The sequence below is a fragment of the Haliotis rufescens genome, unplaced genomic scaffold, assembly GCF_023055435.1.
Source record: "Haliotis rufescens isolate VD_foot unplaced genomic scaffold, xgHalRufe1.0.p SCAF_49, whole genome shotgun sequence".
Lineage (NCBI taxonomy): Eukaryota > Metazoa > Mollusca > Gastropoda > Lepetellida > Haliotidae > Haliotis > Haliotis rufescens.
This window is the reverse complement of record NW_025964212.1, coordinates 3,064,833-3,181,963: the sequence shown is the minus strand read 5'-3', so window position 1 is coordinate 3,181,963 and position 117,131 is coordinate 3,064,833. Positions and strand designations below refer to the sequence as shown.

Below are 117,131 nucleotides of genomic sequence, written 5' to 3'. Positions count from 1 at the left end.
GGCGCATTATCGAGACTCGGTTGTATGGACAAAAAGATTCAACATTGTCTTATGTAACAAAAATCAAATTAAATGTCTAACGAAGAGCCCATAAGAACCTCGTTTCAAACAAAAAAGGCGATTCCAGATTCATTAAATACATTATCCTGTGATCCAAGTTATTAACTATATACTTTTTGTCTCAGCTACTTTCGGTTGCTATGGAAACGACATCGCAAGGTATGCACCGATTGTTTACTGTGCAGTCTGACACAAGCTTGGATGTTTGACGGGGTAATGTCAACATTATTCTTCCCCAAGACATCGAGAAAAACTTTACATACTTACATAGAGGAAACAATCCCCTTGCACTTATCATGGATCATTGTTTTTTTACACCAAGACCGCCTGTAGAATTGACAGCTGGTTGCTATTAATGTTTGTTATTGAGAATTAAAGGGAGAAAGACCCCACACACTCAACTGAAACACGTTTACACGTTTCACTCGGCCGTCCAACATTCCTACAATCGCCAAGAAAACGTTCATTTGCCAATTCGACCTTCTGTCTATTCCTATTATCAAAACTCATTAACTCAAACCCCTTTCACTCGCCAACCCATCATTTCTCACTCAGTCACAAATAACTCACTCGTCCAAACCCCTTTCACTGGTCCGCCCATCCTTTCCTCACTCAGCGACAAATAACTCACTCGTCCAAACACTTTCACTGGTCCGCCCATCCTTTCCTCACTCAGCGACAAATAACTCACTCACCCAAACACTTTCACTGGTCCGCCCATCCTTTCCTCACTCAGCGACAAATAACTCACTCACCCAAACACTTTCACTTGCCCATGCATCCTTTCCTCACTCAGTCACCAATAACTGACTCGACAAGTAAGTAAGTATATTTCTGTTTTGCAGGCCATCGGCCCATGTACGCAGTTGTTACAACAATATCATATATATACATTGCAATAAAGCGGTAGATGACACAATATACTTACTATCAAGTGCATATTTACATTTCAGAGCTTCTCTAACGACCCTAGCACATTTGTTAAGGATTGACACTTCATTGGAAGTCAGTAATTTCTGACATTTACAAATATTTGATGAAATATGCCACATCGGTATGTACTTATTTCTCAACAATACATATGCCTCGCAATCAAATATGAAATGGAGTTCATCTTCAATGCTATTACACATCCTACAAATTCGGTTAACAATTATAGCTTCTTTACATCTGATATTACAACGCAACGTCAGTTCCTGCAATCTCACCAAACACAAACATCTTCTTAATTCCCTAACATTGATGTTTGTAACATAATATTAAACAGTATGCAATGACTTAATACTCAAATAATATTAAATAAGTCGTTTTGAATCATTGATAATACTAAAATAAAACGATTTCCACAGTCTTCTAATCTCTGTCTGAATATCTACAGAGAATATGAAATATCTCCAATATCTTGACTAACCCATGCATATCCGAAACCATGCGTGTAACAATATTACACAAGATGTCCATGTCTTCCTTCCTGCTGAATCTAACTTCTTAATAGGTAGGTAACTCGCCCACCTCTATCACTCACTCTCCAAACATTCACTCACCGAGAATATTTTCCCTAACCTACTCTGGAGACCGCCTACGTGGTCTAGTGGTAGAACGTCTGCCCTGAGAGCGGAAGGTCCGGGGTTCGATCCCCGACCACGTCATACCAAAAGACGTTAAAATATGGTACTTGTTGTAACCCTGTTTGGCGCTCGGCATTAAGGGGCTAAAACAAGGACTGGTCGGCTCGGAGTATGTATACTGTGTCTTAGTGGGGTTTTCATGTTAAACTGCGGCATGGTATCTCAGTGAGCTAGCACTATAAATCGGCATCAGTCCGGACTAGTACAAGCAGCCACACAAACACATACACGTACATGCACGTCGCTATTTATATTAGTGCAATGATCTTGGACGCGACGTTAAACCCAATTTCACCTCACCTCACCTACTCTGGAAAAGCCATTTACTCACAAAGAACCAATTCATAAGCCCACTCATCATTCTCTCACTCATTCACAAAACGACTCACTCGCCAAGAACCTATTCCTTCTTTCATTTATCAAAACTCCGTTACTCATTCACCTCGATCCCTTTTACTGACACACACAACCTTCCCTCCAGATCTCTCCCCCCATGTCTGATGTCATCGAGCCCAATTGCATGGATCGATGTTCATGATGTCAATCACTGGATTGTCTGGTCCAGACTCGATTATTTACAGACCGCTGTTATATAGCTGGAATATTGCTGAGTGCGGCGTTAAACAACAAACCAACCAGCCCGATGTCTGACCAAGAACCCGCACGTATATTCGCCTAAACAACCCTCCGTATTTCAGTCATCTACGCTCACTCACTCTCCAAGACCTCTATCACTCGCCCAGCCTATATCTTAACTAAGCAAGACCCCTTCCACTTCTCCGTCGATCCTGCCCTCGGGGACACGGGTGACTCAGTCGTCTAAGGCGCCGCGATTCGCTGTGCAGAGTTGCGTCCCTTGGGCACGCAAGAAACCTGTCATTGTGGGTTCGAATCTCGTTTTGCCCCGATTATGTTTCTATGTTTGTCAGCACCATACCCGTGGTAAACGTCTGAGACCTGCATCACTTCGGGCTTTCCTCCCACATTAAACTGACACGCCGTGATATAACTGAAATACTGTTAAAAGCGGCGTTAAACCCAACTCACTCACTCACTCACTCACTCACTCCATCCTGCCCTCACGAAACCTTAATCACGCTTCAAGAATCCTTTCTCACTCACTCATTCACTCAAACGCTCAACCTCTAAAAGAACTCACTCGCCAAGAGAGCGTGGTTTTACACTGCTTTTAGCAATAATCGGGGAACACCAGACATGAGCTTCATTGTACCCATGTAGGGAATCGAACCCGGGTCTTCGGCGTGACGAGCGAACGCTTTAACCAGTAGGCTATCCCACCGCCCCTACTCACCAAGAACCCTTCACTCGTCCAACCGATATTCCCTCTTTTAATCATCAAACCCCTGCGCGGCCTGCAGTATCCTTCCATTCGCCCAACCAACCTTCCCCTACTCACACGACCCGTGAAGATTCCGGGGTAGAATAGGTCTTCAGCAACCCATGCTTGCCGTAAAAGGCGACTATGCTTGTCGTAAAAGGCGACTAACGGGATCGGGTGGTCAGGCTCGCTGACTTGGTTGATGTATGTCATCGATCCCAATTGCGTGAATCGATGCTCATGATATTAATCACTGGATTGTCTGGTCCAGACTCGATTATTTACAGACCGCCGTCATACAGCTGGAATATCTGTGAGTGCGGCGTTAAACAACAAACCAACCAACCAACCATACTCACACACCAAAAAAACATTACACACTGAGCCATCAGACGGAAAGTGATGACGTAGGCTATGTCCGTTATCCCCCGTCACTGGAGACTGGATGGAATGTAATATTCAGCAGTCAACATTACTGGTAACACTACCCATTCGGCGTGCTGTGTATACGACCGGGACTGAAGATTACTGCATTTAACAATGGACAAATTAATTGCAGAAAATTGGTTTGTTTGTTGTTTAACGCCGCACTCAGCAATATTCCAGCTATATGACGGCGGTCTGTAAATAATCGAGTCTGGACCAGACAATCCAGTGATTGACATCATGAGCATCGATCTACACAATTGGGATACGATGACATGCATGAAAAAAGTTAGCGAACCTGACCACCCGGTCCCGTCAGTCGCCTCTTACGACAAGCATAGTCGCCATTTACGGCAAGCATGGGTATTGCTAAAGAAGGCCTGTTAAGACGTAAATTGTAATAAAAAGGTAAATTGTAATACTTGCAGCAAATTGTAATAATTTTGACGTAAATTGTAATAACAACGTAAATTGTAATACAATTTGACGTAAATTGTAATACGCAAATTGTAATAAAAATTGACGTACATTGTAATAATCTCAACTTGCGGTAAAATGTAATAACTTTTTACGAAAATTGTAATAACCTTATGAGTTTAGTGTCAAAGGCGTTAAATGACTAGAACCTATCCTTGTCAGGGTTGGTACAGGGTTTATCGTACAATCGTCATTAAAGTATGGGTGTGGGGGAGGATTGAGGTCGTTATCGTACATTGTTGTATAATTATTTGTATATATAAACGCATTGGAATTTCATTTCTATGGTTGTCCAGAAGAGGATTAATTACTAGAATGAACTTAGTTTTCTTATTTATTTGAGAAATACTCTGTGTGTTTTGTACTTAAATGTAATATATCCTATTGACGATTTTCATCATAATTGTTCATATTTAATCTAATGGAATCATATTTCAATTGGTAAAGTAGGTAGTAATATACACAATGGAATAATTATAACGTAACAAACTTACACAAATATATTGATGTGTAAATGTGGAAAGTCTGACATTTACTCACTGAAGCAAATTTATTTATTTTGCAACTGTATACATGTATTTGTACATATTTTATGCGGAGAGGGGTTTACTAAGTTGCAAGAACTTGTCCCCAATACAATTCTCATTTTGTTCTGTGAATAAAATATGTTTAAACTAAACTAAACTAGCAAATGGATGAATGTCATTCTGCAGTAGTCTGTGTGCAAGCTGATTTATACATGTTCATATACATAATATCAATTTATTTAAACTTGAATAAAGTTTCAATTTTTTAACGTTGCTCGGAGGATGTAAAGCAAATAATGACAATGTCCTTGGCGATGTACATGTAGGTATGTGAACCCGCAAGGACTACCTTTATCAATTATTTTACGTGCAGCTTGTGTCATGTCTGTATTGTTAGAATGATACTCTAACAACTGTACACATCGAAATTTATGACTGAAAGATCCATCCTCGGGTTAAAAATGATGGATTACATTAGGTACGTCTATTCGACAAATAGGTTAATTGATTTATCATCCAATAGTACCTTAGCTAGGAGTCCATTGCAATAACATTGAGTTACGAGTTACCGAAGAGAGCTCTGTGCAACCGGACCCTGAAATTATGTCGATTTGCATTGGAGGTTTACTTAATTTGATAAGGAGCACATGACCGTTTCCTTGAAACAAACGAGACAATCCAATCGTATTTATACATTATATTTTGACGAAGAATTCAAATACAACAAATGAGTGACAGATCTCCTGTGCAATGTCAAAGGAAAAAAACCAGTCGTCAGCAAATGCAGCATAGATTTCCCAAGCATGGGAAAGGAGAATACTAAATACATAACATTATATACAATGTTTTTATTAATATCAAAAGAGGGACGTGGATATTCTTTACCTACATTGCATATACTATTAGATATTGTGTATTCTCGATCTATGTGAACTTCTCCCAGATAAAGAAATAATAATAAATAAATGCAAACCATGTTAACTTATGCAATTTTTGTAGCAATGTATGATTAACATATGGATCATTAATATAACATAAAATATTTCCTTTCATAGGAAGAAGTATATTTAATGAAATAAATGAATAAATGTAACTGTCTGGATTCCTTTCATATGTCATGAAGAACTAACAACAACTTACTGACAACTTTTGCTGGGATAATAACTCCTTGCCCCAACAACAAAAACAGAATCCATCATGATTACGGCACGAAATCATAATTCAAAGCATACACAATAATATCCGGTATCTTCGGGCATGTCTTGTTGAGTTTCAAAGAGCATCAGAATGTATACTAAATTTGTTGCAATCAATTATTGCTGAAATATATGTTTTTTCAAAATTGAAAGGATTGAAAATCTATAATGAGAAGGGTTTTGTCACTAACGTAAATATTCTCTTTGACCTTATACGAAGAGTATTCTAAAATCATTAAACTCGGCAATCGTTGGTGGATTGCGCCAAGCAACCTTGATACCAAATTTGGTACCTCACGGGTAATGCGGTTCATAATTTTCGAAACAGATAATTACGTTTTCATAAGTTATCACTAATTTGTGACATATATACGGACAACAATTACCTCAGAGGATAATCTTCTCTGGGGGTTTAAGAGGGTTAAAATAATTCCAGCTAACATCAAGCACTGTAATAAAATATTGAAATTATAGCATACCTTCTTAACATTCCAATGAAAAGAATAGTGACTAACTAAGAAACCAAATTATATTTATCTCCGATACTATGCCCTCATCAGTATACACACACACACACACACACACACACACACACACACACACACACACACACACACACACACACACACACACACACACACACACACACACACAAACACACATATACACCCCAACACACACACATACATACAAACACATACACACATAGGTATGTATGTATGTGTGTGCTTGTGTGTGTTTATGTATAGTTCCAAGTGAAAGATGAGTGACACTACTTTGTGAGAGGTCCCACAAAAATGCTGATATGAGCAATTAAAGGTTATACAAAATGTAACAAATGAAGTAAGATATTTTTAAGATAAAATAGAAACACAAACCTGTAGATGTACGAATTAGAATGTAGCAAATACATTAGATAAACGTATCTTCTACGTAGATAAAAGTATGTCCAACGAAGACATAAGTATATTCTTCGTAGATAATACGTTTTTCATTTTTTATCACTAATTTGAGACGGACAATAATCCCCTGAAAGCATAACCTCCTCTGGGGGTTTAAGAGGATTAAAGTAATTCCAACAAACAACAAGCACTGTAATGAAATTACAACAAACTTTGTTAAAATTCTGATGAAAAGACTAGTAACTATACTAGCCACATAAAGAAACTGTGCACGGAGAAAATATAGATATAAGGGCACACCGTCCATATATGAAAGATAGGTTTGAACACAGCAATTATTGGAGACATTCAAACGCTCATGCACGTGCCATGCGATATGACGTCATTGATGGGGGCCTATGGACGTGCAATGTGTTACTGCACGTGCATCCTGTGCAGCTGTACACAGCATGTGCAACTCAAAATTCGCTGTCACTTTGGAAAGCATGATCTGTGGTCATTTAAAAATTCAAAACTTCTCAGGCGTGGACACAAGCATATCACAAGCAAATCATGCCAAGATTGACAGCTGCACAGCGTCATGAAGCCATTGGAATGATCCGAGCGGGAATGAGGCAACAACAGGTGGCAACATATTTCCAATGCCACCGTAACACGATATCGGCATTGGTGAGGCGTTATCAGATGACGTTGCCGACCACCCACGTTCAGGACGTCCCCGAGTAACGACGCCAAGACAGGACAGATGGATTCGAGTAACACATCTCCGACACAGGTTCCAAACGGCAGTAACGACGTCCCAGACAATTCCTGGACTGCGCCGTATCCATCCCAACACTGTCAGGAATCGTTTACGTCAGTACGGGATTCGACCACGACGCCCTGCCATACGTCCCATCCTGATAACCGTCATCGAGTCAACCGTCTAAGATGGTGTCGAAATCATGTTCGCCAACCTCGAATATGGTGGAGAAATGTTGTCTTTACAGATGAATCGAGGTTCAACATTTCCCACAGTGACGGGCGCCAACGTGTCTACCGGCGTTTGGGAGAACGTTATGCACGCAACTGTATTGTGGAGAGGAATCGTTTTGGAGGTGGCTCTGTGATGATTTGGGGTGGGATAACAGCACGGCACCGAACCCCTTTGGTGGTTGTTCAGGGCAATCTCACCGGTGTTGGCTACAGAGATCAGATTCTGAGGCCTGTGGTCATTCCTGTCCTGCAACGTCATGGCCCGGGATTGACATTTCAACAGGACAACGCTTGTCCTCACACGGCTAGGGTCGCAATGGATTTCCTTCACCATAACAATGTCATGTTACTGCCATGGCCTGCAATTTCTCCAGATAACTCCCCAATAGAGCATGTGTGGGATGAAATGGAGCGCCGTCTACGTCGTCTTCCACATCCTCCGGATAACGTCCGTGACTTGGCACAGGATTTGAGGAGGATATGGCAGGCCATTCCCCAGGCCTTCCATGCCCATTTGGTGGACTCCATGCGTCGCCGATGCACTGCTGTGATTCACGCACAGGGTGGTCATACCCGTTATTGACTTTGTGACTTTGTCGTTTGACCCCCTACTCCATTTTGATCTTCTGACGTCATCGTAACAGATGTTGTTCAGGTCCCGTTGACATTTTCTTATGGTCCGATCATTCAGCTGCTACAGCGTCTGCATCATTTTGTTCTTGCTGTGTTGTATTTCAATCCAGAATATATTTTCTCCGTGCACAGTTTCTTTATGTGGCTAGTATATCTAAGAAACCAAATCATATTGTTGCTGCGATACTTGGGCCTCATCAGCATAGACACACAAACACAAACATACACAAACACACACACACACACATACACACACACACGCACGTACACACACATACATTCACACATACACACGCACGCGCGCGCGCGCACACGCACGCACACAGATACAGACACAAAAACGTGTTGCACACACTACATACCCATACAAAAACACCCCCACACAAACACTTTATGTGTGTATACATGTACGTATGTATGTATGTATGTATGTGTGTGTGTGTGTGTGTGTGTGTGTGTGTGTGTGTGTGTGTGTGTGTGTGTGTGTGTGTGTGTGTGTGCGTGCGTGTGTGTGTGTGTGTGTGTGTGTGTGTGTGTGTGTGTGTGTGCGCGCGCGCGCGCGCATGTAGGTGTGTATGTAATGACAGTAAATATGAGCTCTATGTCATTGGTATCATAAACAGAAAGAAAAGCATTTTGCACTGGTGAACACATAAAAGCAAACATTCAACTGACTTGACATGTCCCCAACAAGTAACGGATTAAGTAAAGATGTATATATCAAAGTTTACTATTCAAGGTCCCTTTACATATCAATAGTTGTATAAGGATTACTGTTCACAAATATAATAACTGTGTGTGTCAAACATGCATGTTTTCTCACTGCATGACAAAAGTATCTCGAGCTATATTCGTACCGAACAATTATATATATAATTTTACGGTACGGATATAGCTCGATATATATAATATTTCGGTACGAATATAGCATTTGTCGTACAATCGTCATTAAATATGACTTAGTGGGGGTGTGAGAACTTGAAACTTGATATATCGAACATTGTTGTATATATATATATAAACTCACTGGAATGTTATTTCTGTAGGTTAAGTACGTGGTTATCAACACAATGTATTTATATATAAAAATATATGTTTGGGATGCTTTCCTTGCATTTAAAGTGTGTTAGCAGTTGTTGAAAAGAGCGATTCAGCATGAAACCAAATTTGAAATGGGGTAAAACAGTTGTTACATAGTGTATGAAATACCCTCTGAAGACATATATTGCAGTCTCAAATTTAGAAGTTTTACCTCAATTTCAGAAAAAAAGTGATAAGGGTAGGTAATTAGAACTAGGTAAAAAAAAAATCGGAGCAAAATATGATTTGACTTTTTGGTAAGTCACCAGTCATTTTATTGGAATTTTAAGAGGGTATGTTATTACAGTGCTTGATGTTAGCCCAAATTACTTTAATCCTCTTAATCTTTCAGAGGGGGTTATGTTTTCAGGGGATTATTGTACGTATATATTTCGTATCAAGGTTTCTTGGCGCAATCCACCAAACGATTGTCGAGTTTAATGATCTTCAAGTACGTTTCAAGGTCAAAGAGAAAATTTACTTTAGTGACAAACATATTTTCATTATAAATTTTCAATTCCTTTCTATTTGGATACAAGCAGATATATTTCAGCAATTGATTGCAAGAAATTTATGATAATTCGTATACTCTTTGAAACTGTACAAGAGTTATCCGAAGATACCGGATGTTATTTGTGTATGCACGGGATCTGTCAACTCATTTGTTGTATTTGAATTCTTCGTCAAAATAAAATGAATTGTATAAATATGATAAAATTCCCTCGTTTGTTTCAAGAAAAGGATCATGTACTCCTTATCAACTTGTATAGCATTTCTACTGCAAATCGACACACTGGTTGACCAGCCTGTGTTTGTACCCTTCGTCATCACTCGTTCAGTCGTGTCGAACTGGTCAACGTACTGTTGAAGCAAGTCATGCAAAAAACATCTTGAATAGCCTTATAAGAGTATTGAACAATATGTCACAATTAAGTTATTTGTCGAATATACGGTTGTGTAACCCATCATTTTGAACCCGTGGATGGACCTTTCAGTCATTTAAATTTATCGATGTAGACACCACCCTTTAATGACGATTGTACGATAAAGCCTATACCAACCATCCCTAACTTAACAGTTTTGTACGTTTGTCATCATACACAGTATTTCTCGAATTGTACATGTGAAACGCAAGCTCAACTAACAAAGATCATTTCTAGTCAATTGGCGTCTTGGACACTACGGTAGTAAGGTTTTTACAATTTACGTAAGAATTTATTACATTTTACCGCAAGTAGAGATTATTACAATGTACGTCAATTTTTATTACAATTTGCGTATTACAATTTACGTCAAATATTATTACAATTTACGTTGTTATTACAATTTACGTCAAAATAATTACAATTTGCTGCAAGTATTACAATTTACCTGTTTATTACAATTTACGTCGTAACAAGGCCTATTCTTACCCCGGATCTTCACGGGTCTAATTGCAGAAGAACATCCTCATTACGTCATGATTTTCAGTCAGGGGAGATATATAGAGGAACTATTTTGTGTAAATGAGTGTTGTTTTAGGCCAACGTCAGCCATTTTCCATGCAGCCATACCACTGCAGCCTGCATCCCATTCGTGACCAACTCGTGTTATTCCGGGACAAGCCGAATGGCAGGTTGACAAATGGGCAGCCTGTAATCGAAGTAGTCGAACGAGGAAAAAATGTGCACTTTGGGTTAAAAGCATAAAACTTGGCACACTTATAAATTGAACCATTCCGAACATTTTGGATATGGATCCACCTCAGCAGAGCCCCCTGGGGGTAGAAAATCCAAGATGGCCGCCAGCATGGCTGAACTCTCTAATGGTATCAATATATACTCAATATATCATACTTATCTGATCAATTTATGCATAGATCCATAGTAATGCATGCGGAATGAATTGCAGAAGAGCTGTATATAATTCAAATATAGTTTGCAGCGCCCCCTGGTGGTAGAAAATCCAAGATGGCTTCCAATATGTTTTAGTTTTCAGATATTGTCTATTTCTACAGCAGATATAGATATCATTTGATATCTTTTGACTAAGGATAAGTTGATAAGTTTTGATATGATGAAACATTTTTAAATGGCATTGTATCGATTAATATGTATTGTCTGTGATCTATTCTCAGCATATTGTTTTATAAATGGTCTACTGAGAAATGCTCTACCTAGTTTATATTAGATCACCCCAAAATCACTCATCTGGGAATGGATTCATATCTTAAAAACAGGAATGTATGTTAAAGTATTATTGACATTATTGCCATGAACCTATGACGTTTACTTACTTCCTACTTATGTAGGACCAGGAATATCGGTTCAGTGTATGTATTTACGTTTCTAAAATTCACTTCAAAGTATCACATAGCACTGTACAGGCAGGCAGTGTACAGTTTACAAAGGTTTGCCAGACTTCTTGCAGGTGTAGTGTTAGTTTATAACACTTCTTTGTGCCTGACCAAGTGTTGTCCACTTGGGTATCTATATATTACTGCATGTCCTCTCCTAACCCCTGACTACAAGATTCTGTAGTGTGGGACGTTTGTCAAGCACCTGTCCCCATACATGCATTGGGGCTGTCTTAGAGCTACCTCTTTGGGTTTAAATGTCGATTGTCAGATCTTCATGAACAGAGATTTTGCCCTTCATTGACCTTCCAAATAAACCAGCGAGAACGCCAAACCGCTCAAGAATCTGCATTGCCTTGTCAGAGATATCTGCTGATGATGGGAAAGAAATGGTGACTTCAGGAAATACTTGACACGTATCCCAAGCATTTGAACCGGTGAAGGCATGAAATAGTGACAATGTCTTTGAATTCCGTCGGCCTCTAGAAGAAACCTCTCGGCTGTTTCAGTCAATCCAACTGCACCTCCATCTCCTTTTATACGGCTGTTGAATTATTCCTGTGTCTGACCTTGTGCCACACAAGAGAATGTCCGTTTAGTCTTGTGTGTCACTAATCCACCGGAACAATATTCGTGGTACCGCGGTGCTCGTGCTCTACTGTAAGAGGAACATATCTGTGAAATGCAAGCCAATAATATGACAAGTGATGCTGCAAACTTTTTGAAATCTGCTTTTGGAATTGCACCCACCAGGCACAATATGCAAAGTTCTTGTCCAAGAACAAGGGGCCAGTAGTGAAACGGACTGAGCATCTTACTTGAAAGGATCGTCTATGTTCGCTTCTGTTTCCTTATATCGCACATATGCCTGGTGGTGTAGTAAGGTGGGTACACGTGATGAAGGAATCAGCAAATCTGCCTGAGGCATTTCCAGCAGCACAGATTGCAGTTTTCCATCTTCTTCCTTCGGGACAGTTTCTGAGAATCCTGAAAGCAACTATTTCAATATGCAAATCTACCAAACATGATAAGGAACTTCATATAGCTCAGGACAGTTCCTACTGGATTGTTTTAGCAATTGGGTATGGTGGTTCATCCAAGGCAAGCACATGCATCTGACCAGGATTCAAATGCTCAATACCCTTTTTTACCACATTAATTGAATGCTGTATCATGTGCACATTCGAGAACATTGGCACATGGACAATTGTTTTTTTAGGCTATGTTTGTCTTTTTTTCCCAGTACTTCCTTCATGTGATATGACCAGTCTTATGGTCAGGCATTGTGTTAACACTATCTACATCCTGGGTAAGGGTCCTTTTAATTGAGGCACATAATTACCCATCTTGCTAAAACAGGATGGTGGTACATTAGTATATACTGTGGGCTGTTTGAAATGGTTTCCCTTGTTTGTGTGCTTTCTTCAGCCAAACGAACAACATGTGATGTTCCTTCCTCTTCAGCTGTTGGACGCTGCTGCAATAGTGAAATGCTGGTACCATCAAGTGGATATGTTGCTGTTGTAGAGCAGGGATTATGATAGATGTTATCTTTTGAGAATGTTGGTGGGTATACCACACCTTCGTCTTCATAAACACCACAAATTGTGCTATATCTGTTCAAATACACCATGTCAGTCATACTAAATGCACAAACCCATATTGTAAATGTGTCAACAAGATCACGTTTTCTTGTTTAATACCAAGTAAACTGGGACTTGTATTTCTCTGTCTCAGTGGTGTCTTTGTGTTGATGAGCTGGTGCACCGAGATTTCACGCTTTGAAGACAAGATGTTCTGAGATACAGTAAACTACATTTATAACAAACACGCTTATAACGAACGGGCGGATATAACGAACTGTTTTTTGGTCCAAGCCATTTGCTGTATATGTGGGGTATATATGTTTATAACGAGCTACGGTTACAACTAACTAACATTATAGGTCCCTTTGAGTTCGTTTTAACCGTAGTTTACTGTAGTTTGGAATGCTTGAGGATTGTTTGTTTTTTATACATGGTCCTACAAATTTCATACTGACTAGAGCTTTCAAAGAGGCAGGTATACATACTGTTTATGTCAGTCAGAAGGAAATGTTCCTCTGAAAGTTTGTTTCAACCTTAAATCACGTCTGCGGATAAGTGTTGCTCGTTTCGTCAACCTTAATGATTCAGAATCAAAAAGGTATGTTACAGTGCTGGTCCAATATCTTTATCACATTCCATGTTCAGTTACAGCATTGTAACCAAGTTCATGCAGTCTAATATATTCCCCAGATCTGCCTTACGGAATACAGATCTTGCTTCAAATGAATGAATTTTAGTACCAAAAGCTTATAATTCAGTGAAGCATTACTTGGAATTGTTTTAAAGCCAGATTTGATTGAAATGATTGCAATGAACAAATGATACTGATATTGTGGACACACATTTGACATGCCAGTTTGGAAGATTAATGCTATTTAAAAATGTTTCATCATATCAAAACTTATCAACTTATCCTTAGTCCAAAGATATCAAATGATATCTATATCTGCTGTAGAAATAGACAAATTCTGAAAACTAAAACATATTGGAGGCCATCTTGGATTTTCTTCGCCATCAGTGGGCGCTGCATATTAGATTTGAATTGTATACAACATTGTTGCAATTTATTTTACATAAATGACTAAAATTGACAAAATAATGATGATATATTGAATATAAATTGACGTCATAAGAGATTTTAACCATTTTGGTGGCCATCTTGGATTTTCTACCACCAGGTGGCGCTGCTGAGTTGGATCCATATCCAGAAATGCTCGGAATGGTTCAATGTATAAATGTGCCAAGTTTGGTGCTTTTAACCCAAAGTGCACAATTTTGACTAGAATCCAGCCTTTACCGCCCCACTATTATTGATAGCATGAACAACCATCAAAGTCATGGTACGATGACACATGTGCAGGTCACTGTGAACAACTGATATGTCGCTAATAAAGTAAATAGATCTGACATTGTTTGTTTGTTGTTTAACAACGGTCTATAAATAATCGAGTCTGGGCCAGGCAATCCAGTGATTGACATTATCAGCATCGATCCACGCAATTGGGATACGATAACATGCCTAAACCAATCACCCGATCCCGTTAGTCGCCTCTTACGACAAGTATAGTCGCCTCTTACGGCAAGCGAGGATTGCTGAAGACCTATTCTACCCCGGATCTTCACGGATGTTGCTAATTCAGTAAGCAGGGTCTGACATTGAACGTGTCACTACTTTGTCTCATTCTTTGTGACATGAGATACGGGAACTGTATGCGATAACCAACATCCTGTAATTTACACGCGTTCCAGTCACCATGGAGATCATATCACAAGTCAGGCTGTGTGCGTCGTGACTGCTGGACTGACACCTGTTAATTAAGGTTTATTTCAGTTTGGAAATGGATCACACTTTACACTGCAGTCAAATGATACTACCGGCAGAGCTCCAGATAAGCTGCGTATCTGCGTAAACTACGCATCAGAAATGCAGAAATACGCAGTAAAATAATATCCAAGCGTATCAAATACGCAACGAACATTACAGATTCGATTAGCAAATCAGCAACTTATTTGGAAATTATAAACGGGCATTCCGTCAACCTTGCCAAACTCCACGATGACAGTTACATCCTGATCATTTGCCATCACACTTTCTTGTGGAAGTATCATGGTATTTTTGAGTCCTATAAAGCTCTCGAACCCACACGACATCAGTTTGCAGGGGCTAGATGAATAGTGTTTATAAATATTCAACTTAAACCCACATGTGTAAAAACTAGTGGGTAACAGAAATTTTGGTTATATCCCATTAGTTAGACGTCCCAATTGTTACACATTTTTATTAAGGCAAAGAGGGAATATACCTACAGGTCTAATGGATCAGTCCTAATTAGATCAAAGTACTGAGTAGGGATAGGGGACTCTCAGTTTAGGGAGTATATATGTTACAATTTTAATACCCAGATAGAATTACTGATACCCAATGATTTTAAAATGCATGGGTAAAATACCCACAACACCAAAAGCTTATCTGGAGCTCTGTACCGTATTTCCTTGATTAAACACACGGAATCGAAGTTTGTTTATGCACTGGTTTCTCCCCTATATTATACGCCGGGGGTAAAGAGTGTCTGAAAGAAATAAACTCCTGCGCGTCTAATCGAGGAAATACGGTATATAATTACATTTTTTTGTTATCACACATATAGATTTACAAACGACAGTATATTTTCATCCAAAGTGGCTGTTTCGTTGCAACTGGATTCGCGAATTAACATATTTATTTGGAAATACCAAAATTCCTTTGTTCTGATAAGTTATACTTGATAACTATTGTCTGAATGCATGTGTCGTAAAGCAAGGAGATACCCGGGAACACGACTAGAAAGTGTCTCCGATTGATATAAATTCCATCTACCACTACACGTGGGTAAATATTTATTTAAGTTTTAGCGTATTATTTTGACAGATGGCTTTTTTGTCAACAATTCCAAGAGATAACGCTTGACCAAACCAAAAATAGCCAATGCGAAAAAAAAATTAAGCCATATATACTGACGATCAAAAATAAGGGAACACTGGCAAAGTTTTGGTTTGGTTTGTTGTTTTACGCCGCACACAGCAATATTCCAGCTTCATGACGGCGGTCTGTAAATAATCGAGTCTGGACCAGACATTCCAGTGGTTGTCATTGTGAGCATCGATCCTCGCAATTTGGACCGATGACATGTTTCAACCAAGTCAGCGAGCCTGACCACCCGATCCCGTTAGTCGCCTCTTTCAACAAGCATAAGGGCGGTCGGGTAGCCTAGTGGTTAAAGCGTTCGCTCGTCACGCCGAAGACCCGGGTTCGATTCCCGACATGGGTACAATGTGTGAAGCCCATATCTGGTGTCCCCCGCCGTGATATTGCTGGAATATTGCTAAAAGCGGCGTAAAACCATACTCACTCACTCACTCACTCACTCACTAAACAAGCATAATCGCCTTTTACGGCAAGCATGGGTTGCTGAAGACCTGTCCTACCCCGGATCCTCACGGGTCCACTGGCAACGTACTGCGTTTACTATACAAAAGATTTATTAACAAAATCACCCCCACAGTTAAATAATTGCCAAACAACATTTTTGATATAATTATAATGACGTCACATTGGCTTCTGTCTGTAGCCGTCGTCCCGTCAGTATTATTTTTCAACATATATATTGCATGTAGTAATTTTACCAATACCAACGTTGATCAACAAGTTATAATTTGTTTCAAATCAGACAATCATCTGCTTAGATGGACGGGTATCGGTAGATAGTAAAGGTGTATACAGTTAGCAATTCCACTTTATTATAAAAAAAAAATCATAAAGAGTCTACCATACTTGAATTGTTTATGAATACAAAAGCTATGAATCATTGGACATAAATGGAGCGTCGGTTTTAAAGTTGCGGAAGCGGGGTTCCCCACAGGCCATGTAACTAGAGTGCACGTGGGTAAATATTTATTCAAGTTTTAGCGTATGACAACTTGACAGCTGATTTTGACAGACTGCTTGTCAACGCCGCCAAGAGATGGCGCTTGGCCCTTCCAAATATAGCCAATGAGAAAAGCCGGTATTCTCCTCTGCTGAGCCACTTCCGCTGAACATACTTTGAGGGAAATTGGACTGTCACTTTGTTTATCAGTCAGGTAAAGCGTGTTTGTGTTGTGATATGTGACAATACAGTACCGGTTTGGGTTAGAAATGCATTAGTTACCACGTACCTATCTGGATCGTATGTCTGTGAATTTACCATGGCATTGTTGCGATGTAAACCCAGTGATTTTCATCCCGAGCGTGTTGTTTACAATGCCTATGCATGTCGTGTCTCGTCGTCAGGTGGTCTTGTTTCGCACTTCGGCTTAAACGCTTCGTGTGTGAAGTTAATGATTTGATGACTACCTTTTGCATCCTGTTCTGGTGCTCGTATTTGATAAAACTGCAGGGTCAATTTAACTTTATTGCTTGCGTGTTGTTACATGCCATTAAAAAATACTGTATATACTCTACAGAATAGAATCTTTTCATTGAACATTTTGGACGACTATCAAATGCACAAATCATAATAGAATCTAACTACATTTATCTTGGTATTATGATTATGTTTTGGGATGTTCATACCAGACACACAACACATACCGGTACTTAATATATCAAATTACTTTTAGATAACTTCACATTCATAACCTAATATAAGTAATTGTATTCAGAGCTGTTTCAGTCCATGACAAGTGATCATTCTCTTGTTGAACTAGACTCTAGTTTTGGTGATAATTTTGGATTAAGTAGGGTCCAGTAGTTCATATATAATATGGAATGTAGGACAATAGAACTTTTCTGCTGACAAAAAAATACTTGAACTTTTTATACAATAAGTGCATGTCCATGAAAATTATACCTTCACCATTACAACACAATAATCCTTCAGATTGCCTATAAATTATTTCAAAACTGACTAACAATGTCTTATATATAGTTTCTGGATCCGATGTTACTTCTGGCTTGTGCTTCATCATTAAGTTTGTCCATTTGATAATGTTGGACTATTGTTTTTTTTTGTTATTTATTGTAAGATATTGAATGGGTGTGTCAGAAGAGCTTTTCTACTGTTTGGTTACTTTATGGATGTTTGTAATAAATGGTGGATGTTCTCCATTCATAAACCTCAGCAGTACCACTTTCTGTCCCTATCAAATATTGATTAAGCCACAACTGATATTATTTAAACAATCTCTAATCATGCTAATGCATAATTAACGATTCAATTTTTTTTACTCTAAGAATGATATATATAGCATTGATGATGATGCAAAATTGTAGCCGTGTACCTTTATGCATTTTCTATTCAACATTTACTGGACATTAATACAGGTGTAAAGATCTTTCAAACCATTTACCATTAAGTTCATAAAATCTTTTATTGAAAATTAAAATTGAATTAGAAACCTGAATGCATGAATCATGATGAATGTCACCATTTTCCACCCACCTAAACAGCCTCTGACATAATGATCGATTATCATTATTCTCCAGAAGAGAAAGTTGTAGCCCATATTTGTAGGTTTGATTTAGCTATATAAAACATGTACCAGTGCAAACTATTATTGAAAAGTGCAAGCTGATATTTATGACAACATGCACCAAGTGCATGTCAACAAAATTCTAATTTATGTCTGAATAACCCTTACTTTTCCCAGACAACATCGATTTGTGAACACACTCAATGCCGTGAAGCATTTTGTACTATATAGTATACTGCATCACTAATCCCTGTGTTATGTGTAATTTGTCATGCTTTCTTGGGCATGACGGCATCAAACTGTAGGTACTTATTATGTGCACATTATCCTGTTACGTTTTACAGCATACGTCTTTTATGCAAAGCATTAATGAGTGCCAGTGAGATAATTCACGTTTTATCAAGGTTATTTGTAACGCCCCCACTAGCCATACTCTTGACATACATGGAATCAATACCAGTATTATATATATAACACAGATCTCCCCACAACTAATGAAACGATTGTGTATTTTCTGTACCCGCCTGGTGGTAATACCCAATCAGCTTGCAGGCCTGACCAGCCGTGCTAGTTAAACCATGCCTCCTTGTTAGCCTTTTGAGATTCGTTTGCAGTACAAGTACAGACCTCAAAATACATACTTTTAATTGAGCCAGCAGTGCTAAGTTTACGTTTTCACACTTTAGTTCTCAGCAATTGTATTGTGCATCACACAATTGCCACAATTGCTACACAATGATGTAAGAAAAATCTATTACTATTTTTATGAAACTTGCACTTTAAATATTATTGATAGAGGAAAGTAGACTAACACTTGGTCTATGGAAACATTTCTTTAAAATACTTGTAATTTATTTATTTCAAAAGAACCTTTTCCTCTTCTGTATGTAGGGCCGGTGGGGTAGCCTAGTGGTTAAGGTGTTCGCTCATCACACCAAAGACCTGGGTTCAATTTCCCACATGGGTCAGGCCCATTTCTGGTGTCCCCGCTGGTGCCATATTGCTGGAATATTGCTAAAAGTAGCATTAAACCATTCTCACCGACTCACTCACTCTGCTGTATATATATATCTGGAATCAAGGAAACTAGATTTGCCAAGGCTTCTAGTAAAAATATTTCAATTCCACAGTCATGGCGAAGACTAAGAGGAAAATAGATTTCAGATTAGTTACTTCTTTGATCATTATCAGTCTTAGATGTTTGACTTAGATGTTTGACTGTTGATAGGGGCAATCCCCAAACCTTTCCCAACTCAAGCAAGTGAAATATAATGGGTTATACCAGTGTATAAAATTCACCCAAATTTCAGTCGGACAACCGGACTGGCAACATTGCAAAGATGCAAGACCAGATAAAATATTGCCAGTCCAGAATTTTTTAAACTAACGAACAAAAGGGTAAAGATTGGAATGTTAGTTCTCAGTAAGTAACAATAAGCTGGTGGTTTGTCAACTTGGCAACTTTAACTCCTGACTATCGGGCGTGCAACTTTTCAAAACTGTCAGCAACATTAAGGTGGGTACTTAAGCTTCATGAAGTCACCTGAGATAAGTTGTGTGATATAACACGGCAACAATTTACCAAAGTAGCTTGAAGTTCATGACTCTTTAATTTGACAATCATATCATGATGACATTTATTTAATGCAAAGTGTGTAACTGCTGTAAGCTGTGTGTGAAATAAGTTTTACTCCTAACAAGCCAGACAGGCTGGTGACTCATTCATCATGTAACATGTGCAGGGATAAGCGTGTGCTTTTTGCCCCTAAATTTATTAAAAGGCCCACATTTTCAAATACAATGGGGCATTTTAACATTGTACTGTATGGTCAAGTGTGGGTGTACCTCTGGAATTTTTGACATTTTGAGATAAAGGGACCATGTCAGAAAATTCATAGAGTAACTGTGCTCATATGGATTTATTGATCAGTGAACATTTATGGTAATTATGATCATAAGCATGTGTAAATTGCCTGTCTGGAAAGTTGCAGGGCAACATTTGTCACTATATACTAAGTAGATAACTGTTATCATTGTTCTCTGATTTAATTTACTCTGTGCCTTTAGCAGTAACAGTTTTATGACCACAGAGCTAGCTCCTGCTCACAGGTACGTCAGTCACATATGTGTCTGATTCAAAATTGTCAGTGTCAGTGTAGCAATACAATTTTATGCTGACAGTCGGGCAGGTAGGAATAAATTTCACCTATTCCAACAGAAAACATTTCCAGCCACAGGCAGTTCTTTCAGACATGGTATGTAGGAACAGCATTAGAAACATGTGAGGTGAAATGGGGTTTTACGTCGCTTCCAAGATTATTGCTCTTATATAGCGACGTGTGTTTGTTTGTTTGTACCAGTCCGGACTGATGTCGATTTGTGGTGCTAGCCCACTGAGATACCAGGCTGCAGTTTAACATGAATATCCCACTCAGACACAGTATATTGACCCGGACCCCCCAAGTCCTTGTTTTAGCTGAGCACCAGACAGGTTAAAAACAACTACTATCTTTTAAAATCATTTGGAATGCCGTGGCTGGGGGTCGAACCCCGAACCTTCCCCTCTCCGGGCAGACACTACCACTAGACAACGGGGGCGGTCTCATTAGAAACAGTCAAATGTCCTGTCATGCTCAATGTGCGAACCAAAAACCTCAATGACTAAGGTTTCCGTATGACTAGTGAAAACCACTATGCAGTGCTGGAACCTTAACTTTAATGTTTCATCATCTTGATCGTGTTGATTGATAGTGGTGGGACGATACACTGATGCATCGGTTGATCGCAAATTTTTGCTTCTCGATACAAGTATCGATCACAGTTGCACGCTAGGTAAAAAATATCGATTCTGACCTTAAATGTTTGCTTTAATAACTGTTCCACTAAACACTAATCAGTATGCAAGTTAAAAGTCAAAACATACATATTTTTCATTTGTTGTGCCATACTTGACACTGCCAACTGTAAATCGTCTGTGTGCCAGGTATTTGGCCATCCTGTCTATGAAAAAGATGACTTACGCACCACAGATAAGAGCACATGCAAGTATCGTGATACAAATTGGATCATGAGTAAGGTATCGTGATACGTATCGGATCACACAGTTGGTGTATCATCCCAGCTCTGTAGATTGGATTGATGCTAAGAACCTGAGGATGTAAACAAGTGAGTTACAACTGTCAAGGTCATTGTCAGTAGAAGTTACAAGGTTAATGAGGGCCTTATCTTACCTCCACGTTTCTTCACATACATATTTCATTGTGTTTGAACTCAGGGGACCACAGGCTTCAGAGAAAAACCTGCAGTGGCAGTCTGTATAATTCAGTTTGACAACACCCTGTACACGGGTAACAGTGGAATTACAAGGGAAGCTATTTGTACTACATAAGTATGGGATTTTTAAGAAATTAGGGGAAGGTAAATATTCTTGTCCTTTGGCATGCTGTTCCTATAGGTGTGTTAGAAGCCTGGTAAGCATTTTCCTCAGATTTCACAACAGATCTATTTTGTCCTGACTTGATGCTGACATCAGAGTCTCATAGGATGTGCCTTTGGTGTTGGCCCTGTTCCACAAAGTGTTACTCGAACTGGCGTAAGTCTGCAAGGTTCATACATGTTTGAAAAGGCCTTGAATTTTAAGGCCCCACATGAAAAGCCTTTACTTAAAGTGTCAAGCTTGAAAACCTTGAAAATCACCAAAATAGCTTGAAAAAACTTTAATTTGTAAAAATTACAATATACATGTCAGTAAACGTATAAAATTCTTGACAGACTTAATTCATTTTATTTGTTGGTTCTGATATTAATCTTTTGGAAAAATTTGTGATGTTCATACTGCTTTTTAGGTCTTACGCCTAATGTGAAGTATGCTGAATTTAATAAAAATATTGAAATATTAAAAGACTATTGCTAATTAACCAACTAAAAACCTTGGAAATGACAGTTAAAAGCATTGAAAACGCCTTAAATGTCAGTCTTCAATATCTGTATGAACCTTGGTGTATGTACAGGCATGGGAGTTCTGATCATCTTAGCACAATGTAGCTCTGTGAAATGAGCTCCTGGGCCCCGTTCCACAAAGCGTTTGTAGCGCTATGACTGTTGTAAGTCTATGTTAAAGTGTGGGAGTTACAATCATCTTAGCGCTACGATTGCTTTGTGGAATGAGACCCAGGGCCCTGTTCCACAAAGCAATCGTAGCACTAAGACGATCGTAACTCCCATACTTTAACATAGACTTACAACAGTCGTAGCGCTACGATCACTTTGTGGATCAGGCCCCTGGTGGTTAGGAAAATGCATTAATTATGCTCGGAATTTTTTATGCTGGCTTAGAATTTGGTATGATTTGAGTGAGTGATTGTCGTTTAACACCCCAATCAGCGAATATTTCACGGAGGCCTGTAAACAATCAGGCCCAAGCAAGCCAGTGATTGCAAAATGAGCAATGAACCTTGCCACCAGGGCACAGTCGAACCAGCGTTAGAAACTTGCATTGGTCCTGTAGTCCTTGCCAAACTGCCCAATAGTTAATGTATCATAAGGACTAGTACAAATTTGCCATTTTGAAGGGGTTTGCTATATGATATCATTATAAGGACTAGTGGACTAAAATTGTTAGTTTCTACCACTGAGTTCGAGATTCGTTTGATTACAGTAAACAACGGTTATAACGAACACGCTTATAACGAACTGACCGATATAACGAGGTGATTTTTTAGTCCCGGCCATTTGTTGTATATATGCTGTATATATGCTTATAACGAACTACGGTTATAACGAACTAAAATTAGTGGTCCCTTTGAGTTCATTATAACCGTAGTTTACTGTACTATCATACAGTATGTCATGAAGATATATTTGCTTGATATTTATATGTGTAAGTTTGGTTGAAATTGGTTGTACAGTGACTTGCAACACTCACTCATGGAATTCAGTTTCCATGCTGTGTAGAGACATACTTGTAGACAGGTATAATTCAAGGGAAGGTAACGGGAGGGGGCCTTTTTTCTTTTAGCCCCTAAATTTGAAAAAAGGCGCAGATTTTCAAAGACAATGAGGCACTTTTAGATTGTGCTGTATGGACATGTGTGGGTGTTCCTCTGGAATTTTTTAAATAAAGGGCCCATGTCTGAAAATTCTGTGTGTCATCACTGCATAGGCAAAAGTAACTGCTCATATGGATTTATTGATGACTGAGCATTTATGATAATTATGATCATAAGCAGAGCTCCAGAAAAGCCGCATATCTGCGTAAAATATGCAGAATAAGTCACCATTACCCAATAAATATGGAGTTCATTTGCTTACAAATATGCAGAGTGAGTGAGTGAGTTGGGTTTAACTCCGTTTAACTTCGTCGAAAGCTTGAAGTGATGCAGGTCTTAGATGTTTACCACTTCAATGAAACCCATGAGCACGGGTAGGGTGCTGACAAACCTAGAAACATAATCAGGGTGAACTGGGATTTGAACCAACAATCATATGTTTCTGGCATGCCCAAGGGACGCAACTCTTTACAGCAAATTGCGGCACCTTAGCCGACTGGGCCACCCATGCCCCCCAAATATGCGGTACCCAATAGTGTAGCAACACTGCGTAATTATGCAATGTATCCTTTTCAACTGCGTTTCTTGACCAGTTTTCCCACTGGCTCTGGAGACAGACAGTCCCGTGGACTCCCCTCCCCTCCCACAATTTTTGCGAGTCCCAACTTTTACTTAGAGTTAATTCTTTCTACATCATCGACAATGCTGTTGACAAGTAACTTAGTGAGATTTACATGTCATTCACTTAAAGTTTGGTCACAATTTTCTCTTTTCCCCCAGGAATATTCTCACTTTGGTTTGAACTTTGAGACTACTTTACTGATTAATGATCATGATGATTATCACCGATGTTTTGTTCAACAACAAAGATTTATAAGGTACTTTATTTGCCGGTCCACAGGGACTGACAGTCAAATGAATTACCGGTCCAAGCTGAATTTTACCAGTAAAAATTTAATGGCAAACTAATTACCAGTAAACTGGAACGATGTTTACACATCTTTATTTACTGATCAACTGCAGGCATCAAACACACATGTCTGCTTTTGTAAATAGTGCAAGTGCTATGTCTCTCTTATTGTTAATGAGACATGTAGAGTATACAGTATTCCTGCTGGCTTTTGAAACTGCCAGTCCTTGTGGACTGGCAACTCTAAAAATTAATTTTTGCCAGTCCCAACTTTCAACAAATAAAAAAACATATGAAAATTATTTGGATTTAATTCTTTCAACTTCATGTTCAGTGCAAAGATGTCATCTCTGGACTAACTTAGTTAGATCTATATGTTATTCACATAAACCTCAGCAAAGTTCACTCAAAATATTCTCTTTATTTTTTAATATTTCGAGACAAAGTCGCTACAACTGGATATTTAACCTAGAAATAGACAAGGGTAAACCCTGATGGTAACAGACAAGCTGACTTTGTTGAAAAATGTACTTACATGAATATCACCGATGTTTTGCTCAACAACAAAGATTTATAATAAGGTCCACAGGGACTGGCAGTCACATGAATTACTGGTCCAAGATAAATTTTTCTGTTAAAAAACTGGTAATTACCGGTAAATGGGAACACTGAGTATAGCATTGTGGTGACATTATGCAACATGTTACACACTTGGGACAGCACACGAACAGATATAAATAGGAAGTCACCTGAAATTGCGTTGAAGGAGACTCATTAAAGAATATGTCAACTCATTGGTAGTGGTGGGATGATACACCGAAGCATCGGTGGATCGCGATTTTTTTACTTCTCGATACAAGTATCGGTCACAGTCGCACACTAAGTAAAAAGAATCGATTCTTACCTTAAATATTTTACACCAAACACTAATTTCTAGTGAAAATGAGTAGTGAAAACATAAATATTTTCATCCATTGTACCATACCTGACACTGCTAACTGTCATTCATTAGTGTGCCAGGTATTTGGCAATCCTGTCTATGAAAAAGATGGCTTATGCACCACAGATAAGTGCACATGCAAGTATCGCGATATGTATCGGATCATGAGCAAGGTATCGTGATATGTATCTGATCTCACAGTTGGTGCATCGTCCCAGCCCTACTTGTTGGTGTAAGTATACACTCTGCTGGACCCAGGAGAGTGAAAATATATTGACTAGCCAGAGACACCTATCAACACCCATTGTGAATGATACTCATTAGCTCAAAATATTACCTGATCCTTGCAGGACTATATATACAGGCCTCAAAGTTGCGATTAAAATGGTCGCCAATGCGACCAAAATTTCAACTTGTCTACTGTCTAAAATTCAGCGGTAGAAAAATATCTCGTGGCGACTAAATTCTATTGCTACACATATGTAGACACAAAAATAAACATGTCTGCTACTAATTGTACTCCCAAATAATTCCTCCAAAGTCAACAATGAACCCTGAAACATAAATACTAATGTAATTAGTATTTTATTTTAGTTGATAATTTATTGGATAAGCAAGGATATACCTATATAATCTTGTAACATTAATTGCATCATTGTTCGAGTCACAAATAACAAAAGTCAAGTACAGTTTCCACTAATATACAATAGTGATTATTTGATAAAAGTTTCTTTGAAAATGCTTTTGGCTACCAATTTTATTGGTTCGACTTCTTAATTTTACCACTGGCTACCTGGAAAAAAATATTTTAGCCATATGGCTACTTGGTAAAAATTTAAACTTTAAGATCTAATATATGCCTTTACTGATTAATTGATCTTGTGTGCAGAAAAAAAACAACACTTTTGAAGACAAATCATGGTAGCTCCATGCTGTTTTAAAGAATTTCAGGGCTCTAATTTTCTTCCATTTTCAAAATGTTTTCAATTTCAGCTTTTAAATGAAAACATTTTTAGAGAATGTTTGGGTCCATTTTCAGCCAAATAAAAAGTATTTAAAAATATATGCATGTTTGAGTAACATGCTTTTGAAACTGCAAGGGAAATATATCACAATATGGACCAATAGGAACATGGTCACTGTTACATTTGCCTTTGTGCCTGTTGCGTATACAACTACAGTGTTTGTGTCAGGGATATTATTAAGTGTTTGAGCTGAGACATTAAAACTGCCCCCCACTGTGTTGCAAAATGAAAATATTTCTTAAACCGGTTTCTTTATTTATAAGCAATTGAATCTCGTCACTTGTACATGTTGTACACAGCAGACATAATTCAAAGTTGACATATCAGATTTCTTTTATTTCAACAAGATCAGTAAATTCACTGTCGTTTTAATGGATTTTCTGGTTTGTCAATCACTTGATTACCAGGCCACTGTCGCATGGCATGAGTGTGGTGTCGGACATAGTCTGTCTTACAGACCCTGATACAAATATATATCACAGCCCATGCAAGTCTATAATGTTTGGCAAGTCTAGATCACTGCAGTATCTGAAAATGAAGAGAGTCACTGGGCTCCTTTTTATTATATTTTTATTAAGATAACTGAACAACTGTGTTTTTATGTATGATATGTTCATTTCAGAGACTAGATGTTAGTCTATGTCGGACAATAAAGACTTACTTTTTTCATGCAAATTGTGTGAATGGCGGTTGCTACTGGTAGGACAGGACATGTTTACCCTTTTTGCTAACACCTGGTGTCACCACTGATTTTTAGTGGTCCATTCATAACATATTCAAAGCTATATTGCCCTTTGCTCTAAATACAGACTGGTTTTGCTCCTGCATTGACAAGTTATGTTAAAAGTGCTGACTCATATGGTTCTTTTCATAAGTAGCCGGCAGTGTGCTATTAATGTGCTGCACATTGTCATTCCCCAGGTACAATAAGTTCACTCAATAAGTCAGTACGGGATAGGGATGGGACGACTCCAAATTTACTACCCGGGTACCCACCCCCCTATTACCTGACCCTACCCAGGTACCCACTGTAGGTCTCAAGAGATAGGTAAAACATGTCCGATTGGGAATAGTTTGACCGTACTCCTGTCAAAAAAAATTTAGATACACATATAATCCGATCTGGTCATGCATACACTGAAGTTGACTGATGTTTTATCATTATGCAAACATCTAAAGTCAGAAGGAATGTGTGCAAAGTCAGAAAGAAATGAGAACATTTATCACTTATAGTGTAACCATAGAGTTCTAGATAATTTTTGCCATTAAACTATATAATCACGTGACTAACCATGGGTCCGGGTAGTCTTGTGGGTACCTGGGTCCTTCTCAGTACCCACCCGACCCAGGTACCCAAGTTACCCGTCCCAGCCCTGTACCTGCCCTCCCCAGTGTGCATTACTATTGTTTAGTAAAAGGATGATCTGGTTTTGAAAAAAAAGGTTATTGTTGCATACAAATTTACATAAAATACTGCCTGTTTCATGAATGCTTAATACTGATTGAAATTGTTTCTGCAAAGTTGTCAAATGGGACATTTTAATTTGTTTGAAAGTGCTTGGTGTAATCAGCCTTGAGGTTGTGTCTGTCACCCCCCACCAGTTGCCTCCCCTTGTCATAGAGCCTGAGGCAAGACCTGTCTGTAATGTATTATTAACATAGGTGATAGCATTATCTGGGTCTATGCCATGCCACACTCTCAAATAACCCAAGTTAATCAAAGCTGATGAGAGTAAGGAGAGCTGTATGCAGAGTGATCAACGAAGCTGCGTACACCGATACTGATCAGTACCACTGGCAGGCACAGCACACAACTTCTACACGACACACAACCTCTCCTCCACAATTACATTGTCACCTTAATGGTATCAGGGAGCTGTAGAGTCTATGTTTGAAGGATTCCTCTGTCAGTTTTTTCGGATTTGCTTGTCACTTGTGGTGCTTGACTGCTCTGGTTATTCTGCAGTGCAGGCACAGCTACCCGTCATGAATGACTTAGCAGGAAGCAAGTGCAACAATAATTACATTGTGTGAGATTTGATGGCCGTACAATGAGTGGTTAACCTGGTTGCCTGGCAACTCGTAGGAACTATTGACAAGGACATGATGATGGACTTTGGTGATTTACGACTTCTCTGTTGTTTTCAACGGATACTAATTGGATGGGTGTTGTCTGTCGCCAGTTTGGAATGACCAGGTAAATTGCTTTTGTAGAACTATACTGAGCCTCCTACAGTTAGGGACCTGTCAAGATCTGGGGTAGAATAGGTCTTCAGCAACCCATGCTTGCTGTAAAAGGTGACTATGCTTGTCGTCAGAGGCAACTAACGGGATCGGGTGGTCAGGCTCCCTGTCTTGGTTGATGCATGTCATTGTTTCCCAGTTGTGTGGATCGAAGATCATGATGTCAATCACTGGATTTTCTGGTCCAGATTTGACCCTGTGACTCCAGTAATCAGATTCAGTGAATAAAGTGACACGGACCCTGGGAGTCTTGTGTCCTGATCCTGTAAATGTTGTGTCTTGTGCCAATACCGTATTCGACGTAATAAGCGCCCAGGGCGCTCTCAAAATTAGAATATTATTTTGGTGAAAAAAAGTTGAGTTGAAAGATAATTTCGTGGTTTATGCTGACAGCCTGACAGATATATTTTCCCCGAATTTAATTGCCCATAATTAAGTGTGCATATAACACACGAGTGCGTATTATACGCGAATAAATAAGTCTTGTGTACATTAATCAATCGGAAGAGGTGCTAATTTGGATTGTTCACTAGCCAATATCTTAGCAAATATCGCCGTGGGCGTTTATTAGAGCAGGGCGCTTATTACGTCGAATACGGTACCCTGTGAGTCTTGTGTCCCGATCATGCAACACATTTTGTGTCTACTTGGGCAAGTGACTTTGTTCGAAATGTGCCTCTGTTAACCCAGCAGTGCATGGGTACCAGGTAGGCTGAGATGGCAAGGTGGTTGTTAACCTTCTAACGCTTCACAGGCAGCTTGGGTAGTATACTCCCTACGGAGCTGAGAATGATGGTTGAGTGCACACTGATCCATTGACCGGGGTAATAATAGTGTAGCGCATTGAGCATGCCCATGTGGTGTGGATATAGCACACTATTAATAGGTCTAATGTTATTATTGTTATTGTTGTTGTTATTATTGTTATTATTGTCCTATGAATCTTGTGTCCAGACCCAGTGAATCAAGTGATTCAAACCACATTGGTTTTTCAACAGGTGTGTTATTGCATGTTAGACATAGTGAAGTCAGACTTCACCAGCAGCATGCTTTTCACCTCTCAGGTATTTTTAGATACTTTTCAATTCTGCCTTTTGCGCCATTCTACCGATTCTGTAGCCATGGTAGTACACATTCCATAAGTGATGCAATTGCTCAAATCATGCTCATGTGTTTTTGGAATGTTTCCTCCATGACTGATCAGTTTTGAAACCGCTGGTTTTTGAAGCATTGCAAGAATGTTGTCATGATTGTGATTTGTACATATCATCAATGTTAAAAAGAAATTGAGTTAATGTGAAAAAATCTGAGTGATCGACCATTTGATATTCTGGGTGTTTGGGAACCTGGGATTTTGTATCGAGATTAGATATTTTTTTCAGCTCCAGCTACAAAAACCAGATTATTTAGAACTATGAGTCTGAATTCTTAATTTCAGTAAAACCCCTTGCAACAATATCATTTTTGTGGCAGGCAATTTTTTTTATATTTTTTTTTTCAAGAATTATTGGGACAATTTATGTTTTCCCGATAAAATGGTTGCCATGGATCCCCGTTTCTGCCGTTTTGTCAATCAATTCCGAAGGGAAACATCATCTGTGAATGAATTTCTCAGTATCTTTTAGGTTAAACAGTAAAATTAATCATGACACTTGTTGCATAATTTTCACCCAATATACCGGAACACAGAAAAAATATTGCAGTATACTTATATACCGGAAGTACAGTGCAGTTCTAAACAAAACACATCCTATAGTTTGCTTGCTCCTCATGCAGTAGTGCCCCACACGTGCGTTGGGTGTCATTCCTGATTTTGACACTTTTAAGGAAAGTTAATTAATCTCTGTTGACAATTCCTTCTGTCAATATTATTGATTCTGCATATCATACAGTTGTGATTTTCTAGATTTCATTCATTGTTTGTGTATGAGCGTGTCAGCATCTGCAACGTGGGGAGTGTTGAGATCTGGCAGAAGTCAGCGAGCAGTGGCCAATATGTCAATGTTTCACAGTCAGTGATAAGTGGACTATGGAACAGGTACCAAGAAACCCAAAATGTTGACGATTGACTCAGATCAGGGCATCCCAGGTCAACGACAAGAGTACACAATCGATTGATCTGAAACCAGGCTCCAAGAAATCAAGCTTAAATGGCGAATCAATTGCTGCAAACTTTCATCAGGCGACTGGAGTTTGAGTTACGGGCTTAATGATTTAAAGTCATCTACATGCAACTCATATCCATGCTCGATAGCCATGTGTTACAACACCCCTTACAAACTGTCATGTTGCCAACAGACATCAATGGTGTACATACCATCGAAACAGGTGAGGTGAAATGGGGTTTAATGTCGCGTCCAAGATTATTGCACTTATATAGCGACGTGCATGCACGTGCATGTGTGTGTGTGTGGCTGCCTGTACTAGTCCGGACTGATGCTGATTTATAGTGCTAGCTCACTGAGATACCATGCCGCAGTTTAACATGAATACCCCACTCAGACACAGTATACGGACTCCGAGCCGACCAGTCCTTGTTTTAGCCCCTTAATGCTGAGCGCCAGACAGGGTAACAACAAGTACCATCTTTTAACGTCTTTTGGTATGACGTGGTCTGGGATCGAATCGCGGACCTTCCGCTCTTCGGGCGGACACTCTACCACTAGATCTCCGTCTCCATCGAAACAGGGGTAATCGTCGCTGGTCACGTGTATTTTCAGATGAGTCCCAAATTACTTTGCACTTCTTTTATCGTCGTGTTCGTGTCAGGTGACGCTGAAATGAGCATCCAGCCAGTGTCAACCTGAGACCTCAAGACACATTTAGCATTGGATCTGTTATGGTGTGGGGTGGCATCACTACGACTGAGCGATTCCCACTCCATATTGTGCAAGTTAGGGTCACAGGATATTACTATCGGGACCACATACAGATGCACTTTCTTGTCCCATTTGAGAGGCATGTGGGTCGACTTTATGTCATTCAGGACGACAACGCCCATGTTCACCTTGCACAAATCGTCAATGCTCACCTCAAGCAACACAACATCCACAGAAGGCCAAGAACAGCAGTGTGGCCAGACCCTTCCCTCATCCAACACATCTGGGTCGTGACAGGCTCCCTCAAATTCCCCTTCGGGAGGCAATGAGGGAATGAATGTTCGACACATTGCGGCCATATTATGCCCTACTGATATGAAAAGGTCAGCCTTGAAATTTCCCATCTCACCTCTGTCGTCCTTCAAGATAATTGGCGGTCAACATCTACTGACCTACTTCACTTCGTTGTAATGTGTTTCCAGTTTGTTCTTTATTATTCATTATCATGTAACTGTTACTGGAAATTTATATCTCTTACAATTTTCGGAAAATTTGAAGTTATTTCCGAGTATCCCTTACTATTTTTGAAGAGTACACAATATGATTCAACTGATCATGTTTTTGGTGGAAAACCTTTGCATTCTGTACCAGGAAGTGAAGATTGAGGACTGGGTCTTGTTCTTGATAGTTTTAAAAAGTCACTTGTGTAGGTGTGCTTTGAATCATTTAAATAACATACTGTAAGTTATTAAGTTAGTCATGCTGATCCTAGCATGAATCCTTGTGAAGACTGTGCATATTCTTTACTCCCATTAGTATGTGACACATTTATGACTTGACAAACTGTCAAGTCAGGTCCATCCAGGAAACAACATGTGTTACATAACAAATCTGCCAATGAACAATTAAATTAGCACTAGACGTTAGGTCACGATACTTACATCACGATTCGATATGTATCTCTATACGCTACGATACACATAGTCGCAAGAGAAGACAAGAGATAAATGAATTAAACTTAGTTTATTTAAATGAAAAATTAAATGAATGTTCATGAGTCATAAAGTATATACTGTAATGAGTATTTTAACTAAATGAATCATCTGCCATTTTCGGTAGTTAGAATACGCCTTCAGCAACCCATGCTTGCCGTAAAAGGTGACTATGCTTGTCGTAAGAGGCGACTAACGTGATCGGGTGGTCAGGCTCGCTGACTTGGTTTGATGATAGTCATCGATCCCAATGGCGTGGATCGATGCTCATGATGTCAATCACTGAATTGTCTGGTCCAGAACTGATTATTTACAGACCGCCGTCATATAGCTGGAATATTCCTGAGTGCGGAGTTAAACAACAAACAAACAAACGGTAGTTAGGGCCAATGAACATGCATTTGTCAGAGTTTCAAGGACGTGAGTCCTGGTATTAGCATACAGGCCAGCAACAACAGTGTTCGCAAAATTTTGTCATTTTTGTGTTGACATTGCCTTCAATTTGTTTTTGAAAGCCTCTACTAAACGTTGACCAACTGGAGCTGGGTGTGACTGATCATTCATGGTGTCATTCATGGTGTTTGGGATTCAGTAAAGTTAGTTACCGGTTACAGGCTTTGTCTTTTGCCCTTAACATGTGGCACCACTAATGTCTATGTTTGGGTGATGGCGGCATATGTGTGTTGTCATGTTTGTCATGCTGCCCCTGTATTTTAACCATGCGTGACACATGCAACAGCACGTTTCATCTTTGAACACGTGTTTGATTCCATCTTCAAATGTTACTGGGAACCCGAAATATTCCCAAACTACTGATTTATGAGTCCCAGGTGGTTTCTCTAGCAAAGGACAAGCATCTGCTTTTTCTGACATGTTTGAGTTAGAGACCGCTCAGCCAATCAGAAAGCTTGAACTGCTACTGATATACGAAACTAGCATAGCTGCTGTATTTTCAGAGACGTACATATGTGTAGCGAAACACATTTAAAACATATCTGTGATAAAAGTTTATTCAAGGAAACGTATCGTGAAAATCGAGATACAGCACCTCACAAATCGTGCACCTTATCGTATAGAGTGAAACGCGATGCATCGGTGTCCCGGGATATAGTTTCAGCCTTACAAGACAAAGTATTTCTCATTAAGTACCATGTCAAGTCCTGATGCTGTTTGTTTACACATGTTGATCAAGCTGTTATGACAGCCGCCAACCACATATGATGGTGTCTTTGTTCTTGGCAACCTTGTCAAATAATCTATAATTATTGGCAAAACACTGACCATCCACAGAGTGAAATTGTCCAATACAGTTAGGTTCAAAGGATTTGTGTTACGACACTTGGAAGCATCATTGTTGCATCTTACCTACCTTATGTTAATATGCTTTAGTCAGTATTTCCTGCTTTTGTGGAAGTCGGATCACCATGACAAGGAGAATGTAAACACTATCATTCTTTTTAACCACTGGGGCGGTCGGGTAGCCTAGTGGTTAAAGCGTTCGCTCGTCACGCCGAAGACCCGGGTTCGATTCCCGACATGGGTACAATGTGTGAAGCTCATGTCTGGTGTCCCCCGCCGTGATATTGCTGGAATATTGCCAAAAGCGGCGTAAAACCATACTCACTCACTCACTGTCTCAACTACTACGTGTACATACCCGTGAACATGGTGAAGATCTGGGTCAGAATTGTCTTCAGCAACCCATGCTTGTCGTAAGAGGCGACTAAGGGGATCGGGTGGTCAGGCTCGCTGACTTGGTTCATGCATGTCATCGTATCCCAATTGCATGGATCGGTGCTCATGATGTTAATCACTGGATTGTCTGGTCCAGACTTGATAATTTACAGACCGCCGTCATATAGCTGGAATATTGCTGAGTGCGGCGTTGAACAACAAAGAAACTACATGCACTAGGGATGTCATCATGCAACTCTCTCATAATACTTTACGATACTTTGTTGGCGATATGTAATTCCCATGAATTTTTAATTTTCATAGGCCATAAACACTATCAAAGAAGCTTGGAACTTCCTGAATGTCTGGTCTTATGTTTGAAAATTAAAGTCTCATTTCAAGCACTATTATTCAAATTTCTGAGTGTCAACAACAGTTAGAAAAAGACCACAACAGAATTTAAATCTTAATACTATCATGACTATATATACATTGTAGATATTGCATAAATGAATAATGATAAAATTGTTTATTAAAATGTAGGTAGGATCCATTTTGCCAACAAAGTAATTCCATTGAACTTTTAAATGCACCGACAAATTGGGGAATGGTGACATCCCTACTAACACTAACGACTATCCTGGCGTTTACCTCATTCTGTATCGTGGTATTCCAAGTCTACATTCTTAGTGTTGTCATTTGTCGGTAATCAGATATATTGGGTTTTTTAAATTTCAAGAGAGGGCTACTTACATTCATGCATTCCTGTTAGCCTTGGGATTGGCTTTTGCAGTATTTGGTGGCACATTAATGTCATGATCTACAGTAAGTGATGACCAACTTGTCATACAAGTATTATGTCACTGAGACTTCGGTGAAAGAACTTCCGTCCTTTGTTTATGACATAGATGATATTGAACACATGAACATATTTTGAGTGAGAGAGTGAGTATGTTTTTACGACTCTTTTAGCAATATTTCAGCAATATCACGGCTGGACTGCCAGAGCTTACCCGCATTGTTGACAGGTGATTGAAGCTCACTGATGATGTTTATCGCCAGTAAAATGGATATTTCTAGAAAAGCTCACTCTGCAGTTTTTGTCATACTGAAAGTAATATTCCTTATCGGCAGAATGGCATGTTTTCACTTTATAAGTATTAGCACACCTGTAGCTATCTTCATTAATTAATCATCACAATATTTTGTGATTTTATTTCAAGTGGCGAGGACAATAGTAGATTCCATAGTATTAGACTTTGTGTCCGAAATAACTGCCTGCCCGCCGGCCCGCGGCTGGTAACTTTTCTGTCGGGCTGCATAAAAATTCCTCAACCTGTCTGGCGGATAACATAAGTATACTAAGACTACTTACGTATTTAGTTTTATTATAATTCGTCATATATTCTCAAGTAATTGATTGCATTATTTCTACTGAAACAAGACACGATTTGTCAAATTTTATGCGACTTTTCAATATTTATAATGTCTGAATGCGGGCAGGTAACTTTGAAGATGGGCACATGCCCTTCTGACTTGTTGGGTTTTAAAATTATTTCAAACACTGATCAGACACAGACTGGTACTGTGAGATATGGTTAACTTACTAGTTTCCCTCTTTGAATTGACTGTGTGAAACCCTAGGCATGTCTGTACTTCTAGCATCTATTTCATTACTGTAAAGTATGTTTATAAGGAACATGCTTATAATGAACTGACGGATATAACAAACTGTTATTTTCGTTGTCCAGGCCATTTGCTGAATAAACTGCTTAAAACGAACTTCGTTTATAGCAACTAAATTCGCAGTCACTTTGAATTTGTTATTACCGTAGTATTCTGTATGTCTAAGACAGGCCAGTCTCCCTGCTTTTGCTGATGGGGTAATCAGTACACAGTCCACTGTGTGATTGTCACACCGCATGCTGCCAGCAACCACAGAATCAGATCAATTATCCAGATTGAAAACAACTGTTACTTAATTACCTTATTAAGTCAGGACAATGCTCCATTGAAATAATGAAATCTCTGCTCATTTAGGCTGCTTGTACCAGGCCATTGTTTGATGGGATTAGTAGCTGTAGAAGTTAATTAAGCTAATCCTCACATTCCCCTCAGTGATGGAGCGGTTTGGGTTTAGTCCCCTGTGGCATGTTGGGACCAGTGGCAACATGCAACAAGAGTCTGCTCATATTAAGTGTTCGGTGGACGTGAAGTCATTCTTGGTTAGATTGTCCCCCTGTTGACTTGCTTGTACTCCGTGGAAGTGTTGTTCGCGTGCTACTGGACAAGGGATACTCCGTGACTGTGTTGGACCGTGTACCTCAGTGTGTCATTTCTTTCTGCAGTGCTCATCACTCCTGTATGCTACAGTGAGGTCTGTGGCAGTGGCAGCTGGGACCTCCTCTCCTCACCCTCACATCACCTCCTGCACCACCTGTAACGACCTTCCAGGTAAGAAACTGTTGAGTCATGTTGTATTCACAACATAAGAACCAGGCATTGGTTTCTGTCACCCATACATGCATTCTCCAAGAGAACAATTAGTCTGATGACCCAACCAATGATAGTTTAAGGTGCCAACCCTAATATGGTATTGTCAAGCTCTTTGTTTGAGAGACCCTTGAAGATCTGGGTAGAGGATAGGTCTTCAGTAACCCATGCTTGCCGTAAAAGGCGACTGTGCTTGTCGTAAGAGGCGATTAACAAGTCCAGTCTTGCTTGACAACGGTATGAGGATCTATATCGAAACCTTTACAGTATTAAAGAAGTTGTTATCCATAAATTGTGTCTACTTTATGATTAACGAGATCGAGAGGTCAGGCTCGCTGACATGGTTGATGCATGTCATCATATCCCAGTGCTCATGATGTCAATCACTGGATTGTCTGGTCCAGACTCGTTTATTCACAGACCGCCGTCATATGGCTGGAATATTGCTGAGTGCGGCGTTAAACAACAATCAAATCAGAGATGTTGGGTTTTTTTAATTTCAAGAGAGGGCTACTTACATTAAATTCATGCATTCCTTTTAGGCTTGGGTTTGGTTTTTGCAGTATTTGGTGACACATTAATGTCAAGTGTGGCATTAAACAACAAACAAACACTGTTTGGGTGAAAACAAAGAGCACACATTCAAATATATAATAAACACTCCATCTCATAAGGGGTATAAAGACACACAATCAAAAGATTTGATCAAACCTAATGTATTCATTTTGATGTTTAATTCTTACATCATATTGATAACAGTCACAACAACTAGGGCGGTCGGGTAGCCTAGTGGTTAAAGCGTTCGCTCGTCACGTCGAAGACCTGGGTTCGATTCCCGACATGGGTACAATGTGTGAAGCCCATTTCTGGTGTCCAGAAGCCCATGATATTGCTGGAATAGTGCTAAAAGTGGCGTAAAACCATACTCACTCACACTCATAACAACTAAAGGGCTATTAAGAATAGGCACAGTTAAAACTGAATTTCAAGTTTAGATAAATGCACACAATTTGTCAATAATCATGTCAAGCGTAAAATAAGTGGGAATATATTAGACAGTCCGAACAAGAGCCTGTAACAGTTGCTGGTCTGCCTGAAATAGTACTGGCAGTGATAATACCAACTGCATTAATCAACAGTTTCCTGAAGAGAATTATTGTAGTTCATCAGTAGTTCATTCAAAAATATTTTAAGCCAATGCCAAGATATTTCAGGAAATGTTCAAGAAATATTTCAAGCTTACTTTGACATTGATAATGCTTATCAAATCTTTGCCAGGGTTTGACATTGTTATCATTGTTGGATGTAAAATATGTAATGCAGACAGGGGCTCATCAGTCCTAACAAGCAGGTAGTACACAATTGATCGCATGAGCCTCGTGGTGGCTTTCTGTGTAACCATGGAAACAAAACACTTTTTACCCGGTGGAAGATTCCAATATTTTGTCACATGAGTATTCTGCATCGTTTAATCATGGGTGGTATTGATTGAACCAGGACAGTTGGACAGTAATAAGAGTCGTAAACACAACTTGCTGGCATTGCATAACAATGTTTATCTCCATTACTGCTCCATGTCCTGTTGGGTGGGTGGGACTGTTGTTCCTGCTGCCTTGTCTTCCTGTTTTGTATATTGGGCTGGTGATGGGATGTTTTTACATTAACAGCGGAGATCGTTTTAGTACAGGTTTGAATGAGAGAATGCCAATGGAAATATTGATGTATGTTTGGGGCTGTTGTATTGCTCTTCCCAATCAGTAGTTAAAAAAATAGTCTTTGTTCTCAGGCACCGCCCGCATCATCGTAAAAATTTCATTTGTATTTCTGACAATTTAAAAAAAATATTAAAAAAATGTCCTTAAATATTCCAGTATTTTACTCACCAAGGAATACATTTGTGTAGGGAGGCCCTTTCCCATGTTGATTGTACACAATTGTTTATTGATTACACAACTGTTTATTGGTTACATACTAGTTTGAACAGCAACAAAAAAGACACCGCCTGCCCGCACTATATTTTCAAAAAACATTGCCTGAGAACCAATGCTTTTTTTTTAAGCCTTATATTGAGTTCTCATGAAGTAACCAAGGAGCTTTGTTATTGTTTTGTTATATTTTGAGTTTAACATGTTAAAGTTGAAGTCATCATCTTTTATTTCCCAGTAAATATTTAGTATTTGTTCATCTACAGTCTTCCGTGTTAGAAATTGGCACTAGTCCCACAGTCCTTGCAAATGCCCAGTAGTTAATGTATCATAAGGACTAGTAGAAATTTGCTATTTATAAGGGTTTTGCTATATGTTATCATTATAAGGACTAGTGGACAAAAACTGGTAGTATCTATCGCTGGTCTTTCTTCCAACTTGTTCAAAATGACGATGATAAGCGTTTCTCAATCTGACTGAAGGTTGACTGAGACATGTCTACAAGAGTTATCTCCCTTACACTGTCTGCCATCTCCAGAGTGTGACATGCATTGCAGGGGACACACATTACACAATACAGTGCTGTGATGAGAGCATTGGAACAGCATCAGACATGTCACAATGTAGGAGACACCAACAGCACTGATCAGGTGCTTTTCTAAGTGATCAGTTCGTTTGAGATTAATTTTATCTGACACAAAATGTTGAAAGCTTATATTTTTAAGCAATGGCCTAATTTGTTAAATTTGAATAAACTTTGATCTAGTATGTCATCTTATACTACTTAACAGACCCACAAATCTTGGAAACAACAACTATTGTAAAAACTGCCATCTTTAAACCTGAAGGATTACACACAGCATATTCTGTCCAGGAATGGGCTTTTACATAGAAAATGTCTTTGTTTTTTTATGCCAAATAATAAATTCAAATCTGACAATACCACTAAAAAGATTGCAACAGATTTTTTCTTTTATTTACATGTTTGTGTCATGTACAGTGTAGGGACTGTGAAGATATTATTATTCAAATGCGGGGATAAGTATTTCACATGTAAACATGAACTGACTGCAGGGAAATACATGGGGCCTCTCTCTGTGACGGCAGCAGAGAGGGGAGCTAGCTCGTACTGACAACAGTCGAACACGAATCAGATAATGAACTGACTGCTGGGAAATACATGGGGCCTCTCTCAGTGTGTCTGCAGCAGAGAGGGGAGCTAGCTCGTACTGAAAACAGTCGAACACGAATCAGATAATGAACTGACTGCTGGGAAATACATGGGGCCTCTTTCTGTGTGTCTGCAGCAGAGAGGGGAGCTAGCTCGTACTGACAACAGTCGAACACGAATCAGATAACGAGGGCAATAATTATACAACATACACGATGCCTTCACATCATTCCATGACACCTAGGTAACCATGACAACAACTGTCTTTGCACAGTATCCCTGGGTTTTTAATATGTGAGACTGAGACATGATGGAACTAACATATTCCATATTACCGTATTCGACGTAATAAGCGCCCCGCTCTAATAAGCGCCCACGCCGACATTTTGGCTGGTGAACAATCCTGATTAGCACCCCTTCCAATTGATCAATGTACACAAGACTTATTTATTCGCGTATAATACGCACTCGTGTGTTATATGCACCCTTAATTATTGGCAATTAAATTCTGGAAAAAAACAGTATCTATCTGTCGTACATAAACATTTCAGGTTGTCAGCATAAACCATGAAATTTATCTTTCAACTCTTATGAGAGACCCTTATTTCTAATTTTGAGAGCGCCCTGGGCGCTTATTATGTCGAATACAGTAACAGTGTTTCTGATTGACTCCTCTAGACTGATTTTTTAAAATAATGGTGTAGTCCTAAAAAAGACACATGGGTCTGGAATAACAATCCATTAATTCAACATGTGTTTGATTACTTGTGGCGGAGATGCATTACATTTCCGACCGAGAATAAAGCAAATATTTACCAATCAAAGGGCTCGTTAGGTACTGGTAATATATTAGACTTGGACACATTTCAATTGTTGTGGCAGTCGTTAGAGAGTCTGGAATCTGGCATTTCAGCTGACGGAGAATGGCTGTTTACGACTTGATTTTATTTATTCATCAGTATCATTGGAATATGATTAAAATACTCCAATCAAAAACAAATTCATCTGTCTGAGTAGGGTAATCAGTCATTGATAATGGTGTTTACTGGAAGACAGATACACTGGCAGATGAAGTTTTGCAAAGTTGTAAGGTGAAGTAATACACAGAAACTGATACATGATACTTACCTGATGTATCGCTATACCTGATGATACAAAACACTTAATTTTTAAACTTATCCTATCTCACTCTAGAAGAAGGATGAGATGCATAGAGATAGGATAAGTATAATAAATATAAAATCAGATCGGGTAGTGAGGCTCGCTGACTTGGTTGATACATGTCATCGGTCCCAATTGCAAGGATCGATGCTCATGATATTAATCACTGGATTGTCTGGTCCAGACTCGATTATTTACAGACCGCCGTCATATAGCTGGAATATTGCTGAGTGGGGCGTTAAACGACAAACTAACCAACCAACATTTGTTTATTAGACTTGCCACCCCTACCTTTATTTGTTTTTGTGTTTTGTGTCGCCATCATGTTAAGTTTACTGCTGAGAAAAATGTGTCATAGTTCCTGCATGCGTGGAACCCAACTAAACTCTGTGGTAACACTCAACAGAGAAGGAGTTACATGAAATGTACAATCAGTAGATATGAATTATCGATATTCCGTCAATTGAGATTTCGATATCCACAAAAAAAAAGTATTCATACCTTTCAGTCTTTTTCTTCTCAAAAACAAACAGCAATTATGTTTGAAAGAACGTTCGGGGGCACGGGTGGCCCAGTTGTCTAAGGCGCCGCGATTCGCTGTGCAGAGTTGCCTCCCTTGGACACGCCAGAAACCTATGATTGTGGGTTCGAATCCCGGTTCGCCCCGATTATGTTTCTAGGTTTGTCAGCACCATACCCGTGCTCGTGGGTTTCACCGAAGTGGTAAACGTCTGAGACCTGCATCACTTCGGGCTTTCCTCCCATATTAAGCCGACACACCACGATATAACTGGAATACTGTTAAAAGCTGCGTTAAACCCAACTCACTCACTCACTCACTGAAAGAACATTCTCTATAAGTTCTCTTATCTTGCTTAAAGAGTGGAAGGGGCTATGGGGGAGCTAGGGCTGGGATGGGTAACTCGGGTACCCGGGTCGGGTGGGTACTGAGTAGGACCCGGGTACCCACAGGACTACCCGGACCTGTGGTTAGTCACATGATATATTGTTTAATGACAAAAATTATCCAGAACTTTATGGTTACAATACAAGTCACTCATTTTTGCATTTCTTTCTGACTATGCACACATTCCTTCTGACTTTTCATACGGTTGAATAAAGATATAACTTAAGTCAACTTCAGTGTATGCATGACCAGATCGTTTAATACATGTATCTAAATATGTTTTGCAAGTGCTGTGGTAAAATAAATTCCCAATCGGACATTTTGTATCTCTTGAGACCTACGGTGGGTACCTGGGTAGGGTCGGGTAATAGGGGGATGGGTTCCTGGGTAGTAAATTTGGACTCGTCCAAGCCCTAGGGGTAGCCTTGTGGGTAAAGCATTCATTCATCATGCTGAAGGGGCGGTCGGATAGCCTAGTGGTTAAAGCGTTTGCTCGTCACGCTGAAGACCCGGTTTCGATTCCCGACATGGATACAATGTGTGAAGCCCATTTCTGGTGTCCCCCGCCGTGATATTGCTGGAATATTGCTAAAAGTGGCGTAAAACCATACTCACTCACTCACTCATCATGCTGAAGCCCCAATGTCATTCCCCTCATTGGTACATTGGATGTTGCCCATACCCGGAATTACAGTTTGGTATCCTTCACTATGTTTTCCCTAGTGACCATGGTGACGAGCAGTCCAGAGTTGCCCTTCATCAAGGGAAGGTAACTGCTGTGAGAATTACTAACGTGAGAATATCCACACAATTATTGTAACTGCACAAGACTTGCATTGTTATGTTTATGGTTGCAGTAATCAAGGTGAGGGTCAGATGGTCAAATGTCATTATTCTAATTGGAATCAACTGCTGCCGTCAAAACCTCGGAACCAAATTGACATTGATTTCAACACAAGTACAGACAATAATAGCTTCTACCTGCATGTCAAACAGACTTATGCTTCGATCATCGGCTTGACTTGATGAACGAGGTCTTAATTGATGCCATCTAATCAATGAATTCAATACATCCTGACACAAACAGACGTTGCTTGCTTGACTTCTGCATAGTCAGTTCTGTTTGTTGTGGAGGAAAATTACCTTTTGTTTGAATCAATATGTCATTATGTTGCAATCAGTTGTTTGCGTATGACGAGGGGGGTAGAGGGCAGTGTGGCTCCCCCTGGCGGCCATCTACAAAAATGACTATCATCGTCGCCCCACATGCCTAATGACATTGTAGAACATCGTCCCATGGGATGTGGTGCGGTGGGGTGGCCTAGTGGTTAAAGTGTTCGCTTGGCACATCGAAGACCAAGTCAGCGAGCCTGACCACCCGATTCCGCTAGTCATTCCTTACGACAGGCATAGGGGCGGTCTTGTAGCCTAGCGGTTAAAGCATTCTCTGATCACGCCGAAGACCTGGATTCGATTCACGACATGGGTACAATGTGTAAAGCCCTTTTCTGGTGTCCCCTGTTGTAATATTGCTGCAATATTGCTAAAAGCGGGGTAAAACCATACTCACTCACTATGACAGGCATAGGTTGCTGAAGACCAACTCCATCCTGGATCTTCACAGGGTGGAACTTAAACAATGTTAAAAGTAGCTCTGCTAGGATGACATTATTTGCATGTTTATCAGATCGTGATACCATGTTTATCAGATCAATCATGTCTATAACGCTATTATTCTTACCCAGATTTATCAGGGCTGAAGCAGGTGGGTATGGTTGGGTATATTGGGCATCACAGGATGTTTGTTAGTTGTTTAACGCCGCACTCAGCAATATTCCACCTATATGACACCGGTCTGTAAATAATGGAGTCTGGACCAGACAATCCAGTGATGACATCATGAGCATCAATCCACACAATCGGGGTGCATGCATCAACCAAGTCAGCAAGCCTGACCACCCGATCCCGTTAGTCGCCTCATATGAAAAGCATAGTTACCTCTTATGAAAAGCATGGGTTGCTGAAGACCTATGCTATCCTGGATCTTCACAGGTTGCATCACAAGATGATACAAGACATGTAGCTACAATGAAACAGTACCATTCCCACTTAAATCGAGGTGTTGAAAGAGTAATGTGTAATGTGTTTTAAGCACATTAGCGATAGAAACTAACAGTTTTAGTCCACTAGTCCTTATAATGATAACATATAGCAAAACTCTTAAAAAGGAGACCACCTCCGGGGTCTAGTGGTAGAGCGTCCCCCTGGAGAGCGGAAGGTCCTGGGTCTGCGTCATACCAAAAGACGTTAAAAGATGGTACTTGTTGTTACCCTGTCTGGCGCTCAGCATTAAGGGGCTAAAACAAGGACTGGTCGGCTCGGAGTCAGTATACTGTGTCTGAGTGGATTATTCATGTAAAACTGCGGCATGGTATCTCAGTGAGCTAGCACTATAAATCGGCATCAGTCCGGACTAGTACAAGCAGCCACACACACACATACACGTGCATGCACGTCACTATATAAGTGCAATAACCTTGGACACCACGTTAAACCCAATTTCACCTCACCTTAAAAAGGAAAAAATTCTACTAGTCCTAATGATACCTTAGCTATTGGGCAGTTTGGGAAGGACTATAGGACTAGTGAAAATTTCTAACACTGCACATTTGTGTGGAGACTGGCACAATCTGAATGGACAAAAACATAAACTTCTAAGCTCTCTGCACCCAGGGTGTAACCAAGGCAACGACTAAGATGGTGCTCCTCCCCTGGTGATCTGCTGTAACGAGCAGTATCAACAATGACTGTCTATTTTCGTAAGCTGACGTGCAAGATAGAAGTCAGTCGGGTATTATTTCCCAATCAGGGATTGATTCTACCTAAGATCCATTAATATCAATATTTCATGTCACTTCTTCAAGGCTGTAGAAAAATTTTGCCTTATCAGCTATTTCCTAAAATTGCTTGTCGTGATATGAGTCAGACCCAAGCTATTTGTTTTGATCTAAATATGGGAATTTGTTGCCGTAAGACAGAATTGTTTGGGTTTATACAAACACTGAACTGATGTGTTATGTGTAGGTTTGAAATTATTGATATGTTGGGAGTACTTTTCTTTGAAACATCGGCTTGTCACCGTGGAGACAAGAGATGGCGACATCCCTGTATCTCCAATGGCGAGGTTGCATAGCAAAAGTGTCAACAGGACTCTCCGTAGATCAATAGATAAAATACCATTGCCATGGTGCAGTGTCAACCTCACTGACAGGATCTGCTCAAGTGAGGGTATCTCTAGTAGGTCGGGTAGCTGGGTGTGGAAGCGCAGCAAGACATTGTGAGGGTGATTGATTATTAAAGAACCGAATGAGTACTGTACTTATTTAACTATCAGCCAAGTAAATTTAGAAAGTATATGCATTCAGGGGAGACTTACTGAGCAAGTGAATGAATGTTGTTTTATTCAACAGTTGGCAACATTTCAACTATTCTGAATTCTAATCTTGGAAACTTGAAGAGGACTTTTTTGAATCAACGATTGAGCATACAAACAAAAACATAATCTTTTATGTATTATGTTTTTATTATATTGAAAACCAATTCTCAGTTTTAATTGTTTTATATTTCTTGTAATTATAAACAACTTCCTAGTTCTGGGTATATCATGGCAGTCTTTACTTAATCTTGTAACGGCCATAAGTCAAACTAGTGGTTGACAGCATGAGCAAGATCCATGCCATGAGGGTACTATGACACACATAATCAGGAGGACTGAAATAGTTACCTTCTATTCCTCAATTGCTATATTGTTTGTTTGTTTTGTTTTGTTTGTTGTTTAACGCCGCACTTAGCAATATTCCAGCTATAGGACGGCGGTCTGTAAATAATCGAGTCTGGACCAGACAATGCAGTGATTGACATCATGAGGATCGATCCACACAATTGGAATATGATGACATGCATGAAAGAAGTCAGCGAGCCTGACCACCCGATCCCGTCAGTTGAATTTTAATAAACTTAGTTGATATTTACTCTGTGCTCCATTTAGTTATATAAAACATTCACAAGTGCAGCCTATTATTGAAACATGCAACCTAATATTTATGTCTACATCCACCAAGTGCATGTCAATAAAACTCAAATTTGTGTCTGACTAACCCATACTTTTCCACACAATATCGATTTGCGAACACACTCAATACCTCTAAGCGTTATGTACCATACTGCATCACTAATCTCTGTGTTATGTGTAATTTGTCATGCTTTCTTGGGCTTGACATCATCAAACTGTGGGTACTTTTTAGGCCGACTACATACAGTAAATTACAGTTATAACGAACTCAAAGGGACCACTAATTTTAATTTGTTATAACCGTAGTTCGTTATAACATGTACGGCATATAGACAGCAAATGGACAGGACAAGAAATAGTTTGTTATATCCGTTAGTTCGTTACACGCATGCTTGTTATAAACATATTTGACTGTATGTTCCAGTTACATTTTACAGCAATATGTCGCTTATGAATAATCATGACACAATCATCAGGGATTTGAGATGTGGTTTGTTTAGAGTTGTTTATGTTTTAACTTTGATATATTAATTGAATCAGGGTGCCACCTGGTTTTGTCTGGCCCCACTAGATATTCATGTCAACATGCACCTTGTGCAAGTTCAATCAAGTTCCGTAAATCATGCCCTGTATACAGTTAATCAGTGCAAGAGACTAGGTCAAACTGACTTTCAAATGGCTTGATTTCGGCAGATATGTTGTTTTATCTGATCACCCTGACTAAAATGTCACAACAGGTCACAACTGTCATGTATTCAAAAAGGGGCGGTCGGGTAGCCTGGTGGTTAAAGCGCTTGCTCATCACACCGAAGACCCGGGGTCGATTCCCGACGTGGGTGCAATGTGTGAAGCCCATTTCTGGTGTCATCCGCCGTGATACTGCTGGAATATTGCTAAAAGCGGTATAAAACCATACTCACTCTCTCACTCACTCATGTATTCAAAGCCTTTATTGTCATATTCTTAGGTTATTGTTAACTATTCTGAATTCTCATCTAGGAATCTTTAAGAGGATGTATTCTTTCCGTGACTGAAGATACAAACTGAAATATTTTTTTATTAATTATAATCATAACCGATTCTCAAGTCTCTTTAGTTTTATCCTTCTTGTAATAAGCAACTTGGTTGTTTAGTTTGTGTGCACTGTATCATGCATGTTATTACCACTAATACCAGTCAAATAATTGGTCATTTGTTTCCGATGCTTTTTGCCTTGAGCTGGTCGTTTGTTTTGTGACATTTCCCTGACTCTCCATAGACAAGCCGTAACCTTCCTTTGTCACTCGTCAACATCACTGTGATGTCGCCTGATAGTGTTTCTAGATCGAAAGTTTGGGGGCAGTCAGGAAAAGGTTTGGATGGGGCTGCCTCTGTTGAAATCTCTCAAGTTTGTCTAGGTTAGGCAGTCTTTTAGGAAATAAATAAATACATTCATATTTACTTTTTTTTTATTCACTTTCTAACATGAAGGGGGCGGTGGGGTAGCCTAGTGGTCAAAGCTCCACTCCACTCCACTCCACTCCACTCCACTCCACTCCACTCCACTCCACTCCACTCGTAAGAGGCGACTAACGGGATTGAGTGGTCAGTCTTGCTGACTTGGTTGATGCATGTAATCAATCCCAATTGCGTGGATCCATGCTCATGATATTAATCACTGAATTGTCTGGTCCAGACTCGATTGTTTACAGACCGTTGTCATATAGCTGGAATATTGCTGAGTGCGGAGGTAAACAACAAACCAACAACCAACCAACCATTCCATTCGTTATATAAGACTAGAATGTGGGTGAAGAAAGTATATGAAATAGACATGTATTTAGTAGATTTATTTGACAGATTTATCAGCCTCAGGACACGCAGCACTGTTTGTCTTTACTGTATTTCATGGACTGGAGATAGTGGTCTGTCACCGGGTGTTTGTCATTCTGTAAATACCTGGCTCTGTTTTCTACTCTGCTATTTGACCCCGTTTAGAAAAGAGAAAAATTTACTCTAAAAAAACAATAAATCATCTCAATCCTGAAAGAGCAATTTACCATGGTTTGCATAAGACAAATATGACTACATTTGAAATCTGCCTCCTTGCCTATTAACATTTAATAAAATCAATCAGTCTCGCTGACCTATACGATCAAGTTGCCATGGCAGGATAAATATTTTATTTTTGTGATATTTTTTGTGAAATTGAGACTTTGAAAGCACATATTTATATACCGGTATGTAAAACACATTAGGGTAGTTGATATACGATGAGTGGGAGGCATTGAAATAGCTGGAACATGGCATGTTAGTTGTAGGAATGATTGAACATGTTCAGGGTGCATGATATTTGATGTAATTGTCTCAAGTTAAGAAAGTGATTTTTATTCAGCTACAAATGAAGCATATCAGTTAGAACTCAAAATTTCAAAAAATTAAACATGAAAGTCAAAGGTCCATGTCATTACCCTAATGTTAACGGTTTCCGATTTAGGGGGCACCAAATACTTCAGGGTCCCCTGTACCCCCTAATTTCAACACTGCAGAATGTGTTTTAAGGATGATCAATGATGGAAATTGAATGCAGAATCTTAAAGGAGGCGGGGCAGTTTCTAATCAGGCTTTTGTAATGAACATGAAACCTTTGACCTTTGTTTTTTAAATCTAATTCCCAAACACTTTAATACAATGAATTTCTAGAATAATATGCTAATTTACATTTCCTTCCTGGACTGTAAGGGGGAATGTGAAGATCGATTTTTCTTAGAAATATGTTTGATATATCACCAGGTTGTACTGCTTATCTACAGATGAATGGCTGGACATTTTAGACATCCAGATATCTATTCACATTCTTATCTGTATGCCTGCATGTTAAAGCATGTTATAAACAAGGAAGTTGCCTCACTTAAGACAAAAATAATGGCTGACTCCGAATGTACATGATGTATGTCTTCTATATGTTTACAAGAAAGCATGACGTTCCCCAAATGGATGTCTTCCATAGATTGACACAAATGAGATTAACCCCAAATGTTGGACATTTGTACAGTTTATGACCCTTTCTAAATGCTCGTCCTATTCTTTTATAACCTATCCCTAAGATATATCTACTGCATGTCCAAACCAGGTTCAAACGTAATTTCCAACCACAATGCATTAGGGGCTGGTCACATGACCCCTTTTAGAAACCATACCTCATATTATAGATATATTGAAAACTCTTGGAATTGTTCATTCGACAGTATCACTAAAATATATCAAAACTAAAAAATAATAACTTTATAGCCATTTTAAATTATGAAAAAATATAACATTTTGGTGTCTGTCAGTTACCCCTTATGTTTCAAGACCAATGTTGAAACAGTATGGTATCTGCAGAAAGAGCAGACCCTGAGCAGTAATTTCAATACAGGCAAAGAAATGCCAGGGGGAAAAAATGGTACAAAGAGTAAAAAAAATTAATAATAATAAAAGTCCACACGCAAACATTTAACGTGGCCGAAATGTGCGCAGAACATTTGCCCAAGCTACATACCGGTATACGTTTCTGAGATTCTTAGGGTATTACTTTTGTGACTGCATACTTGAAATTTGTAATTTGACTTATCTTAAGGGATTCATTTTCAGTTCATTCATACAACCCTAATTTAAAAAATATTTGTTGTAAGCCCCGGCTGTCCTTAGGATCATATGAAGTATAATTTTATGTTATAATAAAAACAAAAAAATATTAATTTTACCATAATTTTTAATGTGTTTTCCTGACCCTGCCTAAAGATGTTCATTTCTTTTCATTTCCTTCTGTTTATTTTATGTGACTCTCTTGATTCTCTTAAACATTTTTAATTAATATCTGTAATATTTGATTTATAAATATATCAGCATTTCATAGATAATTAGACTAAAGTTAATAAACACAATATCTCAATTATTTGTGTTCCTGCAAGTAGCAGAAATCAATCAAATTATTTTACAGTATATTTAAATCATTACTTTTGCAAAGTTAGGCATGTCCACATGACGTGCAAACGAGTAGTGATATAAGCAAGTTAACACCTTCCAGCTGGCATGTTATAAACAAGTCTTACTTGTGTATCCCATGGTGTTGAGGACAATGCCACACTTCGCTGGCCCTAGGTGAGTGTGGACACACCGTCGCAGTTCTGCCTGGCCGAGCACCAGCCGATCACACTGTCTATACACTTGGTCACACGGACAGTACAGTCTGATCGCACACATTCACCTGTAGAGGGAGCTACTGGTGACAGGGACTTGTTGTGAGAGGCAATAAGATTAGCAGAGGAGGGAGGTTTCGTGAGCCTAATCTGTTAACGAAGAGTGTTAGGTTATCACTGTGATTGAGAGCTGTGTCAATATGGACAGATGAGAAACTGTGGCTGGGGAAGTCGGCCTGACTCAGCTTGCTTCATAGCAGCAGATAAACGTTGCTAAACAGTCACGCTAACCCTTTGTGTGCGACAAGAAGGAAGTGTGCTTCTCAGATGGGAGAGGTGTCGGTGTGTTGACCTGAAGTGGGTTAAACTTACATTGCGGAATCCGCCATTGTAGTGTTCATTGACGACGATCAGGAAGTGGGTGGAAAGAGAGGGAGGGAGAGAGAGAGAGAGATAGCGTACAGCTTGGCCAGGTTGAGGTCTAGGGGAAGGATTGTTGTCACCATCAGAGAGCTGATCAATATGTGACAGAGTGCGCAGTGTCTCAACTCCTCTCACGGTGAACTGGTCGGCACATACCAGCAGCAGACACCGAGCAGACACACTCACAGACAGACAGACGGACAGACAGACCCCCATCACGGGTATTGACATGACCTGGAGGCCAATGTGGCTGTAATGTCATTTATCTGATGTAGAACAGTGGGATACCATCAACATGGAGCCAAGCTTCAAGCTGGATAAGTGGACGTACAATATGAGGTAGGCAGATCTGACATCGTCACATTCGGGTGGATTGTGATCAATGGCCACAAAGACACACGTTAGATAAATCCAGACAATCAGGTGTTTTAGGGATGGAAGAATTTAAAACAGAAATATTTCCATTTATTTTTTTGTAGTTTTTGTTTCACAGATGAATGAATGGTTACAGAAAAAGTGTTTAATCAGAATGTCAGAGGTGTATTACCTGGAGTAGGTGTTCTAGAAAAAGTGTTTAATCAGAATGTCAGAGGAAAGGTGTTAACTAGAGTAGGTGTTCTGAGGATGTGATAGCAAAGTAATAAATACTCTGAAAACTTACTAATTACTGGACATTGTTCGGCAACCAGATGGCCGTCAGACCCTCAATTAACACTGCAGTTCCATTGTGTTGGATTTGCAGCTGCAGTACTGATTGTACTGTGTGTGAAGGTAGATGGAGACTGGTAGGTGTATGGTACAGTTCCACTCTGTCTGACAGGTCCTTGTGTTGGCAGATAGGGGGGATGGATGGGTTGGGCTTATCCACCCCATCTTGATCGTTGATAGGTTGGTTGTCCGGTGAGGTCTATTATGTACACTGAATTTCTTTTGTGAAAGAGTTGCAGGTCCAGTGCTGAATACTGAAGATACTAATTGGTAGGGTGGATGCAGTGTTGCCATCAATTTTTATTTTCACTTATCTGTTTAAAATATAGGTGTAGGATAGAGATACTTATTAGTAGGGTGTATGTTTTCACTAGTTTTCCCAAAATCTGCTTAAAGGTAAAAGTGATAGTCCACAAGGTCACTAGACCTTCCTGAAATTTGATGATCTTCTACTCTCAGATTCATGGTCTTCATGAACCCTTGGCAGGTCGCCAACAACCTATTCGTGGTGAGTAGGTGGATCAGGTGGATCGGGTGGCCGTCTCGGTGTCTTGGTTGGTTCCATGTCATTTACTGCATTGCTCATAATATCAATCACTGGTTTGTATGTTTTAGAATGAATATTTACAGGCTGTGATATAGCAGGATAGCTACAGTATTTAACAACCAACAAAACATCATATAGATTTTGCTGATTTTCAAAGTACTCTCCTATAAAAGCCTAACACACACATATATGCATTTCCACCAAAACCGTTGTGAACACATGTGATTTCCCCCCACCAGACAAAAAAATTGATAATAATGACAAAAAATAAGGGTACTGATGAAATGATAGTGAAGGTGTAATGACGTTAAGTGTCTGAAGTTAATTTCGGGCATGTAGATCAGTATCTGGTGTGTCCACCATGCTGGTCGGTCGATACATGCACCACACATTTATGGCATGTTGTTGATTTAACTTGCGTATGTTTGCCCTTGGAATTTTCCACCATTCCGCCTGGGAGTTACCCCAAGCTGGGCCTCGGAGGGTGCTGGGTCTCTCACGTACACTCTCTGCCTGAGGACATTCCACGGAAACTCTTTTATGGACATGTCAGGAGATGTAGCAGGCCAGTCCAATGTCCGCATGCCTTCTTATCGGACATGATCGATGACCTGCTGGACACGATATGATCTGGTACTTTCATCTTCAAAATTTCGGCCGATAATTCAAATGAATGGAACAACGGCAGGATGCAAATTGTCAGCAACATATCATTGGCCAGTCAAATGTTCGTTAACATTATCCAAATCAATTCGCCTGTCATGTGTGATAACACCCCACACTATGACACTTCCTGCCCGCTTACTGATCTGGTCAAGAATTGTTGCCCTGGCAAACCGCTCTCTGCTACGTCTCCAATAACTTTGCTATCTGTGAATCGGAGGAAAAACCTTGAATCGTCTGTGAATATGGTGTAACACAATTGGCGCACATCCCGTCCCTGGTGTTGCCTAGCCTACCCCAGTCTCTGTCAGCTTTGGTAAGCTGTTTGGGTCACACCCTTCACAGGACGCCTTTACTTTCAGGCGGGCTGCATTGAGCCATATTTTAATGGTTGATGCTGAATTCACCTTTCTGTTATTGTACAGAATTCTCTGTTGATGGAAGGGGCAGATTTGAATCTATTTCATATTACAATTAATGAAATGAGACAATATTGTCTGGGTGTCGTTTTTCAGGACTGCCACACCAGGTCTCATTGCAGCCCCACCTGTTTGACACAATTCGTGTACATTTATTCATGTATAATACGCACTCGTGTGTTATATGCACCCTTAATTACGGGCAATTAAATTCGTGTATAATACGCACAGACTTTTCTTTTGAATCATTTCAGGCTGTCAGCAGAAACCATAAAATTTATGATCTTTCGACTCTTTCACCAAAACTATATTCTAATAAGAGCCCCCTATTTCTAATTTTGAGAGCGCCCTGAGCGCTTATTACGTCGAATACGGTAGGCAACTTGTGACATAGAGCCCCCTCTGTCATCCCCGATTTACCATGTAGTCTGTTCATAGGGTCTCGGAGGCATTTTTAAGTGTGTTTAGCTCAATGCATTAGTGATTGTGACTTCCCCTATACTTTGGCCTCTGTGTGCTGTTCATGCATGATGTACAATTTTATTGTGATTAGATGCTGCATTCAGGTCTAACACCACGGTATTGCAAATAACGTCAGTGATTGTATTTGTATTTTGTTTGTCCCAAAAGGCCCATGGCCTACAAGTACAGAATAAAGTGAAGACCTCAGTGATAGCTACATTCAAATCATTAGTTCCCTTATATTTTGTTGGTAGTATTTGATGTTTCCTGTAGACGAAAATGGAGCAGAATTGTAAAGAGCCAAAGAGAATACAAATGAGAGTAGTAGACACGGTAAAGGTCCCTCGTGGACCAGTTGGGTTATGTGTTATTGATGGCAGCTTCAAATGGCATCCATTTACTGACCAATATATTGATGTTGTGGAGTTAAATACATCTGTGTTGGTTCTGACCTATTTACTCCCCGGTGTTGATTGTGTTTATTATGGAGACACGAGTTGCACCACAACTGTGACTCAAGAACAATATTGAGCAAGACAGGATTACAGTTAAGCCCTTCCTCTAATCCCTCCCTCGATGCCTCCCCATGATCCCTCCCCCCTTGTGTTCATAGTTTGGGTCAACATTGTCATTAGACATAATACAGTGTGGGTAGATCCGGATATACATGATCAGTAAACAGTGCTATGTTATACTATTTATCATAGCATTACGCTGGTAGAACAAGATGCTCTCACTGAGGTGACTTAATATTTAAGTTCTATGAAGACTGGATCTTTGGTGTCTGCTCACTGCGGATGGATTTGGATGGATTACCACCTGGGAACACTAGCTTCCAACTTCGACCTGTTTGTCTCATCTTTCGATGGTGGAAGGAATCGATGCTCATGCTATCAGCCACTGGTTTACTACTTTGGGACCCGAGAAGATCTGGGGTAGAATAGGTCTTCAGCATCACATGCTAGCCTTAAAAGGCGACTAGTCTTGTCATCAGAACAGCTTACGGGATAGGATGGTCAGATTTACTGACTTGGTTGATGCATGTCATTGAATCCCAATTGCATGGATTGATGCTCATGATATCAATCCCTGGATTGTCTGGTCTTCGACTCAATTATCTACAGACTGATTTCATATAGCTGGAATATTGTTGAGTGCAGCGTTAAACAACAAACAAACAAACAAAAATTGCTTCTTCAGACCATCATTGCAGTACAGTTTCATCTTGTTGACAAAACTGTTCACTCACTCACTCAAGTTTGATGATTATTCAGTCAACACTAACAGCTGGCTAAGGAAGCAAGGTCTGCCCCCTGGTGGCCTGAGAAGTCATTACACATTAATACCAACCCTTGCAGAGATGTGGTTCAAGGACCACTTATGCCACAGTGCCCTGTCAGACTCTCTCTGCGTCTGCTCAATTACCATTTTCCCAGGTAGTTGTCAGCGTCTGCACACAGAAAATAACAATGTGGAAATATGGCCTCTCCCTGTTTATTGCGTCATGAAGGAATAATTATTTCATAAGAGGCACAATATCAGCTGCTGAATGACGTCTGTCCTGTACACCACATCCTGAAAGATCCTCGGATCTGACAGTCATTAAGTTTGAGTGGGGGAAAGCACTTGTTTTTTCATTAAACATTAATGGAGATATTACTTTTACAACATTGTTCTTCCTTAGCATCTACTCTGTACTCACAAACTAAAATACCAATTATCCAAATTGATAGCTTTGTACAGATAAGACTGTAGAGCAAGGAAGGATCACACAAAACATAACCAAGACTTAGAAATGAAAGAAATGGACTTCGATAAGTTCTACTGTGAGACAAATGCTTGTCATTTATATAACAGTGATGTATCAGCTAAAGCAGGTGAAATGTTGATAATGAAGCCCATTATGTTGTGCATATACTCCACTAGACTAGACCCGTGAAGATTCCGGGGTAGAATAGGTCTTCAGCAACCCATGCTTGCCGTAAAAGGTAACTATGCTTGTCGTAAAAGGCGACTAACGGGATCGGGTGGTCAGGTTCGCTGACTTGGTTGATACATGTCATCAATCCCAATTGCATGGATCGATGCTCATGATGTCAATCACTGGATTGTCTGGTCCAGACTCGATTATTTTACAGACCGCCGTCATATAGCTGGAATATTGGTGAGTGCGGCGTTAAACAACAAACAAACAAACAAACACTAGACTCATTGAACCATGTGTTGGAGGTGCTTTCTTACTAGTCTTGCATTCTCATGTTGTAACTGCTGACTTTATCATGTTTATATTACCACCTGTTTATCATTTCCGCTGAGGGGTCAACTAATATACCTCTCCACATTTGATAGGGATATTTTAATCTTTACGTCATAAGCATTACTGATTCTCTTAGTTCTCGTGTCAAGTGTATATTTAAATAGAATGACATACCCTATTTGACATGATAAGCGCCCTGGGCGCTCTCAAAATTAGAAATAGGGGGCTCTTATAAGAATATTATTTTGGTGGAAAAAAAACAGAGTTGAAAGATCGTAAATTTCAAGGTTTATGCTGACAGCCTGAAATGTTTATATATGACAGATATATTTTTCAAGAATTTTATTTCCCATTATTAAGGATGCATATAACACACGTATTATACACAAATAAATAAGTCTTGTGTACATACATCAATCGGAAAGGGTGCTATTTGGGATTGTTCACAATATATTAGCAAATTATTATAGCTTATTATAGTGGGGCGCTTATTGCGTCGAATACGGTATCTGATTATCCCTTTGAAAAGTTGAGTTGCAGAAATTCATTCTTTGTTGAGAGAATTCATAAGTATGGCTGTATGAATTTCGAAAACTAATTGAACTGCAGCACTTTACCTTTTATATTGTTAAACTGACTTTTCCATGTTAGAAATACAATCATATTGTCCTTGTCTGATTGTCTTCACACACTCAAGTGTATTTTCCAAAGTTCTAGGAATTAAGTCTCCATGTTGAGTGTAGGCATGTTGAGAATGCAAGTGCTATGACATCATTAAAAAGTCAAGTGCACATATCGCAAACCTGTAGATGTTAAATACGTCACAGTGGTTACCCTTGTATTCCCTTTTTATGCCTGGGCCTGGAAATATTAATCTCAAGAGACCACAGGATTCCCAAGTAGATAAACCCAGGTAATTCTATGATGCTCTATCACCCATGTGTGCCACCTTTCAGTGTGGCGTGAGTCATCCTGATTGTCATCCTTGACTTCAAGGCCATATCCTTGTTCTTGAGTTATGTACAGGAAATGTCTTCATGAGGAGCATTGGTTATCCTGTGTGCAGCTGCTAGTATCACCTGTTCCCTACCTATGCTTCGTGGTTTTATATAAATTGTAGAAATAATGTTAACAAACTGTCAGTTGTAGCTTTTCTTCAACATTAAACTGACATCTTACTGTTAGCCCAACTCACTCACTCACTCACACTCGTAATAGTGTGTATAATTAAAGTGTTCTCTAATCTGTGTCCATGGAGTCCGTCTCTTGTGACACCTCAGTGAAACATTGACCACTAAGTTAATTCCTACTCTTGTGACACCTCACTGAAACGTTGACCACTAAGTTAATTCCTACTCTTTGTGACACCTCATTGAAACATTGACCACTAAGCTGAGTCCTATTCTTGATGACACCTCACTGAAACATCGACCACTAAGCAGTGTCCTACTCTGGTGACACCTCACTGAAACATTGACCACTAAGCAGTGTCCTACTCTGGTGACACCTCACTGAAACATCGACCACTAAGCTAATTCCTACTCTTGTGACACCTCAGTGAAACATTGACCACTAAGCTGAGTCCTACTTTTGTGACACCTCAACAATAGATTGACCACTATGTAGAGTCCTACTCTTGGTGACACCTCACTCCAAGTTTGACCACTAAGCTAAGCTCCTTCTTACCCATTCTTACCCACTATGCATTGGTGTTATTGTGGACTGTGCTATCAGTTTGTCCCCTGTTATGTTGATGAATGCATGCTTGTAGTGGAGTGACTGCTAGTGCCATATATTGCCTTGTAATGGTTATGGGGACCACTGCCATGACTTGGACTCTATAGTGAGGTATTGATCAGACTCGATTTAGATATTGCAGATTGCCACATTTATCTGTATTGTGTGACACCGTTGAGGCAGTGAATACTAAGTGTGTGTCTTCAATGGCTTCAAGTCAGATCAGAGGCCTGAAGACTCCAGGTGTGATCAGGTTCACCACCCATCTGTGACCTCATTGCATGGACATTGTCCTCAAGTCTTGGGCATTTCTTTTTCCCACATTCTGACAATCTTTTAATGGAAAATGACAGATGGTTGAGTAAAAATCAAACATATTGTTTTGATCCCACACATGACAAGGTTTGTGGGGGAGTGTGACATGTTTCATTTCCTGAAATTCCAAAATATCTTCATGAATGCAATGAACTGGTGCCTCTTGCTCTTCAAGAAGTTTTAGATTTTTCGATTTTTTGTGTTTCCATGGCAACAAGTTAGACTTAGGTTCAAATAAAGGTAGGGTTCATTTCAATCTCATTAAAATCAGATCTAAGTTCTCGCTGCCGCTAACCAAAGATCTGAAGACATCCCATAACGCGAACATTGACCGACCACTGAAATGACAAACAAGAAGTCAACATTAACCAATTAGAAAGCAGCTTTCTCGAGCTTTACGGCACTCGTTTCAACCTGGCGACTTCCATTTCAGACTACGCTTGAAAAATATGTTGACACAGTTCTGGATTAAAAAATTTAAAAACTGAACAAACGAACGTTCCGGCATGTCTAATATATGGTTGAGATTGTATGGCAGTACTTCCCACCAACACCTTCTCCGTTCAAATGTTTATCCAAAGGAAGTGAGAGATAGACGATAATTTTGACGGAATCAGTCGTACAGGCCGTAACTGTCGTTCGGAATACCCCATGTTAACATTTTTAAGGTTGCATGATTAGAACACACATTCCGACTGTCACTTTCATGATCTGGTAAGCGACGCTTGATTGGTCGGATGAAAGGTCGTTCTGACATGACCCGTAGTGGGATGTCCTCAGATCTTTGTTTAGCGGCAGCGAGAACTCAGATCTGATTTTAATGAGATTGGGTTCATTTCCTCAGAGTAACCGTTCAATATTTCTTCCTGAAATGTTTTATACCCATCAGGTCTCATGATGATGCATTGAACTGGTTCCCATTGGGTAGGGTAGGGCTAATTTCAGGAGCATTAATTGTGCAGAAACTGTTCAATATTTCTTGTTGTTCAATATACAACAGGCATGATCTGAACTGGTGCTTTTTGCTACAAAATGTTGGGTGTGTTTTTGTTTTTTTGCATTTTCCATTTTCCAAGGCAACAAATTGGATGAATCCCTAATTAGATATCCTACATCATATGACTCTGTTTGAATTCCTGATTAATATTGGCCTCCAGCAACCTGTGTTTGTTTTGACAGGCGACTGGATTGTGTGGTCAGGCTTTGTGATGTGGTTGATTGTGTGACATTGTGCCCTGACAGACTGGGACGTTGCTCATAATGCAGCCTTAATTAAAAAAACAAGCACAGTGTCATGCATAAATCAGTTCAGGAATTGTTTGATTGTTGCTGTTTTGTCAGGGAAGTATGAGTTTTGCAAAATATATGTAACATTCAGCTATCAAGTGAAAAGCTCTGTCTGTTGAAAAGTACCATTGCTTATTCACGTCCTTGGAAGGTATTGAAAGCATTTAGAAAAGAGAGTGAACCATTTGGCTTTGTCGTCAATCATAATGTCAGTTGGACTCACAAGCTTTAGGATTAACCTATTCTGATTTTTGTTTGTTTGTTTGTTTGGTGCTTAACGCCACACTCAGCAATATTCCTACTATTATGGCGGCCTGTAAATAATTGAGTTTGGACCAGACAATCCAGTGGTTGACATCATGAGCATCGATCCACGCAATTGGGATCGATGACATGCATCAACCATGTCAGCGAGCCTGACCACCCGATCCTGTTAGTCGCCTCTTATGACAAGCATAGTCGCCTTTTACGGCAAGCATGGGTTGTTGAAGACCTGTTCTACCCCCGATCTTCCCGGGTCTCTGATACAATGGGGGATATGACATACTTTTCCTCATTTTATGCACATTTCATGAACAAAGGGTCTGGTATATTGATGACTTTGTTACACCTAGTGTGATAACATCAATGTAAACTGATCCTGAATCCTGTTTAATACATGATAATAGAGGTTTGCCAATAGATACGGATGGATATGATTTATCAGAACCTGATAGTTATGGTCACACAAGGGAAACTCATAAGATTTCGCATCAGGAGGTGTCAGTTGATGCCATTACTGCAGTAATGTCACATCCCTTCTGTGGGGAGATATGTTGATAGTGGATGCTGATGGCTCACATAGAGCTGCCTTGTTGATGGCGTTGGTGTGAGATAACCTGATGACTATCATCACAGAGAGACTCCGTAATCTCTCCCGAGGGGGTAGTGAACTGCATAAGGCGATATGTACATTTAGTTATTATGGTGTTATTAGTAATCATTAGTGTGCATGGAATATGAATGTATTATGATTGATGATCAAGGACATTGATATCACATAAGTCTGTCGAGTCCTCGATTCAATGGGGGGTGGGGGGATGGCCTAGTGGTTAAAGTGGTCACTTGGCACGCCGAAGACCTGGGTTCGATTCCTCAAATGGGTACAATGCGTGAAACCCATTTCTTGGTTCCCTGCCTTGATATTGCTAGATTATTGCTACAGGTTACACACAACCAAATGTTTTCCAATAGACTTCTATAGTAACGTTATAATTTTTTTTTAAATAACTAAGCATTCAACAGCTATTACCTGTACGTGTGTGCACAGTTTGGCCTTAGAGCAGCAATAAAAACAAAAAAAATGACTAGCTTAGCCAGCTCCTTTTCCGAGTACAGGAAGCTAAACACACCACCCCCAGTTTCGCACCAAATGACACCTACTTGAAAATAGTTGTGGTCACTTTCAGCATAAGTCATCATGTTGAAAAAGACAGAACTAAATATAGAAAAATATGGTCAGTTTTAATAACTGGATGGATGTACATTTAAAAGACATAAAAATCTTACACAATATCCTCCAATCACGGCCTGCGGATATCTCTCGATCTGCACTCAAGGCTCCCTACGAAAAACGCACTGTCCCAACTGGTTCTGATTTAGTGTAGTAGAACCCATAAAAGGGGTGAATCCATACTCACTTCTAGATTCAGCAGATAATGCTTTTGAGGGAATCTGGTCTAACCATGTTAAAGCCACTTTAAACGTTATTGCATTTATGTCACAGTGTGTGAGCATACATAATGAAAGCAATTCTTGGTTTTGAACTGAACATCATGGGTGTCTGACATGCCTTAGGGACGCATTTCTGCAAAGCAGCTTCCACCGCCTTAGATGACTGCACCACCTGTACCGCTAGGTAGGAAGTTGTTACAGATTTAATGTTGATGTTGATCTGGATTTTCTCTTATATAATGTTTTCTGAATGGATACTAACATGTCCATTCAAGCAAGATGTATCTTGGATCAATTGAATGGAAACATTAATGATTAATAGTATATTTATGCCATTTATTTTGTCTATAACTATGGTTTATATTGAAGCCAGCTTGAATGTGTATAAACTATTGATAGTTTGACTTGCCATCAACATACATGTGTTGTCATGGCAAATTAGGATGAATTAATAATTTGATCCATTGTTGAACCTCTGGAATTATTTTTCTGTAGTTAGGGACCAGTCATTTATTGTAGGGGTGCGTGGGTCAGTGAGAATGAGGGAGGGTCACCCCAAAATATGACAGTCTCCATGGGAGGGTCATAAAAATAGACACATTTGGTCAGGGTCATGACAAAATGGACAGCTTTTGCTTTGTGTCTATTGAAAACAATATACAAGGACATGGGGAGGGGCATCCCAAAAAGTGACAAGCATTAGGGGAGGGTAATTATTTTCAGTATGTTACTGCATCAAAAACCTCTGACCCATCAACCCCTGTAATAAATGACTGGTCCCTTTTCAGCTTTGCCTGCATTAGGAAATGTCAGTCAGCAGATATGAGAGTATCCGAAAAACTGTGATTGTACTGTAGAGAGGCGAGGGAGATAGATTCCTGTCACAAGAAGAATGCTTTTAAGCAGAGAGGAGAGCGATAATCCAAATGCTGAATCACTGTCGAGATTGTTACAGGCTTGGACTGAAATAGCATAGAATAATAAAAAGCCTGATTAAGCAGGTAGACAGTTTGGTGGTAGAAGTATGCATGGTAGTAGTAGTTGATGTAGATGTGTCACACATTAATGGGGGCATGGGTGGGCCAGTGGGCTATGGCAGGGCACTAGTTGCTGTCCCTCAGGTGTGTCAGAAACCTAGGATCTTTGGTTTGAATCCCAGATTTGCCTTGATGTTTCTTGGTTTGTCAGCACTATCATTTGCAACCTGTGCTGGTGGGTTTCACCTGCATCGCTTTGGCTCGTTTCCGACATCAAGCTGACAAGACTGAAATATTGTTCAAACTCACTAATTAAAACTGGGGTCTTTCATGGTTACAGATATATTTGAACCTAGGGACCCCCTAAATCTTCAAATTACAACATCAGTGTTATGACAAGGATCACTTGAATTTCAGGCTTATTTTCGAACACCATTGACTGTTATTAATGTATGCTTGTGATAGGAGTCTGTTGAGATTCCATCCCGGAATTGGGGCACACTTGTGGGTTTCACTTAAGTTGTAAACATCTAAGACCTGCATCACTTCAGGCTTTCCTCCTACATTAAGCTGACACACTATGATATAACTTGATTACTGTTAAAAGCGGCGTTAAACATAACTCACACACACAGCACCTTATGCAGTGGGTTTCACCACAGTGGTAAACGCTTAGACCTGCAACACAAACCAACCATACAGGGATTGTATATACGGTACATGTAGCTTTTTGTGATATATTGTTATAGATTGTCTATAATAAGGGCAGTCTGTGTGTTGTGCCGACTGGCAAGACAGCCGTGTGGTCAGGTAGATCGAAACAACTGCCATATATCAGCTGTGCATGGTGTTTATTGCATGTTTGAAAGGGGTGCTTCAGTGAGGGACTCTTGTCAAAACTCGCGGAGAAATGGTTACTTAGTTATAACATTTATAACATAATAAAAATGTCACATGTACCTGGTTCAACCTTTGTTAAGATTGCCTCTGTGGTGTAGTGGATAGATCATCTGCCTTGAGGGGAAGGTCTGAGGTTCAGTCCCTGGTCACGTCATACTATAAGCTGTTAAAAGATGGTACTTGTTGTTACCCTGCCTGAGGTGATTGGTCAGTTCAGGGTCAGTTTAATGTGTCTGATTGGGGCATAGATGTTAAACTGCAGCATATTATCTGAATGGTTTAGCACTAGAAAACAGGCACAAGTCTGGACTATCCAGCACCTCAGATATGAGGTAGGCATGGCCAAAATGCAAATGTCCAATTGGCGAAAAAATATTTCCGGATCTCTTGCACGCATGCACATTTCTATATAAGTGAAGTAATCTTGAACGTCACATTTCACCTCTTATCCGGCATATGAGAATATGTACTTATCTTTTTTCTTAAACTTGAAATGAATATGAAATGTTAGATGTCTAGTTAAAATTGCAGAGCAATCACATTCAATGCCCAACTGGAGTAATAAGAATATCCCTATCAATAGTTAAGTAGCATATGAAAGATACGAGTCACTATATAGAATGGTACAACTATATGGGAAGGCTGCGACAGTATCAAATCTAACGTTCACCATGAGGAATACACAACCAGTACTGTTGTATGTCCCATACCCTTAATACAATTGCCATTACTGTAATATAGATAGATACAGGATTGTTGACACTAGCAACAGTCCTGCTTGGGATTAGTGCAAGTGCCCCGTGGTGTGAAGGCCACCCTCATTAAGTGTAATCACTGACATGGAATGTATGTACCCTGCTATCGGATTACATGGAGAACAGGCAGTGAGGGAAATCTGGCCCAGTTAGGTCACTTTGTTGTCTGAGGTGGACCATGTGTGGTTGAAGGAGGAGAGTCTGGTGTCTGGTGTGTAGAGTGCAACTGCTGGTCAAAGAGTGAAGATGGACACCAGCCTGTAGCTGAAGTATGACAAGACTCAGGAAAAGCTCTACCTGTGGTATGTTACCCTGGATAACGAGTGTTTGTCATGACCATCATACTTCAAAGTATTAGCCCAATATCGTAAAGGCACACACCGCAGTTGTGACAGAGGGTCAAGGCTGTGCACAGTTTATGACAACCTTAAGTTGGTCGATATTCCTGTACAGAAAACAAAGTCAAATCAATATTATCTTAACTGTTATTATCATCACTAGAAGAGTTTCAAAATTGTTTTATTAGATTCTTTAGTTCCAGATCTTTTCTCTGGAATGTTGAAGATGGCATTCAAGGAGGTCATTAAAAAGTCCAACCGTTTATACTCTGAATAATTGATATCAGTGAAGGTCTTGAGAAGGTAATCGAAGCTGGCTGCCACGTCTGTGGATGGCCTGGATGTTGTGTGTTCCCCAGCCAACCAGACTGCCTGCTGCATTGACCTTTCATTAATAACATGACTAATTAACAAGAAGGGTGGTCCCCTAACCAGGGTGGTGGCGGCATGGTCACCCAAGCAGCAGGGAGATATGGCAGAATACACACCTGTAATGGAGGGTATAAATACTTCATACACTGGGATGGCCGAGTTACCACCTAGCCAACCAGGAAGCTGAATGTGGCGGCCAATAAACACCCATACTTCACCAGGATGTTATTTTTAAGAACTCTTAGGTTTCAAAGCTTGGAGGGTTTTAATTTTTAACCCCTGATAACATGATGAAACCTCAAGAGATCTCCATTATCACTATCCCATTTCAAAATTTGATATTCCCATGATACTGTAAAGACCACTGGCAAGGATTTGCAAGTGGCTTCAGTACAGAGATTCAGGATATACCACTCAACATGTGATAGGGATAGTCAGAGTGCTATGTGGGGGGAAATCTGACTGGTTCGAGATGTTGTCGTAGAATGCATTTTGGGCCGGACCTTACGTATGTTAAGCTTCATTTCCTAATAAACAAAAGTAAATGTTTATAAATGATTTTCGTGTAGTGTGAGCTAGCACAGTATCTCTTTAAAGAGTTGAGTAGTATTGTTCAATCCATTTGAGTGAACTTTGGACTCATTGTCTGGTTGTTTGGGAGAGAAGTAAAGATTAACTTCTTGGTGTTCAGACAGTTTATAGTATGCAGTACCATCTGCATTATTGCGGAAATCTTCTAAAACTTCACACTCACTCATGCCCCCTTGTTTTATTCCCCTATGAAGATCCGGGGTAGAATAGGTCTTCAGCAACCCATGCTTGCTGTAAAAGGCGACTAATGGGATCGGGTGGTCAGGCTTGCTGACTTGGTTGATGCATGTCATCGTATCCCAATTGCCAGTGATGTCAATCACTTGATTGTCTGGTCCAGACTCGATTGTAAAATACAGACTGTTGTCATATAGCTGGAATATTGCTGAGTGCTGCGTTAAACAACAAACAAACAAAACAATTATTACTTCAAATGAAGCATGACAGGTGTCAGTTCCATGACCAAATTGCATCCTATTTGTATACCAACATTTCCAAACATCCAGTCAGATTCATATCTGGACACCCAGAGTATCCTTATCAAATGTTTGGTGTTAGGCTTAATATTAGGCTTATCTCAAAGTCTCTGAAAGGATAATTATGTTTACCCAGTGGTCCAGCCTGTGTAGGTGTCAGTCATATCTCTACCTAAACTCTATTAATGTTACTGTCTGATCATTGCTGATGTGTCAGTCATTCCAATGCCTTGATGTCTCACATCTAGCGATGTCAAACTGCTGATGTGTCAGTCATTCCTGTGCCTTGATACCTAAAGTCTAGTGATGTCAAACTGCCGATGTGTCAGTCATTCCTATGCCTTGATACCCAAAGTCTAGTGATGTCAAACTGCCGATGTGTCAGTCATTCCTATGCCTTGATACTTAAAGTCTAGTGATGTCAAGTTGCTGATGTGTCAGTCATTCCTATGCCTTGATACCCAAAGTCTAGTGATGTCAAACTGCCGATGTGTCAGTCATTCCTATGCCTTGATACCTAAAGTCTAGTGATGTCAAATGCCGATGTGTCAGTCATTCCTATGCCTTGATACCTAAAGTCTAGTGATGTCAAACTGCCGATGTGTCAGTCATTCCTATGCCTTGATACCTAAAGTCTAGTGATGTCAAACTGCCGATGTGTCAGTCATTCCTATGCCTTGATACCTAAAGTCTAGTGATGTCAAGTTGCCGATGTGTCAGTCATTCCTATGCCTTGATACCTAAAGTCTAGTTATATCAAACGGCTGATGTGTCAATGAGTATACATTTCAGGTTCAACTTTGATGAAGTCTTGACTGTGCCTCATTGCCCAGCTTAATTCCCCATGGGGATTCTGGGTTAGAATAGGTCCCCAGCAACCCAAGTTTGGTGTAGGAGATGACCAAATGGATTACATCCAGGTCTGAAGCACAGTGACTTGGGAGAGAGCATGTCCTTGTACGCCAACAGGGGATTTTGTAAAAAAATATATTTGTGCCAGAAAATGCTTGAAAAAAATAATTGTGCTTTTGACTTGAGAAAAGAAAAGAAATTATCAGCCATAAAAAAATATATTGCATAGTTACAAGCTTCTTTTTTTTTTTACATAATTAGGCTCCTACTCTAAATAAAAAAAAATATCTTGTTTTGCAGATGTAGCTGAAAAAATAGTTCCCGAATTCGACGTAATAAGAGCCCAGGGCGCTCTCAAAATTAGAAATAGGGGGCTCTTATTAGAATATTATTTGGGTGGAAAAAAGAGAGTTGAAAGATAAATTTTGTGGTTTATGCTGACACACTGAAATGTTTATTTGCGACAGATACATTTTTCCAGAATTTAATTGCCCATAATTAAGAATGCATATAACACACGAGTGCGTATTATACGCGAATAAATAAGTCTTGTGTTACATTATATCTTGAGTTGAAAGATAAATTTCGTGGTTTATGCTGACGGCCTGAACTGTTTATATACTACAGATATATTTTTCCCATAATTATGGTTGCATATAACACACGAGTGCGTATCATACACGAATAAATAAGTCTTGTGTACATTGATCAATCGGAAGGGGTGCTAATTGGGATTGTTCACTTGCCAATATATTAGCAAATATCGCCGTGGGTGCTTATTAGAGCGGGGCGCTTATTACGTCGAATACGGTAATCTCCATACATAATACCAAGCATCCCAAGAATATCAAATGGTCAATTCGTTACTGAATTATGCTTCGACAGACATTTCATGCAATATGAGCTGCAGTTGTTGGCCAGGTTTCCATTGATTCCTGTTAATTATTCATATGGGTGTAGTTGTGTCTGCATCGAGGCAGGTTAAATGTGGCTGCATCTGCCATCACTGTAGTTTCTGGTTTACATTGCTGTGCCTCTAACCGTTGCTCCGTAGGCTCTGTGATCAGTTAACCATGTTAACCTTTGTCCATACATTTGTTGACGAGTGATCATGGTTTCAAACATTGACTGGAAGTTTGAAAAAGTTAGCAAACCACAAACATTATTTTAATTTTTGCTATCACTAAAAATTCTTCAGCAACCTCTGTTTGTCGTTAGAGTCCCCTATGCTTGGTGTAAGAGGCGACTAATGGGATCGGGTGGTCAGGCTCGCTGACTTGGTTGATGCATGTCATCGATCCCAATTGCGTGGATCAATGCTCATGATGTTAATCACTGTATTGTCAGGTCCAGACTCCACTAGTTACAGACCGCTGTCATTTAGCTGGAATATTGCTGAGTGCGGCATTAAAAAACAAAAGAACAAACAAACAAACAAACAAACAAACACTAAAATTACCATCAAATAAACATATGCCTTAATAGAAAACTATAGGAAGATAATTTGATTTACCGGTAAACCAATCAGAATTCATGTTTCTCAAGCAATCGTGTTTTTCATGTTTATGAACCAGTCACAATTATTTCACAACAACATCCAAACACTGCTAGACAAGTTCATAGCAGTGCCTGCCAACAACCGTGTCTCATAATCTCTTAATTTTGTGACAACCCTGATTACTGCTGTCCCTCATGGTGTGAAAATGTCCAAAGGAACAGTTGCATACTATGCAATGGCAATAAATATCAAAACCTAGGTAAAATGTATAGTTAAAGCAAGTATCATCACTCAGAAGAGAGGTTGTAGTGGAAAAATGTCCTGGAAGAGTCTTGGTGTTAGCACATATCTCTGATAGTGAAGATGCCTGTACTCATGGTACTATTTCCCTGTTGTCTTGCCCAGACTCCATTAGGCCAGGCTTCTTTTATTTTTAGGATTACAGATTTTTCATCCCAAAGTCCTGGGTTGGAAGAGGGAAACAAAAAGGCAAAAAAAGCCAGATGCATTTTTTTAATGCAGAATGCCTCTGGCATACTTTAAGAACATATTCTGTGCTCAAAAGACCTCCATTTGTGACGATAAAGCCCCTTGTAACAATACAAATTCTACCACTTACAACACGGACAATTGTCAAGGGAGATCAACAAAGATCGATTATGTATCTCTTTACTAGTTTACAACGGTAAATTTCATATTTCGTTTTTTATTAAAAGGCGATGATAACAAATAAAATAACTGACTACACAGAAAAAAATGGAAACATGATTATTTATTTTTTTACATTTACTCAAAAATTAGAGTCGGCGGGTCCATAATCCGAAAAATGTAAAACGCCTGGCCTTATTTACAGACCGGCATCATATAGCTGGAATATTGCTGAGTGCGGCGTTAAACAACAAACAAACCCAACCAAACCAAACTAGCTCCCCGCATTGTCCCACTGTAATCAACAATTAAGCAGTCTTATCGCTACATTAATGTATTGTCAGGACATCTTGAAACACCAGATCTACACAGCACTCTGGATAACAATTTATATGTTATACATACAAATAGTCTTATATTCTTGGCATGAGTCTTGACAACAATAGGGTTCCTGGTTTAGAGTAAAGTGAGCAATGTAAGGCATCACTTTTAATGAACAAATTCACTACTTTGTGTCGGTTCCCTATCACCTCCTGGTATACAGGCACTTTAGAGGTTTCACCCTGGATTGGACTGACCTGAGGCTTAAAAAAGTGTCACTGGGAGGGCAGACATTGGCGTGTCACTCAGACTCACTCTTAAAACTGATTATTTATTTCTCTATCTTTGGGAATACTTTCTGCATAGTGTATTGAGTGCTTCTGTCGTCTGTTCACAAACACTGGTTTAACGGTTTAACAGAAATTGATCTTAATGAAGGCCAAACAAAGGACGTTTTCTTTCAGCTTTTGATAGGACTTTCTTCTGTATCATTACCAAATTAAATAAAAAAGGACAGTTTGGGTGGGCAGTGTGCTAGAAAATGAACTGATCTGAATCCCCGCAAGACAATTAGTGTTTTTGTGATTACGAAATGGGAAAAATAAAAAATTGCTTGACAATTTCAGTTGCGAACAAAAATTGGAATTGATATCCATTGTTACTTTTGTTCTCAAAAAAAATAAAATTCTTCTTCCTGCATCTGTTGCAAGTTTAATAATGATGTCTCCCTCAATAGAATCCGATCTCAGCAATGTCGGACAAGTCCATTTTATGCACAGGTGGGTATTACCCACATACATATTCTCACAAATTTCTAGTTGATTACCTGTACCTTTTCTCCCAATACCTATTGTCATATCTCTTCCACTTTTGGATGTGATCGTTCAGCCATTGTGTTTATCTGTGTTGCCCAGCTACATCTATGGGAAACAACTCACTAGACACATCCCTCTCAAAAATAACATCGCCCAATATACGACATCATCATGTTTTATTGTGAAATAAACCACACTACATTCTTCATTGTTCTTTGCTATTTATCACGTAGCTATGTTATATTGTATACTAATTTCCATCCATGTCAATGTAGTCCAGGGCTCTGTTCCACAAAGCGTTTTCAGCACTAAGGTGATGGTAACGCAAGTACTTTAATGTAGACTTCTGACAGCCATAGCGCTATGATCGCTTTGTGGAACATGGCCCAGAGCATAAATATATTCTCCTTGGTCACAATTGCTTTTGGCATCAGCTGATTTGGTCAGCAATTGTGTAAATAGTGCTAACAAGTAGTAGTGGGATGATACACATGCATTGGTGGATCGGATTTTTTACTTCTCAATACATGTATCGATCACAATCTCACACTAAGTAAAAAGTATCAATTCTTACCTTAAATATATTCTTCAATAAATGTTACACCAAACACTAATAACTAGTGAAAATGAGTTGTGAAAATATAAATATTTTCATCCATCATTATGGTGCCAGGCATTTGGCCATCCTGTCTATGAAAAAGATGGCTTATGGACCACAGATAAGAGCACATGCAAGTATCGTGATACATATTGGATTGTGATCAAGGTATCGTGATACGTATCGGATGGCACAGTTGGTGTATCGTCCCAGCCCTACTTACAAGGTGTCGACAAGATCCTTCTTTACTGACAAGATCCTTCTTTACTGACAAGATCCTTCTTTACTGACAAGATCCTTCTTTACTGACAGTATGTCTCAACTATTCCCATACAGATCCGGAAAGGTACAGGTCATGGAGATAGTGCATTTGTGTCTGGTGGGTCAAATGTGTTCATTTTTGTCTTGTTTAGGTATTCAATTGTGTACCATTGATATGTTTACCCAGAAATTTTTATGTGCGTGTGATGTGCAAGGTCATGTGTGCGAGGTCATGTGGTGTGTGTCTCTAATGCTGTGTGATGTGATCAGTACACAGGGGACGTATGGGTTACCCACCTCGAGATTCTTCACTGAATCTCTCACATCATTTTGAAAATGGAAACGAAATTACTAGGTGGCAGATTTAGTGAAGAAGGGAAAGATATGCATAATTGACTGATTGCAGGGTCGCAGGTCCCATTGGATCAGTGCCTGGGCATACAGGGACAGAGTTAGTTTAATTGTGTGTGGAGTTGTAGGAGGCGATGTAAACTAGGACATAAGTCTGTGTTTACAGTATAGACAATCTGAAGTAGATTTGATACCTGTTTACTTGATTCAATTCAATCACATTGGCATGAGGTTTCAATTTGAAAAGTGTACAGGTTTCAAATTGCAGAAACAGGGTTCACTCTACGAATTTTCTGACATGGGCCCTTTATGTGAACATTTCAAATATTCTCAGAGGTTCATGCACCCTTACAGCACGTTGTTAAAATGCCCCATTGTATTTGAAAATGTGGGCCTTTTTTCCAATTTAGGGGCTAAAAGCACAAGGCCCCACCCTAGAATTATCCATGTATAAATATATATATATATATAACTCAAAAGTTCAAGAACGCCCTTAAAACTCTTACATTAATATGTCATGGTATAACAGATTGACTATAGTCATAAGAAATATGTTATCCACAGTGGAGTGCGGTGGAAGTCAAATCCTATCTGATGGATCCAGAATCAGCATCTTTGAGAAAGCAGCATGTTTAGAATAATCCTCATCACTCCCACAGAGTCAATCTGTCACAGGTGCATCTTGTCGTGTCACTGTCTGTCCACTAACTGCAGGAGATGAGTGCTGATCTATGCAATTACTGGGCAGAAATAGTAACAGCTATTGTCTTGTGAAACAGTCACATGCTTGGTCTCATAATATGTATGTTGATTAACATTAGCTGTTAATGATGCTTTGCGGAGTGTATTGTGTTGTACATGGGAATCGGAGGTTAGACATCAGCCATGATTGTAATTTTTCCTGATTCAAGACAGGTATAGACTCCTGAGGATGGTGATTAGTCCAAGTGAAGCCCTGAGTGGATCAGGATACTTACTGGGGCCATATGTGTAATACAGCGGCAGTATACCCAACTCACTCACTCGTGTAATAACTGATGAAAACTTGAAAAAAAAGGAGTCAGAAAAAAATAGTCAAGTGCTCCTTGATGACGTGAGAGATTAATGTAAATTAAGCCTCTGATATAGAATTTCCTTCATCTAAGGGACAGCATGCATGCTCTTAGAAATACATGGAGCAAAGTCTGTTACTAGCAAACTCAGTAATTGTGCGATGTTTCTATTTTATTTTTGCACTGAATTAGGCAAGAATCAGGTTGCTGCTGTCTTCCAGGGTGGTTCTGGTTCTTTCAAGGTCAGGCTCTGTTTATGTCTTGCTGGTTCTTACAAGGTTGGGTTCCATCTTAATGGTTCTTACAAGGTCAGGCTCCATCGTACTGGTTCTCACAAGGTCGAACTCCATCTTACTGGTTCTTACAAGGTCAGGCTAAGGTCTTACTATCAACAGGAAAGGAACATATAACTAAATATTGATAACCGTTAGATGAATATTTCCGCTGCTATGTACTGTTCAGCCTATTCTGCAGTTATTTATATTAGATGAACTAATTGAACAGAATATATAAATATTAAAATAAATAAATAAATAAATAAATAAATAAATAAATAAAGTATGCTTCGGTAACTTAAAATAGATAAACTAACTAAACTGGGCTGAGTTCCACAATGTTATCTTGGCGCTACAATTGTCTCAAGTCTATGTTAAAGTATGGGAGTTACAGTAATCTTTGCGCTAAGATCACTTTCTGAAACTGGGCCCAGACGTTTAAATACAATGTGGTCGGTAAAGTTGACATGTATATATCACATATATCTGTGTTCCAATGATTAAGATATGTTGATGTTAATGTCAGTCAGGTGACTCCATGTTAAGAAGTTATTGCTTTGCTCCATGTGTTAATTGAGGCTCACCAGCCGTGGTATTGTGTTAGCCTTTGTGAGGCAGGTTTATGGCTGTGTTGTGAGTTGTATCTGCTATTGTCAGGGCTCTACACAAATGAACAGTGTCTTAATCCTGGAGGTGGCGGTAGTCACAGTTCTATCTACACTTTCTCAGTAAAATAGGTCCCATGAAAATCCGGGGTAGAATAGGTCTTCAGCAACCCATGCTTGCCGTAAAGACAACTTGCTTGTCGTAAGAGGCGACTGACGGGATCGGGTGGTCAGGCTTGCGGACCTGGTTGATGCATGTCATCGTATCCCAATTGCATGGATCGATGCTCATGATGTCAATCACTGGAGTGTCTTGTCCTGACTTGATTATTTACAGACCACCATCATATAGCTGGAATATTGCTGAGTGCGGCGTTAAACATCAAACAAACAAACCAAATCAGTAAAATAGAAGTATGATGTATATGTATCTAATAGCATGGTGTAGGTTCACTAGTATGGTAGTCTTTGTCAAAAGATGTTTTGTGTGCTAGCCATGCCAACCCTAACAATTTTGTCTTTCAAAGACTTTTTCATGGGGTATATAATCTTAACATATGAATTATTTTTAGCTGAACATACTATCCCAAAATAGATGTAACTTGACCTGGGCTTTAAACTAGTGTCTAAAGTGACAGACTGGTATGGGAAATTTACAACTACTACACAAAGTTATTGCTTCCTAGTTCTGTGGAATATTGAAGGATCGTGCTTAGGATTAGATTTCAAATACCTGGTATTTCCAGCAGTGAGAAACTGTACAGGTGTGTCATCTTTGGCCAGGTAAACAGACTGTTGTGGTGTCCACTTGTGCAGTGATTGAAGTAGGCATGAACTCGATAGTAGGTGAATAGAGGGTCACGTGGTTCTAAGTATACATACCTTGGAGTCATCTTTAGCTCGCTAGAGACAAACAGGTAGGAAAACAAGGTAATAATGCTTCCATTTCGTACTGCAGTTACAATGAACACACAATGCAAATATTTATCTATCCAGCCTCTCTGCCAGCTGTAGGCCAAGCCTGCTATTGGGGGTAGCATCATCACTAGCATGTCCCAGAGTAGGGATGAAAGTGTTTATGTAGCAATGGCACGTCTATGTTTGAAGGCAGGACATGGTTGCACTAGGTGTACTTAAGGTGTCCCCAACGAGTGAGAGTTGTTTATTGCACAGTAAAACACTGCCGCGAGAATAACCATGAGGGTGCACTGGTTTATTTCCCCGCAGTGTTTTATTGTATGATAAACGACCATGAGGCATTTCTTATATCAATATTATGTATAGTCTCTTTAAGGATGTTAATAAAATGTACGAGCTTTCAAATATTTACCCGTATTTAAATAATGATGACTCCCTGAATAGAATCCGACCTCGGCAATGTCGGATAGTCCCTTTTATGAACAGGGGGGGTAAATTTGATCTGTCCTGCATATTTTCACAATATTCATGTGGATTATCTGTACCTTTTCTCCCAATACCGTTCATCTCTCCCACATCGTTCGACCATTGCATTTATATACATTGCCCAGTTACATCTATGGGGAACAACTCACTAGACACTTCCCTCTAAAAAATAATGTCGTCCAATATACAATGTCATCATGTTGCAAGCGCATTTTCGAATCTCCAAAAATGACGTCATGATAGAACAATGTTTTTTGTTGTGAAATTTACCATGCTTCTTTCTTAACTGTTTTTTGCAATTTATTGTGTAGCTATCTTATATAGTGTAATAAAGTATTTATAAGTTTTCCTCTGAACTGTATGTAAAAAACAACAGTGTAAATCAATGATGGAGTCAGCTGTCTCTGCATCACACCCACGCAGTGATGGGGTAGGTGGGATCAATTCCCGAACTCCACCTTGGGCGATGTGTGTCTGCAATTCAATGCATCATACACCCTGTTAACAATACAGAGAACCCATCCTAGGATGATATATTGATACTGCGGTTGTGATATGGCTGTATAACTACCAACAGAGTTAATTGTGTGCTGCATCAATGTGTGATTCCGAGGGGATTACCACTCTGTATGCTGGTAGTCCAGTGATGGAGTTTAAGCTGATTGATCACCATTTATCTCTTGACATAGACTTTGGTGTGTTTACAGTGTAAAATTAGCAGTTTAACCGAGGCTCAATATTCGACTAGGTAGTCCAGGTGGCATGTGAAGGATTTTGTTCGTTGTTTCAACGTCACACTTCGCAACATTCCGACCCGTGAAGATCCGGGGTAGAATAGGTCTTCAGCAACCAATGGTTGCAGTGAAAGGCGACTATGCTTGTCGTAAGAGGTGACTAACAGGATTGGGTGGTCAGACTCGCTGACTTGGTTGATGCATGTCATCGTATCCCAATGGCGTGGATCGATGCTCATGATGTCAATCACTGGATTGTCTGGTCCAGACTCGATTATTTACAGACTGCTGTCATATGACAGGAATATTGCTGAGTGCGGTGTTAAACAACAAACAAACAAACAAGCAAACAAACAAGCAAACTTAGCAACATTCCAGCGATACTACAGTGACCTAAAAATAATAAAGTCAAGACCATACAATCCAGTGATTTATGTCGTAAACAATGGTCCACCCTGTTTGGGAATGATGACACACTATCAACCAAGTCTACCTGATTCATTTTGTCGCCTGTTACAACAATCACATTCTTTGAAACCCTTTTCTTTTTATATTTAATATCTTCAGTATGTTAGAAATTCTATGGAATTAGCAATGCAAAATGAGTAAATCACCAGAATTACCAATTCAAAAACGCATTTGCATAAAACTATAAAAAAAAATAGAATGAAACCATTTTGATGTATATTTTTTATCATTCTTTAATTCAGTAGAATTACCAATAAAAAGAAAAAAATGAGATGAAGAAGTTATTTTATTAGGATAAAGACATTTTTGACATGGGAAAGAATTTTTTTTTTATAAATTGCATTTGTCAAATATGATAATGATCTCCAGAGACATTGTTCTGCATCCCGAGGAAGTTGTTAACAGTGATTTCATCAAGGTTAAATGATTGGATGTTGTCAGGCAGCTGGGTGGCACAACAGCACAGGCGTTGATTGCCACAATTCTGGTCTGACCTCCTGGTCTCTGCCAATGTAATGACATTACTCCCTGCTGTCTGGTTCCAAGTAGCCATATTAGTCATATTAAGTCAAAGATGAGCAAGATGAAGTTGTCACAAGCCATCACTTTCCAGTGTCTCTGTCACACAGCAGGGAAGCTGATATCTCCGTAGTGACGTCAGGCAGAACGTTGGCAGCTGATTTGGTGGAGAGTCTCACCAATGCTCAGTGTTCCCGTTTACTGGCAAATAAAGTATTTTTTTGTTGTTGAACAAAACATTGGCGATAAGTATATTTTTCGAACAAAGTCAGCTAGTTACCATCAGGGTTTCCCGTTGACTATTTGTAGTGCAAGGAAATAACATTTCGCTTTGCTTTGAGGTTAAATATATATTTGTAGCAATTTAGTCTCAAAATATTCACACAAAAAAGAGAAAACTGTGACTGACTCTTGTGTGAATGACGTGTAGTTCGAACTAAGTTATTTCAGTGATTGCTTCATTGCAATCGAACATGATGTTGAAAGAAATAAAAACATGTAATTTTCATACCTTTTTTTTATTTGTTGAAAAATGGGACTGACAAAAATTAGGGGGATTGGTAATTTTTAGAGTTGCCAGTCCACCAGGACTGGTTTTTTTGGTGAGGTGGAGGATATGGCTGGATGATTGGGGTATCAGTTGAAGAAGCTATTTAATGTCCATGATTGACACCCACCATACCACATAACCACTTTCAACCAAACTACTCTTGCCATTGGGAAAAGGTTTGTTCATCTGACTTCAGGGGCGGTTGGGTAGCCTAGTGGTTAAAGCGTTTGCTCGTCACGCATAAGCCCCGGTTTTGATTCCCAACATGGGTACAATGTGTGAAGCCCATTTCTGGTGTCCCCCGCCGTGATATTGCTGGAATATTGCTAAAAGCGGCGTAAAACCAAACTCACTCACTCATCTGACTTCAGACAATCGTGAAGCCCAGTGAGCTGCCAAGCCAGTTTTGAAACCTGATACAGAACTCTTGTCATTGAGACCAGGGAATGCCATGTTGAGCAAGGGTTTTCGCTCCATCTCTTCTGGTCGATATCACTACTTCAGATAGATTCTGTATTGTTCACAGAATAATGCCATACACCTGACTGGTGTATTTTACTAGTTATGGTGTCTTTTATTTATGTATATGGTGTCATATTAGGTTAGCAGAAAAATCTAATGCTCTGCCCAATGTTTTACTACTTACCTAATATGAAGACTGAAAACAATATAACAATTTTCCTATTTCTTTATCACACGTCATGTTAAAATGAAAACTTGACACTTAGAACCGGAATAAATGAGAACAAGCACTTTAATGTAAACACAATCGTTAACAATAGAATATATGATGCACTCAATGTGAACCTTTAGACAAGCATTATAGTTAAGATAGTCATAAAAATACTTGTATCACTATACGGGCCATGGTAACGTAATAGTGGCCCGCTTTTCCCTAACAACGGGCTGTTATCTATTCTATTGCTATGTGACTTCATTGGCGTCACATTTCTTGTTTGTGACGTCATCCTATATTACGTTCTATTTTCTCTATAATTATTATTGATAAAGTCATGGTTTCTTTAAAAATTAATGTCCAACAGGCAGTACATTGTATATCTGTGTGAGGTGTATATACATATCCTGATAAACCTACACACATTTTGAAGAGATATTTGCTAACATTGGTGTTTTGTACTTGCAGCCCCACCCCACAATTGAAGATGAGTGGGCCTCCAGGCAGGTGAGTACTCACCCTTTACCTGTTTTTACCTGTCATCTGGACCCGTGAAGATCCGGGGTAGAATACGTCTTCAGCAACCCTTACCTGCCGTAAAAGGCAACCATGCTTGTCGTAAGAGGCTACTAACGGATCAGGTTGTCAGGCTCGCTGACGTGGTTGATGCATGTCATCCTATCCCAATTGCATGAATCGATACTCATGATGTCAATCACTGGATCGTCTGGTCCAGACTGGATTATTTACAGACTGTCGTCATATAGCTGGAATATTGCTGAGTGCAGCGTTAAACAACAAACCAACAAAACCTGTCTTCTGACAGCTTACTTACTTGTGTTGATGTAATGAGGGCTGGAGGTGCACGGGGGACCATGTCAGACACCATGTAAAGGCTCTACATTTCGATGTGCATAGTTGCCTCCCTTAGGTGATCCAGGAACCTATGATCATGGGTTTGAATCCCAGATTCACCCCGATTATGTTTCTAGGTTTGTCAGCACCATACACCATACACGGCATGATATCCCTGATTTACTTTTCAAAGCGGTGTTGAACCCAACTAACTCACTGACTGAGTAAGCACTTCAAGCATATCCTATTGGGCAGCCAAGTTACTTGAAAACATGACAGTTACCTGTCTACTGCAACCTAATTACAGGTGGGATAGATCGAGTTACCATGTCAATGTTACCTGTCAGCTGTCACCTTATTAGAAGTGTAATAGATTCACGTAATTATGACATTGTTACCTGCCACCATGTTAAAGGTGTGACATATCCAAGTACTCCTGACATTGTTACCTGCCACCATGTTAAAGGTATGATAAATCCAGGTAATCATGACATTGTTACCTGCCACCATGTTAAAGGTGTGATATATCCAGGTTATCATGACATTGTTACCTGCCACTATGTTAAAGGTGTGACATAATCAGGTAATCATGACATTGTTACCTGCCACCATGTTAAAGGTGTGATATATCCAGGTTATCATGACATTGTTACCTGCCACTATGTTAAAGGTGTGACATAATCAGGTAATCATGACATTGTTACCTGCCACCATGTTAAAGGTGTGATATATCCAGGTTATCATGACATTGTTACCTGCCACCATGTTAAAGGTGTGACATATCCAGGTAATCATGACATTTTTACCTGGCCATCACTTCCTTTTGTGTTGCCCCGAGTGTTTGTATATAACTTCTTTCTACTTGTACCCGTAGTTATTTCATAAGCAACTTGATCACACTTTATTATCTTACATGCAAGAATTTACCCAAGAACCACCTGTCTTGTTGCAGCATCAGCGACGACTATGCCTCCACAAAGCTGGAGACACAGGTGGGTGGCTTTACTTCAACTTACCGTGTAACATGATGAGCTTTCCTAATGGACTAGATCTAGTTTTGGCAAAGAAAAATACATTTATTGTTTCATGTTTCCATTTGTCATTTTTCATTTTCATTTGACTCTATATTGTTGTTGGGGCAGTCGGGTAGCCTCATGGTTAAAGCGTTCGCTCGCCACACCGTAGACCCAGGTTCGAATCTCGACATGGGTACAATGTGTAATATAAAGCTCATTTCTGGTGTCCCCCGCTGTGATATTGCTTGAATATTGCTAAAAGCGGCGTAAAAACAATACTCACTCACCATATTGTTGTTGTTTTTGTTGTTTTTGTTTATTCATAATGAGGCTACCAACCCGTTATACAAGTATACACACACATGTATATTGTATTGAACATGTATACATGTTGTGCGTAATGTATTGTAAGGAAGTGCCCACAACTCAAGGCAATTGCCCCATTCACCGGAGCTGTGATCCTCTGTGTAGCATCCGCAAATTGGGCACCCTTCATTGCGTAACACCAGAGAATGAGCAACAAGTTCTGTACATGAACAAATATCAAATTAATTTTTAATGTTTGTAATACAAGCCTAACTTCTAAAATACCAGGGTGGTCGGGTGGCCTAGTGGTTAAAGCATTCGCTCATCACGCCGAAGACCCGGGTTCGATTCCCGACATGGGTACAATGTGTGAAGCCCATTTCTGGTGTACCCCGCCGTGATATTGCTGGAATATTGTCAAAAGCGGCGTAAAACCATACTCACTCTATCTAAAATACCATACCTTCATAGATTGGATAACACAATGATTAATATAAAAATGACTAAAATTTAGCTCAGTATGGCAATATAACAGATAAAACATCAGAGAATTATCTCAGTTATCCTCAGAAACAGATTCCTTTAGACGTAGAAGGCAAAAGTTCAGGTTACTTAAATAATAAAAATACCACAATGAAATACCTTATTATGGCAATATAAATGATTAAAACATTCACTTTCTGCAACATTTGGCATTTATAGGGTGGCAGTGACTGGAATGTGTTTCTAGACTAACACTTCTTGGTTGGGTGTTGACCAGCACAGTTACACTTGCTGTAACCCTGACCGCAACCAGTACTGTCGCTCCAGGGGATTATGCAGATTAGTTAATCCCCTAAACCAGAGGAGTGAGCAACACTGCGTAAAGATGGTGCTTGGACAGAGCCTATTCTGAGAGATTATGCAAAACGGCTTTTACTTCAGGGGATATGAGCTGGAGAATAGCATTTTAAGTTTTTCCTGGTATGGATGGACACAATAATAGTTTGGTGAAATACTGTCTTAAGTACACATCCTTTGTACACATCATGAAATTCTTGAACCTTGCCTCAGTGGTAGGCAACATCTCATCACAGTTGCATAATAATTCAGCGTATGGACCTAAGGCTCTTTTCATGGCTACGTGGTTATAGAGCAGGTATAATTATAGGAGACACGTGACTTCAAGGTCTGCAATATCAGCATATTGACGTATAGTCATCACCGATTGTGGTAATTATAGTTCTAATATGGTCTGTATTTTGAGAGTTAGATATCCATAGTAGGTCCTACCTGAATATATATGTTAGATATTATCATATTTTAGATATTACCAGTATTGTTAAATAATATTTAGGCATTATCCACATTATTATGTAATATATATATATATATGTGTATTTCTTGTATCTAATGAAAGGTCTTATAGAAGTGAAGAAATACAGTATTTCAGTGTAACAAGAAGGCAGCATTGTTCTTGTGTTGAGGCAGTGAATGGGAGTGTTGGGCTGTTTAAAGAGTCTGTAATCTACTGCCAGCTATTGATTCCAGTGCTGTTGCAACAGCCATTACTTGTAAATCTCTCCCGTTCTTCTTGTGCCTCTCAAAGGCCTGATGACTAAATAGTTTCCTGCCGTATAAAATGTCTGATATGGTTGTGTGAGTGTTTGTGCATGTTAATGTAATCAGCTGCAAGTATTGATCTCGCCACCGTCTAACACACAGATTGTGCCTTCTTTCCTGGAGGGTATTATCCCACTTACTCTGGCAGTTATACCCAGCTCCTATTAATCAAATTTTAAGCCCAAGTTAACCATTTTCTATTGCTATGGCGTTCATCTGAGTTTCAGGTAGCCTTGGGATTCAGGCTGCCCTCCTGGCCCTGAATACTACTAGGGACAATAAGGGCTCTCAGTCTCATACCCGTCCTATTGAGCCCCACCCTTGTGAAGTGTCCTTGATAACAGCTGCGTGAAACGTCCAGCTGAGACCCAGTCTCATACCCACCTATTAAACCACACCCTTGTGAGGTGTTGCTGATAACAACCGAGTGAAATGTCCAGCCTTAGACCCAGTCTCATACCCACCTATTAAACCACACCCTTGTGAGGTGTCACTGATAACAGCTGCGTGAAACGTCCAGCCTTAGACCCAGTCTCATACCCACCTATTAAACCACACCCTTGTGAGGTGTCACTGATAACAGCTGCGTGAAACGTCCAGCCTTAGACCCAGTCTCATACCCACCTATTAAACCACACCCTTGTGAGGTGTCACTGATAACAGCTGTGTGAAACGTCCGGCCTTAGACCCAGTCTCATACCCACCTATTAAATCACACCCTTGTGAGGTGTCGCTGATAACAGCTGCGTCAAACGTCCAGCCTTAGACCCAGTCTCTTACCCACCTATTAAACCCCATCCTTGTGAGGTGTTGCTGATAACAGCTGTATGAAACATCCAGCCTTAGACCCAGTCTCATACCCACCTATTAAACCCCACCCTTGTGAGGTGTCGCTGATAACAGCTGCATAAAATGTCCAGCCTTTGATCCAGTCTCATACCAACCTATTAAATCCCACCCTTATGAGGTGTTGCTGATAACAGCTGTATGAAACATCCAGCCTTAGACCCAGTCTTATACTCACCTATTAAATCCCACCCTTATGAGGTATCGCTGATAACAGCTGCATGATGCTAGGTATATGGTGTGTGCTGTGTGCAAGTATTATGATGCTAGGTATAGGGTGTGTGCTGTATGCAAGTATTATGATGCTAGGTATATGGTGTGTGCTGTATGCAAGTATTATGATGCTAGGTATAGGGTGTGTGCTGTGTGCAAGTATTATGATGCTAGGTATAGGGTGTGTGCTGTATGCAAGTATTATGATGCTAGGTATATGGTGTGTGCTGTGTGCAAGTTTCGTGATGCTAGGTATATGGTGTGTGCTGTATGCAAGTATTATGATGCTAGGTATATGGTGTGTGCTGTGTGCAAGTTTCGTGATGCTAGGTATATGGTGTGTGCTGTGTGCATGTATTATGATGCTAGGTATATGGTGTGTGCTGTGTGCAAGTATTATGATGCTAGGTATATGGTGTGTGCTATGTGCAAGTATTATGATGCTAGGTATATGGTGTGTGCTGTGTGCAAGTATTATGATGCTAGGTATATGGTGTGTGCTATGTGCAAGTATTATGATGCTAGGTATATGGTGTGTGCTGTGTGCAAGTATTATGATACTAGGTATATTGTGTGTGCTGTGTGCAAGTTTCTTGATGCTAGGTATATGGTGTGTGCTGTGTGCATGTATTATGATGCTAGGTATATGGTGTGTGCTGTGTGCTGTGTGCAAGTATTATGATGCTAGGTATATGGTGTGTGCTATGTGCAAGTATTATGATGCTAGGTATATGGTGTGTGCTGTGTGCAAGTATTATGATGCTAGGTATAGGGTGTGTGCTGTATGCAAGTACATGTATTATGATGCTAGGTATATGCTGAGTGCTATGTGCAAGTATCGTGATGCTAGGCATATGGTGTGTGCTGTATGCAAGTACATGTATTATGATGCTAGGTATATGGTGTGTGCTATGTGCAAGTATCGTGATGCTAGGTATATGGTGTGTGTTGTGTGCAAGTATCGTGATGCTAGGTATATGGTGTGTGCTGTGCTGTTTGCAAGTATTATGATTCAAGGTATATGGTGTGTGCTGTGTGCAAGTATCGTAATGCTAGGTATAGGGTGTGTGCTGTATGCAAGTATTATGATGCTAGGTATATGGTGTGTGCTGTGTGCAAGTATTATGATGCTAGGTATATGGTGTGTGCTATGTGCAAGTATTATGATGCTAGGTATAGGGTGTGTGCTGTGTGCAAGTATTATGATGCTAGGTATATGGTGAGTGCTGTGTGCAAGTATCGTGATGCTAGGTATATGGTGTGTGCTGTGTGCAAGTATCGTGATGCTAGGTATATGGTGTGTGCTGTGTGCAAGTATTATGATGCTAGGTATATGGTGTGTGCTGTGTGCAAGTATCATGATGCTAGGTATATGGTGTGTGCTGTGCTGTGTGCAAGTATTATGATGCTAGGTATATGGTGTGTGCTGTGTGCAAGTATTGTGATGCTAGGTATATGGTGTGTGCTGTGTGCAAGTATCGTGATGCTAGGTATAGGGTGTGTGCTGTGTGCAAGTACATGTATTATGATGCTAGGTATATGGTGTGTGCTGTGTGCAAGTATCGTGATGCTAGGTATATGGTGTGTGCTGTGTGCAAGTATCGTGATGCTAGGTATATGGTGTGTGCTGTGTGCAAGTATCGTGATGCTAGGTATAGGGTGTGTGCTGTGTGCAAGTATTATGATGCTAGGTATATGCTGTGTGCAAGTATTATGATGCTAGGTATATGGTGTGTGCTGTGTGCAAGTATTATGATGCTAGGTATATGGTGTGTGCTGTGTGCAAGTATCGTGATGCTAGGTATATGGTGTGTGCTGTGTGCAAGTATTATGATGCTAGGTATATGGTGTGTGCTGTGTGCAAGTATGGTGATGCTAGGTATATGGTGTGTGCTGTGCAAGTATTATGATGCTAGGTATATGGTGTGTGCTGTGTGCAAGTATTATGATGGTAGGTATATGGTGTGTGCCAGTGCAAGTATCGTGATGCTAGGTATATGGTGTGTGCTATATGCAAGTATCTTGATGCTAGGTATATGGTGTGTGCTATGTGCAAGTATTATGATGCTAGGTATATGGTGTGTGCTGTGTGCAAGTATTATGATGCTAGGTATATGGTGTGTGCTATGTGCAAGTATCGTGATGCTAGGTATATGGTGTGTGCTATGTGCAAGTATTATGATGCTAGGTATATGGTGTGTGCTGTGTGCAAGTATTATGATGCTAGGTATATGGTGTGTGCTATGTGCAAGTATTATGATGCTAGGTATATGGTGTGTGCTGTGTGCAAGTATTATGATGCTAGGTATATGGTGTGTGCTGTGTGCAAGTATCGTGATGCTAGGTATATGGTGTGTGCTATGTGCAAGTATTATGATGCTAGGTATATGGTGTGTGCTGTGTGCAAGTATTATGATGCTAGGTGGATGGTATATGATGTGTGCATGTGACTGCCTCTGTCTACACTGATGGGTATGTGCCTGTCAATGCTCTGTTCTTGAAGAAATGTTGTTACGAAACAAGCCTGCCAGAAATAGTTGAATCTGTCACAGTCACTCATATTGCTGTCTGTCCCCCTTGTTCTAAAGAAATAAGGAGATTATTAAAAGATTCTCTGAGGCAATATCTAGCGGTTGCTTGAAGTGGAGGTAGGACTGAGTATAGATTAGCTAGTTATCAGATACGTTTCAGGCCTGATTTTTAGCTGTGGTGCAATGGCTGTAGTAGTATTTGTGTAACAGCTGGTGTGGTGTTGTAGATGTAACATGTAGCAGTCGGCGTAGTTGTGGTAATGTAGCAGTGGGTGTAGTTGCTGTGGTATTGGAGCAGTAGGTGAAGTTGCTGCTTGGAGCAGTGAGTGTTGTTGCTGGTGTGTTGTAGATGTGGTATTGTAGCAGTAGGTGTAGTTGTTGGTGTGGTGTTGTAGATGTGGTTGTTGGAGCAGTAGGTGTATGCCGTAGTAGTACCTATTTCCCCAGTATGAACAAATTATAGCATCAGTCAATATGGCAGTCTCAGAACAAAAAAATCGGACAGGCCTTGAGAAACCCTTAACTGAATTTATCCTGAACTGTTGCAGCGTCAAATCATTGAGAAGAACAACCGGCGGAAGAGGCAGACGCCGGGGATGATGCAGCCTAATGTTGACAGTCGACCATCGTCCGGCAGGAAGAACCGAGAGGAGTCCCGTCCACTAGTTAAAGACTCCACGCCCAAATCAACCACACCCACCAATTTTGGTATGTTGAAGAATGAATGACTACAATTGTCAGAATGTAATTATACCCTGTCAGATGGTGCTGGAACAATACAATAGTGCATCAGCGGATCACGATTTATGATTTCCAATACTAGTACATGTATCAGTCAATGTCACGCACTATAAAATATATCGATTATTATCTGAAATGTTTGCTTTAAAAACTGCCACACTAATTAGAAGTGAAAACTATTTCCATCCATTGTGCTTTAATTGACAGTGGCACCACTCAACTGCATCTCGAATCCTATGAATGCAGTTCTCTCACAAACACGATTAGTTTTATATCATTAGTTCGTTCTAAAGTTTATAAATTGATGGTTAACAGGTACATGCAAGTATATAATGGATCGCACAGTTTGTGTAACGTCCCAGCCCTCACTGTATTCACTGGAGATGGGCTTGTATGACAGAATGTATTTCATACCTCGAGGTGTTTTACTTAGTGCTTTGGTCATGATTCCTAAGTAATACCCTACACGCCCAATGAAGATCGGGGTTAGAATTGTTCTTTGCCAACCCATGCTTGTTGTAATAGGCAACTGACGGGATCAGGTGGTCAGACTTGTTCTAATAGGCAACTGACGGGATCGGGTGGTCAGACTTGTTGTAATAGGCAACTGACGGGATCGGGTGGTCAGACTTGTTGTAATAGACAACTGACGGGATCGGGTGGTCAGACTTGTTGTAATAGGCAACTGACGGGATCGGGTGGTCAGGCTTGTTGTAATAGACAACTGACGGGATCGGGTGGTCAGACTTGTTGTAATAGGCAACTGACGGGATCGGGGGGTCAGGCTTGTTGTAATAGACAACTGACGGGATCGGGTGGTCAGACTTGTTGTAATAGACAACTGACAGGATCAGGTGGTCAGACTTGTTGTAATAGACAACTGACGGGATCGGGTGGTCAGACTTGTTGTAATAGGCAACTGACTGGATCGGGTGGTCAGATTTGTTGTAATAGGCAACTGACTGGATCGGGTGGTCAGACTTGTTGTAATAGACAACTGACGGGATCGGGTGGTCAGATTTGTTGTAATAGGCAACTGACTGGATCGGGTGGTCAGGCTTGTTGACTTGGCTGATGCATGTCATCGTGTCCCAAATGCATACATCAATGCTCGTAATGTCAAACACTGGATTTTCTGGTCCAGACTCTATCTACAGCTGACTCTATCATATAGCTGGAATATTGCTGAGTGTGATGTTATACAAGCAGTACAAAAAATACCCCACATCTTAACTTTCTGTGATGTTCCCAACTTCATTCTAGGTGAGGCATTGCGTCATTCTCGCACAATTCAGTTTTAAATATCATACTTTAGAATTGCTAATTATTGTATTGGCCTTAAGTCAGTCCCTGCAAATTCTGTAAGGGTCCATTTTTGTACAAAGAGTTCCATACTGTTCCTGCTTTGAAGAAGTGCCCGAAAAGGTGCAAAGTTTCTTAACAGTGATCACTTTTGTGTTTATATGCAGTACGTTCTCGAAGAGATGTCAATATTTTGTACTCTGCACATACCAAAGCAATGTGTCAGGTGGAATGACTGAGAAATAGCAATGAGTGTATGTTATAGTGCGTTTGAGATCAGCAACACGCGGATGTTCAACTGTGTGAAGCAGTTGTAATATGTCCCAGGTTGTGCAATCATGATTTCAAGTGAGATCACTGTTTGACTGATCCTGGAAGGGTTATCTCCCCTCACTATTATCCTGTAAGGTTGGTTGGTTGGTTGGTTGTTTAACGCCGCACTCAGCAATATTCCAGCTATATGACGGCAGTCTGTAAATAATCGAGTCTGGACTAGACCATCCATTGATTGACATCATGAACATCGATCCACGCAATTGGGATCGATGACAGGCATCAACCAACTCAGTGAGCCTGACCACCCGATCCCGTTAGTCGCCTTTTACGACAAGCATAGTCGCCTTTTACAGCAAGCATGGGTTGCTGAAGACCTATTCTACCCTGGATCTTCACGGGTCTCCTGTGAGGTACTTAAAGGGCAGCTGGCATCACTACGAGATATTTACATACATGATCAATACAAGATTGGCATGCATCACTGTACTTTCTCTTGCAGCATATGACGGCCCGGGAGGCTACGACCTGGGCAGCCCTGATACCCTCAACTCAGGGACATCGACCACGATACAAGTGTTGGATGTCACGTCCTCTGTGTCGAAGGATTACAACAGTGACACTGACAGCGAGGATATCCCCACGATAGGAACAGGTAGGTCACAGTTGCCAAGCCTGCAGGAAGATGTTATCATCATTACATCTCCATGGTCAGGAAGCACTTGCACAAATCGTCACACTTTCGTTTGTCAGTCATTTTTATGAGTTATCATAAATCCATGTGGATTATCAGGGTTCGAAATTATTTTATTTTATGCACACTTCTGCAAAAATGGTTGCAAATCTGCCATCTATCTGGTGATAAGAGAGGCAGAAATTTACAACTCTCATCAATATAGATCTTAGAGATCGATAATCTTTAGCTAAATATTGATCAATTATCAATAAATATCAGAGAAGTAACATTGAGCAAATGAAAAAACTCAGAGAAAACATAACATATTTCACATCACTGTGGAGTGGCAACACATGTATATATGGCTTATTTTGTGGTCATCTAAGATCAGTTGTTTTCCTTCTTCTGCAATGGACAAAAACAAGTCTGCTTCAGTAAATTAAAGCTTAATTTCATCACAATAGTTTATGCAAGATATTAGCGATGACACAATTTTCAAATCGATAATCGTTACTATTTCGTCCCATCGACAATAATTCCAATTATCGATCTTTATAGCCAGCCCAAACTCTCAGACGAGTTCACTTCTGTTAATTTCGAACCCTGATTATTGCCATTTTATTTGATATTTTGGCTGTTTATCGTTATACTGTGCCCAGCATGTAAATGTTGATCCCGCCAGTGTTGTTAATGTCATACAGAGATCATCCTTCCTTCAGTCAGTTGTTTCAAGCGTGTGGTCAGTTGTGTCCACATGCTGTTGGTGTGTGTACCTGTTGTGTTTCCATATTGTACGCACAGCAATGTCTGTTGCTTTCATGCATTGTCTTTATTGATTTGTGTTCATTTTCAAGAAAACACCCAACCCAAAAAGAAGGGCAAGAAAAAAAACAAAAGGGCTGCAGGTAACTATGGTTGTGTGGTGTTGAACTACCCTGACTAACACCTGTTTCTGAGACCACCAGATACTAACACTATACCCTCTATGTAGATAGATTGTACCTTCACTAGAGATACATATAGTGTACCATGTACCTTCAATAGAGATATGGGGCACGGCTGTCTCAGTCGTCTAAGGTGCCGCGATTCGCTGTGCAGAGTTGCATCCCTTGGGCACGCCAGAAACCTATGATTGTGGGTTTGAATCCAGGTTCACCCCGATTGTGTTTCTTGGTATGTCAGCACCATACCTGTGTGTGGGCTTCACTGAAGTGGTAAACGTCTGAGACCTGCATCATTTCGGGCTTTCCTCCCACGTTAAGCTGACATGCCGCGATATAACTGGAATACTGTTAAAAGCGGCGTTAAACCCAACTCACTCACTCACTCAATAGAGATACATACTATGTAACATGTACTATGAGCATGTCATACCGCTCTGTGATACATAAGATATGATATATTTGGATAGAGAAAAAAGCCAAATTTCAAATTCCCTGTTGTCTCTAATACTTGAAATACACTTTTATAGTCCATTCATTGTGTGTTTTCAACCAAAAATATATTGCCACACACATTTTCAATATTATAGTAAACTCAAGTCTGCATTTTGTAACTAATAACTACATGGTATTTTAGAAAGCCACCCGATGAATGAACAAGAAGTGCTTTCTGTATATATTATCTTCCATGGTGATGCAGCCATTATAGGGATTATTTCAATCAGAGGTTGTAATTGTGATTTGATACCTCTGACTGACCGATCAAATAATTTCCAAATTCCTTATAGAATGTATGGTGAACTGTCTGTATGATAGGTGGAGTGTATACCCTTAACATTGATACACTGATTGTGCCATGTTCCTTCAATACTGATACATGAATTGTACCATGTATCTTCCTTAGACGTATATAGATTTTACAATACTGATCGTATGATGGGTGTGTATTATGTCATTCTATTGTCATGTACTTGAGTTGTCCCAAGTAACCGGTCCCATGTCGAAGATATTCTTGGAGTAGAAACTTCATTTATTTAACGGGGGCACGGGTGGCCCAGTCTTCTAAGGCGCCGTGATTGGCTGTGCAGAGTTGTGTCCCTTGGGCACGCCAGAAACCTATGATTGTGGGTTCGAATCCCAGTTCGCCCCGATTATGTTTCTAGGTTTGTCAGCAGCATACCCGTGCTCGTGTGTTTCAACGAAGTGGTAAACGTCTGAGACCTGCATTACTTCGGGCTTTCCTCCCACATTAAGCTGACACGCCGCGATATAACTGTAATACTGTTAAAAGAGGCGTTAAACCCAACTCACTCACTCACTCATTTATTTAACATTCATGTTATTGTTAATCATGTTAATCGGACAAGTCATTAGAAAATTTGTTATTTTTCCTGCTTGGGTACTACACCTTGACTCCAACTCTGTTGGCAGGAGCATCTGTATGTCTGCTTCATCTGCTCCTGCCCTGGCACTCCCCCTCCTCTCCCCCTCCTCTCCCCCTCCTCTCCCCCTCCTCTCCCCCTCCTTGTGTTAGCCTGCCACCTTCATGTTGTGTCACAACCTCACTGCTTCTGCACATTCACAGCTTTACTGTCTCCTCCTGTGAGATGACTGCAGTTGCTGCCTACAACACATCCATGGGTCTCACTCAGGCCCATACAGTATGGCTGATGTGATGTCATGGGTCTCACTGAGACTCATACAGTATGGCTGATGTAATGGCATGGGTCTTGCTGAGACTCGAGCAGTATGGCTGATGTAATGTCATGGGTCTCACTGACATTCGTACAGTATGGCTGATGTAATGTCATGGGTCTCACTGACACCCGTACGGTATGGCTGATGTAATGTCATGGGTCTCACTGAGACTCGAGCAGTATGGCTGATGTAATGTCATGGGTCTCACTCAGACCCGTACAGTATGGCTGATATAATGTCATGGGTCTCACTCAGACCCGTACAGTATGGCTGATGTAATGTCATGGGTCTCACTGAGACTCGAGCGGTATGGCTGATGTAATGTCATGGGTCTCACTCAGACCCGTACAGTATGGCTGATGTAATGTCATGGGTCTCACTGAGACTCGAGCAGTATGGCTGATGTAATGTCATGGGTCTCACTCAGACCCGTACAGTATGGCTGATGTAATGTCATGGGTCTAACTCAGACCCATACAGTATGGCTGATGTAATGTCATGGGTCTTACTCAGACCCGTACAGTATGGCTGATGTAATGTCATGGGTCTAACTCAGACCCGTACAGTATGACTGATGTAATGTCATGGGTCTCACTGAGAGTCGTGAAGTATGGCTGATGTAACGTCATGGGTCTCAGTGAGACTCGTACAGTATGGCTGATGTAATGTCATGGGTCTCACTGAGACCCATACAGTATGGCTGATTAATGTCATGAGTCTCACTGAGACCCATACAGTATGGCTGATGTAATGTCATGGGTCTCACTGAGACCCCTACAGTATGGCTGATGTAATGTCATGGGTCTCATTGAGACTCGTACAGTATGGCTGATGTAATGTCGTGGGTCTCACTCAGACTCGTACAGTATGGCTGATGTAATGTCATGGGTCTCACTGAGACTCGTACAGTATGGCTGATGTAATGTCATGGGTCTCGCTGAGAGTCGTACAGTATGGCTGATGTAATGTCGTGGGTCTCACTCAGACTCGTACAGTATGGCTGATGTAATGTCATGGGTCTCACTGAGACTCGTACAGTATGGCTGATGTAATGTCATGGGTCTCGCTGAGAGTCGTGAAGTATGGCTGATGTAATGTCAAGGGTCTCACTCAGACCCATACAGTATGGCTGATGTAATGTCATGTTAGGCCAGACTATTTTTACAGCCTAAGGCAACACTTTTTTTAAGGATGGCAACATAACAATATTCATGTCATGGGTGGAAATGCATGAAAGACACTGCTATTTTGGCAGCATGGGCAACGTTTAACTCTTTCAACACCAGCCAACCAGAAGATTACTGCTGTGACACCAAGTTCCCAGAGACTGTTGTGTGATAGATGAAACCAACATTTATCAAGGAATTATCTGCTGAAATTAACATCTTTGCTACTACATGTTTGGCCATACACTATTTGAAAGGTCTAATTAATCCTATTGTTTATAAATATGAAAGTTATGTGTATTTCATTATTTAAATAATTCATGAACAACTAAATAAAGTTCGTTTTAAATAAATAATAATGTAAGCTAAAACATTCATAACGTCCAAATTAAGCGCAAATCTAACGATTTTTTCGGCAAATATAAGAATTCATAAAATCTACTTACCCATTTCTTTTTAATTTTCATTTGTTTACGTTGTTGGAAACTTATTTTAAAAAGAATTACAAATAATATCCGCTCACTAACATGAGGAAATACCTCGGTTTTCAAAGCTTCGTATGATTAACACATACGTCCTGCCATGTCAGTATACATTAAAAAAACTTATATTGTTTCACCGACAAAATCTGCTACAAGGTCCGTGATTGGTCAAATTTAAGCACGTGACCTAAGGCAGCTAATCAAATTACAGCAACGATAATTTTCAGATTTTGGCGAAAGGTTTGGGTTAAATCATGTTATTCTGAACGTTTTAGCATGAAATCGCGATCTATATTAAAAATATGGAACTTTATGGATGCATAGAGCTAGGTTTCGAGCTGTGACAAAGATTTCTTATGCATATATTTTGGCATTAAGACATCGTGTCCGAGCCGAGAAATCGAGGCGACGAAAGCCGAGATGTCATTTGACTTACGATATGCGATCACATGAAAAGTTGGAAATAATAACTAAGATGTCAGTTTGGCAACTTTTATAGATATATTTTTGAATGAAACGTCTTTATTTTGCTATTTGACATGTTCGATGAGGACCCGTTGTCGAAGTGTGTCAGAGAATTTTATTTTCAATAACATTGCGGGAAATAGTGTCAAGTGAATATATTTTTGATCTATAGATAAAAAAATGATAAAATCAAATGGAATACGTATTTCAGACATAGTGAAATGTGATAGATTTAATAAATGAATGATATGACAAGTAGGTTAATTGTAATTATAAACTATTTTGACGTGGCTTGGACGGTCTACCGTGCGGTGTGACTTGTGGCTTTGAACGGCCAACAGTGTTGAATTAGTTAAACTGGTCACCACTGCGCTTTGCGTTGACAAGCTTTGATGGTATTAGAGAAGGATCCCAGCAAGAAATATCAGAGTGACTTCCCTTTGCTTTACGCTCGAAGAGGAAATGAAATCTTTTTTTTGTTTGAACTTTTTGTCGAAAAGATCGGCGGTAATAAAAAAAAGGGTAATTTTCATTTTTATTTTTTTTTAACATTTGGACTTTGAAAGAGCGGCGCATCCGTAAACCAAGAAATAAAAAAAATGTCGCCTAATTTACAAATCTTGCAACCACAAAAAATTGAAATGTGAAAAAGAAACAATGAAAGGCAATGGGTTTTTTATTTCACCAACCACAAATAAATAACATAACAGTTTTAATGCTTTCACTTCAAATATTGTATTGTATCTCATTGTGGCAGATCTACACAGAATATGAAGTTGGATGAGTAGCAGACCGTGGTCCAATATGCAAACAGTTCTAAGCCCTCTACTCTCATAACATATCTAAACAGAGAAACCTACAAATTGTCAAACAAATAGCTTTGGTTAGATCTACTGAAGCTAGAGATTGTGGAGAATTGTCATTATTCGTATTGGGTGCTTTGTTTTTAGGGTGTCATCAATGTAGAAATTGTTGGCTCCCAGCGAATAAGAAGTCTTTGTGCTTCACTGTCTGTTTCCACCAGTGCCGTGTGACACTCTAGTGGAATGATACTCCTGTCTGTGTGTTATTTTGTAGCTCGTATTCGTAAGCATGAGGACTGGACAGAGGGGTCACTAGAGAGTGACCATCTGCAGATGAACACTGAGGAAGACTACTCAGGGATAGACTTCTCTGCTAGTGACAGTAAACATCCTAGCTGTCTGTCTCAACTGTGTGTGTAGCGTGTTGGCAGTAGATGCTAGATAGACGTAGAACAGGGTGGACAGAGGGGTCACTACAGAGTGACCATCTGCAGTTGAACACTGAGGAAGACTACTCAGGGATAGACTTCTCTGCTAGTGACAGTAAACATCCTAGCTTTCTGTCTCAACTGTGTGTGTAGCGTGTTGGCAGTAGATGCTAGATAGACGTAGAACAGGGTGGACAGAGGGGTCACTACAGAGTGACCATCTGCAGTTGAACACTGAGGAAGACTACTCAGGGATAGACTTCTCTGCTAGTGACAGTAAACATCCTAGCTTTCTGTCTCAACTGTGTGTGTAGCGTGTTGGCAGTAGATGCTAGATAGACGTAGAACAGGGTGGGCAGAGGGATCACTAGAGAGTGACCATCTGCAGATGAACACTGAGGAAGACTACTCAGGGATAGGCTTCTCTGCTAGTGACAGTAAACATCCTAGCTGTCTGTCTCAACTGTGTGTGTAGCGTGTTGGCAGTAGATGCTAGATAGACGTAGAACAGGGTGGACAGAGGGGTCACTAGAGAGTGACCATCTGCAGATGAACACTGAGGAAGACTACTCAGGGATAGACTTCTCTGCTAGTGACCGTAAACATCCTAGCTGTCTGTCTCAACTGTGTATGTAGTGTGTTGGCAGTAGATGCTAGATAGACATAGAACAGGGTGGACAGAGGGTCATGTCTGTTGGAAGGTGTGTGATACAGGACATTTCACATGCTATAACTGACCATGGAACATCCATGTCCCCATGGTCGGATGAACATGCAGCGACCTTAACGCTACGATTGTCGTAAGCCTATGTTAAGGTATTGGAATTATGATTGTATAAGCACGACGATCGCGTTGTGGAACAGGATCAGGATCTTTATGGAAAGTTTCCAAACATTAGAATTACATTAGGAGGCTATTACCAGCACTTCATATAAACTTCTCATTTCTTTGGAAAGGATTTATGAGTAGTATAGTGTGAAGATGTTTATATAAATCAGAGGTATGATCAAGGCAGTTTACTATGTTGATAAAGTAAGATCTGCCTATATGTGGCTAGTAAGGTGGGAGCACCACGAACATGGGGTAATCTGGATCAAAGACCTTAGCACTAAGAGTTTTGTAATTGTAGGTCTGTGTTAAAGTTGGGTATCGACAATGGTCTTAGCGCTATGGTGGCTTTGTGCAAGTGGGTCATAGAGTTACAAGAAGTAGGAGAGGGGCTAGTGTGTTACAACTGATGAGGTGTTGCGTGCCATGTGCGTGACTCTCTGTTGATGCTAGAATGTGCCATATGTAATCATCATTTGAAGCTATATTATGTCATGGATAACTCTGCTGACGTTAGACTGTTGCATGGGTTCTGTGGGTAACTCCCTGCTGAAGTTCGACAGTGCCATGGTTTTTTTTCTGCTGTGACATGATCTGTTGAAGCTGTCTGTGTCTTTCAGAGATTTCTGATGTGATGTGTGTCTGTGTCTTTGTCTTTGTTCTAGACGCTTTGTTAATCCAAGCTGGTATTCTGACAGAGGGCTGGACTAAAAATCCCCAATCGTCAACTTCAGATGTGGAACTACCCAGTAACGTGACTTTGTCGCTGGCAATATGATACTAACAGACTTACATCTTTGAATGTATTGTTTTATGTTCTAAGTAACCATGTTTTGCTGTGAAAGAAGTAACATTGTGTCTATATCAAGTGTATGAGCACACATGATAAGGTCATCCATGTGTGTGGTTTCTACTCTCCATCATCCATCATCCATCTCATCCATCTCATCCAATTACCTATCAGTTCCCAAATCTTTCTACCACCAAGCAAACACTATGGTTGGGTTGATAGGTCCTCCTCAACCCAGTGATGATCTTTCCAAGGAACCTGTGAAGGTCGGGATTAGAATAGGTTTTCAGCAACCCATCCTTCTTGTAAAAGGCGACTGCAGATATGGATGGTCAGGCTCGCTGTCTTGGTTGATGCATAACATCGTATCCCAATTACCTAGATTGATGCTCGTGATGACAGTCACTGGATTTTCTGGTTCAGACTGGATTATTTACAGACTGCCATCATATAGCTGGAATATTGCTGAGTGCGGCATCAAAAAGAAAACAAACATAATACCCTACACCTTTACTTATGGAATGTTCCAAACTTCATTCTAGGTGTGGTATTGTGTCATTCCCGCACACTTAAGTTTCAAATAGCACACTTTAGAACAAAGAAAGAAACTAACAACCTGTGAGGATATGCCAGGGATAGCTCAGACATAAGTAGACTTATGCTTCTCATGTTTAGCAGTAGATATTGGGAGGCCAAGGTCCATGTTAAATGAGGTGATACTAAGACAAGGTTAAGAATGCTAGTTTCATGAGCTGTTTAGATCAAATAATAGACTCCGATTGCCATGCTGTTTTCAGCATTGTTATTCTCTCCTCCTAAGTCCTTGCTAATGACGCAAGATAAATAAGACTGCCAAAATGTTAGAAGTCAAAATTATTCAACCCGTTTATGTGACTGGAGGGAAAATTCAGAGAATTCTTGAAGGAATCCAGAGTAGTAGCAGCAGTAAGCTGTAGAATAAACAGACACGATTACTTACAGACCATTGTCATTTATCTGGTCTTCTGATTGGCTTGGATGTGGGCTTTGGGTTACAAGATATATTCAATCAAAATGTGCTGGTAGTTAACACTGGGATTGAGTGCAGAAAGGATTATTTGGACATGTAATACTTAAGATCTTCCAGCCAGTATGCAGCGATGGCATCCTTAAACACTATCATTGGTTAAAACATATATATATATATTATACATATACAGTTAATATTATTTTTAAAAAAAATTATTTTCTCTTTCCTAATGATGAACATATGGTGCGTTTTATTAAGTTGGATGATGAAAAAACATTATCAAAAGGACCATTACTTAAAAAAAATAGTTAACTGAATTGGACCTACAATATGTTCAGGGGGCGGTCGGGTAGCCTAGTGGTTAAAGCGTTCGCACACCACGCCGAAGACCCGGGTTCGATTCCCGACATGGGTAAAATGTGTGAAGCCCATTTCTGGTATCCTCCGCTGTGATAATGCTGGAATATTGCTAAAAGCAGCGTAAAACCATCCTCACTCACAACATGTTTAGAGTTAGCAGACAGGGATTGGTAATGAATCGTATGTCACTCCTTGACCATTAGTGATCAATCACCTGTCATGCCTTGGCTAACACAGTCGCTATGTCATCACAGTGGTTAAGATTTTAACTCACTCACTCACTCACTCACTTTGCCATCAGGGAAAGTGAGCTACAGTACCTTACATTGGTCTTCCTTGTGTTATGTGTTGGTTTTGGGGTATACCATTACACTAATATAGTGTTTTTGTACACTTTTTTCATTCTTAAACCTATAGCCTTTCCCATATTCAGACGCATTAAATAAGCTGTTTGTTTGCTTCAATTTTCTGCGCGACCTAACACCAGTTTCTGATCAGCTTAAGATTATTGCTCACACACACTGCACCAAGGTTAAGCCAGCTCAAACTAATCTGCTGACTCGTGACGTTTCTGTTCAGATGAAAACAGCGGCAGTGTAAGACTGACTCAACGCGAGCTGTCAGATGCTGTGCTGAAGACAGTATCGGGTATTACAGTCAACCGAGGTCATTACCTTATAGCACAGTAGTATCCAAACCAGTACTGATAGTAGTTCAGTAATAGGTGTATCAAAGTTATATAGAGATGTACCATACCCAGAGTGGATTCCAACCAATGTTAGTGGTCACCATTTCCCATGAAAGTGATGTACTTAGTATCACACAACCAGGAACAGGGGACTTCTAATGTTATGAAATCAGTGTTCCCGTTTACTGGTAATTACCAGATTTTACCGGTAAAATTAGGCTCGAACCAGTAATTCATGTGACTGCCAGTCCCTGTGGACTGGCAAATAAGGTACCTTATAAATCTTTGTTGTTGAACAAAACATTGGCGATCAGATAAGTATATTTTTTTAACAAAGTCAGCTTGTCTGTTACCATCAGGGTTTCCTGTTGTCTATTTTTTGTGCAAGGAAATAACATTTCCGTTTGCTTTGAGGTTAAATATATATTTGTAGTGAATTAGTCTTGAAATACTAAAAAAAACCTGAAAAAATAGTGACTGAACTTTGTGTGAATGACGTGTAGATCTAACTAAGTTACTTCAGAGATGATGTCATTGCATTTATTTGTTGAAAGTTGGGACTGGCAAAAATTAGAGGGGACTGGTAATTTTTAGAGTTGCCAGTCCACCAGGACCGGCAGTTTCCAAACCCAACGGGGACACTGGAAATGGAGGTGTTTCACCATGTAAGGTAGACCTGAAGAGTCTGAGATGCTGCAGCGTGTGAAGGATGAGCGGCCATGATGTCTGTGTGTCTTGTGTTGCTAATGTTGGGAGTGGCTTGCTTGTTGCTTCAGATTTTCCTTGCTGAAACTGTGTGCTAAACTCTAAGCTTAAATCAAATCTGTCTAAATCAAAGGTATCAAATGTACTTTGAAAATCATGAAGAATGATTTCTTGGATAATATTATATCATAAGTAAGAACATGTTTCTTGCAAGTTTGCTGTTATACTCATTGCTGTTTGACCTGGACCTAAATGGGATATTTTGCTTTACAGATAGTGATGCTGTCACACCGATCAGGTCACAGCGAGCTGCTCACAAGACTTCATCAGCAGGGACGTTATCCACAATCATCACAGACCAGGAGGATGATGATGTGGACACTGAGAGTATGCCCATAGCCCCCCAGCCTCCCAGGTCTCCCAACCCTCGAGCCATGAACCAGAAAGATGCACCATCCTCATTCACAACAGAGAACTCATCACAGTTCAATCAGGTACTGACTCAACCACCTCTCACCACCAACACTATACACACTATCACCCAGCACACTCACACGATCAACCAACACATACACGATCACCCAGTACACACAAACGATCACACAGCACAGGCACACGATCACCCAGCACACACACACGATCACCCAGCACACTAACACGATCACCCAGCACACTAACACGATCACCCAACACATACACGATCACCCAACATACACACACGATCACCCAACATACACACACGATCACCCAGCACACGCACACGATCACCCAGCACACGCACACGATCACCCAACACACACACACGATCACCCAGCACATACACGATCACCCAGCCCACATACACGATCACCCAGCACACGCACACGCTTAACCAACACATACACGATCACCAAGCACATACACGATCACCCAGCACACGCACACAATCACCCAGCACACGCACACGATCACCCAACACACACACACGATCACCCAGCACATACACGATCACCCAGCCCACATACACAATCACCCAGCACATGCACACGATCAACCAACACATACACGATCACCCAGTACACACACACGATCAACCAACACATACATGATCAACCAACACATACACACGATCAACCAACATATACACTATCACCCAGCACACGCACACGATCACCCAGCACATGCACACGATCAAACAACACATACACGATCACCCAACATACACACGCAATCATCCAACACATACACGATCACCCAACACATACACGATCACCCAGCACATGCACACGATTAACCAACACATACACGATCACCCAACACATACACGATCACCCAGCACACGCACACGATCAAACAACACATACACGATCACCCAACATACACACACAATCACCCAGCACACGCACACAATCAACCAACACGCAGAGACCAACGGAGACCAGACCCTCACGATTTGCACACAGTTTATACAATGTCTGGCCTTGAAATATGACATAAAGAGTGCCAGATCTTACGATATCTCCCAATCAATCAACAACAAAAATCAAGTTATTGTGCGTGCAGATCTACATGGTAAATTACCTTTTTGTAGTAGTCCTACATGTTGGATTCAAAACATTAGCAGTTTTCTTACATTTCTACAAACTATGTCTGTAAGAGGAAGTAGCCATATTTGTTGCTATGGTTTCCAGCTTTGATAAATTAAGAAGTTGGAATTGTTAGCAGAACAGCATTATTCTTTCATACAGATTAGAAATGTTTGTTTGAGCTAGTTTGATTAATGTTATCTAGAACTGCACTAAATTAATCTCTTTTGAATTACTAATAGCAAATTAGGGCAACAAGAATCAATTTTCGGTAAAAAAAAGTACCAAAGAATTTTTTTTTCATTTTCATTGCATGGCCACAATTTAGTATGTCCCCAGTTACTTGATGTATGAGATGTAGCAAGCTAAAAATAAAGGTTCAGTTGCTGCTGACATTTTCAGTTTTTGCATTGCAAAGTGGATCCCTAAGTTGTAATTGCTTTTGGCCTTTTTTTTAAGCAAAAGTCTTATTTTTGAACAGAAGATTTATAGCCACACTGCTAGTTAGGTTCCTGATAGATTCATGGCATCAGTAACAGTTAATGTAGTGGTTCTTTTGCTGTAGTGGTTCTTTTGCTGACATACATGTTCTGATTTCTCAAATCATATGCATCTTGAATCTTCCCCCCAATTTTTAATCCTCCCCCACGTTGACCACATTTATCGACCGCCTCCGTTGTCTAGTGGTAGAGCGTCTGCCCGGAGAGCGGAAGGTCCGGGGTTCTACCCCCGGCCGCGTCATACCAAAAGAGGTTAAAAGATGGTACTTGTTGTTACCCTGTCTGGCGCTCGGCATTAATTGGCTAAAACAAGGACTGGTAGGCTCTGAGTTAGTATACTGTGTCTGAGTGGGGTATTCATGTAAAACTGCGGCATGGTATCTCAGTGAGCTAGCACTATAAATCGGCATCAGTCCGGACTAGTACAAGCAGCCACACACACACACACACACACACACACACACACACACACACACACACACACACACGTACATGCACGTCACTATATAAGTGCAATAATCTTGGACGCTAAGGTTAAACCCCATTTCACCTCACCTCACCCAAAGAACCTTTTTTGGTAGGCAGGTTTGACAGATACACACATGCACACACATACGCACACACATACGCACACACATATGCACACACTTGTGATTTTCATCCCTGTGGGTGTTCCTTCCAGATTAAGCTGTGTTGAACCCAACTCACCCCTGTTTACTGATGGTAATATCATTCCATTACACCATTCCCCCTATCTTCCTTCTAATCTACAAGGAGCACAGCCTTCCTGTGATGTGTTTTTCTTAACCTGTGCTTATCTCTGTGAGCAGGAAGGCAACAATGCTGATGGACCTGCCATGGGTGCTGTTGGTCCTCGTGTGTACACCCCCGACCCCGGTGAGGATCTGGATGACTTTGTTTTGCGCCCAGCGCCCCAGGGGGTAACCGTCAAGTGTCGTATCACCAGGGACAAGAAGGGTGTGGACCGTGGTATTTTCCCCACCTACTTCCTTCACATGGAGAAGGATGATGGCAAGAAGGTGAGAATAGCCATGTTATGCCTTCTGCTCATGTAGACTGTCAGAACTCAGGTCAAGAAAATGATCTGCATGATAGTATTCTTTCATACAATACTTTCTTCAGGCTGAAAAAAATAAAATAATTGGTTCTGGAGCAATGAATTTTTAAAATATAGTGCGGGCAGGCAGTGATTTTTTACATTATTTTTTTTACTTGTTCAAACTAATATGTAACCAAATAAACAGTTGTGTACCATCAACATGGGAAAGGGCATCTCCACATTAACAAGCATACAAACTCCTATTGCCGCCATGACCATAACACGAGATCCACGATAAAGCAGTGCGCATGTAAGGGAAGTAACTTTGTGCTATATTGGATCGCATTGTTTTAAAGAATTAGGATTTATTTTTTAAAAATTTAAATGGAATTAAAAACGAAACGTGCACCAGAGTTTCTGATGATGTGATGGTGCCTTTGCACCAAGACTATTATTTTTTTCAGCCTCAGATATAATAGTTTATTGATTCGAGACTAGAGTCTCACAGGTATACAGTTAATCAAAATCTCAAACTACGGTCTTGATATTAGATTGAATAGAGATATCAGTCAGTGAAAAGACCGGTAGCCTTTAGTCCACATTTGCCCTGAAGGTTTCGTTGAAGTTGTTGCTTTGTGTGTCTGCAGACATTCCTGTTAGCTGGAAGAAAACGGAAGAAGAGTGCGACCTCAAACTATCTGATCTCAACTGACCCCACCGACCTGTCCCGTACAGGAGAGTCCTTTATTGGCAAACTAAGGTACGTTTGACTCTGTGAGAATCACCATCATTGATCCTGTCAGTCAGTACACTTCATGTCATCGTATCCCAAATGTGTAGATCGATGCACATGATGTCAATGGTTGGATTGTCTGGTCCAGACTCAATTATTTACAGACCGCTGTCATATAGCTGGAATATTGCTGAGTGCGGTGCTAAACAAGAAACAAACAAAACAGTATACTTCATCTGAGTTTGAATAAGCAGTTGAGATGAAAATACGTTATACAGACTCTGATCAAGCAATCGTTTTTGTGGTCATGATTGGTATGGCAAATGGCTGGGCACAGGGTCCCTGGTCATGGAACTGTTTGTTTGTTTGTTGTTTAACGCCACACTCAGCAATATTCCAGCTATATGACGGTGGTCTGTAACATAATTGAGTCTGGACCAGACAATCCAGTGATTGACATCATGAGCATCGATCCACGCAATTGGGATCGATGACATGTATCAACCAAGTCAGCTAGCCTGACCACCCAATCCCGTTAGTCGCCTTTTACGACAAGCATAGTCGCCTTTTACAGCAAGTATGAGTTGGTTATGACCTATTCTACCCCGGAATCTTCACGGGTCGGTCATGGAACTGAGTCCCATATTACCCTGAGTATTGTTCATAATCTGCCAACACTCTGGTATACATCAACAAGCTGCATCCCCTGTGGTTAACATGCCTGTCAATGTTCACAGCAGCCTTATTATACTACACTGATTGGGGATCATCAGTAATTTTTGGCATTATAAATTGTAGCAGGATCACGAGGGGTACATGGGGCTTTATGCGTCCCGTGTTAGGTTTTATACCAGGAGCCGGAGGTAAGATAAATTTGTTGTAGTAGGATCACGAGGGGTACATGGGGCTTTATGCGTCCCGTGTTAGGTTTTATACCAGGAGCCGGAGGTAAGATAAATTTGTTGTAGTAGGATCACGAGGGGTACATGGGGATTTATGCATCCCGCGTTAGGTTTTATACCAGGAGCCGGAGGTAAGATAAATTTGTTGTAGTAGGATCACGAGGGGTACATGGGGCTTTATGCGTCCCGCGTTAGGTTTTATACCAGGAGCCGGAGGTAAGATAAATTTGTTGTAGTAGGATCACGAGGGGTACATAAGGCTTTATGCGTCCCGCGTTAGGTTAAGACATGTTTTAATCTGCTGAGGTGAACTTGTCACCTGTCTTTCATTGACTTGAAAAAAGCATGCAGCTTTTTGCTTTTAAGGAATTTTTTCGCCCACTGAGAAATCCATGTGCAGCCTGTTTTCTTTGTGGTGGGGTATAAGAGATTTATGCTCCCACTGAGAAATCCAAGTGCAGCCTGTTTTCTTTATGGTGGGGTATAAGAGATTTATGCTCCCACTGAGAAATCCATGTGCAGCCTGTTTTCTTTGTGGTGGGGTATAAGAGATTTATGCTCCCACTGAGAAATCCAAGTGCAGCCTGTTTTCTTTGTGGTGGGGTATAAGAGATTTATGCTCCCACTGAGAAATCCATGTGCAGCCTGTTTTCTTTGTGGTGGGTTATAAGAGATTTATGCTCCCACTGAGAAATCCAAGTGCAGCCTGTTTTCTTTGTGGTGGGGTATAAGAGATTTATGCTCCCACTGAGAAATCCATGTGCAGCCTGTTTTCTTTGTGGTGGGTTATAAGAGATTTATGCTCCCACTGAGAAATCCAAGTGCAGCCTGTTTTCTTCGTGGTGGGTTATAAGAGATTTATGCTCCCACTGAGAAATCCAAGTGCAGCCTATTTCTTCATGGTGGGGTATAAGGAATCTATTCTCCCTCTCAGAAATTTATTTCCCTTGCAGGCGGGATACCTCGTATTTTATCATTATCACGTGAACCAATCAGGTCTCGACATTCTGACATCGATATATGATAAATGTTTTTGTAGGGAATAGCCCCAATTCTAACCATGATCCCTAACTTACTTTGTTTAGTGTATTTAAGAGGCAGATAATCCAATTCACTCTCACTGACACTTAAATTTCCATTCCAGATCTAATCTGCTAGGGACACAGTTCACGCTGTTTGATAATGGTGACAACCCCAAGAAAGCTGGGGACGGCGCAAGACGGGAAATGGTTGCTGTTGTCTATGTGAGTAGTTTACTGCCTATCTATTGCTAACTCTCATGGCGGAAGATAATTTGTATTATGCCGTATGTTCCAAGTGGAATAAACTTGAGGGGACCCTGGTTAGGTCCCTTGTAACCTAGACCGCCTCCGTGGTCTAGTGGTAGAGTGTCCGCCCGGAGAGCTGTAGGTCGGGGATTTGATCCCCAGCCGCATCATACCAAACAGTAAAAGATGGTACTTGTTGTTACCCTGCCTGGTGCTCTGCATCATGAGGCTAAAACAAGGACTGGCCACCTCATAGTCAATGTACTGTGTTTGAGTGGGGTATTCATGTTAAACTGTAGCATGGTATCTCAGTGGACTAGCACTTTAAAATCGGCATTAGTCCGGACTAGTACAAGCAGCAGCACGCACCCATGCACGCACACACACAAACGTGCATGCACATCACGATATACCGTAAGTGCAATTTTCTTGAACGTGACATTCAAGCCCATTTCACCTCAGAACATGTGCAAGGTCTCTACTGGACATCTGCTGTAACACTGTCCTTGCTTTCAGGAAACAAATGTGCTGGGCTTCAAGGGTCCGCGCAAGATGACAGTCATCATCCCTGGCATGAATCTGGACCACGAGAGAGTGGACATCAAACCTAGAGGGGTTAGTGACACTGCGGAGGTAGCAGATCAAGGAGACATAACTCTGGGGCAGCAATTGAAACATTTCTGTATTTCATATTTGATATCTTTTTGTCATTATATTTTTTTATGAACAAAAGCTGTTCATCCCATTGAAGCGAAAGATAGACGATTTGGATGGAATCTTGTCATACAGCTCGCAACTCTAGTTCAGAATACCCTGTTACTGAATATATGTGTTTTATTACTGAATCGGTGTGTGTTGTTACTGAATGGATGTGTGTTGTTACTGAATAGGTGTGTGTTGTTACTGAATATATGTATTTTATTACTGAAGCAATGTGTGTTGCAGGATCACGATGGGCTGGTAGAGCGGTACAAGAGGAAACATATGGAGAACCTGCTGGAGCTTCACAACAAGACGCCGGTCTGGAACGATGGTCAGTACAACACTTCAACAACACACATCAGTGTGTCATCGAACCTGATCGGGCATCGTTGCCATCAACCATTTGTCTGCTGGGGCCAGACACAGTTTTCTACAGGCTGCTGTCATAAAGCTGGGATAATTCTCACTGGAGTTCAAACATTTACTCACTTAGTAGGAGTGTAATGATAAATAGTACTATCAAACCTTACAATAGTACTATATCGATAGGATTTATAAATGTCAATAGTATGCATAACAATTGATAGTTTCAATGGTTGCAATTTGTTATAAATAATACATATTTTAGGTGAATTTCAAACCTATCTGTGTTGTTGGTTCGCAAGGATTACGACAACTTCAGATTAGAGTTACCTCCCTTTGGTTTGAGGAAAATGGCCATCTTTGATATTGTCAACAATACTTTATTCATTTCTATTACATTGATTAAGAATATTATGAAGCCTTAACCTTGGTTTACTACCTTTGGAATACTATTGCCATAGTGTTGACTACTATTACAATACAATCACCATAGTTAAACTAGCCCCAATAATCAGCCCTACTCAATAGTGAATTTGGTAAAATAACTCCCTCCACCAGATACCTACTGTTTACGTGATTATTGATGTTCTCATGGTGTTTCAGAGACCCAGTCCTATGTGCTGAATTTCCACGGACGTGTCACCCAGGCTTCGGTGAAGAATTTCCAGATTGTGCATGATAATGATGGTAGGTTACCAAGGTTACCAAGGTCTACAGTGGCTCCATTTCTCCACAGTAGACGCGACCCGTGAAGATTCCGGGGTAGAATAGGTCTTCAGCAACCCATGCTTGCCGTAAAAGGCGACTATGCTTGTCGTAAAAGGCGACTAACGGGATCGGGTAGTCAGGCTCGCTGACTTGGTTGATACATGTCATCGATCCCAATTGCGTGGATTGATGCTCATGACATTAATCACTGGATTGTCTGGTCCAGACTCGATTATTTACAGTCCGCCGTCATATAGCTGGAATATTGCTGAGTGCGGCGTTAAACAACAAACCAACCAACCACAGTAGACGCACTCAGGCAGAGTCCTTGAAATTTGATTTGATTATCTATCAAGAGAATTTCATTGAAGAATAACCGTATTTTCATCTTAACTGCTTACAATGCTGCTTATTATAGAGTGGACAGCCTCCGTGGTCTAGTGGTAGAGTGTCTGCCCAGAGAGCGGAAGGTCCGCGTGATACCAAAAGACATTAAAAGATGGTACTTGTTGTTACCCTGTCTGACGCTTGGAATTAATGGGCTAAAACAAGGACTGGTTGGCTCGGAGTCAGTATACTGTGTCTGAGTGGGGTATTCATTTTAAACTGCTAGCACTATAAATCGGTATCAGTCCGGACTAGTACTAGCAGCCACACAAACACACGTGCATGCACGTCGCTATATAAGTGCAATAATCTTGGACACGACGTTAAATCCAATTTCACCTCACCTATTATAGTGTGGCTAATTTCACTTACTGTTTTGTCTGCCTTTACAATGTTCATGTGTTTAGTGAGCTATTCGTCCCCAGGGTTTGACCCCTTGACGCAGGACTTCTGCATGTTTGGAGAGACATTTATCCTAAATACTTGTAATCATATCATGTTTGACACAGCATATCTTTGTCAGTCTGTACTGCTCTCCACATTAAACTGAAACTTCTCTACACAATATGTGGGACTCAGATCTAGGGCGGGAAGCTTATCCATAGCAGATTCTCAGATCCGTGGCAGATTCTCAATGTTATATTATATCAAATTTACCATGATCTCTTATCCTTGATTGGACAATCTATTCAATTGTTATATGACGTCATGCTTGAGATAACGTCATCCACTCCTTGCCTGTGATGATGTCATTAAAGTTTAATGTCTATTACCAATAGACACAGTGATCAGTCAAAAAAAAAGGCAGAGGAAGAAACCAGTATCACAAGACCCAAATGCCAAATTAGTTTTTTTATTATTTAAAAAACACACAAAAAGTTTGTCGTGTAAAGGCTCTAAATCCGAAGTGGGGAAGCTTGAAAATATTTTAGCAGCTCCAGCAAGTGAGCAAAAAATATATCTACAAAGAAACTTAGGGGAACGTTTTAAGGAAATTACTGATATGAAATCCCAGCACCCACCATGCTGTTTTAAGGGGCGGTCGGGTAGCCTAGTTGTTTAAGGATTTGATCGTCACGCCGAAGACCCGGGTTCGATTCCCGACATGGGTACAATGTGTAAAGCCCATTTCTGGTGTCTCCCGCCGGGATATTGCTGGAATATTGCTAAAAGCAGCGTAAAACCAAACTCACTCACTCACTCATGCTGTTTTAAAGGGGCAATGGTAAACCTAAACAAGAGAAATCGCAACATTGATCACTGAAATTCAGCCGCTATATAGGAGTCTATTTGTTTAGTGTGGTAGAAACTGCCAGTAATTGATGTTATATGATAATGTGCCATAGATCTAAGTATACGTCAATATCTGCCCCATGTGTGGAATCTGACTAGATCTGAGAATCTGCCACAGATCAGAGTCCTACCATGACTCGGAGTCCTACATGCTGTGAGTCTTGATGACCCAAATTTTCAGAGGCTAGGTAAAATACCATAGTGTTGTCAGGATGGAACTATGTATGACAGTTTGGTTGGTATATGTCAAAGTGAGGCCACACTGTATCTAAGGCTTGGTGTGTCAACACTCACCATCCTCAGAGATGCCAACTGTTACGATTTTGGCATTAATAGTCACAATTCTGAGCCTAGAATTACGCTGTTCTGATTTTGGCATTAATAGTCACAATTCTGAGCCTAGAATTACACTGTTATGATTTTGGCATTAATAGTCACAATTCTGAGCCTAGAATTACGCTGTAGGAATTTCATCACTCGAATTACAAGTTGCATAAAATGTCGCAGAGAGCAAATTGTTAACACACTCATGACATGAAGCATTTTACAGCAAGACCATACTGACCAATGAGAGCCATGCTTTCAATTCACATAGTGTTAAAATATCCATTACTGAGTAGTACAAGGTCTCTGATTGGTTGTGGATTTCATCAGATAGGTAAATGTCTATGAACTGCATGCTGTCAGTCTTGACTCCAACATTTAGACAGACCATGATGTAACTGAAACACTGTTCAGAGTGGTGTAAAATAACAATTCCCTGCCAGTATTAATAAACTGTCTCTGTGGTGTAGTGGATAGAGTGTCTGCCCGGTGATTGCAGAATGTCGATGGTTCGGTCCTGGGCCTCGTCATATCGAAAATGTTAAAAGATTATACTTGTTGTTACCATCCCTGGCGCCCTGTATTAAGGGGATAAAACAAGGACTGGTCGACTCGTAGTCTGCATGTCTGAGTGGGGTATCCATGTTTAACTGCAGCATGGTATCCCAATGGGCTAGCACTATGAAATAGCGCAATATTCCAGCTATATGATGGCGGTCTGTAAATAATCGATTCTTCTCCAGACAGTCCAGTGACTGACATCATGAGCATCGATCCACGCAAATGGAATACGATGACATGCCTCAACCAAGTCACCGAGCCTGACCAATCCCATTAGTCGCCTTAATAACAAGCACGGGTTGCTGAAGAGCAATTCTAACCCGGATCTTCACAGGTATCATATCCTAGTTAATAAACTCCATTCTTGTTACAGTTGACTACATCGTGATGCAGTTTGGCCGTGTGGCGGAGGACGTGTTTACCATGGACTTCAACTATCCCATGTGTGCTCTCCAAGCCTTCGGCATTGCTCTCAGTAGCTTCGACGGCAAGCTGGCGTGCGAGTGACCCTCATCTGTGTACATTATAGGATGGCTGATGGACAAGTGGGAATCCGAGTGATGTAGTACTGTCTGCTGCATAGCAACACTGCATGGCAACGGGGTGCAATCATTAGGAAAATCTATATCTCTATATATATGTATATACGTGTACGTAGACAGAGCATGGCACGGACCCGTGCGAGCCCGACTTGCCGTGCAGGGCTTAGCTACGAGAAGGGTTATTCACAAAGTATCTAGCTTCGTTGTCTTTCAAGATCTAGGTCACAATAAGTTCAAGTGCTAATAGGAAACTTGAAGGATGTTCGGACTTACCACAGCAGGCAGGTGGTAGTGTGTAGTTAGGGCTGCTCTGTGCACTCGGACATTGACTTCTACAAGTGTGTGTTCTTCAGACAGGGACTGGATGGGTGGGCCTTTCGGCATCGGAATCTGGAGGCGTCATCAACGGCTTCACCATCATCCCCATGGGTAGACTTCATCAGGACCTGGCGTCTCCTCGTCTGTACACATAGACATGCTTGGCCAAACACCATAAAGTCTATTTTATAAACTTACAATTTTGAGTTACTCTCTAGGTACTCGGTAAACGTAGCACCTACTCAAGTGTGCATCATGTTTTGCAAACTGCTTAGAGTTTATTAGAACTTCTATATTCCGATGCTATAGCTGTGTGTGATGTGATTGGCTGGGGATCCAGCCAATGGTTGTGAATGTTTGTTTTGTTTGTGAAGTGGTTGTCCTAGTTACGTGATGACTTAGAGGAAATGAATCAAAATATGACGAAGTTGAATGACAACAAGCCCACCTCTTCCCTTCCTTTGTTTGTGGATTCTTTCTGCATGTCTGATGTTTTATTTATTTGATATTTTGTTGTGCTGTTAGCGACTCAGTGACTCCGCCCATTTCACAGCAATGGCGGCATGGCGTACCCACACTAGCCGTCGTCCTACTGCCCCCCCATATTCATGTCCACATTCCAGCAATGCTGTGATCCATCACTCGACACCCACCATGCGTGGGACGTAGAAACTAAATAAACCAATCTAGATTTCAGCTTCGTATCATCCATCTTTTACAAATACATGTTCAAGACATTTCTTTCAATAGATCTGGAGATTATTTTGGAATTAGACAACTCATTTTTTTTATGAATATATTGACATGAGTAGATATCACGATCATCAAAAGCCCAAAAGCCCATTTTTTTTAGCAAGTAATCAATCAAATGTCAGTATTCAGTGTGACGCACGTCATTTCGCTGATGTCAACCAGACATTCGATGATTCTCTTGACTCATGTGATTTGTTGTCGCTGCATATGTACTGTGTTTGCACAGTGTTGAAGAAACTGCTACGGTGGGTGACAGTGAATGATGACTCGCGCCATCCTATGCTGTGTGATTTGTGTTCACTTACCTTGACCCTGGGTGCAGTGAAGGGACTGGTCATTTATTATAGGAGTAGGGGAACGGTGAGATAAGAGGTCATGAAAAAATGACCTAGCTAAACAGATGGGGCCACCAACAGTTTTCACAACTGTCTGTATAGAGGCATAAATAAATGACAAAATTCTATTTTTTCAAATAAAATAGTTATAAATTTGAAAAATTTGAACAGTATGTAGGGACTGGTCATTCATTATAGGGGGAAAGGTCATGAAAAAATGTTAAATTGTATGGGGTTTCATGAAAAAATGGGGGTAGCAAAATATGATACAGTCCTAAGACCAATCGCTTCCCCCGACCCCTAAAACACCCCCACCCCCACCCCCACCCCCACCCCCACCCCCACCCCCACCCCTGCAATAAATAATAAATGGCTGGTTCCTTAACTACTAACCAGAAATATTTTTGATTGGAACTAACATATTTTGAGTTGATGATAGTTGAGGGGTGTAGATCTGAAACTTACTGCTTACTGCATATGTTTTACACGTTACTTAATTTGTTAAACATGTCGTTGTGACAGACATGTTTTCAGACATGTCAGCTCTGCCCCAAGAGGTCGTGTTGTGGTAGCCGCTTAAAGAATTTTGTGTTCATGCGAAAAGGAAGAGTTTGTGCTGCTTTTTAGTACTGGATTTAGAGGCTGATGTCCATGCCCCTTTAGGTCAAATCCTTTTTAACTTCACAGCGGTTGTCTCCCCTGTTCATGGTTCTGATACAGATGGCGTTGTAGGGGTCATCACTTTGTATATGCATTTGACAGCTGCCTTACTATCAGAGTGTGAACTACATCTCGATACTGACATATTGTGTATTGACATAATATTTTGTGATGGTCATAATAATCACAATAGATACAACTTGTTCTTACTTTAACTGTGCGTATCGGTCAGAAGAGTGTGTGTGTTGTCTGGTTTGTGTGTAACCTGGGGTGTGATACACTTCGGTGTATATTGGCATCCGCTGTATTTGTTTATTGTGAGATGATGTTTGACAATACCATATTCAACGTAATAAGCGCCCAGGGCTCTCTCAAAATTAGAAATAGGGGGCCCTTATTAGAATAATATTTTGGTGAAAAAAAACAGTTGAAAGATAAATTTCGTGGTTTATGCTGACAGCCTGAAATGTTTATATACGACATATATATTTTTCCAGAATTTAATTGCCCATAATTAAGGATGCATATAACACACGAGTGCGTATTATACGCGAGTTAATAAGTCTTGTGTACATTGATCAATTGGAAGGGGTGCTGATTGGGATTGTTCACTAGCCAATATATAAAGAAATATCGCTGTGGGCGCTTATTAGAGCGGGGCGCTTATTACGTCGAATACAGTATATCATATTGACCTGTCTTTGTGTACACTTACACCATGCTGTTTGTGTAATAGCTTGAATGTATACTTCTCAAAAGAAGATAAGAACAACTGATTTTTTCATATTATGGTTAGTTTCATGACAGATTAACTATAGTCATATGAAAGAATCTGTATTCTTACCTTTAGCAGTATATTTACATCGTTTGGGGGATACACTGACCTCAGTATGTGATAACTAGTGTATTTGCATTCTTGGTGTATATTTCCACCTGGTGTATTTGTACACATCTTATGGATATCAACACATTGCATATCTGTACACATGGTGTATATATATTGTACACATAGTATATCTGTACATATATCCTGGGATATATGTCCCCAATATGGCCTACCAGTGACCTAGTCCGACGTGATGACCTCTGTCCAGTGATAGGTCACCTCAATCACCCTGGCGTTACTGGCATGTGTGCCACAGAATCGTTCTACCAATTCTGGAATACATGGCACCAGAATTTCACCCAATCTTATCAATATAACTGATGGAAACTGATGTATTTGAAGTTGAGGTTCATGTGAAATTCCTTAAAAACATAATCAAATTTTACTGATTGAAAAGAGAGACAATTTTGAATTGACCATATGATAATGTTGTATTTTTATGATTTTACAATTAATCTGTGGAGAGAGTGGCTTTTACCTGACTACAGTAGGGCTGAATAATGTTCCTTGAAAACATGTATGATTGATGACAGGTAAATTTTTGAGTCACGGTGTGCAGAACGTTGGAGTGACCAGGGTTCTGAAAGCATCTTCATCTGAATGATTTTGTGGCAGCAGACTGAGTGACAACGCCTGCTGCTGATACTATTGGGGTGGGTGGGGGAATACCATTTTATGGGATGGTCAGGGGGATGTATGTATGACACAAATGTGTGAGCAGGGATGTTGACAAAAGGAAAAGCATAAGGGCACTGCTTGATCCAACAATTAGTTTCACTGTTTTCTTATTGGTATGTATTTTTGTGATAGTCATTTAAGTCACTTCTGGAAGAAAAATGAATTCAACCCCCCTGACTTAGATAGGCGACAAATACCTTAGACTTACACAAGGCGACTATGCTTGTCGTAAAAGGCAACTAACGTGATCAGGTGGTCAGGCTTGCTGACTTGGTTGATGCATGTCATCCTATCCAAATTGCGTGGATAGATGCTCATGATGTCAATCACTGGATTGTCTGGTCCAGACTCAATTATTTACAGACCGCCATCATATAGCTGGAATATTGCTGAGGGAATAAAATAAAAGTTATGATCTCATACGTTCAAATTTTGAACCAACTATCCAGAACTGTAAGGTAACCCTGACTGGCTCCCACCATCCCTCCATTTTCTTCTCCATCTCTTCATTCCAAACAGGGGCGTCGGGTAGCCAAGTGGTTAAAGCGTTCGCTCGTCTCGTCGAAGACCCAGGTTCGATTCCCGACATGGGTATAATGTGTTAAGCCCATTTCTGGTGTCCCCCACCGTGATATTGCTAAAAGCGGCGTGAAACCATTCTCATTCAAAACTGTCTTTAATTGATCCGTCATCCTTGGAACTTAACGTCCCGGGTACCCAGTAGTCAGTATCTTCAGATTCCTCTGTTGATCCGACCTCTAATCTTGTACATCTAACAGATACTGTTGTTTCTGCCAAAATAATGACCCCCACTAATTCGTTGATCCACTTGTAATATAGCTTTAACAAATCAGAATTTATGTCCATCCTATTTGTGTGTTTTGCTGTAATTTTAAGCTGTTGTTATTTTTGAAGATTTGAATCAACTGCAAAATGGTAGCAGTTGTTGATAATGAAATATTTGTTTTCTGTCCATGATGTGAAATAGGTAATGCATGAGCATGACCTCATTCAAACCTCCCTACATGAGGTAAACAAGTTTGTTTGTGTTAATGACTGATCGAGATAGAAAACCAGACATGTTTCCATCCTGCTGGCAAACTTTACTTAAGAAAAACCTGCATATTCACAGTTCACAGGTGTAGCCTCACTGCAGAAAAGCAGTCTTTTTCATCAACATGAAAGTCTGGGTTAGAATTGGTTTTCAGCAACCCTTGCTTGTCGTAAGACGCGACTTACAGGATTGGGTGGTCAGGCTCGCTGACTGGTTGATGCATGTCATCATGTCACTGGATTGTCTGGTCCGGACTCATTATTTGCAGGCTGCCATCATAAAGCTGGAATATTGCCGAGTGTGGCATGTCGTTAAGCAAAACACAAACAAAATCATCAAGATAGGGAGATTTGGAGAAATAACCATGAGATGCAATGAGACGTGTCCCGAGTGAATGAAGCATGTGACCAGTCTTTGGTTAGTACTTACATTGTTCATTCACGACACAATCTGTGTTATGAAATTTATGATATGTTCTTGTGTTTTGCACATTGTCATTTTAAGAAAGAATATGAAAAAAACCCATTTCAAACGTAAAACAAGGTAACCTTTGTGAAACTCATCTTCTCCTGGTGACTAAACATTATCAGTTTCTGACATATCATCATATTGGTCTCATCAGTGCAGTAAAGGGGCACCAAGATGCCCCATCAACTTTGAGAATTGAAAAATGCACATGTGCAAAGATCTGAAAGTTATTACATTCAATTTTTCAACCATCCTGGTAATTTGCACTGAATAATGATGTTCTTCACTGAAGTGTCTTGCATTTTTGCATTCATGAATAGCCTGGCCTGCATATATTTGCAAACTGAGGGATTACTGCAGTGAAGCTTTTCTTACGTTTGTTTACCAGTACCGGTATCTTTATGTACAAGGCTGTATCAGCCCTATGTACGCAAGAACCATCGTCTACATATCAGAGTAAGTTGTCCACCATGGGCAGTCCAACACATTGCTGTGCATCGTGTAGAGAATGGGATATTTATGACAAAAAGCTGTTAAAAGTGCTGTATCATCAGTTTTGTTTGTGTATTCACTGTTGCCGATACGCTCTCATCATCCAAAGGTCCTCCTACATATCAAGTTTAGCAATCTGCTCAAAGTTTAAGGAGTTCAAATGTATATTATGGTAACATATGTAAAACATCGCCATCTGTATTGAGGGCTGTAAAGCCATATTTTTACAGAAACAATAAAGGTTTTAAAAGGAAATGATGTGGTTCCATTGCACCTGAACAACACAAGGGACTTCGGTATTAAGTACATGAGAAATTGTTTTTGCATTATTTTTTATCTGGAATTGTAAAAAAAAATAACATTTAAAAAATTCCAAGGCAGTTGACCCAGATTTTGAAAGATTTGTATAAGGAACCATAGCATCCTCTTAAGTCCTGTTGATTATGGAGACTGATGAATAATGGTAGTTGTTTTTTTAAGATGGAACAATAAAAGGTTATGTGGACCTTATAAGCAAACTCTATTCTTTAAATGGCGACATTTACTATTTACTCTATATTGAGTAGGAACTGTGTATGGTGACAATATGATGGTTGAATAATGTGTTTTGAAGTGAGACACATAGCTGTTAATATAATAGACATCTGTGTGAGAACTGAACCCACATCCAGATATCCACCCCCGAGTGATATTGGGTGAGTCGGTATGCTCTACATACAGACAGACTGACATCTGGACCCACTGGTACAGACAGACAGTCAGTCAGTCACACAGACTTGTATACAGGTCACACTTAGACAAGATTCACTTTGGTTTCTTGTCACTCTCCCAATCGGGTTCAACAAATACCGTCCTTTGTCATTTTATTTATTTTTATCTTTTACCAGAAGTATTTTGGGTGTAGCTTTCTTTCATTCACACGTGTGATCACCGGACATTCTCTCTATTTTGATAACAGTGTATATATGTACCACCGACTCTGTTATCTGCTCTCTTGAATGAAATAAAGGTATACAAGTAAATCCATTCTTTCTGTCTTTACTTCCCCTCAAACATGGAAGAGGCTTGTGATGTCTCCACACTCACACACTATAAGCTTGTGATATCCCCACACTCACACAGGAGAAGCTTGTGATGTCCCCACACTCACACACTATAAGCTTGGGATGTCCCCACACTCACACACTAGAAGCTTGTGATGTCCCCACACTCACACACTATAAGCTTGTGATGTCCCTACACCCACACAGTAAAAGGTTGTGATGTCCCCACCCACACACACACACTAGAAGCTTGTGATGTCCCCACACCCACACAGTAGAAGCTTGTGATGTCCCCACACCCACACAGTAGAAGCTTGTGATGTCCCCACACCCTCACAGTAGAAACTTGTGATGTCCCCACATTGGCTTGCGACTGTCGTAACGATCGCTTTGTGGAACGGGACACAGATTCGATTATTTACAGGCCGCCGCCATATGGTGTTGCATTCAAAACATATATTTTAGTCGGACATGTTTACTCAACAGCAGTCATTTATTTCCTCATTTAAGGAAAGTCAGGCGGTTGGTTGGACTTGTGTAACTGTTAACACCTTATCACGACAAGACCGGTGTAAGGTCTGAAAGTATAATCCCCCTCTCTCCCCCCGCCCAAATGGGGATGCATCTAACTCAGTCTTGATCTCTTCTGGTCAATTGCTTTAACAACATTGTCATCTGATTAAGTTTACATAATTCTGCCTATTCAGTACACATCTAATTAGTTTAAAAACATTCATATCCTGTTATTTAAATTGAGAAGACAAAGGTGGGTGCACCAGTTTTTTTCCAAACAGTAATCATAATTAAAGAAATCGAACATGTGACATGAGAATGTGACTCATCTGAATAGGTTATACACATCTATATATAAATTCAAAGGTATCGATTCTATCCACTTTTAATTATGGATGATCAAGTTTATGACAACGCTTTGGGTTACCTGATCAAATCTGACCATAGCTATCCAGAGGAGATCTACAAGCTCAAGGGTGATCTTCGTACCAATGCCAAATCCAAGTTCAGACAAGTTGCCAAGCCTTACACAATACAGAATGGAACCCTGTTCCACGACAGGCCCCTTTACACAGGACTGCGACCTTTGAGCGATCAAAAACTGGCCAGGACGCTCATTGGTCGCCTAAACCCAGAAAATCATGTTTCTATGTCACTGCTCCAGCAGTTGTTCAGCAGTAACTGCTCGAGTTGTTCAGCGTTTGCAACCAAAATGAAACACTGCAGGGACAAGCCCTCTATTTATAGGCAGGCTGAGGAGGCACTACAGGTAGCTTAAAGGAGGCAGAAAAGAGGCAGAAGCATTGCCATGGTGTCTCAAGTGTTGCCGTGGTCGTCGAATGGAGGCACGGCGGTCGCCATACTCATCGTTCAATGCACGCTGTTGGTTGCCCAAAGAAGGCAGAAGGGAGGCAGAAGCATCGCCCAGATTTACGGGACAATATTTCAGCAGAAGGCATCTGTTACCTGGCGACCATTGGGCGACCACTGTGCCTTCATTCTGCAACAGCGGCAATGCCTGTGCCTCCCTTCTGCTTCCTTTGAGCCACATTTGAGCAACCAATCTCCTCGGCGACCTTTGTGCGACTGTTTTGAACATGTTCAAAAATTCACGGCGACCATGGCGTCCATGGCGATGTCTGAACCTCCTGTGTACCACCTTGGAACGACCTAGGCAACCATTCTGCCTCCTGTGAGCCTCCAACGACGACCTGGCAATATCTATGGTCGCACACGGGAGGCACAAACGTCGCCATCCTGTGTAAAGGCCCCATAAAGGCCCCATAAGCAGGAACGTGACTAAATACTTAGACTCGTCAAGAATGGCCGAAAATGGTTTCTGGGCAACGGATGCAGAGATTGTGGCCACTGCTTCTCTTCTACAAACTGACATTGTTGTCTATACCCATTATGGAAAGGAGCTGAAATGGCTTCGCTACCCAGCATCATTCATGCTTGAGAAGCTTTCCATTGGTGCAGTGTATGTTACCAACCTCCTTGAACACTTTAACGTAGTGATGTCCAGTGACATTCAAA

At 40.3% G+C, this 117,131-nt stretch overlaps 1 protein-coding gene and 1 long non-coding RNA gene across 5 annotated transcripts; one reads left to right on the top strand and one right to left on the bottom strand.

Annotated features, from left to right (window-relative positions):
* Positions 1-35,668: 35,668 nt before the first annotated feature.
* On the bottom strand, positions 35,669-50,376 carry LOC125372821. The gene is made up of 2 exons (XR_007218239.1): positions 50,109-50,376; positions 35,669-36,743 (listed from the first exon to the last, which is right to left on the bottom strand). It is a non-coding gene; the product is annotated as an uncharacterized LOC125372821 (long non-coding RNA).
* LOC124122860 (tubby-related protein 3-like) lies at positions 36,652-110,128 on the top strand. 4 transcript variants are annotated; one of them, XM_046486036.2, is made up of 14 exons: positions 36,652-36,760; positions 77,231-77,269; positions 78,570-78,609; positions 84,680-84,839; positions 86,950-87,102; positions 87,978-88,028; positions 97,761-97,981; positions 100,383-100,592; positions 101,260-101,372; positions 103,392-103,491; positions 104,032-104,130; positions 104,461-104,548; positions 105,184-105,267; positions 108,227-110,128. In XM_046486036.2, the coding sequence occupies exons 2-14, from the start codon at positions 77,250-77,252 to the stop codon at positions 108,358-108,360; spliced, it is 1,473 nt and encodes a 490-aa protein (XP_046341992.1). In that variant the 5' UTR covers positions 36,652-36,760; positions 77,231-77,249; the 3' UTR covers positions 108,361-110,128. The 4 variants fall into 4 exon arrangements, with proteins under 4 accessions (XP_046341992.1, XP_046341990.1, XP_046341991.1 ...); XM_046486034.2 differs by lacking the exon at positions 36,652-36,760 and adding an exon at positions 50,360-50,957; XM_046486037.2 differs by lacking the exon at positions 36,652-36,760 and adding an exon at positions 63,514-63,660.
* Positions 110,129-117,131: the final 7,003 nt, after the last annotated feature.

What these genes read in the sequence shown, in the direction of transcription:
- LOC124122860 (XM_046486034.2), top strand. Translation starts at nt 50,914, where the DNA reads ATGGAGCCAAGCTTCAAGCTGGATAAGTGGACGTACAATATGAG. An exon ending in AAAAAACAAAAGGGCTGCAG is followed by an intron (nt 88,029 to 97,760) that starts GTAACTATGGTT and finishes TTTGCTTTACAG; the next exon opens with ATAGTGATGCTGTCACACCG. An exon ending in ACTCATCACAGTTCAATCAG is followed by an intron (nt 97,982 to 100,382) that starts GTACTGACTCAA and finishes CTCTGTGAGCAG; the next exon opens with GAAGGCAACAATGCTGATGG.